This window comes from Phyllobates terribilis, unplaced genomic scaffold, assembly GCF_046119375.1.
Source record: "Phyllobates terribilis strain yellow unplaced genomic scaffold, ASM4611937v1 Scaffold_2__4_contigs__length_985480577, whole genome shotgun sequence".
NCBI lineage: Eukaryota > Metazoa > Chordata > Amphibia > Anura > Dendrobatidae > Phyllobates > Phyllobates terribilis.
The window spans coordinates 645,192,660-645,336,838 of record NW_027362762.1 but is presented as its reverse complement, the minus strand read 5'-3'; the positions used below and the strand labels follow the sequence as shown (position 1 = coordinate 645,336,838).

Below are 144,179 nucleotides of genomic sequence, written 5' to 3'. Positions count from 1 at the left end.
TTTGGTGCTTTGTGTTTTTCGGCAGTGAGGGAGTTAATTCTCTCTCTCTCTGTGCTAGACGAGGTCCTGCCTCGCCCAGCTGCAATCAATGCTGCTGTAGTGAGATTCCTTCAAATGCCTGCTGGTCTGTTAGGGAAGTGTCGGTGAAAGCATTTCATGCAGACTAACAGAGCGGATCGTGGTATTTGGAGTTTCAGAGATAAGTGTATTTGGAGTGTTTTTTCCCTTCCTCGCTTTATCATTTATTTCCTTTCCCGTTGGTGTTCCCTCTGTTGTAGTTGTGTAGTTTTTGTATGCAAGGTGGTTTTGGTTTTTCCCTTGTACTGTGTGTGGGCATATTATTACTTGTCCCCTTTTGTTGTGATCGGGGTCCTTCTCAGGACTAGATTACTTAGGTGCAGGGATCCTCAGGAGGTAGGGGTTACGCTGGCGGCCTGGACCTCTGTACCTTTAACAGTACCTCCAGGTTGAGGGATTAGTCAGGGCCCCAGCTTAGGGTCAGCTTAGGCCCCCTACCTCCAGTATACAGAGACAGCGTGACACCGTCTGCCTGCCTCTATATCAGCCGTGCCTGCCAGCACCTGCCTGCCTGCATATCAGCCGTGCCCGCCAGTACCTGCCTGCTTGTGTGTTTGTCGGTCCATTCACTTTACCAGTTGTGCCAGCCAGTACTTGGCAAGTCTACCATTCCTGGTCAATCCTGTCCCTAGGGGGTCACCTGCAACCCACCCGAGGTCAGTCCTGGTGTAGCACCGGGTCCCGCTTCCCTGGTCTCTCCTTGGATCGCAGTATCGTCAGCCGTGCATCCGAGGTCAGACTTGGTAATCATGGCCCAGTGGTTCCACCACCCAGCCCATTTCATAATGTCCCCCGTCTGGGCCCCATCTAGTAATAATGTCCTCCATCCAGTAATAATGTCTCTCATCCAGGCCCCCATCCAGTAATAATATCCTTGTCTTAGCTCGCATCCAGTAATAATGTCTCCCATCCTATTATAATGTCCCCCATCCTGGCCTCCAGTCTGCAATAATGTCCACCATCCTCTTCTCCAACACATTTAAAAAAGATAAATAAATGATTCCTCTCACCTGTCCTCGCTCCCATGGCCAGCAGTGTCCTCTTCATCTTCCATAGCTGGCGCACTGAAGTGGGCGGTGACGCCACGCGCCATCCGCTACAGACATGCCGATGTCAGCAGCCGGCCTTTGATTGTGATTGTATGGATCCGGTGGTTCTCTGTTCCACAATACATTTCAGCTTACTGTGCGTTGTCAAACCAGGAGAATGTATGTGATATAACACAATTAGATCCTAACTTATTTCAAAGTATACCATACACAGATGAAACTTGATATTCCGAAACGTAGATACCCACTAGTAAATGACGTGCCCCCTGGGCTGTGGGGATACCCGGAGCCGGGCCTGTAGATGCTGGGGGTTGTAGTCACCGTGGCGGCGACCCAGTCCGTGACCCAGGGCGGTCAAACCAGGGTAATCTATGTGTGTCTGTTATATATAGTCCGACTACGCCACCTGTGGAATGCGGTTATTGGTAACCGCCGCTGGGGAGCAGTCCGCTGAAGCTGGTGGTATGGGCAGCAAGGTGATGTGACTCCCCACAGGAGGAGTGTGGCTTCAGGGCAGCGTGTAAGGATGATGGTGGTGATGGTGCAAGGTGTCGCGGTGCAAGAATAATCACAGAGTCCAAACGATGCAGTCCCAGATCCTTTACTCACGGTTTAAGCAGTTCCAGTTACAGGGCCAGTGTAAGAGCCCACGGTGTCCTGTGCTCACGCAGTAAGGGGCTCGGTCGACCCTCAGTTATCTCTGGAGCATTTAGCAGGACCCCCTCCTGTGTGTCCTCTCTGGCCTCTCTCTCCCTGTACCTCACACCTAGCGGCACCTCTGTCCAGTGTCCTCGGGCCTTGGCGGGCGACGTGTGTTCCGTCCCCTGGCCCTATGTGGCTACTTTCCTAGTGGCTAGTGTGGGCGGCCTACTGTACTTGAAGTGCTGCAGCCTCCGGTTCCCAGTTGAGTCTTGTAGTCTCTGCTGGCTGGGGGACCCGGTTCCCCTTTTCTGGCCTGACCCCCCTACCTCCTGGCAGCGGCGGGCATACGGGTGGCTTGCTGCACGGCCCGCACCCCTAGGGTCCTTTCTCTCCTCGTCCTGGAGCCTCTCCTGCTCCCCTTTTCTCTCCTTCAGGCTCAGCCCTCTTGACTAGGCCCGCCTCTGGAGCAGAGCTCGAGCAGAGCCTCTGCTCCTGTCACTTCTCCAACTCTTCACTCCCTCTTCCCCTTGAACCAAGATGGTTCTTTCCTTTTCTACCTCCTACTCAGTGCTCCCAGGATCTACATCCTCCACCCATTCACTACTTAGTTCCCCCTCTCTAAGTGGTTCCTCCCCACTCCAGCCAGGGATCAGGGACTGTGCTCTCCCGTAGGAGCAATCTCGCCCTGTCCCCCGGAAATGTTGTGTAGTGGATGTAGTGTTAGGGTCCTGAGCCATACTCCTTCCTTACCTGAGAGTGAGATACCACACCTCTGGATGAGATCCATTAACTCTGTGGCGACCGAACCCTCAGGGGCGCCACATAAATTGTACCAAATCATGGCAAAGGTTCATAGTTTTCAAGAAGATACCTACTGGGATAGTGAGTTGTGGTCACGCACATTCCTGGTCAGGGCCTTGACGAAGGTACACCGAAACCCGCATAGGGGTGGACATGAGCCCACCCAGGAATGTGTGTGACCACAACTCACTATCCCAGTAGGTATCTGCTTGAAAACTATGAACCTTTGACATGATTTAGTAATATTTACTTGTGGGTATCTACGTTTGGGAATATCAAGTTTCATCTGTGTATGGTATACTTTGAAGTAAGTTAGGATCTAATTGTGTTATATCACATACATTCTCCTGGTCTGTTAATCCTACAATAACTCTGGAGCAATCAGCCGTAATAAAAGACAATAGTTTTTTCACTAAATAGACATACATATAAACATAAAAAAAAAAACAAATAAAAGGTGAATATACAAGCTGGTGCACTAGCACATCAGCAGCTAGAGGAAAGACATACGTATACATCAGCTCAATAGCCATCTCATGACCCCCATAAGTGTCAGATAAACCAATCAAAAGCATATAATATATTCACCCTGCATATACATATCTGATACCAAGTGGATGGCAAACCACTACAAAGAAAGATGTAGCAAACCCACACAGGACGTGTGAGAACAAATAGAAAATGCTCAGAAGCTATAAGTAATATAGGACTAATGGCACTAAAAAGATAAAGTTGTGTGTATGGTCAAATAATGGACAAAAAATGTAAACTATAAGTAGACAGATAACCTGAGCATGAAATATAGGTAGCACAACACATGCATTTCGCATTAGCTTCCTCCGAGGGGTGACTACAGGGTGGTGGTTAGGGCTTTTATAGCGTCACTTACCATGGGAGAGCGGGATGGTAATGGTGCTCCCTTTGTCCAGGCCGTGACCGGAAGCACCGTGGCTCGGCGTCCGTCGTCACTTCCCGCTGGTCACACCAGACGAGTCATGATGCGGGCGGGGGGAATCGAGGCCAGCAAGACGTGTTGCTACAAAGACCAGGATCAGGCCTGGACGGCGAGAGCGCTCATCGCTTGGAACTAGTGATGAGCGAGCATGCTCGCTACTGCTCGGTGCTCGCCCGAGCATCTCACTGCTCGAGATGCTCGGCGCTCGCCGAGTATTTCCGGGTTGCTCGGGCGGGAACCCGGATCCCCTCCCTGCATGTTTGGCGCTCTTTAGAGAGCCAATGAACATGCAGGGATTGCCTGCCATGCACTGTAATGCCGTAGCCATGTTGTGCCTGGGCATTACAGTGATTGGCTGGCCGCACAGCGTCATCAGGTCTATATCAGACCTGGCGCCGCCATGCTCGTCACAGTCACTCCGGATCAGACAGTGTAGGGAGAGCTGCTGCTGCGCAGGGATAGATTTGCTTGTGTATTAGGTAGTGTAGGGAGAAAAACCATACATTATACATATCCATCTTAACAAACAGTCCTTCTGAGGACTAATCCATCTGCAGAGATATCAGGCAGGCAGGCAGGGTGTATAGGCAGGCAGGCAGTGTATATAGCAGACTGCAGTGCATATAGCACACAAGGCTCCATTTCAGTTCTGTCTGCTGCTGCTGCTGTTACAGATAGAAATAGGCCTAGGTCTCAGAGGCCAGGAATACTTTTCTTTGGATCTTAATCCTCATTATTTTCTTAAAAAGCAATCCAGAGAACACTATTTTTCTGTGCCATTTGCTTGTTTTGGGAGAGGTGCTGCTGTGTCAGTGACAGATTTGCTTGTGTATTAGGTAGTGTAGGGAGAAAAACCGTACATTACACATATCCATCTTAACAAACAGTCCTTCTGAGGACTAATCTATCTGCAGAGATATCAGGCAGGCAGGGTGTATAGGCAGGCAGTGTATATAGCAGACTGCAGTACATATAGCAAAAGAGGCTCCATTCCAATTCTGCCTTCTGCTGCTGTTAGATATTTCTATACAAAGGCCCAGGTCTCAGGGGCCAGGAATACTTTTCTTTGGATCTTAATCCTCATTATTTGCTTAAAAAGCAATCCAGAGAACACCATTTTTTCTGCGCCATTTGCTTGTTGGCACTGCAGAATACAGCCAGGTCCTTTCCATATTAGAGCGCAGTTTGCTGTTCAAACTACTTACCTACAGGCCAGGTATGTAAAACTGTGTTTTCTCCATCAAACGGATCACATATACGTTGTCAGAAAATACTACCATTTCTGACCTCCATTAAAAATTTCCTTTAGTGTGTCATTGAAGCAATTCACCGCAGTTTGCTGTTCAAACTACTTACCTACAGGCCAGGTATTTAAAACTCTGTTTTCTCTATCACACGGATCACATATAAGTTCGCTCCAAACTCAGTCATTTGTAGTGAGCGTGGAAGATATTGTCCTCCATTTAAAATCGGCAAGGCACGTGGCATGGGACGGGGAACTACACGTGATGGTAATGGTGCATGCAGAGGCTGAGGACAAGGCCGTGGGCAAGCCGAAATCGTGCCACAACAAACACCCACATCTTCTCGCCTGGCCTTCCCAATTTCTAGGGGACCACAGCACTCCACTATTGAATCCAGAGCAGTGTCAAAAGGCTGTTGGTTGGATAGCAGATAATGCTTCCAGTCACTTAGCCACCACCACCACCACCACCCTGTCTTCCATACGGTCAAGTCTCAGTAGCCATGAGTCTGGACCGTATATTCTTCACCCTTATCCTCCTTCCTCCCACCATGCCGAATACCCAGAGACAACTGATCCCACACTTGGACACTCTGAAGAGCTGTTCACTTTTCCATTTATAGATTCGGGTCTCTTGCCCGGTCCACTTGAAGTGGGGCAAGAGGAGATCGCGTGTAGCGATGCCCAAATATTTGAGCAGCCACGGTCACACGAAGGCGATGGTGGGAAAGTGTCACAAGGGGTGGACGATGATGAGACACAATTGCCAGAAAGTCAGGAGGAGGACCAGGGTGCAGAAGTGGAAGACGAGGTGGTGGATGATATAGTAACTGACCCAACCTGGCAGGAGGACACGCAGAGCGAGGACAGCAGCACACAGGGGGAGGGAGGCAGAGCACCCCAACAGGCAGGAAGAAGCAGTGTGGTGGCCGCAGACAGAAGGCAGGCAACCGTTCCCCGTAACACCAACATGAAGGAAGTTGCCAGTACAACTGTTAGGTCTTCCCGAGTCTGGTTGTTTTTAAAGACTCTGCCGATAACCCCAAAAAGGCCATTTGCACCACCTGCCAGGCCAGCATCAGCAGGGGTGGCAAAACGACCAGCCTGACCACCACCAGCATGATCAGGCACATGGCAGCAAAGCACCCGACCTTGTGGGCCGAACCCCAGTGTCCAGATACAGTGTCTGCGGGTGGCACCATTGCTTCTTCCGCTGTTGTGCATGCAAGCCAATCCCCTGTCCATGGTGCATGCGAAGACGCCTCCTGCCCTGCACCTGTCGTTGAACACTCTCAAGTAGCAGCATCAGGAAGTACGTCCATGTCCTTGTCCTAGCGCAGCGTTAAGTTGTCCATACCCCAGTCCTTGGAACGCAAGCGCAAATATGCAGCCAATGCCCCACAGGCCACACTACTAAATTCTCACATTTCACAACTGCTTGCGCTCGAAATGTTGCCTTTTAGGCTTGTGGAGACGGAAGCATTCCGCAACCTGATGGCAGCTTCCATCCCTTGGTACTCTGTCCCCAGCCACCACTATTTCTCCCGGTGTGCCGTCCCCGCATTACACAAGCACGTGTCCCAAAACATTAGCCGTGCTCTCAACAATGCAGTTACCGGTAAAGTCCACCTAACCACGGACACGTGGACAAGTGCTTTTGGGCAGGGACGGTACATCTCGCTGACGGCATACTGGGTTAACATAGTGGAAGCCGGGACCCAGTAGGACCTTGGGACAGAACACGTCCTCCCAACGCCAAGGATTGCGGGCCCTAGGTCAATCACAGTTGCTCCCACGGTCTACAGCTCCTGCACCTCATCCTTCTCAGCCTCCTCCTCCTCTTCAGCCTCCATCTCCGAAATGACCACATCAGTCACAAGCTGGAAGCACTGCAGCACTGCCTCGGCCAAGTGGCAACAGGCTGTGCTGAAGCTAATATGCTTAGCTCAAAAACCGCACAATGCTGAAGAGTTGTGGACAGGTCTGAAAGAGCAGGCAGATCTGTGGCTCACACCTCTGAACCTACAGTCAGGCATGGTCGTGTGTGACAATGGCCGGAACCCGGTGGTGAGCTCACACATGTACCATGCCTGGCCCATGTGCTTAACATCGTGGTTTAGCGGTTTCTCAAATCCTACCCGGAGCTGCTGGATCTGCTTGTTACAGTACGCCGCCTGTGTGCCCATTTTAGAAAGTCAGCTACAACTTCTGCCGCCCTTGCAGTGTTTCAGCAGCGTTTGTGGCTTCCGGCTCTCAGACTGGTGTGTGATGTCCCCATGTGTTGGAACTCTACACTGCAGATGTTGGGAAGGATTTGTGAGCAGAAGAGGGCAGTTGTTGAGTACCAGCATCAACAAGGCCGTCGGTATTCAGTTCAGACAAGGCCGTCGGTATTCATATGTCAGACATATGTACCATCCTCCAAAACTTTGAGGACTCCACCAAGATGGTGAGCGGCGATGACGCCATAATTAGCGTCACCATCCCGCTTCTCTGTATTCTGAAACGCTCTCTGCTCACAATCAAAGAGGATGCATTGCAGGCAGAGCACGATGAGATGGAGCAAGGAACCATACAGGGTGATTACACACAGCCAAGCCTCATCTCATCCCAACGTGGATTGGGTGACAATGAGGAAGAGGAGGAGGAGGAAGGACAAGAGATAGTTTCATGCACTATAGATGGTACTACCTGCACAACTGTCATAATAATAATAATAATTTTTTATTGATATAGCGCAAACAAATTCCGCAGCACTTTACAATTAAGCGGGGACATGTACAGACAATAAATTCAATACAATTTAAGGACAGTTTAAACAGTTACATTAGGAGTGAGGTCCCTGCTCACCAGCTTACATTCTGCAAGGAAATGGTGGGATACATTAGGTGAAAAGTGCTTGTTATTTCAGGTCTGGCAATTATAATAAATAGGGATTTTCATATAAAGCTGTATAATCCGGTCATCGGCCTGTATGTTTAAGTGCAATACTCGAGTGCAGTTATCTTGTGCATGGAGGGTGTGGAGACAGATGAAGAGTAGGGAACAGATTCTGAATGATATTTAGAAGGAGGGAACAGGGGAAAGTTAATTTACTGAGTAGTTAAGGTGGTAGGATTGTTTAAAGAGATGGGTTTTTAAAGCGCGCTTGAAGATATGGGGGCTAGGCATCAGTCAGTGCATTCCAGAGAACTGGCGCAGCACGAGAGAAGTCTTGGAGACGGAGGTGCAAGGTTCGGATTATGGGGGATGTTAGTCTTAGGTCATTTGTAGAACGGAGGGCACGTGTAGGGCGATAGACAGAGATGAGAGAGGAGATATAAGGCGGTGCAGAACTGTGGAGAGCTTTATGGGTGAGAGTGATGAGTTTATATTGGACCCTGATGCGGACCGGCAACCAGTGTAAAGACTGGCACAAGATGGAGGCATCGGTGAAGCGGCTGGACAGAAATACGACCCTGAATTCAGGATGGATTGGAGAGGAGAAAGTTTGGTAAGAGGGAGACCGATCAGAAGAGAGTTGCAGTAGTCCAGACGAGAGTGAATAAGAGCAACAGTAAGAGTTTTAGCAGTTTCAAAGGTGAGAAAAGGTCGGATTCTGGAGATGTTTTTAAGATGCAGGTGACAGGAGCGAGTGAGTGATCGGATATGGGGGGTAAAGGAAAGGTTAGCGTCGAATATGACCCCCAGGCAGCGGGCGTGCTGCTTGGGAGTTATGGTTGAACCCTCCAAGGTAATTTCGATGTTAGGTAGAGTGGGGTTAGTGGAGGGGAGAAACACAAAAAGTTCACTTTTAGAGAGATTCAGTTTAAGATATAGGGAGGACATGATGTTAGAGACAGCAGACAGACAATCCTTGGTATTTTGTATTAGGGTAGGAGTGATGTCAGGTGAAGAGGTGTATAGTTGGGTGTCGTCAGCATAGAGATGATACTGGAACCCAAATCTGCTAATTGTTTGTCCAATAGGGGCAGTGTATAGAGAGAAGAGGAGGGGGCCTAGGACTGAGCCCTGCGGAACCCCGATAGTAAGGGGACGAGGAGAGGAAGAGGAGCCGGCAAAAGATACAGTGAAGTAGCGGTCAGAGAGGTAGGAGGAGAACCAGGAGAGAACGGTTTCCTTGAGGCCAATAGAGTGGAGCATAGTGAGGAGGAGCTGGTGATCCACAGTGTCAAATGCGGCGGAGAGTTCCAGGAGAATCAGCAGGGAGTAGTAACCTTTGGATTTAGCTGTTAGTAGATCATTAGAGACTTTAATGAGGGCAGTTTCAGTGGAGTGTAAGGAGCGGAAACCAGATTGTAGAGGGTCGAGTAGAGAGTTATCTGAGAGATAGCGGGTTAGACGGGAGTGGACCAGGCGTTCCAGGAGTTTAGAGATGAAAGGAAGGTTAGAGACAGGTCTGTAGTTAGCAGTGCAGTTCTGGTCCAGGGATGGATTTTTAAGTAAAGGGGTTATGATGGCATGTTTAAATGAGGAGGGAAAGATACCTGAAGAAAGAGAGAGGTTAAATATTTTAGTCAGGTGAGTGGTGACCACCGGTGAGAGAGACTGCAGGAGATGTGACGGAATGGGGCCACTGTTGCAGGTTGTAGGTCGAGAAGAAATGAGGAGCTGGGTAACTTCTTCTTCTGTAACAGGCTCAAAGATGGCTAGTGAGCTTGAAGTGTGGCAGGGACGGGGATCCAGGCACTGAGGAGATTGGGCTGAGATGTCCTGATGGATGTGGTTGATTTTTTCTAGGAAATAAGTGGCCAGATCCTCCTCGCTGAGGTTGGTGGTGGGGGTCTGTGCTATAGGGCTCAGGAGGGAGTTTAAGGTTTCAAAAAGTCATTTTGGATTGTTGGAGAGTGAAGTGATGAGAGTGGTGAAGTAGGATTGTTTGGCCAGATGAAGGGCAGAATTATAGGTTTTGAGCATGAATTTATAGTGGATAAAGTCCTCTGCTAAAAGAGATTTTCTCCACTGCCGCTCAGCACACCTAGAGCAACGCTGAAGAAAGCGTGTTTGCATTGTGTGCCAGTGCTGCCGTTGTCTGTGTCGGGTCTTTCTGTGTGTAGAAAGTGCTGCTTCATCTAGGGCACTCTTCAGTGTATTATTGTAGTGTGACAATGCTAAGTCTGGACAGGAGAGGGAGGAGATGGGGGCTAAAGATGTGTGGAGATTGCCCATAGCTGCTGGGTATTAATGGTACGTGTGTTCCTATAAGTGTGGTAAGTGGGGATGTCCCGGGTGAGGAGACGGTTCTTGACAGAGAAGGAAAGAAGGTTGTGGTCAGAGAGCGGGAGAGGGGAGTTAGTAAAGTCATGTAGCAAGCAGAGATGGGAGAAAACCAGGTCCAGAGTATTCCCGTCTTCATGCGTAGGAGAATTAGTAAATTCTGAGAGGCCGAATGAGGAGGTTAGAGAAAGTAGATGAGAGCCAAATTGTGAGAGGGGATCATCGATGGGGATATTAAAGTCTCCCATGATGATGGTGGGGATGTCACAGGATAGGAAGTGAGGAAGCCAGGTAGCAAAGTGATCCAGGAACTGGCGGGAGGAGCCTGGAGGGCGATACACAACCGCCACTCGCAGGGAGAGGGGTTTGAAGAGTCTGATGGTGTGCACTTCAAAGGAAGGAAACATGAGTGAGGGAACTGGGGGAATGACCTGGAAAGCACATTGTGGTGAAACCAACACCTCCACCCTGTCTATTCTCAGGTCTGGCAGTATGTGAAAATTTCAGCCCACCAAATGAGAGAGCAGCAGCTGCGGTGGTGTCTGAATGCTGGATCCAGGTTTCTGTAATAGCCAGAAGGTTAAGGGAATTAGAGAGGAAAAAATCGTGAATGTAAGTTAGTTTATTACACACAGACCGTGCGTTCCAGAGAGCGCAATGGAAAGCGATACCGTCTGTTCAGCGTGGATGGCCAGAGGACAGAGAGGAGGAGGAGTAGGAGAGCATCCTCTTGGTGAGGACACGGAAGTCTTGCCTGTTAGTAGTCTGGCACGCATGGCTGAGTTTATGTTACGCTGCCTTTCCCATGACCCTCGCGGTCTCAAAATTTTGGGTGACAGTCATTACTGATTGGTGACACTTCTAGACCCACGCTACAAGGAGAACTTTATATCTCTTATTCCTGAGGTGGACAGGTCTACAAAAATGGGGCAGTACCAGAAGGCCCTTGTTGCGGAACTATTAAAAAAATTCACATCTGAAAACGCTGGCGGCAGAGGACACACTTCGTTGGACAGCCAAGGAGTACAGGCGAGAGAGACACAACTTCAATCCAGCAGAGGCAGGGGAACACTGTCAAAGTTCTGGGAGGGTTTTCTCAGACCCTCCCATCGCACAGGCCCTGAGGCACGGGGTACTCTCACAAGGAGTGCAAAGTTTGGGAAGATGCTGAGGGAGTACATTGCCGACCGTACCAATGTCCTCCGTGATTCCTCTGTGCCTTATAATTATTGGGTATCCAAGCTGGATATGTGGAATGAACTGGCTCTCTATGCCTTGGAGGTCCTAGCCTGCCCTGCCGCCAGCGTTTTATAAGAGCGGGTTTTTAGTGCCGTTGGTGGAATTATAACTGATAAGCGCATCTGCCTGTCAACTAAAAATGCTGACAGGCTGACTCTTATAAAAATGAACAAGGGCTGGATGGGGCCAGACTTCTCAACACCATCGAATGATAGCAGCGTAACATAAACTCAAATCCAGTGTCTTTTCTTGGGAGGTGTATTCCCATGCACCTTTTCACACCCACACATGGGTATACGATTCCTGATTTTGTCTATTTGCTCTTGTCCTCCTCCTTCTCCTCATCCTCCACCACCATATCACCAGGGTGACGGTGTCCGTGATGCAACACCCACATAATTTTTTTAAAGGGTGTTTATGATGCCCGTGAAAATTTTTTTTTATACAGTATGTTCATGTATACCCCCCAGGGGTAAATGTTTGTCAGCCCATACACTTAGTGCATGGGCATTACAAGTATAGGAGGCCCGCTCCTTTCTAATGGGAACATTTTTTATGAGGCCCTCCTCCACGTCTCTTTCAAGGGGCATTGAAGTGCCTCCAAATTTTTGGCAGCCCTTGCATTCACTGCATAGGCCAACACTATGGGAGACTCTCTCCTTTCTAATGGGAATTTGTCATTACTGTGGCCCTGCTCTGTGTGTCTTTAAATTCTTAGTGGGGTTTTTCCTAAAATTGGTCAGCCGGTGGACTCACTGCATACCCTATAACTGTATAGCAGACCCTCTCCTTTCTAATGGGAACATGTCGTACCTTGTTACTGTTGCCCTGCTCCGTGTGTCTTTAAATTCTTAGTGGGGTTTTTCCTAAAATTGGCCAGCCGTTGGACTCACTGCATACCCTATAACTGTATAGCAGACCTTCTCCTTTCTAATAGGAACATGTCGTACCTTGTTACTGTGGCCCTGCTCTATGTGTCTTTAAATTCTTTGTGGGGTTTTTCCCAAATTTTGGCAGCCCTTGCAGTCACAGCATGGGCATTACCGCTATAGGAGACCCGCTCCTTTATAATGGGAACATTTTTTTTACTGAGACCCTCCTCTATGTCTCTTCAAAGGGGTATTGGGTTGCGTCCAAATTTTTGGCAGCCCTTGCAGTCACTGGATACGCAATAACAGTATAGGAGACCCACTTGTTAATAATGGGAACAACAAAGCATAGCCGGCTGATGGCTCTCTAACAATAGCTACAGCCGACTGCTGGCCTTTTAAGAATAGTAATGGCCGTTTAATGTCCCTGTAAAAATAGGCTTTATGACTTTCAGAGTCCCTCCATCATAAATAAAAAAGGATGTGTCTGATGATGTGCCACACACCACATTGCCAGATAAGGTTGTAAAATGTTAAAATTACATTTCCCTGTGAATGCGTTTGTCTTAAAAAATAACGTAAAAAAAAACAAAACAATAGGATCTTTCTTTAGTATAAAAAACAGCGTCACCAATTTAACCTCAATGTAATCACATTGTTCAGCTCATGCACCTCCTCCTCCATCTCCGAAATGATCACATCAGTCACAAGCTGACAGCACTGCAGCACTGCCTTGGCCAAGCGGCAACAGGCTGTGCTGAAGATAACATGCTTAATTGACAAACCGCCCAGCGCTGCAGAGTTGTTGAAAGCTGTAACACAGCAGCCTGATCTGTGGCTCTCACCGCTGAACATACAGCCAGGCATGGTCGTGTGTGACAATGGGCGGAAAATGGTGATGGAGAAATGACAGCTAGGGTACATACGGTTTCCCTCTATGCCAGCCCTTTCACCGAGCTAAAGAATATGGCTGTGGTGAAAAACAACTCCCACTGAGAATCTGTTTCAGATTGAAAAACATTGTGCCCACCAGAGGATTTGATTCTGAGGGCTAACCTTTCTCACCTGCTCAAGAGCCCCATAGCAGCTGCAAAGTTAGCGCTATCATGAACTCTCCTGAGGTAGAAGCCAAGGCACACCAGGGGATTCTCTGGTGGGACCGTCCAACCCTGCTGAGAAGCAGTCCTGGCTAAGAAAAGTGTGTGGGAAGGTTCCTGGACACTCTATGGCTGCTTTTTTACTGAGGAGGAAACACATGCAAACACGGGGAGAACATACAAAGTCCTTGCAGATGTTGTCCTGGCTGGGATTTGAACCCAGGATCCCAGCGCTGCAAGGCTTCAGTGCTAACCACTGATCCAATGTGCTGCCGTTCACCCTCTAATATCTAACAGGCTGGAGAAACTAGCACCTACTGCCACTCTATCTTCAGCTCCTTTGTGAGAACATGTATTTGGGCAGCCACTCAGTTAACCAAATAAAATTCCTGAGAAGGAAATTGGGGATGGCTTTGCTACTGGTACTGGGGGCAGTGCTAATACCATGGCATCGTACCATAGTTTGCTGGAAATATTCCAGGCTCGTAGGAGGCAAGCAAATTCCCACAGAAAAGTACCAGCAGTAATGTTCAGGCCACATTTCAAGTGCAAGCAGCTTTAGAGGACTTCTTGGGAGAAATGACACGCAGGGTAGATACGGTTTCCCTCTATGCCAGTCCTTTCACCGAGCTAAATACAACTCTTAGCAAAAAAAGTTGTGGACTGGCTCTGTACCGTCCCTGGCCACATTCACCTGTCCACGTGTTTGTGGTTAGGCGGTCCTTCCCAGTAAGTGCACTGGGGAGGGCACGGGTAATGTTGTGGGACCCGTGCTTGTGGAAGGCGGAGGCGATACCGGGAAATATAGTGGCGGCTGAGGACCGAGTATGGACACTCGGCCGCCGTCGACATGAGGTTGTGAAAAGCTTCTGCCTCCACGAGCCTAAAAGGCCACATTTCAAGTGCAAGCAACTGTCAAAAATGTAGCAGTATAGTATTGCAGCCTGTGGGTGGGTAGGTGGCTGCCTGCATACTTGTGCTTACATTCCAAGGAATGGGGTAGGGACAACTGAATGCTGCAGTGGGACAAGGGCGTGGACGGTGATTGTTGCAAGTCTGCAATGACAGGTGCATGGCAGGAGGCATCCTCGCATGCACCTAGGATCACTTATGATGGGCACACTTTTAGGCAGTGACCTGTGAGTCAGAGATGCTTCCAGAGGTCTTCCCCATGCTGTTCCCATGTCTTTTCAGCACTGTATGCATGTGTCTGATGATGTGTCACACACCACATGGCCAGATAAGGTTGTAAAATGTTAAAATGACATTTCCTGGTGAATGCATTTGTCTTCGTTGAAAGCAATTCAAAAGTGCAAAAACGCATAAAAAACGCTACGTGTGAACATAGCCCAAGTTATGGAGGAGTATTTTTGGTTATTTTTTTTGCCTTATATACAAGTCATTACCCTGGAAAGGATGTTCCTTAACATATTTCCCAGGAAAATCCATTTTGGTTTCGTTTTTGCAACTGCACTTGGGGACACTTTCAAAGTTTGCCCAATTTTTCGGACTGACTGACCTTCATTTCTCAAAGTAATGATGGACACTTGTTTTTCTTTATTAGCTGCTTAGAATGCCAAGAGTGTGCAAAGCAGTCATCAAAGCAAAAGGTGGCTACTTTGAAGAACCTAGAATATAAGACATATTTTCAGTTGTTTCACACTTTTTTGTTAAGTATATAATTCCACATGTGTTAATTCATAGTTTTGATGCCTTCAGTGTGAATGTACAATTTTCATAGTCATTAAAATACAGAAAAATCTTTAAATGAGAAGGTGTGTCCAAACTTTTGGTCTGTACTATATATATATAAAAATATAAGATAAAGTGCATGTAAACACAAACACATGTCCAAAGCTCACCGAATGCATAAATAAGAAGAATACGAGCAAAATAATAAAATATAAAGTGCGACTGTAGATGATATAAAAAAATCTAAAGTACATATAAAAGCCAACACATACCCATTGCGCACCAGGTGCATAAATAGAAAAATCCAAGACGAGAGAATAACGCCAAACCCCAAAGAAATAACAAACAATATCCTTACAGGATTATTCATCCGTCAAATATAATAACAGTAAAAGAAATGGTAATCAGATTAATATCATGGCATTGCTGTGACCAAAAGATGAATAGTTATCAGCATATATAAAAGAAATAAAAGTCATAATGTGAACATAGGAAATATCCTGCTGAGGGGAATGCAAAATACACACATATAAACGTACACGTGCATAAACACCTCCATATATCATGATACTGTCATCTAACAAAGTAAGTGGATGAAAAAATACCAAACATTTGTGAACATCTGTACACATGTGAGCATAATCACCTCCATACAAAATAATACTGCCATCCACTCCCATCAGATAAAAAAGATGGATAGAAAAGTGCCCAACCGAAAAACAAAGCCACTAACAACTAGCTAAGTATACTAACTAACTGAGTATCCTAAGAGCCTCATAGGAAGGGGGCAAAGCTTAACACCTCATTAAAGAAATTAGGAAACATGCTGTTTATTCTTGAAATCCACTTGGTTTCTAGTCGGGCTAAATTCCGTTTCAGATTTCCACCTCATTTATTCATCTTGATACAGTCAATGCCAAAGGCTTTGAAAGGTCGAGAATCACACTGGTGATGAGTTTTAAAGTGCTGAGGTATCGTCTTTAGTAGTGAACAATCTGTGACCTCTCTTGCCTTATTGACGTCCCTGATATGTTCCCTAATGCGAACACGTAAATGTCTTGAGGTTAAATCGATGTCTGTCAAATCACAAGGGCATACAATACAGTATATAACTCGAGTAGTATCACATGTAATATGTTGAGTAATCTTGAATTCTCGTGTGTCATCACTGGATCTAAAGGTTGACATGACAATCATGTTGGGGCAAGAAATGCAATCCTTACACAGAAAGAACCCCCATTTTGGTCCTTTGGCCCCAAAGATGTTAGGTTTGGGTTCTTCATAAAAGCTGTGCACTAGGATGTCTTTGAGGTTCTGTGCCCTTTTAAAGGTGATCGCTGGGTAATCAGAAGTATATTTGGAGATAACTGGATCTTTCTTAATGATTGGCCAAAGCTTCTCCAGGATAAGTTGCATTTTATGACATCCCACATTGAATGTAGCAATGAATCGCACCACATTCTCAGTAGGTTTTTTTCTCCCTAGAAAATAGAAGTTCATTCCGTTTAGAATGGAAAGATCTTTGGTACCCCTTCTTACCACTCCTCCTAGAGTAACCTCTCTCATAAAAGCAAGCTGTAAGGTCATTAGCTTGGGTTAGAAAAGATTGATCAGATGAACAGATTTGTCTTGTGAATAGAAATTGGCCTATAGGGATACCATTAATGAGATGTTGAGGGTGAGACGAGGATGCATGTAATAATGCATTTACTGCAGTGCTTTTTCTAAACAGTTCAGTGTGATGAAAACCCTCCTCACCTTTTGAAATTTTGATGTCCAAGAATTCAATAGTTGATTGACTATATCACGAGGTCAAACGAATGTTCCTATTGTTACACGACAGTGATTGTATAAACGTCTTCAACTCATCCTCAGGGCCCTACCAAATAAAAAAAATGTCGTCTATAAAACGTGACCAAGTCAAAATTTTGTCAACAAAAAGGTAGAAGGTGGGTGCAGAAATTCTCCCTTTCCCAAAGTCCCAAAAAGAGTTTTGCTTAGGACGGCGCAAAGGCCGCCCCCATTGCAGTATGGCGAAGTTGTAAATAAAAGTTCTCTTTGAATATAAAAAGTTGTGCGTTAATGCAAATTCAAGTAGGGACAATAGAAATTGAATAAGGTTTGAGTTGATATCTATCATGTTCAAAAATGTTCTTACTGCTTCCATACCTTTGTCATGATGGATCGAGGTGTAAAGAGATTCCACATTGAGTGTTAGAAGCCACATTTCTTCATCCATTTGGATGTGTTCAACCCTCTTAACCATATCGTTGGTATCTTTAAGATAGGATGGCAAAGTTTCAACAATGGGCTTAAAGTAATAGTCCAGAAACTTACAGACCCATTCACACAGTCCCCCATTCCAGAAAACGATGGGATGCCCTGGGGGACATGACATATCCTTGTGTACCTTAGGGAGGAGATAAAAGCATGGTACACGAGGAAATTCGGGGATCAAGCCATCCTTAGTATCCTTCGTTATTAATCCTTTTTGAAAAGCATCATCCACAATTTTGCGGAAAGACAATGTGGGGTTAAAAGTAAGTTTCTTGTAGCAATCTTTATCCCATAATTGCCTAAATGCCTCTTTCTCATATGCTTTTTCCGGCCATATGACAACATTGCCCTCCTTATCTGCAGGTTTGATGTTAATTTCCTTAAGTTATTTTAATTCACAGAGTGCCGGCCTCTGAATGGGGGACAAGTTGTCATTGCGGATTTTCGTAGGCATCTTCTGGAATTCATCCGACACAAGTTGGACAAACAGCTCAATCTGAGAAAAGAGATGAATGGAAGGAAATTTCTTTATTTAGGGAAGGAAAAATCCTTACCTAATGGTGTAATTTGACCTAACACCTCAGTAGTAGTACCAGATCCGATGCATAGTTCTTCATCAGTCTCAGATTCGTTCCTAAGTTCTTCAATATTTTTAATCGCTTCTAATTCCCTAGTGGTCCATATCTCCCCCATATCGGATTTATCACACAATTTTTTCAATATAAGTTTCCGTGCAAATAGATGTAAATCCTTTATGTCTGAAAAGCTATTAAATAGAGACACAGGTGAGAATGTGAGACCCAAACTCAGAACCTCAGTCTGAGCTGATGTTAAACAGATATCAGACAGGTTGATTACCTGTAGCCGTGATGTCTCAGACCTAGTCACGGGGATTCGTCCATTCCTATCGTATCCCCGGGCATAATTATTATTCCTCCGCTAGACCTTTTGAATAGCTGAAATGATCTAGTAGATGAAGAGTAGGATTCATCCTCAGTGGAAGTGAGGGAGGTATGTGATGATACACTGATGTCAGTCCTTTTGTCATTATTGGGTCACAGTATTTGATTGATAGTCTCGTAGGTCACGCTGAAATTTTTTTGTTTTCAAGTCCTAAACTTCCTTATCCCAAATAGGAAACTGTTTATCCACATCAGCCTTAAAGGCTTCAAAATCAGATAGAGAGAGAGTATCCTTCAGTTTAAGTTGGTCTGATTCAACTTCAGTTTCCAAGCTGTCAAGACTTTTCTTATTGAAGCCTATGAGAAGCTCAATAAGAGATCTCGAACAGTTGTTGCAAACCTCTTCCCACCGGGAACGGAAGGTGAAGTATTCCACCGGAAAAGAGGGCATAATTCTAATACATAGCCCTCTGGGTATGATGCTTTTAGATAAATAATTCTCTTAAGACGCCTTTATCCACCAAGTGCGTGTTCGTTTTTTTTTAATGATATTTCACATGATTTTTACTTTCTAAAGCTTGCACACTTCAAGAGGACTCATGCTGCTTGATATCACCATTAAAAACTACATCCATTCGGGACAGCCATGTCTTGTCCCTGGATTTAATATACATTTTCGGTCCCAAACCGATCTGTACAGAAATACAGAAAATATCATAAACCACGAAACAACAGTGAAAGTAAAGGGCACTCCACAATTACATATTAATCCTACAAGAACTCTGGAGCAATCAGCTGTAATAAAAGACAATACTTTATTTCATTAAATAGACATACATATAAACATTTAAAAAAAAGTGAAATGTGGTGATGTGGTGCTATGATGTGGTGCTATGCATATCATTCCCAGTGTGGTTAATGTGTATGATGGGTGTTTCCCTTTGTACACTAGTGTTCTTATTTTGTCACTGCATTGAACCTTGGTTTATTTGCTATTTTGTATGTTTCCTATCACATTGGGCTGCTTTCACTGTTGATTTTCGTACGTACCTCCAGTATGACGTCTTTTTATTCATTTATTTCCCCTCACTGCTTCTATGTTGTCACTTTTGTTTTGTTTATTAACACACAATTTATTCAATGGTGTTATGTGTGACGCCCTGCGGCTGCAGGCTGTCACAGAACTCCTGGGTGTCGCACAGATGGATTCTCCCCAGTGGCCTCAATACATGCAGACACTTCCACCCAAGTCCACTAGATGGAGCCCTGTCAGGTATATATATACTGGGGGGTGGAGTTCAGGAAGTCAGTCAGTGGGAAGCAGTAAGTGTGACACGATGCTGCAGCACCAGACAAGCTGAAGTCTGTGTGGCTGAAAGCCAGGCTAGGCCCAAGCTGCGGGCTATTCTGGCTAGTGGAGAGCCTAGAGTGGGCTAGAAGGCAAGAGGAGAAGAGAAGAGCCATGAGGGACAGAGGAACCACAGAGGGTTCGTCCCCTAATGCAAGCCGGGCACCGGGCCCAAGCCTATTGGGACCTCCATGCCCAGTAGGGAATCCGGCATACTGAGGAGGATTTCATATCCCTCAGTCCACCCGTGAATACCGCACATTCATGGGACTAGGTACCACGAAGGCCCCAGCGTCCAGGGATCGTGGTAACCAGTGGGAAAGCCCTCGCCGCCAAGCAAGACGGGTGAGAGAAACATCAAGGGAGCTAGACCCTGTTCCAGGCAGCTCCAGGGAGAAAGACAGGAGGATACAGAAAGGAGGCCTTACACCCGCTCATTGGGGAGCAAGTCCAGAAGTGCACACCCTTCTAGCAAGTACCCTGGACCATACCTGACTACCGTCTGCAGTAAAGGTACTAAAACTAGCCACGGTGTGTGTGTCTGTTCTTCCTCTGACCCGGCTGGGTCCCCTCTCTCCTGCATCTCTTCACACCATCCCTGGCCTGCTCCACCTGTGGGGAGCAGAAACACCTCAGCTGCCATCCCAACACACCCGGAGGTCTGAAGCAGCGCTGCTAATCATTACCAGGTACCACAGGTGGCGTCACAAACTATTTACTTTATTTTTATCTCTATCCAAGTTCCAATCCCCTTTTTCAAGAGTGACCCGAGGGTACGGACCCGGGAGCCGACCAACGCGACACCCCCAAACCAGGCAAAGGCCCGGGTACCAAGTCGTCCCCATCCCCTGGGCGCGTCATTATGCACTTTTTGATTTTTCTTGTGCACCACTGTATTCTATATGTGTTTTGTATCAATGATTTATTTCACACCTCATATCATCACACTTCTCCTTTTAGTTTGTCATATTTTTTTTATTTTTCACTCTTCTTTATTTTATGCATTCCTCATATGGTTTGTCTCTTATGCACTTGTTTTACTTTTATTTTTCTTTGGATTGTTTTTTATGACTAATATCCATGACATATATGTTTTCATTCATTTTTCTATCTTTCAGGATAGGAATATCTTATTTGATGTGGTTCCATCTTGAAATTGATTATTATAATCACCAACATTGTTTGTATTTGGTGTGCCCCTGTATACATGTATATAGCCTTTTCCCCGCATTACTTCATACTTACCTGTCTTGTTCCAAGCGGTGAGTGCTCTCGCCGTTAAGGCCTGTTTCTGGTCTTTGCAGCAACGCATCCTACTGGCCTCGCTTTCCCCCGCCCGCATCATGACGCGTCTGGTGTGCCTGGTGGGAACTGACGTCAGACGCCAAGCCGCGGTGCTTCCGGTCGCGGCCTGGACGAAGGGAGCGCCATTACCATCCCGCTCTCCCATGGTAAGTGACGCTATAAAAGCCCTAACCACCTTCCTGGAGTCACCCCTCGGAGGAAGCTGATGCGAAACGCGCGTGGGGAGTGGTCCTGGGTGCACCTCCACATTGGTATGCTCCCCCTTGTGTCCTGTATATAGACATTTCATGTATACTGCATTCTCTGACGATTTTATAAATCATTATTATATACTGAGGTCATCTTTTCCCACTATATTGATTGTGTTATGCTACCTATATTTCATGCTCAGGTTATCTGTCTACTTATAGTTTACATTTTTTGTCCATTATTTGACCATACACACAACTTTATCTTTTTAGTGGCATTAGTCCTATATTACTTATAGCTTCTGAGCATTTTCTATTTTTTTTCTCACACATCATGTGTGGGTTTGCTACATCTTTCTTGGTAGTGGTTTGCCATCCACTTGGTATTAGATATGTATTTGCAGGGTGAATATATTAAATACTTTTGGTTGGTTTATCTGACACTTACGGGGGTCATGAGGTGGCTATTGAGCTGATGTATACGTATGTCTTTCCTGTAGCTGCTGATGTGCTAGTGCACCTGCTTGTATATTCACCTTTTGTTTTGTTTTTAAATGTTTATATGTATGTCTATTTAATGAAATAAAGTATTGTCTTTTATTATGGCTGATTGCTCCAGAGTTCTTGTAGGATTAATATGTAATTGTGGAGTGCCCTTTACTTTCTCTATTGTTTGGTGGTTTATTCTCCTGGTCTGTTTAGTATGTCCTTTTCCTTTAGGGCTCTTTCACACGTCAGTATCTCCGGTATGTGTGGTAACAGTTTCCACACGTACCGAAGGCACTGACACACGCAGACCCATTCAAATGTGCAACGGACATGTCCGTTTTTGGATGACAGCACGGATCACACGGACCCATTCAAGTCAATGGGTCTGTGTAAACATGTGCCACACATGGATGCCATCCGTATGACACATACCGGTGCCTGGGAATCAGCAGTACAGTTAGCGCTGTTCCAAAGCGCCGGGTGATGAATGCTGCTCTCATCATGGTTCCCTGCCGGCGCTACGATCAGCACCAGCAGGGACAGTGATGAGGGTAGTAGTGTCTACTCCCGCAATATCCACCTGTGTAAAAAGAATAAAATAAAAAATCCTTATACTCACCTGTCCGAAGTGTCCCTTGCTGTAAACCATGCGACCGATCAGCAGAGTTAACCAATTTTAAGAGAAATTTGCACGCACCTACTTTTTGTCAGAGGTTCCCAACATTTTTTATTATAAAGCTAATAGAGGGGGTATTTTGCATTGGGTTCTCAAGATTTCCAAGTTACATCTCTTGTGAGATACATCTGAACTGCTGACTGAAAGCATAAGTACATTATGAGAAGTGTGTTTGTGTGTAGTTGATAGGGTGTTACAAGTACGTCAGGATATTCTTTACGTTATTGATTGAAGCTAATCTGTATGATGAATAACATGTTTTCCTTATTACATTGTTTTTCTCTTCTACTCTATTGATGCTTCAGAGACTCTCTGGCTCATTAACACCATTACTCAACCCCTGTGCCTTAGTGCCTGGTTCTTCAGATAGTACCAGATGATCTCTAGAGATCTACAATAGATCCTTCTAACCAGAATTTGGCACATTATATGTGGGACTGGATCATCTCCAAGTTTGTAAGCTTTTATCATGTGCCATAAATTGCTTTACATAATATTGCTGTAATTCGTAGCAAACGCTTATAGTTTTTCAGCCTGTAGAGTAGAAAAAAATATATCAAATTATCAATGATTATTGTGGACATATTAGTTTTGGTACAGATTATTTTTTATGTGAATGACTTTTCTTTCAAATACAAATAAATGTGTGCCATTAGGCAAAAATGTTTTTACATTTTTACTGGAAATTATTAAAGTTTTAATGAAAGTACTTTTTGGAGTGGTTCTATAAATATACGGTGTATTTAGAACCACTACACAGTGTGGACTGTTACTTGCATGTCGGATGTAATTTCACATTTCCTTAAATGCTCTTATACTCATGCAAATCCTCAGTAAGGTCATGTCATATCAATTCTGTTTGAATGTCTAGCTATCACATATCCCTAAAGTGATACACAGTACTGTGCAAATGCTTTAGTTAGGGATTTACACAGTTAGGTTTCTAAAAATGCAACAAAATAAGAATGATTTTCAAAATAGAAGTAATAATGTTTTTATTATTATTATTATTTTTATTATTATTATTATTATTATTATTATCATCAATTAACACAATGAAAAGTGAATGAACAAAAGAAAAAGTTTAATCAAATCAATATTTTGTGTGACAACTAGAGATGATTGGATCAACTTTGCAATTGGATCTGGGAATGATCGACACAGAGTTGAATTTCCTGAAATCTGTAGGTCCCCACAAATTTGAACAGCTTGGTACACTATTCACATAGATCGGTAGATCGGCCCCAAACAGATGTCTGAGACCATTTCACACACCGCTCAAGACTTACAAAGCGGGGTAATAATGACAGACGCGGCTAGTCAGGTTTCCCCATAATGCCTTGGATTGTGTTATACTACTGCACTAGTGTTGTGTAGTGTTGAAATATATTGATAAATGTAGAGTAATGCACCTAGGACGGAGAAATCCTATTGCTGCATATACATTAAATGGGAGTATACTTGGGACTACAGAACAGGAGAAGGATTTAGGTAAGCTAAGCAGCAGTACTCAATGTCAAGCAGCAGCCGCAAAAGCAAACAAGATTTTAGGAAGTATAAAAAGAGAGATAAAATCCCGCAATCCAATCATATTGTTACCCCTCTTTAAATCACTGGTGAGGCCACACCTAGAATATGGGATCTAGTTTTGGGCTCCACATTTTAATAAAGGATATTCAGGAGTTAGAGTCAGTTCAAAGGTGGGCAACAAGATTATTACAAGGGATGAAAGGCATCTCATATGATGAGAGGTTGAAAGAGTTGAGCTTGTTTAGCTTAGAAAAAAGACGCCTCAGAGGGGATTTCATTTACATGTACAGTACAGACCAAAAGTTTGGACACACCTTCTCATTTAAATATTTTTCTGTATTTTCATGACTATGAAAATTGTACATTCACACTGAAGGCATCAAAACTATGAATTAACACATGTGGAATTATATAATTAACAAAAAAGTGTGAAACAACTGAAAATATGTCTTATATTCTAGGTTTTTCAAAGTAGCCACCTTTTGCTTTGATGACTGCTTTGCACACTCTTGGCATTCTCTTGAATTTCTAGAGAAATACACTATTGTGTTTATGTTGACTTGTAAATGTATGTGTATTTCTGTTGCTGGTCAAGAAGGTCATACTATTTGTATAACCCTGATTGTTGTCTTGGTTCTGTGGACAATGATGTCTGTTATTATGCTAATTGAATATGATACTAAGCTAGCTAGTTTATTTACAAGTGCCCCCTGCTTTACCAACTATGTAAATTGATTAGCTCAAACAATGAGATCTGAGCCCTGTGAGTAATGCCCTCCCTAACCTCTTAACTGTAAATGTGTACTTGAAAGGACAACTGTAACTATTTTAAGGCACATGTACCTCTGTAGCAGAGAGATTTGAAATAGATTGGAAAGAGACTTTACAAGGAGAATCAATGATCAGAGACTGTTACACCATCAGCTTGAAAGCATGGCTTTACCTAAAGAGACACAGATTCGGATTCTACATGATTCCGGCCTAAGGGTACGAGGCCCTGACTGGAAAGATACGGATCTGCTCCATTGACCATCAGAGAGCCCATGGATACATTTGGGGAAACCAGGTTTGGATGATGAAGTCACCTGGTCCCATGGATATGTTGTTTGGAGTTGCCAGGTGGGATCATCCGGTCGCCTGGAACCCATAGAAACATTTGGAGAAGCCAGATTGGGACCAGTCGGTCATCTGGCCCCATGGAAACTCTTGTAGAGGCCAGGGAAGGGGTTGTCCAAGCTTGGGATTAAAGTCTGTAGTCACTTTATGTGCAGTGTGTTATTATTCTTCGGTGCCGGAAGCGGGCAGGTATGTGACTGCAAGTATGTAATTTGCATACATTTGGTCTCATGTAGATTAGAGTGCACGGTCTTGTTCAATAAAAGTGAACTGAGTGAGGTCAGACACATCTAGTCGGATTGTGACCAAAAATTGCATACTTTCATTCACATAACCACTAGGTCTCACTGGCATCGGAGAATCCTTACAGCGTGCACTGTTGCGGGAGTGGAGGAGAGGTGCACACGCAGTAGCCGCTGCTGCAGCTACCATGTGTGCTCGCTGCTAAAGGGAAATGAATATCCCCTCTTCTCCACTCCCATGGGCGTGGAGATGAATGAATATTCATTCTCTTTAGTTGCGGGCACGGAGGAGTGCTGAGCCGTGGCTCCTGCTGACAGTGCCCGCTAATAAAGACAATGCATATTCACTCTTCTCCACGCCCATAGTCCCGGCGTGGAGAGGAGTGAATATGCCGGCAGCAGCTCACATCAGCGTCTGAGAGCGCATAGCAGTGAGATGCTGACATGAGCTGCTGCAGCAGAACAGGACACAGTGCTGGAACAGAGGTGAGGAAGGAAGGTGAGTATAAGTGTTTATTTTTTTATGTGTGCAGTGATGGGGCCATACATACCAGGATTGGGGGATGAGGGGTCCATACATACCAGGTTTGGGGGATGATGAGGCCATACATACCAGGATTGGGGATGAGGAGGCCATGCATACCAGGATTGGGGGATGAGGGGTGCCATACATACCAGGATTGGGGGATGAGGGGGCCATGCATACCAGGATTGGGGGATGAGGGGGCCACACATACCAGGATTGGAGGATGAGGAGGCCATGCATACCAGGATTGGAGAATGAGGAGGCCCATGCACACCAGGATTGGGGAGGATAAGGAGGCTCATACATACCAAGATTGAGGGTATGAGGGGGCCATGCATACCAGGATTGAAGGGGGTAAGGGGGCCATGCATACCAGGATTGGGTGATGAGGGGTGTCATGCGTACCAGGATTGGGGGATGAGGAGTGTCATGCGTACCAGGATTGGAGGATGAGGGGTGCCATATGTACCAGGATTGGGGGATTAGGGGTGCCATAATTACCAGCATTGGGGGATGATGGGTGCCATACGTACCAGGATTGGGGGATGAGGGGTGCCATACATACCAGGATGGGGAAATTTACCAGAAGCTGCTGCATTTCCCACCCAAGGCTTATACTCGAGTCAATACGTTTTCCCAGTTTTTTGTGAGAAAATTAGGGGCCTCGAATTATACTTGGGTCGGCTTATTTAAAATATACAGTATTTTAAAATCAGTGAGTATGTGGTGCCCATAATACTGCAGGACTGTGGGGTGCATTATACTATATGGGGGCTGCATTTTACCCTATGGGGTGTGTAATATACTGTGTGGAGGACTATGAGGAATGCATTATATTCTAAGGTGGACCATGGGAAGTTCATTATACTATATGGAGGATTATGTGGGGCGCATTATTCTATATGGAGGATTATGAGTGGCGTATTATACTATATGGAAGGCTTTGTGGGGCCATTATAATATTTTGAGGGCTATGTGGGGGGGCCATTATATTGTATGAAAGCAATTATACGATGTGAAGGTTTGTGTGGGGTCCATCATACTGTTTGGAGGGCTAGTGCGGGCCATTATACTGTATGGAGGGCTTTGTGGGAGTCACAGTTGGGGGATCATACTGTGTTGGGGTCACCATACTTTGCCTTTGGAGTTAAAGTGGGGTACAATAGGGTCATTATACTGTGCATGTGGAGGCTAATGTGGAGGAATGCACCATGGGGGTATCATACTGTGTTTGGGGGGCACTTTTATTGGCATCATACTTTATACTGTTGGGGTTGCTGTTTCTGGCCCTACTCTGCCAGACATCTCCTTGCCTGCTTCATTCTAATTGTCTACCGTGTGGCTTCTGCAGCTTCCACTTCACAATGATACATCTCCTGGATGCCTGCCTACTGTGTCTTATAGTGCTTCATCATAATGCTGCTGCCTGGGCTCCCATGGCTATCTCAACAGTGCGAAACACCCCCTAGCTTGCTCCACCCTAATTCTTTACTATGCAGCTTCTGCTGCTGCCACTGCATAGCAATGCCAGTCACACATCTGGCTGCACACTGTGTTTTATACAGATAGACTTAATTACTGATGTGAAACATACTCTCGAGGGTACACAAACATGAAACAGCTGACAAAATTAGATCAGATGCCTTCCTGATGGTATTGAATTATGTACAAATGTGTGCCTGTAAAGGAACTTGGCAGGAAAGTTGTTCCAAACATCTTAGAGAACTAACCATAGGTCTTCTGTGGATGAGGCTTGCGCAAATCTTTCTGTCACTTCATGTATTCCCACATAGATGCGATGATTTTGAAATCAGGTGTCTGTGGTGGCAATATTATCACTTTTAGGACTCTTTGTTCTTCTTTATGCAGAAAATAGTTCTTCATGACATTGGCTTTATGTTTGGGGTCGTTGTCGTGCCCTGCTGCAGAATACATTTGGTGCCAATTAGATACCTTCCAGATGGCATTTAATGATAAATAAGTGTCTGCCTTTTCTCAGCATTGAGGACACCTAGAAATGAGAAATGTTGAGGACTCTATAGACAGTCGTTGACTAAGGAAACTTAGTGCAGCAGATGAAAGAGGTGTCTTACTTTCCTTCAAAATCAGAAAATGTCCAGCAGTTCCATCAGCTCACAACTGGCAGCAACCAGTGGGGCCCAGATACAACCATTTACTGTTCAGTGAAGTCTGGCCACAAGTGGTCTTTATGCAGTTCAAAAATTATATCTTTAACATGGAAACAATATTAAGCAAATGAACTATGAATGAAATCATTGGAACTAGTGTGCAAAATGTTAAATATTTGGCTGAAGCAAAGGGAACTTTGTTTTCCAAAAGGCTGGAGAGTGGTACAATAATAAGTGTCGTAGACAACAGTGAAGCATGTTGGAGATTCATAGCAAGTTTGGGGCTGCATTTCAGCAAATGGAGTTGGCAATTTGGTCAGCATAATGGTTCTTGCAATGATGAGAAATACAGGCAAATATTTATCTATCTTGCAATATCATCAGGAAGGGGTTTGATTACATTTCTAATTTATTCTGCAGTAGGACAAACACCTCAAACATACATCCAGTTAATCTGTATAAAGAAGAACAAGGAGTCTGGAAGTGATAATATGGACCTTACATAGCCCTATTCTCAACATAATCGAGTCTGTGTGGGATTACATGAAATGATAGAAGGATTTGGACAAGCCAATATACACAGATTTGTGGTTAGTGCACCAAGATGTTGGGAACAACAAAGGGTGGTCTCACCAAATATTGATCTAATTTAGATTTCTCATTTGTTCACTCACTTTGCATTTTGTTAATCAATCAAAAATAAATTATTAACTCTTACATTTTTTAAAGCATTCTGAATTTGCTTGAAAAAAAAGACATTGTGTGGACACACTCTGCTTTGCAGCATTTTTCAACATCTACCTAAAACTTTTCCCCAGTACTGTATGCAATAGTGTCCTGCACAGTAGTGCATTGACAGCTGCAGTCTGTCCAAACTAGCTTCTAATTATTTGTTCCTACGCCTGCCTATGGTATTACAGTTAAAAATCAGTCTATAACTTAACAGATATGTCTATGACTGGTATCATCAAGAGTAATGAGGCTCATTACCCCTGAATTGAATATGGCATGTTGGACACACTCCCAACATAACACTAATGCCCTCCAAAAAGAGAACCACTTGACTGTCAGGAAACAATAGGATGGGCTTCTTTTATTTCTTACACTGTGACCGCAGATTGACTGCAGCGGTCACGTGACATAAAAATGTGATGTCACCCATTGGGAACAGCAATGATATTGCTGTAATGAAGCTGCTGCAGAAGATGAGTATACATTGTTTTTATTGTATGTGGGGCACTGAATTGAAGTAGTTGTACAGAAAAGGACAACCTCTTGTAACAATGCTACTCACTTGGGAGTGATCTGAGGTATCACAGGAACCGTGTCTATTTAAAAGTCCGGCTGGTTTATTGCAGTCCTCATAAACCACATCACAGAAAACTCAAATACAGCTCTTGTCTGGCTCAAAGTATAAAATAAAGCAAAAAGTCCATACAATAGTGCTGGTTAGTCCATCTGGCTTCTTATTCCTTTAGCAAAGGCACTACATCCAGGAGATCGGCACATCTCCATAAACACAGCTATATGTGAGAAAAACTGGTCTCAATTTCCAAAGTGAACCACAGGCAGGGGTAGAGATATGGTGAGCAGCCTTTCAGCTGCTCATAATCAATCTGTCATGGCCAATTAACCCCTTTTAGTCCTATATGTGCTAAAGCATTTTTCCAGGTTTATCTCCCATCCACTAAGTGTCCTACAGCCCCCTTACGCCCTTTAAAACAATGATATTTTGGAGAATTCCACTATATAATTGCAACTGAGAAATAGACCCAAGGAGGTCTTGAAATTCTTCTAACCAAATTCAAATAGTCCCTCTTTAAATTGTATTGGCGCTTTACATGTAATTGATGCAATTTACCCAATAGAGGTAACCCCATAGAGGAATCTTAAAATGGGCAGTATACTGAGTAGGCTAATTTGACTCATAAGCTAGCAGCGGTTGATTTGCACAGGAATACAGTACAAGCCACAGTCTACAAAGAGAGAGAAACTCTATACAACCTATATCAAACACGTGGTTCAGCATTAGCTTATCATCAGAGCTGGAAGGCAGGAGGCTCCATTAGAGCTCAGTACTTGAGCGCAATAAACTACTCCAATGGCAGTCCAATAGGCAATTAATTGAGCAGGGGTCGAGCACGTGCGTCATAGAGAAGGTCTACTGTACACTGAAGACAGGAGGAGCACGTAACTGATCTCTCCTTCCATTTGAAGCTGATTGCTACATTTCTGGTTGTAGAAGCAGTGGGGCTATGAAAGGAGGCAATGTTGAAAAGGGGACCTGCAACAGTACTGTGTGTGTGCCACTCTGACTCTGGCATAGTCAGTGCGCATGCGTAGCACCATGGTTCAGGTAATTCTCACTCTGACCAACTGAATGCTATCAATCAGAGTAAGAGGACTGCTCAGTATGCAAATTAGGGAGGCGTAATGGTACACCAAGCTCTTGGCCATACCAAGGGTGCACCAAAGCCCCCTCATTTGCATATGTTATATAAAGAGTTGTCAAACTAATTAATACAATGAAATGTATACTGTTAACATGATTTTTATAGGGAATAAGTCACATACATAACTGTTTAATTAGTTCAGTTTGCATTTCGGGGGTGACAGAATCCCTTTAAATAAAAATGTTGTGACACAACGCTTTAACCACTACATTTTTTCAAGTTTTTTTTTATATTAGAATTTTATATGTACTGTGTCCTCCAAGTGGTTACAAACATACAGTTAGGTCCAGAAATTCCTGAACAGTGACACAAGTTTTGGTATTTTAGCTTTTTACCAAATTGTCTCTTCAGAGAGAAAGAGAACTAGAACTCTAGTGCCACCTATAGGAAGTAGCAATCCTAAAAGTCAATATCGACCCTTTAACAAACCTTGTCACATGACTTAGGGTAATAGCCAAAACCAAAACCTCAATTTGGAGACATTGTGTTTCGGGATACTGCCCCTCATCAGTGCAAAATTTGCGATATGGTTTGGCTGGGTGAGAGGCATCTAACCGGAATCCAAGGGGTAACGTTTCTCTTTCCGGAGAGTAACATGTTACGCATGTCAAGGTGAGGAGACTTTTAAGCTGCAATGCTCCTCTGAGAAATATGCAAATTGTCTCTTCAGAGAAGAAGAGAACTAGAACTCTAGAGCCACCTATAGGAAGTAGCAATCCTAAAAGTCAATATCGACCCTTTAACAAACCTTATCACATTACTTAGGATAATAACCAAAACCAAAATCTCAATTTGCAGACACTGTATTTCGGGGTGCTTAACATGTCACTCTGCAAGAAGAAACGTTACCCCTTGGATACCGGTCAGATGCCTCTCACACTTTGCACTGACGAGGGCAGTCTCACAAATCAAATTTCCATTCAGTGACACTAAGCAGAAGAAGACGTTTGAGCTGAATCTCATGTATACATAAGGTCTACATTAGCATTTTTGTCCTGCATATGGTAGGGGCATGTGTGTCTTTGTTCCTGTCTGCCGGGGACATCACTAAATACACAATTCTGCAGACAAACTGGAGACTGGGCTTCTGGAACACTCTTCATTATTTTAGCTAAAAGCAAATATTTAAGGGGGGGGGGGGGGTGAACACTTTTGCACATCCAGGGGGATGATTCCAGGAGAGAGAGAAAAATAAGCCACATGTTTAGTGAGGCAGTTGGGGCAGTGATGCCAAGGGGCGAGGATCTGTTGGTGAGGTCCATTATGGATGGCCTATGGAGATTGGAGATGGCTTGCTGGCTCGAGATTGATACATGTGCTACAGTCGTGATATCTATCGTATGGATGTGAGGAACTATCTTAAGGACTGTTGTTGCCAGCTGGAATTTGATACACGTTCTACGATTGTGATATCTATCGTCTGGATGTGAGGAATTATCTTAAAGATTATTGTTGCCAGCTGGAGAGGGAGACATGTGCTACGGTCGTGGTATGGAGCATAGACTGTGACTACAGACTATACTGGCGGGAGATAAAAAAAAGCTGCCAACCAAAAGTTGGGAGACAGTGGATATTACCTGCTACGGGGGCAGTGGAACTATCGGCCCCAGGATTGGATCTTGTGAACTGGGGACATTGCATTGTGACCATCTACCCGGAATTGCTGTAAGACAATGAATGTAAGGAATAAAAATAGTTGCATTGTTAACCTGCCCTGGTTTATTATTACAACCCACAACCTCAGATCTTCACAGTAGGGGATCCAGCACACGTGACCAGATAAAATCAATATTCATTCCAAAATTGTTAAAAACATCTTCATCACTGTATATTTCATGAAAATATTATGCAAAAGGTTTATAAGTCATGGGAGTTATATCCCATATCTTCTAGACCTTTTGCTTAAGCTTTTCATGGAACATACAGTGATGAAGATATCTTTAACAATTTTGGAATAAACATTGATTTTAGCTGCTCATGTGTGCTGGATTCCCTACCAACTTGGAACCTTTGCTGTGGGATTAACTCTCCCAAGTGCTCCTGTGCATCATGTTTCCTGTGATTACTGGCCGATAGGAGGGTGAGCTGAATAATTTTTCTCCTCTTTTGTATGATTATATATATATATACTAAGCTGTACTACCCGGCTTCGCCCGGGTTAAAAACTGCTGTTAGCAAAATAGAATGTGTTAACAAAAATTTATTCTACACACAAAAAAAATAGATAGAAATGTAATTATTAAAAGGCAAAAACTAAGCTAATAGAATCATTTCACGACATATATTTCAACACCAGAGATATTCCACACAGATTTAACTAAATTGGCCAAGTAATGTGAAGTAATCTTCTACTCCTTATTCGAGAGCCTTTTGATAAACGACAATCTTAGTTCTTCCTTCAGGTGCAAACACGAACAGATTTTTGGCTGTTCCAACTCTTGAACAGGCCACATAAAGTTGACCATGAGAAAAGCATGGAGATTGTAAATCGATTCCAACTACTTTCAAGGACTGTCCCTGAGCCTTGTTGATGGACATAGCAAATGCCAATCGCACAGGAAACTGAAGGCCTTTAAAATCAAAAGGCAAATCAGATGGAATGAGAGGAATTGTTGGAATGAAAACATCTTCTCCTGTGGCACATCCTGTTCTTAATCAAGAGTCTTGTTCCATTACACAGCTTTGGTAGATCCAAATTTCTCAATAGCAGAATAGGTGCTCCAGGTTTTAGAAAGAGGTTGTGAGGAGGAAGTCCTTGTGGCTCCAAGGAATTGAGGAACTCAGTTGGATAAAATAATGCTTGAGCAGGGTCTATTACTGTATCCACTGACTTGTAGGTTGTGCACACACCTGGAAGGAGATTTAGAATTTGAAGATTTATCTTGTTGACACTGTCATTTTTGGGAGCTAGAATAGCCCTTTTACACAGCCAGCCATAATTTTTGAAGTGGAGTTGACTGTTTGGAAAAACCTTTGCTTTCAACTCCTCAATGGAGTCACAATGCAACAAAAGTTGCTTGGGAAGGTGATCTGTCCAGTGGTTGAGTTTACTGGTTCCTTGCCATCTGCAATAGTCAACAGCTGGCTCAAAAACAGTCCAGCAGAAACATCACCTGTCAAGTAGACCCTCGTGTTTGTGTTCAGTGACATTTTCTTTACCTTTCTCCAAAGGTACGATGCTTTGAGACAGGCATTCAGTTCGTCTGCAGGGGTTGATCTTGGAATAACAGGTAGTGTTTGGCGGAAGTCACCTGCCAAAACAACAGCTACTCCTCCCATGATATATTTTTTGCTACGCAGGTCTTGCAGCAGTCTGTCCACTGCTTCCAGAGCCCTTTTGTGTGACATGGTGCATTCAACCCAAATGATGGCACTGCATTTTTGAAGCAATCTGGCCAGTCCTGATCCCTTGGCAATATTACACACAGGGCTGTCACTACGAGACAGGTTAAGTGGTAGTTTGAATGTCGAATGTGCTGTCCTGCCACCTTTTAAAAGTGTAGCTGCAATTCCGGAAGATGCCACTGCAAGTGCAATCTTTTTTTGTTGTCGAAATTTTGCCAGAAGCAAATTGATTACAAATGTCTTTCCTGTTCCACCTGGAGCATCAAGGAAGACAATCCCACCTTTGTTGGTTTCACTGAAACATAATATGTAGTTATAGGCAACCCTTGATCTGGTACCAATATTGGCTCGTTCTGAGACACAAATGCTGTCAGTTCATCAATATTGTAGTTTTATTCTAGGAAAATCTCCCTACACATTTGGATGCCTTCAGGATTTCTTATTGGAGCAGGCAAACCAAGCAACTGTAAGGCTTTTCCTGACATTGCTATGCACTGATCTTCAAGGAACATTAAAGTTTCATTGAACATTTCCTCAGTGAAGTTGATGAGTTGCTGAGGATTTTCCCTTCTAATCTGCATGAGGATGTCCTCACTGAGATCAGTTTTGTACTTTGTCCAAATTTCAAGAGGATTTGAAATGCTACAGGTTGTTAGAATATAACAAAGAGGTGTCTTAGTCGCTTTGGGGTTTGTGTGGCTACTGCTTCACTGAGGGTCATGTCCCAGTGTCCATCATTTTCCAAAAGTCCTTTTCTTTGGCAAGCTTCCCTGAATGTTTCACACACATGGCCTCCGACGGTCTTCAGGTCAGAAAATGATGTAGGGCCTTTGACAACATGAAGTAACATGCGCAGGTAGAAGCACTCTGCATTTGACGGATGAACAGTGTAGATGCGACCAAGAGTATCAGTTGCTTTCACCCCTGGAAAGCCTTCAATATCAAGCCCCCGTTTCCTCCGTTCCAGTGTTTTTCTGGAGGCATTCCAAGTGTAGTACTTTGGTAAATCACAGTAGAGAATTTTTTTTGCAAAAGGGTCTTGTTGACACAGCTCAAAAAATGCCAAGAGGGTGGCCTTAGGTGGTGTTAGGAGCTGCTGCTGCAAGTTTGCTGGGTTAAAGTAAATTCTCTGTCCATTTTCCAAGTGCACACTCAGATGCACAGCTGGTGGGTAGCGCTCATGAATGGAGAATCCTAGTATTCTCCAAACAGCTACATTGCTGCTTATGTACCTGCCCATCTGGAATGCCTCCACTTCATCAATAATAGGTCCATTTTTCTGGAGTTCAAAAACTGTTTGATCACTTCCTTTGTGGACATATTTGCACATATACTTGATTGATTTCACAGAGTTGCAAGATTCGACATTTATATGGGCCTGGAAGGTTTTTGAGAGCAAAGGGTTGTAAGGCACTACCCACCTGTTGTCAATTTCTATCTCTTGGAGTGATGATACAACACGCATTTTGAGCTTTGCTATGAAACCACCATCCCCTGGCTTTCTTCTTCGGTAGACTGGATATCCATCTTGTCCTGTTAGGGTTTCTTGGATCAGGGATCATGGGTAATGCTTTGAACACCTGCCATCAATCATACAGGGAGAATTTTTGTTCAGACTCCCACACGAACCATGGATCATGTTTTTTGTGATGGTGTCAAACAGCAATGGGTCAATCTGAGGGTCTGGCAATTCGGCACTGATGATATTGTCAATTTCGGTAGGCTGTATTTTTTGCTTCAGCAAAATCAAGATGTGGGCGTGAGGAAGGCCTCTTTTTTGCCATTCAACTGAATGCATCCAGCACTGCGTCTCACCATAAATATGTGATTTTGTGATGAGATTAGTCATTTTTGAAAGTTTCTGTTTGAAAACCCGAGCAATAAGGTCATGGCGATACACAGATTTTTGGCCCGGCAACAGGTGCCCTCCAATTTCCTCCCAGGCAGGATTGCAAGTAAAGGTGATGAAAAGATCTGGACGGCCATACTTTCTCACATAAGTCATTGCATCCTGTGTGTATTCATGCATGTGTCGTGGGCTTCCAGTGACAGTTGATGGAAGAATAACCATTTTCCACAACTCTTTTGGATCAGCATCATTTGCAACAGCATCTCTAAGGTGAATATATTCCTCTGCCCTGAGCTTCTTTTGATTTAGTCGGATATATAAAAGACGTTTACTCTCAATCTTTGCATACATGTCAACAATAAATTGGTGGAAGAGGTGTTTGCATTTTCCTCTGCAAATCTTGTCATGATCCTATAGGCATAGAAGTCCATGGCAGACACTTTTTTCCTGAAGGGTTGCCTGTTGTAGGATCTGTCTGAGGTATTCCAAAGTGATATCCAATCATCTTTTGGCAGGGACAGGATGGCTATTGCAGAGCATCATGTCACGGCTTTGAAAATCATTACCTAGAATCAAGATGGCTACCTCATCAAATGTGGGAGCATTGAAACGTCGCTGATGTTCACCTTGTGGTGTTCTGCCAGCTCGAATGACAACCTTGTAATCGTCATTAGGCATGCATTCAAGTGCAGTCTTGAAAAGTTGAACATATAGATTGTTGGAGTGAAGGAACGCTGCAAAATAGTGACAATATCAAGGCGAGTGTTAGGAATTAAAGAGCATCTCCGCTGAGCCTCTGCTTCTGCATTTCCCATAAAGAAGAGTTGAAGAAATTGAGGTTCTTCTCCTTGTAATGGAAGCAGTGAGCCAATTGAGTGGTAAACCTGTCCTTGAACTTAAAATGTCGGCATAAATCCTGTTGTAAACATTTCTTTTGTTGCACCAAATGATGTCATTTGGAAGCAGGAGTTGTACTTCATAATGTTGTCCAACAAATGCTTTGATATTGTACTGGTACCTGTCATCAGAGACTTTAGGGGATCTAGTGGTGACAGGAGAGGTGGAAGTTTTATCTTGCCATTTGCACAGCATAAACCTGGCGGTTCATCTTTCCATTTCAGGGCACTGCAGTACATGCAGATCACATCCATTTTTCCTATCTGAACTTTTGGATTATCCTGATAGTTTATGTCTGACTGGTAACAAAAGGCAGTATGTTTCAAATCTCCAACCATTTCCTGTGCCCTGGTGAAAGAAATAGCAATTCTCTTAGTGGCAAGTCGGCCTTCTCTCTGCTGAGATGACTCATTGGCCCTTGAGGAAGCAGCTCTTCTCTTATCTGCAAGCCTCGCTTCCCTCTCCTCAGAAAGTTCATTGGCTCTTGAGGAAGCAGTTCTTGTTCTCTTGTCTGCAAGCCTCGCTTCCCTCTCCTCAGAAAGTTCATTGGCCCTTGAGGAGGCAGCTCTTGTTTTCATGTCTGCAAGCCTCGCTTCCCTCTCCTCAGAAAGCTCATTGGCTCTTGAGGAAGCAGCTCTTGTTTTCATGTCTGCAAGCCTCGCTTCCCTCTCCTCAGAAAGTTCATCGGCCCAGGAGGGAGCAGCTCTTGTTTTCATATCTGCAAGCCTCGCTTCCCTGTCCTCAGAAAGTTCATTGGCTCTTGAGGAAGCAGCTCTTGTTTTCATGTCTGCAAGCCTCGCTTCCCTCTCCTCAGAAAGTTCATTGGTTCTTGAGGAAGCTGCTGCTGTTCTCATGTGTGTCAGCCTTGTTTCTCGGTCTTCACATTTTTCATTGGCCCGTAATGCAGCTTTGCTTTTCGCATCAGCTGACATTTGTGCCATGAAATTCCTTTTCTTATGAGGCATTATTGTGGTAAAAATAGTCTGTAACTGGCAGTTTCTATATCCTCTCACATAGAAGTAATCTGACTGACATCAGCCTTTCCACCAACACACCCTAACTGACATCTTATTACCTTACACAAGCTTTGTTATACTGAGAATGTCCATTATTGCCTATATTAACCAATCACAGCTCAGATTAATTAACTGTAGCAAAATAGAAGCTGAGCTGTGATTAGTTGCTATTGGCAGCCTGATAAATCTTTGTGAGATGAGTTTTGTGTGTGCTGAGGGTGGTATATGTGTTCAAGCATGTGGTAGTGTGTGGCGCATTGTGTGTGTGTTCATATCCCCGTGTTTGGTGAGTATGAGTATCCCATGTCGGGGCCCCACCTTAGCAACTGTACGGTATATACTCTTTGGCGCCATCGCTCTCATTCTTTAATTCTCCCTTGTTCACATGTGGCAGCTGTCAATTTGCCTCCAACACTTTTCCTTTCACTTTTTCCCCATTATGTAGATAGGGGCAAAATTGTTTGGTGAATTGGAATGCGCGGCGTTAAAATTTCGCCTCACAACATAGCCTATGACGCTCTTGGGGTCCAGATGTGTGACTGTGCAACATTTTGTGGCTGTAGCTGCGACGGTGCAGATGCCAATCCCGGACATACATACACACACACACATTCAGCTTTATATATATTATATATATATATATATATATATACAGTACAGACCAAAAGTTTGGACACACCTTCTCATTTAAAGATTTTTCTGTATTTTCATGACTATGAAACAACTGAAAATATGTCTTATATCCCAGGTTCTTCAAAGTAGCCACCTTTTGCTTTGATGACTGCTTTGCACACTCTTGGCATTCCCTTGATGAGCTTCAAGAGGTAGTCACCGGAAATGGTCTTCCAACAATCTTAAAGGAGTTCCCAGAGATGCTTTGCACTTGTTGGCCATTTTGCCTTCACTCTGCGGTCCAGCTCACCCCAAACCATCTCGATTGGGTTCAGGTCTGGTGACTGTGGAGGCCAGGTCATCTGGCGTAGCATCCCATCACTCTCCTTCTTGGTCAAATAGCCCTTACACAGCCTGGAGGTGTGTTTGGGGTCATTGTCCTGTTGAAAAATAAATGATGGTCCAACTAAATGCAAACCGGATGGAATAGCATGCCGCTGCAAGATGCTGTGGTAACCATGCTGGTTCAGTATGCCTTCAATTTTGAATAAATCCCCAACAGTGTCACCAGCAAAGCACCCCCACACCATCACACCTCCTCCTCCATGCTTCACGGTGGGAACCAGGCATGTAGAGTCCATCCGTTCACCTTTCTGCGTTGCACAAAGACACGGTGGTTGGAACCAAAGATCTCAAATTTGGGCTCTTCAGACCAAAGCACAGATTTCCACTGGTCTAATGTCCATTCATTGTGTTCTTTAGCCCAAACAAGTCTCTTCTGCTTGTTGCCTGTCCTTAGCAGTGGTTTCCTAGCAGCTATTTTACCATGAAGGCCTGCTGCACAAAGTCTCCTCTTAACAATTGTTGTAGAGATGTGTCTGCTGCTAGAACTCTGTGTGGCATTGACCTGGTCTGTAATCAGAGCTGCTGTTAACCTGCGATTTCTGAGGCTGGTGACTCGGATAAACGTATCCTCAGAAGCAGAGATGACCCTTGGTCTTCCTTTCCTGGGGCGGTCCTCATGTGAACCAGTTTCTTTGTAGCACTTGATGGTTTTTGCAACTGCACTTGGGGACACATTCAAAGTTTGCCCAATTTTTCGGACTGACTGACCTTCATTTCTTAAAGTAATGATGTCCACTCGTTTTTCTTTACTTAGCTCCTTTTTTCTTGCCATAATACAAATTCTAACAGTCTATTCAGTAGGCCTATCAGCTGTGTATCCACCTGACTTCTGCACAACACAACTGATGGTCCCAACCCCATTTATAAGGCAAGAAATCCCACTTATTAAACCTGACAGGGCACACCTGTGAAGGGAAAACCATTTCCGGTGACTACCTCTTGAAGCTCATCATTTATTTTTCAACAGGACAATGACCCCAAACACACCTCCAGGCTGTGTAAGGGCTATTTGACCAAGAAGGAGAGTGATGGGGTGCTACGCCAGATGACATGGCCTCCACAGTCACCAGACCTGAACCCAATCGAGATGGTTTGGGGTGAGCTGGACCGCAGAGTGAAGGCAAAATGGCCAACAAGTGCTAAGCATCTCTGGGAACTCCTTCAAGATTGTTGGAAGACCAGTTCCGGTGACTATCTCTTGAAACTCATCAAGAGAATGCCAAGAGTGTGCAAAGCAGTCATCAAAGCAAAATGTGGCTACTTTGAAGCACCTAGAATATAAGACATATTTTCTGTTGTTTCACACTTTTTTAAGTATATAATTCCACATGTGTTAATTCATAGTTTTGATGCCTTCAGTGTGAATGTACAATTTTCAAAGTCATGAAAATACAGAAAAATCTTTAAATGATAAGGTGTGTCCAAACTTTTGGTCTGTACTGTATATATATATATATATATATATATATATATATATATATATACATACAGTATGTAAGTGTGTGTGCATATTTTGCATGTTGCATGTGATTGCATAATACTGTAGATTATAAATGAAAAAAATTACCCGGTTTTGAATATTTAAATGTAAGCCAGTGAATTTGATTCCACCAACCCTGTTGGAGGATGAGCTCACATAGTAGTATACACATGATACTGAGCATCATTAAAATTGTACATACAGTAGTTTAAGGATATTTTTCAGGGAAGAAATGACATGAACGTTCTTCAGCCTGAACTCCTTTTATCCCTTTCAGTTGTTACATAAGACTGGTTCACAATTGATGATGTTCTATGTTTGGCACATGCACATTACAGGCAGCGTGTCCTCTGCAGAGCGTGTAACTGTCAAGGCAATGACTGCAGCGTGAGTGCATCCAGCAGCCTCTTGTATGACACTGACCAAGCAACATTGTACAAAATAACCATGCCATATTTCCAACAACAGTGCTGCTTTATTTACTACAACACAAAGGCCTCTGAATGGCTTAACAAAGCCCCATTCTATTAGTGTTTCTGTCAGGCTCCAGGCGCCGGTCGACTTAGTAGAAGTCTTAAAGAAAGATGTCCATCTTATGCTAAGATCATAGTTTACTATCGTTTCTTAAAGGAAATCCACAAATGACTTGAGCTTCGATCACTTCCCTAAGGTCTTCCACCTTTGGATCATATATTGCCAGATCTGACAAAAAGAAACATAAACATCAAATGTAAATGACAGAGAAGCATGACAGTGCAAGCAAGAACAATAGAGTGTACCACATAGCAAAGATGCCCCTAGAGGCTGTGTGAGGGTACTGGCAATAATAATAAAACACAAACTTAAAACAAACTATACAAAAAAATGACAATTATTTTTAGCATCCTATGTTATGGATAATTTACATTGCTTGTACTTTCAGGTTACATTAGTCATGCAATGTTAAAGAAGATATGTTACATAAATAGTCAGCTCTATATAAAGGCAGCAAATTAAACGGGCAGATCCATTCTCCTATCAGTCAAAACAGCACAGAAATGTTAGAAAATGTTTTGGCTAACAGGTGCAATCAAAATCTGTAAGTGCAGTCATAGTTATATGCCGCTGTGTTTATAAGGAGAACACTTACCCGGTGATCATTTCACTTGTTTTACTCAGTTTTTTCTTTTTTTATGTACAGTACAACGAAAAAGATTTTTGCAGGTGTCGGAAAAAAATGCTACAAAGTAAGAATGCTTTAAAAAAATAGAATAGAAGTGTTAATAGTTTATTTTCATCAATTAACAAAATACAAATGGAATGAAACACAAATGTAAATCAAATGAATATTTGGTGAGACCACTTGTCTTGACTTATGCTAGGTCCACTTGTACAAAGTCAGGGATTTTGAAGAATCATAGTCAGTTGTATGAGTAACCAATTATAACTAAACAGGTGATAATGATCATCACTTGTTGTGTAGGGATTCATGCTCTCAGGTAAACATTAGGTAGTGTTCACACAGGCAGTGAGGTTTGGTCCAAACAGGTTCAGTTTTATGGCTTTCATAAAACTCCAAGGGATTCAAAACAAATAACAGCCTCTTTTGGGCACAAAGGTACCAAAGTAAATAAACAGTTCACTACTTAGCAGGGCACATATGTTAGTGCGGGCTCACCAGAACAGATTACAGTCCTTTTGTGGATCAAACTTCATACACAGATGAGACACAATCCTACCAGTCTCAGTATCCCCTTCAGCCCGAGCTCCAGCAGTTTCCAGCGCCAAACAAAAGTATTCAACTCCGGGCACAGTTCACACTAAACACACTGCAGTTTCCACTCGGTTCTCTGTGACTCCACCACACAAACTGCTCAGCTTTCCTAGCTGACCCATGCCGTCTCCATTCAAAGAAAGACGCTGACATGTCTCTCTCCCAGCTACAGCTCAAATTTTGGCTCGTCACACACCAGCAGCACACTCGACTCGGCTTCATCCAGAAGACTGACACACCTAGTGAGCACAGGCCCTGGTTCTAGTAAAAAGCTAGGCAGGTGCATCTAATCAAATCCTGCAGAGCTAGGACTTAATCCTGTCCTACCTTGCTCTGATACAGTTGGTTGAAACGCAGTCATTAACTGAAACAAAAACAGCTGTGTAGGAGACTTAAAACTGACTGAGGAACATCCAAACTCTGCTACAATGGTGAGGTTGTGGAAGACTTCATGTCATAGGACATACGCCATGGCAGGACTGAGCACAATAACAGTCACAAGGTAGTTATACTGCATCAGTAAGGTTTCTTCCAGGCACACATTTAAAAGCAGACTAATGTTTCAAGATGTGCTGGTTAACCTCTGACTGAAGACACAGTGGTCAGCCAAGGAAACTCAGAGTAACAAATGACAGACACATCATGCTTACTTTCCTTCAAAATCGAAAGATATCCAGCAGTGATATCTACTCAGAATTTGAAGCAACCAGTGGGACCCAGGTACACCCATCTACTATTTGGAAAAGTCCAACCAGCCAGAAGTGGTCTTCATTGAAAAATTGTGCTCAGAAAGCCATTCACATAACATGGAAAAAAAAGCCCAAGTGACTATGCACAAAAACATAGCAATTGGGGTTCAAAAATATAGGAGTAGACACTTTAGACTGATGAGTCAAAAATGTGAAATATTTGTTTGTAACAGAAGGCAGTTTGTTTGCCAAAGGGCTGGAGAGCAGTACAATAATGAGTGTCTGCAGGCAACAGTGAAGCATGGTGGAGTCTCCTTGTAATATTTGTGCTGTATTTCAGCAAAAGGCATTGGGGATTTGGTCAGGGTTAATGGTGTCCGAAAGACTGAGAAACAGAGTAAAATATTCATCTGTTATGCTGTACCGTTAATGAGATGTCTGATTGGTTGCAAATTTATTATGCAGCAGGATAATGACCCCAAACATACAGTCAATGTCATTATGAACTATCTTCAGCGTAAAGAAAAATAAGGAGTCCTGGAAGTGATAATATGGCAAATACACCAGCCCGATCTCAACATCGAGTCTGTGTAGAATCACATGTAGAGACAGAAGTAATTGCGCAAACCTACATCCACAGAAGATCTGTGATTAGTTCTTCAAGATGTTTGGAACAACCTCCTTGCCGAGTTCCTTCAAACTCGGTGCAAGTGTACCTAGGCGAATTGTTGATTTGATACTGTTTAGAAGGAAAAGTGCGGTCACCCCAAATATTCATTTGATTTAGGTTTCTCTTTTGTTCATTCACTTTGCACTTTGTTAATTGCTAAAATAAACTATTAACACTTCTATATTTGAAAGCATTAAACTTTGCAGTGTTTTTCCACGCCTGTCTAAAACGTTTACTCATTACTGTATATATATTTACTGTATATAAATCAGGAAGACACGACAAACAACATAGAGAAGTGATGGTGATCACTAGGTGGCAAAAATTAGATCACGTTTATTCCTCCATCATGACCAGTTGCTACGTGTCGATCTGTTGTAAGCATACAAACAGTATCAAAGTGTCATTTTAATACTGCTTCTATGCTTGACAAAGACCTATTCAGGTCAAAACCTTGCTACTACTCGTGATGGAGAAATAAGAATGTGGTTGAATCTTTTGCAACCAGGAGAGCACTGTCACTTCTTCTCTACATAATTACCGTTTGTTCCGTAGACTGACTTTTTTCTTTTTACATCAAACATCATCACAGATGAAATACATACATAAAAAGGCACATTTCACGTTCTACACAGTCATTGGCTATACACTACTTCATTATTATGGAGTTAAAATCTGAACATTATTAATTGGAACCCAAATGCGTAAAAGTAGTAGAGTTCTACTGTTTAACATCATGTTATTCTTTGGCCAATGTTCTGTATTGATACATTTTATATTATTGGCCATTTCTATCTCAAGATTAGGATTTCCTAAACACAGGATTGAGTCTATCTAAGATTCCATTCCGAAAGAAGGTACGTGACCGAAACTCGCATAGGGGCGAAGGCACCATAGACTGACATACACATTTAAGTACTTAGGGCATATTTATTCTAAATTATTTTGGTCTTGGACAGTTTGTTCATTGTGAGCTGATATTATCACTGTGCACTTTAGCATCTATCTGTGGCTTAGTTATGTGTTTTTTTTGGTAACTCCTGAGTGGGTGCAGTTTACACTCCTTTCAACTGTCCAAACCTTCATCTATACGCTCCCTTTGATTATGTGGATGTCTATCTGTGGTGCCTCATATGGCCTACCACTGATCTATTTGTTGCCATTGGAGATTTTGTATGTTTACTGGTTTTATACTCATTAACATTAACAAAGTTTATTATACCTTTTACTCATTGTTCATTATACGTCGTGTTTCTAAATTATGATCTATCCTGTTTGACGTTGAACAGTTTATATGGTCCTGATCTACAGACATATATATGGATATGATTTTTGGATCTCTTCCAGTGGTCAATCTTTGCTTCATCAGATATCAGAGGCCTATACAGCCAATCAGCAGTATTAAAGAAGCACTCCCATCAAAGTTTTTATACCCTTAATATATAGTAATCATCATATTATATAGCACTGTGTACTTACAATTGCTCATTGTGCCTTTCTACCCAGATAATGCTTCTCTTTTCTCTGCTCTATATAGAAACAGGAAGTCTCTCGTCCCTGCATTTATCATCCACCTCTTCAACTCCTGACCTAGCTGCTCCGCTCCTATCTCTGCCAGGATCTTTTGCAGTGACTCATGACTCATAGAGGGAAAATTGACCTCCTGTTTCTACATAGAGCTTAGAAGGATTCAGCTAGTCAGTTTTTAATCACATGATGACAAAAAAAACTGTCTTTGTTCTAAAGGCCCAATATTGACACGTCCTTAAGGGGATATTCTACAACCTAACATCAAGTGTCTGCTACACCTATAAATCGCCTTTTCAGGCCAGCAATATAATGAACCTACTCTATTTTGATGTCAGTGGGGACTCATACATATCCGAAGCCAGGACAGCATTGCTCTATTGTTATGTCTAGTACAAGCTTTATCTACAGCCTTGAAAGGGTCACCAGGGGGCTAAAATACATATGGATTTATTACTGATATAAAGGAAATAAAGCTCTAAAAACCTGTCCTACTGCCAGCAGGTACTCTGTATTTTCCAGTGTAATTCTTCCACTGTTTGAAGGAAAACAGGGCATTTGGAGCTTTTTTTCACCACTTACCAGAAGGTTTACCTCCCTTTCTCACAAAGCTTATTTTGACTACATTTTTTCAAAGAAGCAGAACTTTGAGACAAATTATGAAGGCTTGTTTTTTTTGTGGGAAGAGCTGTGTTTTTCAATGCACCTATTTTTGGGTACATATAACTTATTGATTCAGTTTTATTAACCTTTTGGGGAAATAAAAAAAAACTGCAATTCAGACATTATTTTTTGTTTTACATTTACTCCTTTCATCATGCAGAATAAATGCTACTTTTGCTTTTATTACTTTTGAATAATAACAGCATATTTCACAGAAAAAATAGTTATGTTCCATTGCAAAAGCCATAGCTGACATGAGCACTGACTATTTGGTCACTTACAGTATTTCAAAGAAAAAAATGACCATATCCAACAAGAAATTCTCTCCTAATCCCCTAAAAGTATGGATACTCTACACTGCTGCACTTTATCAAGTTCACTTTCCATCTTTAACCCCTTCAGGACCCAGCCTATTTTGACCCTAAAGAACTTGGCATTTTTGTCAATTCTGACCAGTGTCCCTTTACGAAGTAAAAACTCTGGAACACTTCAACGGATCCTAGCGATTCTGAGATTGTTTTTTCGTGACATATTGGGCTTCATGTTAGTATTAAATTTAGGTCGATAATATTTGCGTTTATTTGTGAAAAAATCAAAAATATGGGAAAAAATTTGAAAATTTTGCAATTTTCAAATTTTGAATTTTTATTCTACTAAACCAGAGAGTGATGTGACACAAAATAGTTAATAAATAACATTTCCCACATGTCTACTTTACATCAGCACAATTTTGAAAAAAAAAAAAAAATTTGGTAGGAAGTTTGAAGGGTTCAAAGTTCATCAGCAATTTATCTTTTTTCCAGCAAAATTTACAAAACCATTTTTTTAGTGACCACATCACATTTGAAGTCCCTTTGAGGGGTCTTTATGACAGAAAACACCCAAAAGTGACACCATTCCAAAAACTGCACCCCTCAAGCTACTCAAAACTACATTCAAGAAGATTATTAACCCTTCAGGTGCATCACAGGAACTAAAGCCACATGGAAGAAAAAAATGAACATTTTTATTTTTCTAACAAAAATTTTCTTTTAGCCTAAATTTTTTAATTTTCACATGGGTAACAGGATAAAATGCATCCTAAAATTTGTTGGTCAATTTCTCCTTAGTACACTGATACCTCATATGTGTTATGTTCTGCTACCAGAGCTAAGGAAAGAGAGGAGATCTGTCCCTACGATAGAACTCAGCTTTATCCCTACGATGTAACAGGGGACCTGATCCTGCGATCAGACCTGCTAAAGTCCTAAGCTAGTCTGTACGGAGACCTATAGATGTGGGGGAGGAATCCCTACAAGTACTAAGGACTGGGAGGAAAATGGGACACCTCCTAACAGAAATAGTAGCAGACAGACAAACAAACAAAATATATAGAACACTGAGGTCTGTAGACCAAGCAAACTAACAGAGTTAGATACAGAGCACAGGCTAGCTAGAAAGTAGTTATACAATGAAGTCCAGCAAAGCCAGAAGGGCGGAGCAGGATTAAATAGGCCAACAAGGTCATGTGACCAGCAAAGGAAAAAACCTAAGAGCAAGGTTCTAACAGTACCCCCCCCTTCTAAGAGGATCCTCCGGATCCCCTAGGACCAGGCTTATCAGGAAATCTCCTGTGAAACGCTCTGATAAGTCTGGACGCGGAAACATCATCTGACCTCACCCAAGAGTTATCCTCGGGTCCGAAACCTTTCCAGGCCACAAGATACTGCAAACTACCTCTATACCGTCTAGAGTTAAGGATGCGAGAAATTTCATATTCCCCGTCCTCCACCACCGGAGGAACAGAGGCAGAGGCGTCACCATCCGACACAACAGCTTTTTTTAACAGAGAGACATGAAATACCGGATTAATTCTCCAGGAGGTAGGAACCTCCAACCTAACAGCAGATTGGTTGACAACCTGAAGCACCTTAAAGGGCCCTACAAACTTGGGACCCAATTTCTTAGAAGGAATCCTCAACCGCAGATTCCTAGAGGACAACCAAACCATGTCACCAACAGCGAACAAAACCTCCTGTCGTTTCCTATCAAAGTAGTCTTTAGATTTTCTGTTGGCCTCCTGAAGATTACCAGGCACATCCGTCCAAACTCTCTCCAAATCACCGGAAAAATTCTCCTCCTCAGGCACGGCAGATCCCAACTTGGAGAACGACCCAAACGACGGATATCTCCCAGAACAACAAAAAAAAGGCGAACAACCAGCAGAAGAAGATGTATGATTGTTCAGAGCAAATTCAGCAAGTGGCAGAAACTCAGACCACCCCTCTTGATTGTCTGCCACAAAACAACGCAAGAACTGCTCAACATCCTGGTTTTTCCTTTCTGTCTGGCCATTAGATTCAGGATGATATCCGGACGAGAACGATAAATGAACTCCCAACCTGTCACAAAAGGCACGCCAAAAACGAGCCACGAACTGAGGACCCCTATCAGAAACAATGTCAGTAGGAACGCCATGAAGTCTGACAATTTCCTTGACAAAGGCCTTAGCGAGAGTTTTAGCGCAGGGCAGTTTGACGAAGGGAACCAAGTGACACATCTTGCTAAAACGGTCCACGACCACCCAGATGACAGTAAAACCCTCAGAGGGGGGAAGGTCAGTTATAAAGTCCATAGCCAAATGTGTCCAAGGAGCACTGGGAACCTCCAAAGGACAAAGCAACCCCGCAGCAGGAGTATGTGAGGACTTAGATCTAGCACATATAGTACATTGACGCACCCACTTAATGACTTCCTTCTGCCATCCAGGCCACCAAAAACTGCGACCCACCAGTCTCTTGGTCTCAGACATTCCGGGATGACCTGCCAACCGAGATTCGTGACACTCAACAAACAAATCTCTCCTAAAGGTCCCAGGCACAAACAACCTCCCATGAGGAGTGTTAGATGGGGCATTCTCCTGTGCTTTAAGAATCTCATCTTCCAAAACGGAGTCCAAAGCAGCTATCACAACACCTTCTTGTAAAATGTTCTCCTCTTTCTCAGCACCGACTATGGGAGAAAAACTGCGAGACAAGGCATCCGCCTTAACATTCTTAGTACCAGGGATGTAAGTAACGGAGAAATTAAACCGCGAGAAAAACAGTGCCCACCTAGCCTGACGGGCATTCAGGCGCTTGGCAGCATCAAGATATATCAGATTTTTATGATCCGTAAGAACCTGAACGGGAAATTCCGCACCTTCCAAGAAGTGGCGCCAGTGTTCAAATGCGAGTTTAATAGCCAATAATTCCCGATTACCAATATCGTAATTCAGTTCAGTCTCCGAAATTTTTTTTGAAAAAAAGGCACAGGGATGTAATCCATCCCCGTTATCCTGAGACAATACTGCGCCAACCCCCACAGAGGAAGCATCAACCTCAACCAAAAACGGCTTAGTCACATCAGGCTGCATAAGGATGGGAGCAGAGGTGAACCTCTCCTTGAGATACACAAAAGCTTCAATAGCCTCAGAAGACCACTGAACCGCATCAGCACCTTTCCTGGTGAGATCGGTCAGAGGTTTGACAATACTAGAAAAATTTTTTATGAATTTTCTGTAATAATTGGCGAAACCTAAAAACCTCTGTATCGATTTCAAACCAATAGGCCTAGGCCATTCCTGTACAGCTTGAACTTTAACCGGGTCCATCTCAAAACCTTCGCTGGAGATAATGTAACCCAAAAAACTAATTCTCTGTACAGCGAACTCACATTTCTCCAGCTTAGCAAAAAGCGAATTGTCCATTAACAACTGTAATACCTCACGTACGCTCCGCCAATGAGACTCCAGATCCGACGAATAAATCAAAATGTCATCCAAATACACAACCACATTTTTGCCGATCAAAGGTCTAAGGACGTCATTAATAAGATTCTGAAAAAATGCAGGAGCATTAGTAAGACCAAAAGGCATAACCAGATTCTCAAAATGACCCACAGGAGTGTTAAAAGCAGTCTTCCATTCGTCACCCTCCTTCATGCGCAACAGATTGTATGCCCCCTTAAGGTCAATTTTAGAGAACCACTTGGCCCCCATTAACTGGTTAAATAAATCAGGAATCAATGGCAGTGGGTAAGGATTGCGTACAGTAATTTTGTTAATCTCACGAAAATCCAGACAAGGACGTAAACCGCCGTCCTTTTTTTTTACAAAAAAAAATCCAACCGCCACAGGAGACTTAGAGGGCCTAATGTGACCGGCGGCCAAACTTGTCTGTATGTATTCCTCCAAAGCCTTCCTCTCAGGAATAGTAAGGTTAAATAAACGACTTTTAGGAAGAGTCGCTCCAGGGACAAATTCAATAGAACAATCATAGTCTCTATGGGGAGGCAAAACCTGCGATTCCTTCTCAGAAAAAACTCTCCAAAAATCCTGAATAGGAACAGGCAATTCTCCCCTATCCAAAGCTGCAATACGCCCGTTACAACACTTGTCATAACATTTATGGCTCCAGGATTTAATTTCACTGGTAGACCAATCCAGTACAGGATTGTGAAATTTTAACCAGGGCAATCCCAATATTACTGGAGAAGGCAAGTTATTCAAAACTACCAAATCCAATTTCTCATGGTGAACACCATTAATAGTGAGAGGAAATTCACAGACCTTGAGAGTAATATTCTTCAAAGGGGAACCATCCACAGAAACCACAGCAATGGGGGATGATAAAGGTTCGGGTTTTAAATTGAGTCTTTCCAAGAATCCCCCATCAATTACATTCAGAGTAGACCCACAATCGACAAACACCCGAAATTCCATTAATTTTTCCTGAGCAATCGTGGAAGCAGCTAAAAATACACCCTTGGAATTTAAACAGGCAATACGGGCATGACTGACCATTTTTTTTTCTTTCTTCATACGAAGCTCACAGCCTTTAATCAAATGACCAGATTTTCCGCAATAGAAACACAAGCCTTCAAAAAATCTAGGGTCTTTTTCTTGAGAGCGAGGTGCCACCGATCCAATCTCCATCGGTTCACCACTGTTAGTACACATATTCTCATAACCAGAAACTGACATAGCAGAGGATTTGCTCTCATTAACCCTTGCACGCAGTCTCCTATCCACCCGTATAGCTAATTGCATAGCCTGTTGCAAATCTTCAGGTGTAGGATAAGCAATTAGCAGGTCTTTAACCCTTTCATTGAGCCCAGCAAGAAATAGACTTTTCAGAGCAGAATCGTTCCACCCTGTTTGAGTAGACCATCGACGGAAATGAGTACAATATTTTTCCACATTACCTGATCCCTGTCTCAAACGTCTTAACTCAGTCTCAGCTGATGCGACACGGTCAGGATCATCATATAATAGCCCCAAAGCAGAAAAAAAACTATCCACTGATCTGAAGCATGTATCACTAGGTTGCAAAGAAAAGGCCCACTCCTGAGGCTCTTTGCGCAAAAGTGACATTATGAACCCTATGCGCTGGGATTCATCCCCAGAGGACTTGGGTCTCAAACGAAAATACAATAAGCAAGCATTTTTAAATGAAAAAAATTCTCGGTGTTCACCAAAAAATAAATCCGGCAAACATAACTTAGGCTCCAAGAAATGTGCTCCAGGACAGTTACTCACGTGCTGACGGAGCTCGGCCACCTCCAGAGAGAGTCCCTGCAGGCGATGAGCCAAATCCTGAACCGACACCATGATGGAACAGAAAAATCTTTCCTTAGAGAATTTGCAGGCTGGACTTACTGTTATGTTCTGCTACCAGAGCTAAGGAAAGAGAGGAGATCTGTCCCTACGATAGAACTCAGCTTTATCCCTATGATGTAACAGGGGACCTGATCCTGCGATCAGACCTGCTAAAGTCCTAAGCTAGTCTGTACGGAGACCTATAGATGTGGGGAAGGAATCCCTACAAGTACTAAGGACTGGGAGGAAAATGGGACACCTCCTAACAGAAATAGTAGCAGACAGACAAACAAACAAAATATATAGAACACTGAGGTCTGTAGACCAAGCAAACTAACAGAGTTAGATACAGAGCACAGGCTAGCTAGAAAGTAGTTATACAATGAAGTCCAGCAAAGCCAGAAGGGCGGAGCAGGATTAAATAGGCCAACAAGGTCATGTGACCAGCAAAGGAAAAAACCTAAGAGCAAGGTTCTAACAATATGTGGTCATAAACCACTGTTTGGGCACACGGCAGGGCTCAGAAGGGAAGGAGCGCCATTTTACTTTTTGAATGGAAAATTAGCTCCAAAAGTCAAATTGCGCTCCTTCTCTTCTGAGCCCTGCCATGCGCCCAAACAGTGGTTTATGACCACATATGAGGTATCAGTGTACTCAGGAGAAATTGACCAATACATTTTAGGATGCATTTTATCCTGTTACCCATGTGAAAATTAAAAAATTTAGGCTAAAAGAAAATTTTTGTGAAAAAAAAAGTACTTTTTTGTTTTCACAGATCATTTTGTGAAGCACCTTGGGGTTCCAAGTGCTCACTATGCATCTAGATAGGTGCCTTGGGGGGTCTAGTTTCCAAAATGGGGTCACTTGTGGGGGAGCTCCACTGTTTAGGCACATTAGGGGCTCTCCAAACGCAACATGGTGTCCGCTAACAATTTGAGCCGATTTTCCATTCAATTTGTTAGCGGACACCATGTCGCGTTTGGAGAGCCGCTGTGTGGCCAAACATTGGAACTCCCCCACAAGTGACCCCATTTTGGAAACTAGACCCCCCAAGGCACCTATCTAGATGCATAGTGAGCACTTGGAACCCCCAGGTCCTTCACAAATTAATCCGTAAAAATAAAAAAGTGTTTTTTTTCCCACTTTTTCATTTTTATGAATCAATTTGTGAAGCACCTGGGGGTTCCAAGTGCTCACTATGCATCTAGATAGGTGCCTTGGGGGGTCTAGTTTCCAAAATGGGGTCACTTGTGGGGGAGCTCCAATGTTTGGCCACACAGCGGCTCTCCAAACGCAACATGGTGTCCGCTAACAAATTGTCGGCTCAAATTGTTAGAAGACACCATGTTGCGTTTGGAGAGCCGCTGTGTGGCCAAACATTGGAGCTCCCCCACAAGTGATCCCATTTTGGAAACTAGACCCCCCAAGGCACTTATCTAGATGCATAGTGAGCACTTGGAACCCCCAGGTCCTTCACAAATTAATCCGTAAAAATAAAAAAGTGTTTTTTTTTCCACTTTTTCATTTTTATGAATCAATTTGTGAAGCACCTGGGGGTTCCAAGTGCTCACTATGCATCTAGATAGGTGCCTTGGGGGGTCTAGTTTCCAAAATGGGGTCACTTGTGGGGGAGCTCCAATGTTTGGGCACACAGCGGCTCTCCAAAAGCAACATGGTGTCCGCTAACAAATTGTCGGCTCAAATTGTTAGAAGACACCATGTTGCGTTTGGAGAGCCGCTGTGTGCCCAAACATTGGAGCTCCCCCACAAGTGACCCCATTTTGGAAACTAGACCCCCCAAGGCACCTATCTAGATGCATAGTGAGCACTTGGAACCCCCAGGTCCTTCACAAATTAATCCGTAAAAATAAAAAAGTGTTTTTTTTTCCACTTTTTCATTTTTATGAATCAATTTGTGAAGCACCTGGGGGTTCCAAGTGCTCACTATGCATCTAGATAGGTGCCTTGGGGGGTCTAGTTTCCAAAATGGGGTCACTTGTTGGGGAGCTCCAATGTTTGGGCACACAGAGACTCTCCAAACGCAACATGGTTCCAATTTGTTAGTGGACACCATTGTGTAGTGTATGTCAGGTTGGTGTGCGGTGTGGTATATTGTAGTGTATACACCACACACACACTACAACACACACACCAACCTGACATAGCCTCCTAAGCTGAGTACGCCCTAGACTGGGATGAGTGGGACGGGCAGGACATTTTGTGTGCTGTGTGCGTGTGTAAAAAAAAAAAAAAAAAAAAAAAAAAAAAAAAAAAAAAAATCGAAACTTTATTATAGTGTGAGTGTACGTGTGTGTGTGTGTGTGCTTGGTGTAACCTTCTGCAGTCACGTGTGGGGGCTGTCAGGCGTAGGGGGCTGTCAGGCGTAGGGGGGGGCTGAAGAGATGGAGGAGCCAGCAGCTGCAGCAAGGGGGGTGATCACTGGGGAAGGAGCCGGCAGCAGCAAGGGGGGTGATCACTGGGGCAGGAGCCGGCAGCAGCAAGGGGGGTGATCACTGGGGCAGGAGCCGGCAGCAGCAAGGGGGTAGGAGGCCGGCAGCATCAGGGGGGTGATTACTGGGGAAGAAAGCGGAGCAGGAGCCAGCAGCAGGGGGGTGATCACTGGGATGGGGGGGTGCACACTGGGGATGGGGAGTGAACACTGGAGACAGGTGGGGGTGAACACTGGGGACAGGGGGGGTGAACACTGGGGACAGGGGGGGTGAACACTGGGGACAGGGGGGGGTGAACACTGGGGACAGGGGGGGTGAACACTGGGGGGAGGGGTGATTATTGGGAGGTGGGGGGTGATATCACTGGGACTGGGGGATGGTGGGCTTGATCACAGGAGCAGGGCATTTACACTGAGCCTGCTGCTGCTGTGATCACAGTCCACCGGCTGTCAGAAGGAGAGCAGCAGCCGGTGGATGAAGACGTGGGAGAGGGAGCAGAGGGAGCGGAGGTCGGGGTGCAGGTATGAAAGTGGAGGGGGGGTGGAGGGGGGGGGTCGGGGGTGGAGGGGGGGCAGGGTGGAGTGGAGGGGGGGTCGGGGGGGAGCGGGGGCAATACTACCTGATGCAGATCAGCGGCGGCAGCAGGCGATCAGCGGCGGCAGAAGCGATCCACGAGCTCAGCAGCAGAGGGTCCACGGGGGTGCAGCTGCAGAGGGTCCACGGGGGGGGCAGCAGCAGAGGGTCCACAGGGGGCAGCAGCAGAGGGTCCACAACGGCCGGCACACGATCCATGGACGGGCAGTTGCGGCCATCATTAAAAACTCCCTCCACATCTGATTGGGGCTAGTATCCATGTGACGCTAGCCCCCCAATCAGATCTGGGGGGAGGGGGGGGACAGAGGTGACACTCCCCCCAGCCAATGGCTGATGCTGTAAGCATCAGGCCATGCCCAGATTTAAATATTACACCAATTTTCATTGGTGAAATATTTAATTCATAGCGATTGGCAGTTTCATTAAAAGTGAAAATGAAACAGCCAATCGGAGGGGTCCCAGGCATGGGGGGGTTAATCCACCCCCCGGGGGGTCGACTTCAGGATGTCCAGTTGCAGTAGCAACTGTGAAACCTGAGCGACCCCGCTCGCAGGCGCTGCAGGGGCTCTTTCCCTCCATGTCACAGACGCTGTGACATGGGTCGGGAAGGAACTGTTTTCCATGTCACAAACGGTGTGACACGGGTCGGGAAGGGGTTAAATTGGTCAAGTAAGAAGTTACCAGGCTCCTCACTTCTTCTTGCACCACTACTTGCACCAGTGACCCTATTCCCTCACACCTCCTCTCCCTCTGCCAGGATCTGATCACATTGCTTAGAAAGAAAGAGGGTCTAACCACCTAGATACCATAGTCGCTATCAACTGTGACATCTGAAGGGCTAATGCTGAAGAGCTTTCCTGCTGTACCACTCAGCTCTTAAAAAATCTCTCCCATCAATATTTATTTTATTAAATTTGTGTACAGTACAGACCAAAAGTTTGGACACACCTTCTCATTTAAAGATTTTTCTGTATTTTCATGACTATGAAAATTGTACATTCACACTGAAGGCATCAAAACTATGAATTAACACATGTGGAATTACATACTTAACAAAAGAGTGTGAAACAACTGAAAATATGTCTTATATTCTAGGTTCTTCAAGGTAGCCACCTTTTGCTTTGATGACTGCTTTGCACACTCTTGGCATTCTCTTGATGAGCTTCAAGAGGTAGTCACCGGAAATGGTTTTCACTTCACAGGTGTGCTCTGTCTGGTTTAATAAGTGGGATTTCTTGCCTTATAAATGGGGTTGGGACCATCAGTTGTGTTGTGCAGAAGTCTGGTGGATACACAGCTGATAGTCCTACTGAATAGACTGTTAGAATTTGTATTATGGCAAGAAAAAAGCAGCAAAGTAAAGAAAAACGAGTGGCCATCATTACTTTTAGAAATGAAGGTCAGTCAGTGCGAAAAATTGGGAAAACTTTGAAAGTGTCCCCAAGTGCAGTTGCAAAAACCATCAAGCGCTACAAAAAAACTGGCTCACATGAGGACCGCCCCAGGAAAGGAAGACCAAGAGTCACCTCTGCTTCTGAGGATAAGTTTATCTGAGTCACCAGCCTCAGAAATTGCAGGTTAACAGCAGCTCAGATTAGAGACCAGGTCAATGCCACACAGAGTTCTAGCAGCAGACACATCTCTTCAACAACTGTTAAGAGGAGACTTTGTGCTGCAGGCCTTCATGGTAAAATAGCTGCTAGGAAACCACTGCTAAGGACAGGCAACAAGCAGAAGAGACTTGTTTGGGCTAAAGAACCCAAGGAATGGACATTAGACCAGTGGAAATCTGTGCTTTGGTCTCCTGAGTCCAAATTTGAGATCTTTGGTTCCAACCACCGTGTCTTTGTGCGACGCAGAAAAGGTGAACGGATGGACTCTACATGCCTGGTTCCCACCGTGAAGCATGGAGGAGGAGGTGCGATGGTGTGGGGGTGCTTTGCTGGTGACACTGTTGGGGATTTATTCAAAATTGAAGGCATACTGAACCAGCATGGCTACCACAGCATCTTGCAGCGGCATGCTATTCCATGCAGTTTGCGTTTAGTTGGACCATCATTTATTTTTCAACAGGACAATGACCCCAAACACACCTCCTAGCTGTGTAAGGGCTATTTGACCAAGAAGGAGAGTGATGGGGTGCTACGCCAGATGACCTGGCCTCCCCAGTCACCAGATCTGAACCCAATCGAGATGGTTTGGGGTGAGCTGGACCGCAGAGTGAAGGCAAAAGGGCCAACAAGTGCTAAGCATCTCTGGGAACTCCTCCAAGATTGTTGGAAGACCATTTCCGGTGACTACATCTTGAAGCTCATCAAGAGAATGCCAAGAGTGTGCAAAGCACTCATCAAAGCAAAAGGTGGCTACTTTGAAGAACCTAGAATATAAGACATATTTTCAGTTGTTTCACACTTTTTTGTTAAGTATATAATTCCACATGTGTTAATTCATAGTTTTGATGCCTTCAGTGTGAATGTACAATTTTCATAGTCAAGAAAATACAGAAAAATCTTTAAATGAGAAGGTGTGTCCAAACTTTTGGTCTGTACTGTATGTGAATGCAATGTAGTGTGAGTGTATACTCACCTACCACTGCTCTCCCCAGTTTCGAGCGTCTTTCTTCTCTGCTTCTCAGTGAAGTCAATGCAATTCCGACTAGCTGGAATGCTATGCATGAGCCGGAACTCTCTCTTACAATGAAAGCCTATGGAGCCTGGTTCTGAAACTCCATAGGCTTACATTGAGTACTCCTTTAAGCCCACCTTACACATTAGATGGCTGTTGTCTATATCGTTTGGCTGTTAATCGTTCGGCTGGCAGTCATCTCGGCCAAGTGTCATATTACACAGGAGCATTCATTCGACTGAGGCCTCCTGTGTTTTCTATGAGAGAGCTGACGCCAGACACCTATAGTGGTGGCTTATCTCTAAGAAAACAAAAAGATCAGCAGTTCCAAAGCAGCATGCCGGGACCTTTAAGAGGTTCAAGAGGTCAAATGATTAGAGGGTGAGTCTGTAGTACCTGGCCGTGGCACAATAGTTTTGATGGAGCTGCTATGTTCCGGCAGCATCCAAGAACTTCCGGCCACCGTCGACACCGGTATCAGGTGATTGGCAGGGGTGCCGGGTGTCACACCCCTAATGATCAGGTATTGATGGCCTATTCTAGAGATAGGCCATCAATAAAAAAGTAGTGGCCAAGCCCATTAACTCATCTGACAATCAATTATCTGGCGCTTAGACTTTAGATGGCTTTCAATAGCTGGATACCAGCTTCTGGGCCACATCCTGACTAATCGCAACCCATTCTTGACTAATCAGTGTTCATGAAAGTGCTCACCTTTTCTTCTCTGAACATTCTTTCAGATATCTCAAACTGTCTGTAGGCGGTTTCATCAGAGAAAATAACTTTACCCCAATCTTCTGCAGTCCAATCCATGTCAGTCCTGCATAATGTCAGTGTGTATGGATTGGACTGCAGAGGACTAGAAGAATGATTGTCCAGAGATGAAAAAGCGAGCACTACCTCTCATGCCTGCAGTCCTGTGTCATGCCAGCAGTATAACATCCTGAGACCATTCATGTATGGGGTTGCTCTTTATCCAAGGGAGTGGGTTCACTCACAACCTTACCTAAGAACACTGCCATGAATAAAGAATGGTATCTAAACATCCTCCAAGAGAAGGGTTGTCAACTGTACAGAAATTCCTGCACAAACCGTAAAAATAGGACACTTTCTTCCGCTGTCTGCAACAAAAATTTGATGTGTCTGTGAATTTTTTGAAAAGTGGAAAGACTTGTACAGATTTTCATTACTGTATTTATCATTCTTTTACAGTTTACAGTGAATGCAGCTAACATCTTCCTATAGGATTTATAGTCTGTAGACATATATCACTTATAATCTTAATGATTTATTATGGTCATCTAATGTGGCCGGAAAAAAGTTTGTCAGTCTATGATTTTTTGAGAAGCTGTCAAGAAAAAATAAAAAATAAAGTTGGCAACCCTGTTCAATGCCAGGGCAAATTGCAGACATGAAAAATAAGGGTCAACACTGTAGTATTAAGTCTTAATAGTCTACAATAGATTGCAGACACAATGTCTCATTTGCAGAGCCTCTGAGGTAACAAAACAGCAGAAACCCCTAAGTGACCCCATTTTGGAAGCTAAACCCATCAAGGAATTCATCTAGGTGTTAAGCATTTTGAACCCATAGGTGCTTCACAAAACTTTTTCAAATGTGGATGTGAAAACAAAAATTATGTTTTTTTCTCTAAAATGTTGTTTTAGCCCCAAATTTGTAATTTTCACAGTGTATAAAAGGTGAAAACAAACCCCATAATTTCTTACGCAATTTCTCCAGAACGTGATGATACCCCATATGTGGTCAAAAACTGCAGCTTGGGACATGGCAGGGCTCAGTAAGGCAAGAGTGCTATTTGATTTTTGGAGCCTAAATTTGTCTGGAATAGATTGTGAATGCCATGTCGCATTTGCAGTGCTCCTAAAATGCTAAAACAGCAGAAACCCCCCACAAGTGTTCTCATTTTGGAAACGAGACTCCTCAAGGAATTCATTAGGGGTGTACTGTTCATTTTTAACCTACAGATGATTCACAAAACTTTATAACATTTAGATGTGAAAACAATAAATTACTTTTTTTTTTTACTAAAATACTGTTTTAGCAATAAATGTATAATTTACACGAGGGGTAATAGGAGAAAGTGGACCCCATAATTTGTTATGCAATTTCTCCCAAACACAGTGATACCCCATTTGTGGTCAAAAACTGCTGTTTGGGCACGTGGAAATGCAAAGAGCGTTATTTAATTTTTGGAAGGCATATTTGGACACCGTGTGGCATTTGCAGAGCCCTTGAGGTAACAAAAAAAGGAGAAACACCCACAAGTGACCTTATTTGGCAAACTAAACCCCATAAGGAATTGATCTATGGGTGTCGTGAGCATTTTTAACGACAAATTACATCATAGGATTTTATAAGATTGGGTCGTGAATACAAAAAACGTAAGAGATTTTCGCTAAAGCCTCAAAGTTTTAAATCACACAAGGGATAATAGTAGAAAATGGAGAGGACAGTTTGTTATGCAATTTTTACTGAACATGGCAGTATCCCACATGTGGCAGTATCCCACTACTGTTTGAGTACACGGCAGGGATCGGATGGGAAGGAACGATACTTGGATTTTAGAACGCAGATTCCGCATGAATAGATTGTGGGCTCCATTAGCTGAGACTCTGAGGTATCAGAACAGCAGAAACCCCATATTGGAAACTTCACTGCTTAAAAAATTCATCTAAGGGTGTAGTGAGTATTTAGAACCCACAGGTACCTCACAGAATTTTATAACATTGGGACATGGAAATATGACATTTTAGTGGTAAAAAAATATTTTTTTTATTTTCTGCAAATTTGTCAGTTTCACAAGGGTTAATAGGTGAAATTGGACCCCACAATTTATTGCACAATTTCTCATGAATGCGGTGATGCCCTATATGTCATCGGAAACTACTGTTTGGCCACACGTTAGGGCTGAGAAGGAAGGAGCTCTATTTGGCTTTTGGTAGAATAGTTTATGGGTGACGTTTGCGGAGCCCAAAGGTGCCTGAAAAGTAGAAAAACCCCTTAATGTTTGTGTTAATGTTTGTGGGCCGAGTTGAAGATTTTTTTGGTACCATTTTTTGAGCACACAACATTTTTTGATTGCTTTTTATTGAGATGTTTGAAACAAAGAATGAACAAAAACCAACAATTCAGTTATTATTTTTATATTTTTTTTTGTGTGGTTCATTGGTATAGTAAAAGTGATTTGTTCTTTGGGTCAGTATGATTTTAGTGATAACAGATTTATATTTTTTTATGCTTTGCTATTTTTACAGACTAAAAAAAATATTTTATACAAATGAATTTGTTTTGGCATCACCATATTCTGAGAGCTGTAACTTTTTTTCCCCAAATGAGCCATATTAGTGCTTGTTTTTTGTGGGATGATTTGGTGTTTTTATTTATACAGGTTTTTTTTTAACATATAACTTTTTGATTGCTTTTTATTACATTTTTTGTGTGATGAAAAAGCTAAACTTTTGACGTGTTTTTTATTATTCTGTTGCCAAACACAAAAAAGAACATGCCAGTTTTATAGTTCAGGTCGTTCTGGACGTGGCGATACCAATTATGTGTATTATTTTTTGTTTATTTTAGTTTTAATACAAAGGCTATGTTTTTAGTGGCAAAATGGCTTTTAGTGATTTGTCTGTGCTTTTTTGTATGCTTTTTTTGACATATTTTATTTAACTTTTTTTTTTTTTTACTTTTTTATCTTCACTTGGGACATGAAGATTTTTTATTTTGATCACTGGTCTCATACACTGCAGTACTCACTGACAAAGACTGTTAGGGCCTGCTTATAGCAGGATGTAACAGGCCACTGTACCCTAGGGTCATCAGATGACCTCAGGGTACCATGGCAACCATTGGAACCCTCAATTACAATCAGGCCGATAGTGTCAAAGGGGGTCTTTTAACTCCCTTTTAACCATTTAGATGCTGCTATGGCAATTGTCAGCGGCATTTAAGGGGTTAATCGTCCCTGACTGGTTCCAAAACTGGTCGGGGCCGATGCCACAGGGTGTTATCAGCTGTCATATACAGCTATCATGCGCTGGATTTGTGCCTGCTGGGGGTCGCCATTCACTTAATCCTCAGCCCTGTGAAAAAGCGGCGCTGAAGATTAAGGCCCCTTTAGCAAATAGGTCTGCTTTATCTACTGCACTCTGTCAGGATTTTAAACTTGGCAACTGCCAGGACACGCAGTGGGACGAACTGCGAGAACCACAAGACAGACGCACTAAAACTGTCAGGTAGGCTGAGATGAATGTTCATTCTCAGTCAACTAAAAAGTGTTCATCTTCTCCTTTAGTCTGGTTGCTCTCAGCGTCCTGTCAGGATGACTGAAAAGAGGAATATGCGTTCCCGATGCCTGATCGGACACTACTCTGACCTATGTCTTGTGCTTCATGTAGCGTCCCACTACATTTCCTCTGAGATCTATGATGGCTTGTGATTGATGGTAGCGGCCATCTTGGAATCCTGACTGAGTGCACTAGATAAAACATACTTTCTTGCTATATAAAGGTATTTAGAAAAATGTTTAATATTTATATGTGTATTATTTATTCATTTTATTACATTTCTCACAGAACCTCTTTAAGTGCAAAGAAATCAGTGCACAAAAAGAATACATAAAATACATCAAAGTATATCTAATAAATACTTACCCAGATGCTTGTGCAGAAAATCTAGTGAATAAGCAATGTGGATCTTCAAGCAATGATGTGGATTTATTGTTCCTTGTGTGCCTGCAATCTTGTTTGCCAGGTAACCAGTCATGAAGGCAAAATCAGTTTGGCCTTGATGGACACAGCCCCTAATAAGACGGTAAACAGCTTAATCAGTTTTTTAGAAACAGACAATGATATTTGTCTGACCTTTAAATGACAGATATTTATTAAAGAGCAATTTCCATTGTAGGCTTTAGGTGATTCAGGGCTTGTCCACTTTCTCTTGTTACTGCAGCTTTCCTCACAAATGACCAGCACTTCTGTCCATACAATGGTGCTGGTGGAGGAGCATGTGACCAAACCTGTCCATTAGCCTCCTCCAATAGTAGAACACCTCACATGGGAAAGGTGCTTTTCTATTGGAGGAGGTTGATGGACAAATCTGGTGACATGTTCCTCCATCAGGAGCCATTTTATGGACAAAAGTACTATTAGGTACATAGTGATGTCAAGACAGATGAGCAGAAAGCACCAGGTTTGGAGGAAAATGTAGATAGAGAGAACAGGGAAGAGTTAGATTACCAAAGTTAGGTGATAGGCTTGTCTAAAGAGATGGGTTTTTAAAGCATGCTTAAAAATGTGAGGACTTGGTAATAATCGGATAATAAGGGGTAGCGCATTCCAGAAGACTGGTGCAGCACTAGAGAAGTCTTTGAGATGGAGTTGGGAGGTTCAGATTATGGAGGATGTTAGATGTCTTAGATCAATTGCAGAACAGAGAGCTAGGGTAGGGTGATAGACTTGATGAGGATGGAGATGTAGAGTGGTGCAAAACTGAGGAGAGCTTTGTGGGTAAGAAAGATATGTTTATATTATATTCTGAAGTGAATGGGTAACCAGTGCATTGACTGGCACAAGGTGAAGGCATCCATTGTAGCAGCTGGAAAGAAATACGACCCTGGCTGCCGCATTTAGGACAGATTGGAGAGGAGAGAGTTTAGTTAGAGGGAGATTGATCAGAAGAGAGTTGCAGTAGTCCAGACGAGAGTGAATAGTAACAGTTTTTGCAGTTTCAAAGCTGAGAAAACGTCAGACTTCGCTGATATTTTTATGGTGCAGATGACATGAGTGAGTGCGTGACTGAATATAGGGAATAAAGGAAAGTTCTGTGTCAAATATGATCCCAAGACAGCGAGTGTGCTGTTTGGGAGTTAAGGTTGAGCCACCCAAGGCAATTGCAATGTCGGGTATAGTTAGGTTAGTAGAGGGGGAAACATGAGAAGTTCAGTTTTGGAGAGATTCAGTTTCAGATAGAGGGAGGACATGATGTTGGAGACAGCAGACAGACAATCCCTAGTATTTTGTATTAGGGTAGGGGTGATGTCAGGGGAAGAGGTGTATAATTGGGTGATATCAGCATAGAGATGGTACTGAAAACCAAATCTGCTTATTACAGAATAATTATAAACAACAGACAAGCGAAAAGTTCAGTTAATAGCCACATGCATAACAGTTTAGTTAAAAAGGTTGTCCGGGCAAAATTAACACTTATCTGGCAGCTTGGTATATTTAAAAAAACAACAAAGGAATCGATATTCACCTATTGGCACTTACCTAGATCCAGCACAGGCTGTGAGTTAAGTGTCTTCAGCAGCGTGTCAACGCTAATGTCACTGATCATGCTGTGCTGAAGTCACCTGACTAGGTGGCCAATCCCAGGCTGCACCAGTCCTACTGCTGATGGAACAGTGATGTCTCCCTGCCAGTGTAAACGCAGATCATGGTGCGGCTTGCGCTGGATCCACGTAAGTGCTGATAGGTGAGAATTATTTTGTTGTATTTTATTATACAAAGTCACCTGTAAAATTTTAATTTTGCCCAAACATCTCCTTTAAAAAGGATGCTTACTAAAGGTCTTCAGCTGTAGAGAGCTGCACTGGCTCTTTGCTCTGTCTTATTGCGAGAGAGATGTTTTTTTCTTATGTATAAAATGGAACCACCTAAGGTAGCACTACATAGGTCAACATGGGCAGAAATTTTTATTTCACTTTGTGCTGTAATGTAATAAGTCTCTAATGTTACCCATTATAATAATACCATATATGTGCATTTTGTTTGACATCAGGTCAAAACCCATCCTATATTTAAAAACCTACTGGAACGTAGAGTGATAAACGCCATTTAATGGGAACCTGTCACTTGATCGATGCTCGAAACCATGGGCAGCATGGATCAAAGCCTGGCTGCATGATTGTAGCCAGGTATGTTCTTCTGTGAAACTCTTCAGCTTCCAGAGAAAACATAGTTTGAAGAATCAGCCAGGGACTATAAAGGAGAGACCTGACTAGTCTGACACCGTCCCTGGTCAGCTTCTCCCTGCTCCACTGCAGGTGATTTGACAGGCCTCTCCCTATGTTCATTGACAGAGAGATCTGTCAATCACCTACAGTCCCCTTGTGCTGTAATTCCAGCTCTGACCCAACAAAGCATGGACTTGACAAGGCTAAAGGTGACTTGTGGCATCTGACAACAAGTCTGATCATATCAGGCCAGCACCAGGAATAACTGATCGTCGTTGGGAGTGCCTGGTGTCACACACCCACTGATCTGATATTGATGACCTATGCTAAGGATGGGCCACCAATATACTGTAGAAGTACTGAAGTGGCTTGTTTTTCTAGCACATCCCCCAGACTCTTGATCGGATTGAGATCTTGGCATTTGGAGGTCAAATCAACTTGAATGGATTTATGGAGATGCTCTGACCAAGTTGACTAGTCAACTTTTGATCCTTGCCAAAGTTTCTCAGATCCTTATAATTGCCAATTTTTCCATGCTTCCAACACATCAATTTCAAGAGGACTGTCTTTTCCATTGCTACCTAATTTTTCCCACCCATTAACAAGATGCTAAAATTACTCAGCTCATTTGTCAGTGGTTTTATAGTTCATAAAGCTTTCATTAGTCTGGAATCCACCAAAAGTGGACCAACAAAGGACAACTGATGAACCAGTGCCTTGATTGTGGGCACGCAAGGCTCATTGATCTGTGTAGGAAGTTATGGCTAGCCTGTCTGATCTTATCACACAGAAAAGCAACTGAAGCCCAAATTGATGAAAAAGGTGTGAGGATCAACAGTGTATCACAGCTTGTTGCATATGATGCAGCAAAGTGCATAATATCAGGCAGGTGGTTCTAGTATTGTGGCTAATCGGTGTATATACACTCTGCTGTGTCTTACACATGCTACTTACAAACAGCATGCAATTGTTCAATTGCATAAAAAAGTAGGATCAAAGCTAAAACTAAGGAAGTTGTTAAGAGCCTCGGCACAAATGCTATTTTTACTAGGCTGTCAAAATATACTTCTAAATTATTTATAGAAATGTGCATTCTGTAGCTTCTGATAGAGAGAAAATAATCCACAGACTTGACGTGTTTGGGAATGTGCGGCGCAGATGTCTTCTTCTGAGGAATCACTGCTCTGTCTGGTACAACAACAACTCAGTGGGTTATGGAACCTGTCAAACATTGCTTATTATGTAAACCAGACAATAACAAGTTAGGTCCAGAAATATTTGGACAGTGACTGAACCTTCATGATTTTGGCTCTGCACGTCACTATTTTGGATTTAAAATGAAACAACTGAGATAAAATTGAAGTGCAGACTTTCAGGCTTAATTAAAGGGGATGAACAAAAATATCCTGTGAAACGTTTAGGAATTGCAACCATTTTTCTATAAAGCCTCCTCATTTCAAGGGCTCAAAAGTAATGGGACAAATTAACGTTACCATAAATACACTGTGTTCCAAATTATTATGCAAATAATATTTTCTCAGATTTTCCCAAATTACCTATATGAATTGCAGTCATTGTAATTTTCCAGTCAAATAACTATTAGAGTACAATTGAAAGGTTTTTGTACAAACTGCCTATGATAACAGTATATTTTTAAAAAAAATAAAATCTCAAACTGCACTCAAAATGCATGTTCCAAATTATTATGCACAGCAGAGTTTTCAACCTTTTTATTTTAATAAAGAACAAAAAAATGGTCATTTTTGAAATTATAAGCATTAGCAGGTTATTACAAACTGAAATCAAACAGTTTTCAACTCAAAACTTTATTCTAGGTGATGTTACATTTGCACATAGGACCGCTTGTTTGAAAGGAGCTTCTGAACTCTCTCGTCCATTGAATTTGTCAGGTTTTGGATGGTTTCTGCTTCAATTGTTTTGCATGAGGACAGAATACCCTCCCAGAGCTGTTGCTTAGATGTGAACTGCCTCCCGCCATCATAGACACTCCTTTTGATTATGCGCCATAGGTTCTCAATGGGGTTGAGGTCAGGGGAGCATGGGGGCCACACCATAAGTTTGTCCCCTTTTATGCCCATAGCAGCCAGAGATGCAGATGTGTTATGTGCAGCATGAGACGGTGCATTATCATGCATGAAAATGATCTTGCTGCGGAATGCACGGTTCTTCTTCTTGAACCATGGAAGGAAGTGCTGTTTGAGAAACTCAACATACATTATGGAGTGCCTCTTTACCCCTTCAGGGATCCTAAAGGGGCCGACAATCTCTCTCCCCATGATTCCAGCCCAAAACATTACTCCACCTCCTCCTTGTTGGCGCCGTAGCCATGTTTGCATAGGGTGTACATCACCAGCCATCCTCCACTCCATCCATCTGGACCATCGAGTGTTGCACGGCACTCATCGGTGAACAAAACAGTTTTGAAGTCAGTCTTCATGTATTGTTTGGCCCACTGGAGCCATTTCTGCTTGTGTGCAGTGGATAGAGGAGGACGACAGGATGGCTTACGCACAGCTGCAAACCTCTGAAGGACCCTGCATCTTGTTGTTCGGGGGACGTTGGAGGCACCAGCAGCTTCAAAAACTTGTCTGCTGCTATGACAAGGCTTTTTTGCTCTTTTAACTTGACGTAATTGCCTGTAGGAAAGAGTCCTCAATTTTCCCTTATCAGCACGCACACGTGTGTACTGTGAATCAGCTACATACTTCTTGATTGTGCGATGATCAGGATGAAGTGTCTTGGCAATGTTGATTGTAGTCATGCCTTGACCTAAACACTCCACAATTTGTTGCTTCTCAGCAGCCGACATATCCTTTTTCTTTCCCATTTTGGCAGAAAATGTAGGCTGCTTAATAATGTGGGACAGCCTTCTTAAGTAGTCTTGCCTTTCATTGGACACACCTGCCAAACTAATTAGCACAGGTGTCTGCAATTGCTTACAGTGATATAAAGAGCCCTGACACACATCACCATCAATGAGTTTAACTGACAAACAAACAAATTCTTCCCTTATCACTCCTAAACACTTTTTGCATAATAATTTGGAACACAGTGTAGTTTATTTTTAATACTTTGTAGAGAATCCTTTACAGGCAGTGACTACCTGAAGTCCGGAAGCCATGGATGTCACCAAACACTGGGTTTCCACCTTTGTGATGCTTTGCCAGGCCTTTACTGCAGCTGACTTCAGTTGTTGCTTGTTTGTGGGTATGCCTGCCTTAAAGGGGTTTTACCACGAACAAAAGTACATTTTAATCAATAGATCTTTAAATAATAATAAGTTCCACAATTGGATGTGTTTAAATAAAATGTTCCTGTGCTGAGATAATCTTATAAATGTGCCCCTGCTGTGTACTGTGTAATGGCTGTGTCTCACCGTGTATGGAATATGGTCTGATCATCTCTCAGCTCCTGGGCAGGGGAAGAAGCAAAAGAGTATACAGACAGAACAGCATGGGATTGCAGCTGATTCTTTCTATGAAGTAAAACATTGTTTTTGTGAGGTAAAACATTTCCCTGCTTCTTTTTAAACAATCAGCTGTGATCCCCTACTGTAATGTCTGTATACTCTTCTTTTGCTTCCTCCCCAGCCAAGGAGATGTGGTATGATCAGACCATGTTCTTGTACTGTCAGACACAGCCATTACACAGTACACAGCAGGACACATTTATAAGATTATCTCAGCACAGGAACATTTTACTTAAACACAACCAATTGTGGAACTTATTATTACTCTAAGATATGCTGATTAAAATCAACTTTTGTTTGTGGGAAAACCCCTTTAAGTTTTGTCTTAAACATTCGAAATGCATGCTTGATGGGGTTAAGATCTGGTGATTGACTTGGCCATTGCATAATATTCAAATTTTTTGCCATAAAAAACTCCTGGGTTGCTTTCGCAGTATGTTTTGGGTCATTGTCCACCTGTACTTTGAAGTGCTGACCAATTTATTTATTTTACTCACTTATATAGCGCCATTAATTCCACAGCACTTCACAGACATTATCATCACTGTTCCCATTAGGGATCACAATCACAAACTCCCTATCAGTATGTCTTTGGAGTGTGGGAGGAAACCAAAGAACCGGGAGGAAACCCACGCAAACACAGGGAGAACATACAGACTCCTTACAGATGTTAAAATAGAAAAATAGTCGGCACTCCGTAGCTGTTTGTATTCTTTTCAGCGGTGAACGTGGAACGGTAACATACCAGAGAAGGAAAAGGTCCCGGCACTCACATGTAGCGAATCAGTCATTTATTCACATCAGCAACAAAACGTTTCAGCTCTACCAGAGCTTTTGTCAATTGACAAAGTGACCCAGTGCCATTGGAAGCCATGCAGCATCAAATTCATTATCATCAAATGGAAAGAACATGCCAAGAAAAGGACTGCCCATAAAAACTTTAAGCACGAGCAAGGAGGATATTATTAAGAGAGGCAGAACAGAGACCAAAAGTAACCCTGAAGGAGGTGCAGAGTTCCTAAGCAGAGACCATACGACCATAATAAGCCGTACACTCCATAATGGTGGCCTTTATGGAAAAGTGGGCAGAAAAAAGCCTTTACTTACACACAAAAATTGTAAGGCTTATTTTGAGTTTGCTAAAAGACATGTGGAAGACTCCCCAAATGTATGGAGGAAGGTATTGTGGTCAGATGAAACTAAAATTGAACTTTTTGGCCACCAAGGTAGACACTATGTCTGGGGCTAAACCAACACAGCTCATCACCTAAAGAACACCATCCCCACAGTGAAACATGGTGGTGGCAGCATCATGCTGTGGGGATGTTTTTCAGAAGCAGGGAAAATTGTCCAAGTCGAGGGGAAGATGGATGGTGTCAAGTACAGGGATATTATAGAGGAAATCCTGTTTCAGTCTGTCAGTGATTTGAGACTGGAACGGGGGTTCACCTTCCAACAAGACAACAACCCTAAGCATACTGCTAAAGCAACACTCGAGTGGTTTAACTGGAAACATATAAATGTTTTGGAGTGGCCTAGTCAAAGCCCAGACCTTAATCCAATTGAGAATCTGTGGTCAGACTTAAAGACTGCTATTCACCAAAGGAAACCAACCATCTAACTTGAAGGAGCTGGAGCAGTTTTGCCAGTGGCAAGATGTGGAGAGCTCATAGAGACTTATCCAAAGTGACTGGAAGCTGTAATTGCTGCAAAAGGAGGTTCTACAAAGTACTGACTTTAGGGGGGTGGATACATATACACATGTCAATTTTTAGTCATTTGATCCCATAAATTTAACTTATGTGTATATTTTCTCACTTTCACACGCAAATCGGATTATAAAAATATTTAAACACATGTTTTAATGTAACAAAACAGGTAAAAAAACAAGGGGGTGAATACTTTCGCAAGCCACTGTAAATATAGTTTGATACAGCTCCCCAATGAGAGTTTTGCAGTTGTATAATTAACTCAAAACTATAAAGCATTACTGGAAAATTTGAATATTTGCAGCAGATTTTTCTGCACCAAAAACCAGAATGTTGGTTGGAATGTGGATTTTTGACACTTTTTTTTTTTTACTTGCGCTCTGATGCGTATTTACTTGTATCCCCCCCCCTTTTCTGAATAAGAGAAAAACACCGCAAAAACGCTGAAAAAATTAACATGCTGGAGATTTTAAAAAACACTTCGATAGTTCAAATCCCAGAGGAAAAATAAGCAGTATGTGCATAAGATTCACTAATCTCATTCACTTGGCTAGTTCTGTAAAATGCAGAGTTTTTTAACCTTGAAAAACGCATGGAAAAAATGCAGAGTGTGAACCAAGTCCCACAGTACTAAATCTTACTTACTTTACAGTCAGGTATTTCAGATCAGCTCCAAGTGAATTCATTCTCTTTATTTTCTCTATACTTTCTCTCGTCTGAAAAGTTTCTGTATTGATTAACAATATTGGTTTCTGTATGCCTGGATAGCAAGTATCCTCAAGAGGAAACATCCAGGGATCCAAAACTACTGCACACCTAAAAGACAGGAAAAATGTAGTTGTAATGTCATGTGAAGAATTAAAGGCACTACAGCAAGGTTCCCCAACCTGTGGTTTGGGAGCTACATGTGGCTTGTGGGCCCATGATGTGTGGCTCGCGGCTGTCTGACAGCTTTGTGCATTAGCACCAGGTCTAGCAAAGAGATATGAAGAGCATATCTCCAGTTGTGTCCTGTCACTCAGTGAGCTCAGCCCAGTTCAGGGGCCCGCTCGCTGCAGCGAGTCATTTTCCTCAGCTTCTCAACGTGTGCGGTGGCTTCAAGCCGCCGCTCACGCTCATGCAGAAATGTCGCACAGATGGATTACGGTGTGGGGCACTGGATTATTTAAGCTTCAGACAGGTGAGGGATATTGTGTCTTTTTTATTTTTGGTTTGTTTACAGGGGACAATGGCCTCAGGGAATTAGGTGTAAAGGTGAGTATAATGTGTTTTAGCTTTATACTTCATTTTACACTTGTTGGAGATAGTGGGGGCTTAATACAATTCTTAACATTGTCCCTTGCAGGGGACAATGATGAGAGATGCCTCCAGCACCTGGTGCTGGGAAACAGCGCGAATTGTACAGCTGATTCCCAGGCGCCAGTACCTGTGATACTGATGCGGCACACGGTTGCCGCACGTATGCCAAATATCTCCGGTACTGATTTTTCTAGTACCGGAAATATCAGGACATGTGGAAGAGGCCTTGTAAGATTTTAGATTACAGCCAGAAACTAAAAATATATACACAGTACAGGCCAAAAGTTTGGACACACCTTCTCATTTAAAGATTTGTCTGTATTTTCCTGACTTTGAAAATTGTACATTCACACTGAAGGCATCAAAACTATGAATTAATACATGTGGAATTATATACTTAACAAAAAAGTGTGAAACAACTGAAAATATGTCTTATTGAATTTTCCATAATGTTTACAAAAGTGGTCATATATTTTAGGATTGTAATATACTGAAAGTACTCACCGGAAAATATCGTTCTTCACCAAACTAAGCAGGGCAGTGGCTCCCCCAAATGAGTGACCCATAACAGCTACTCTATTGAAGTCCATTCTATCCTAAAAAAATATATATATATACATATGTATATACGGTATATAGATATATGTATAATAAAAATGGAGTTTATACAAAATATCTACTACAAGTAAAACAGTGATGGGAAAATGTTATTGTTATACAGAATTATCATCTCAGAGTATGCAGGGATGGGAACATTTTGTTGTGTACTAATAAATAGTCAGGTCTTGGGGTATTTTAAAGGGTTATCCTATTAACTCCTTAGTGACACTGGTTGGATTCATGTGTATGGAGTAGGCTCAGGAGCTGCACCATCCTTTCATAGGAGATTGTTATTTTAACTATATAGAGCTATACTGATCTAGTGCAGTATATAGTGCAAGTGATCACAGGTTCAAGTCCCATAAGGGGACTTAAAAAGAAGTCTAACGAAATTAACAAAACATTAATTAAAAGAAACTTAAATGTGAATCACTCCTTTATCCACATTTACAAAAAAAAAAGAATGTGAAAAAACAAACATATCTCACATTATCGCATTCATAAAAAAGAAAAAATAAGACTCAAAATGCTAAAATTGCTATTTTTCTGTCACTCCCCCCCCCAAAGAAGGCAATAATAAGTGATCAAAATGTCCTACTTACCCCAAAATAGTACAAAAAACCCCAACAGCTCACTACTTGAAAACAAGCCCTACCAACTAAAAGTAATAGTTAGTAATAGTTACCTGTTCAGAAAATGGCGACACAAACCATTTTCTTTCCAAAGTTTACATTTTTTTTTAATCAATAAAAAAACTATACAAATTTGGTATCGTTGTAATCATACTGACCTGTTAAATCTAGTTACCAGCATATTTTTAGCACATAGTGAACACTATAAAAATGAAAGCTAACAAACAATGGCAGAATTGTGATTTTTTTTTTTACCATTTCCCCCAGCTTGGATTTTTTCCCCTATTTTTCATCACATTATATGGTAAAGTGAATGGTATCAAGCAAAACTAAATGTGTTTTTAGTGCTTTTCCGCAGTGTAAACGCACTAAAAACATGCATTTTTCAAGTGTGGATTTTCTGTATCTAAGGCTATGTTCCCACAATGAGCTTTTGGTGAGTTTTTGAAGTTACAGATTTTCAGCAACCATTAAGTAAAATAGGTTATTTATGTGGCACCCCAGGGGTCTGGTTTCCACAGTAACGGCAATGTTATGTCTGAGAGCAGGTGGGAGGTCTCTTGGTCAGGGATCCTGTGCATGCCACACCTCCTGCCCAGTCCTGGGAGGGGAAGAACTTCCCCTATATAAACCTGGGGCTGAGGCAGGGTTAGGGAGTTCAGAGGGAGAGTTCAGCCAGGAGGGCTGACAGGGAGCTGTGGCTCCGGCTGGGCCCAGCTCCTGGGCCATGCCAGAAGTAGAGACAGAGAAGAGAAGCAGCTATGGGAAGAAACAACACGAGCTCTGTGGGAGCAGTGTTACAAGGAGTCAGGGGCTGGCAGCTGCAGAGCTCGCCCTGACTGAGAAGATTTCTTACCGGACCCGGAGTCCGAGGCTGTGGGGACTAACTCCTACCCAGCAGCAGAATCCGTCAGGCAGGGGATTCCAGGTCCTCTGGCCAAGAAACCCGAAGGCACGGTCACACGCATGGGACCAGCACCGCCGTCGTGGAGCGGAAGCTACCAGAAGGCCCCGAGTCACCGGCCATACGGGTGAGCACCACACGGTACACTCAGGGACGTGGGCTACTTATACCCGCCTCTAGCAAGGTAGCCAGAAGAGTACAGTTAGTTTGGGAGGCCTACAACTCCGCCTGGCCAGGGGAGATCCCATCTGCTCAAGGACTGACCAGGCCCCAATCGCTAGCCAGTACTCCGGGAGGGTCTATCTTTGTCACCAGTAAAGACCCTGAACTACACCGTACCGTCTCCGAGTGGTTCCTGCTACCCCCATCATCCACGTCGGCTGCCCTGAGGCCATACCCCTCCCGTTGGGGGTTATACCATCCCCGCTGCACCATCCTTCCACCGGCCTCAGCGGTCTGCCCTGCAGCGGCAGCTCCAAAGCTGCATTCAACGGGTGGCGTAGTCATCCAACATCTACTGCTAATACAGCGCCACTTAGTCTGACTCCCTGGGCACGGACCGGGTCACCGCCACGAGACTACAACCCTCAACAGATCCGGCTCCGGGTAAGCTCCCGCGTGCGCAACGCTGCGCGACACAGGCCCAGGGGTGCGTCATTTACATTTTTTAAAAATACACAGCGTAAAAAACTCACCAAAAGCTCATTGTGGAAACGTAGCCTCATTCATTTTTATGGGGAAAATCTGCACATTAAACTCAGTGTACCCACAAAAGAAATCAACAAGTTGCGGGTTTCAAGTCAGTTTAAGCTGCGTAAAAAAGCACACTGGGCAGGAGATTTCTATAAGTCCCATCCATTTTGTTGGAACTGTAAGACGTTGCATTTTTTGCAAAGCAAAAATACGCAGCATAAAAAACTCACCAAAATCTCATCATGGAGTTGTATTAGTACCTATAGATTGGAGCTTTATCAATGCTGAGCATTATGTAAAGGTTTTGGATCAATATATGCATCTAGACGTGTATTTCAGGGAAGGCCTTGCACCTTACAGTAACACAATCATAAACCACATACTACATCCATCACAACACACCCATCTTCACAGAAGAAGAGTTCGAGTGATGACCTGGCAACCAGCAATCCAGACCCTTCACCAATGGAAAACATTTGGCAAATTATGAAAGGATTTATCCAATAAAGAAGATCCAGAACTGTTGAGCAACTAGAATCCTTCATCAGACAAGAATGGGACAACATTCCTGTAACATACCTGGCGGCGTCCTTGCATAGTGGTCCATCTCCCACTGTGCAAGAGCGCGCACTTGATCTCCTGTCCAGAATGTCTCTCTGGCTTCCCTCCATGCTGTCTGTTTGTGTCTGTTTCTGCTGCTTAAGGGCGGCGCCCGATCACTTCCTGCTTTTTGTACCTGCTGTGGGTCACACCTCTTGTGCGTCCTCAGCCTATTGCTGTCTGTCACCTGGTATATAGCTCAGCTGCGCCCATCTATCCCTGCCTGAGCATAGTGTTTCTTTCAGTGTGTGCTTGCACTCTGAAGGTGCCAGGTCCCGTTCTGTGTTCTCTTGTCTGCCTTTCCTGGAGGCTGTATTTCCAGGCCTGTCTGAACACGCTCCTTGCCTGTTCCTCCTGCCTTCTAGGGGCCGATTACCTAGACCTGTTCCTGTATCTTGTCTGACCTGTCTGAACACGCTCCTAGCCTGTTCCTCTCGCCTTCTAGGGGCTGATTTCCTAGACCCGCTCCTGTATCTTGTCTGTCCTGTCTGAACACGCTCCTTGCCTGTTCGTCCTGCCTCTCTGGGGGCCGTATTCCCAGACCCGCTCCTGTATCCCTCTGCAGTGTCGGTCTCCTCCGTACACTCAGTTCCAGTCTGAACTCTCTCCTATCCTTTACCTGTTTTGCCTCTATGTCCGTTCCCTTCCTTTTTCTGCAGAGTCTGAACTCGTACCTAACTCCTGCTTGTTGTCTCTGTACTCCCGTTTGTGAGTTTGTGGTCCACTCGCTACTTCACTGCAAGTACCCTGTGGGTGTCTGGCTCTGCCTTTCCCTTCCTGTCTGTTCCGTGTGAACAGAGCCCTGTCCCCCCTACTCAGCCTAGCCTGCTCTGACTCCTTTGCTCACCGCTCCGGCGGTTCTAGCCTGCTCTGACTCCTTGCTCACTGCTCCGGCAGTCCTGTCCTGCCCTGCTTCTGCCCGCTGCTCCGGCAGTCCTGTCCTGCCCTGCTTCTGCCCGCTGCTCCGGCAGTCCTGTCCTGTCCTGCCCTGCTTCTGCCCGCTGCTCCTGCAGCCCTGTCCTACTCTGTTCTTGCCCACCGCTTCGGGCGTTCCCTCTCTGCTGTGGTTGTCTACCGCATCTGCGGTTCTGTGACCCAGTCTGTACTGGGTCTTAACCTTTCTGTGCTCCAGCCCGTCCTTTCGGCCAGTACCTCCCTGCCTGCATACTCGCCTGTATCCACCCATCTGCATACCTGCCGTGTTTGCTTATATCCACCAGTCTGTGCCAGCCTAACCTGCCTGTTCCTGAGTCCCAGTGTGTACTGGGTCCTATCCCGCCTGTGTTCCTACCTGCTAGTGCCTCCCTGTCTGCACTCTAGCTGTGCTTGCCTGTACCCCTCTACCTGTATTGTTCCTGAGTCCCAGTGTGTACTGGGTCCTATCCCGCCTGTGTTCCTACCTGCTAGTGCCTCCCTGTCTGCGCTTGCCTTTACCCGCCTGCCTGCATACCAGTCGTGCCTGCCTATACCCTCCAGTCTGTGCGCCAGCCTAACCAGCCTGATCCAGTAATCCCTGTGTGGGTCAACCCCCGTGTCCGGAGTTTGACCTGGAGTAGCACCTGGTCCCTCTGCCCGGTTTCTCCCTGGTGCACTGGCGTCGTATGCCGTCGTGCCATCTTGGTCGGATCGGCCAGATACTTAGTCACGCCCCTCCAGGCACTCTCCGGTTCATGGTCCAGTGGAATCACTACAATCACACGCACACGCCGCTCAGCCCGGGCGTGTGCATAACAGCATGCTCAGGCCATGGTTCCCGTTGAGCCCCACGGCCTTCGCTCTCTGAGAAGTTTTCCAGCGAATACATGCATTAAAATAAATAAATAAATATTTTTTTTTTTCCTTTAGCTGAGTTCCAGGCGAATTTCGCACCCGTCCAGATGGATCTATCTGCTCTCGTTCCCGCGGATCCGCTACGTTATTATGGGGATCCTAGACAAAGTCGTGCATTTGTGGAGCAATGCATGCTACACTTCAAGTTCTACCCTCTATGTTTTCCCACCGATCGGGTTAAGGTGGCATTCATTATGTCTTACCTGGCGGGTGATGCCTTGGAATGGATCAACCCCCTATATGAAACACAGGATCCGATCCTCCTGGACCTAATGGCCTTCCTGGTGGCCTTTCTAATGGTCTTCGATGATCCTAACCCGGAGGCTCCTGCTGAAGCTTCACTTCCCAATATCCCGGAGCAGCCCCAATGGGTAATGTGTGTGGGTAGCGCAATAGTCCTCCAGCCCAATGAGACTACTGCCCACCCAGAATCCTCACAGGGTGACTACGCTTTCCGGAATACTTCTCCCAACCTCAAAAGGCAGTCCAGACGTGCTAGACGTAGAGGCAAGCCGTCACGCCAGGGTCTGTCCTCCCTGAGACCTCCTGACCCCAACCTTGAAGTCCCTACTGAAGCTTCATCTCCCTGTATCCCGGAGAAGCCCCAACGGGTAATGTGCGTGGGTAGTGCACCAGTTCTCCTGCCCGAAGAGACTTCTGCCCATCCAGACTCCACACAGGAGAACTTCCTGCACCCGGCATCAGATGCTTCACCCACTTTAACCGGTGTGCATCTCCAAGGATGCTCCAAAGCTGTGGTTACCTCAGAGTCTGTGCACCTCTACTACCTGGCGGAGGACCCCCTGTTGCCTCCTGAATCCTCCGGGATACCACTCGATGACAAATGGAGAGAGAATTCTCTACACCCGGTACTCGATACTTTGTCCGCTTCGTCCTGTGAGCCTGACAATGGGTACCCCAAAGTGGTAGTTACCCCCGAGTCTCTACACCCCTCCGACCAGGCGGAGGACCTCCAGTTGTCTCCTGAACCCTTCGGGGTGCTACCTGGTAGCGAAAGGACAGAGACTCTCCTATACTCTGTACCTGATACCTCGCTCGCTTCGTCCAGTGAGTCCAACCTAGTGTACTCCGAAGCAGAGGTTACTCCCGAGTCTCTACACCCCTCCGACCAGGCGGAGGACCTCCAGTTGTCTCCTGAACCCTTCGGGGTGCTACCTGGTAGCGAAAGGACAGAGACTCTCCTATACTCTGTACCTGATACCTCGCTCGCTTCGTCCAGTGAGTCCAACCTAGTGTACTCTGAAGCAGTGGTTACTCCCGAGTCTCTACTCTCCTCTGACCAGGCGGAGGACCTCCAGTTGTCTCCAGAACCCTTCGGGGTGCCACCTGGTGGTAAATGGACAGAGACTTTCCTATATCCTGGATCTGATACCTCGCTTGCTTCGTCCAGTGAGTCCGACCTAGTGTACTCTGAAGCAGAGGTTACCCGTGAGTCTCTACACCCCTCTGACCAGGCGGAGGACCGCCAGTTGTCTCCAGAACCCTTTGGGGTGCCACCTGGTGGAGAATGGACAGAGACTTTCCTATACTCGGTACCCGATACCTCGCCTGCTTCGTCCAGTGAGTCCGACCTAGTGTACTCTGAAGCAGATGTTTTCTCTGAGCCTCTGCACTCTTCTGACCCGGCGGAGGACCTCCAGTTGTTTCCTGAATCCTCCGGGGTACCACCAGAAAACAAAGAGACAGTGACTTTTCCTCATTATGTACCTGATAACCCGTCTATTTCTTCCTGTGAGCTTGACAAGATGTACCTCGAAGCAGAGATTACCCCCAAGTCTCTGTCCCCCTCCAACCCGGTGGAGGACTTCCAGTTGTCTCCTATACCCTCTGGGGTGCCACCTGAAAATATGTGGAGAGAGACTTCCTTGTGTGCTGTTCCTGGTACTCCACCCGTTTCGTCTGTTGCTAAGGGTGGCTGGATGGGAGGTAGCATCCTAGCTACCCAGAGGAGACCAGTTTTTCCGGTGGACAGTGGAAGTGATCTCTTCGAAGTGAAGAATTGGCCCTCGAATTCCCTGCGGAAGATTCTGGCAGGCCTGAAGAAGAGGGGGCGTAAGGGGGGGGGTACTGTAACATACCTGGCGGCGTCCTTGCATAGTGGTCCATCTCCCACTGTGCAAGAGCGCGCACTTGATCTCCTGTCCAGAATGTCTCTCTGGCTTCCCTCCATGCTGTCTGTTTGTGTCTGTTTCTGCTGCTTAAGGGCGGCGCCCGATCACTTCCTGCTTTTTGTACCTGCTGTGGGTCACACCTCTTGTGCGTCCTCAGCCTATTGCTGTCTGTCACCTGGTATATAGCTCAGCTGCGCCCATCTATCCCTGCCTGAGCATAGTGTTTCTTTCAGTGTGTGCTTGCACTCTGAAGGTGCCAGGTCCCGTTCTGTGTTCTCTTGTCTGCCTTTCCTGGAGGCTGTATTTCCAGGCCTGTCTGAACATGCTCCTTGCCTGTTCCTCCTGCCTTCTAGGGGCCGATTACCTAGACCTGTTCCTGTATCTTGTCTGACCTGTCTGAACACGCTCCTAGCCTGTTCCTCTCGCCTTCTAGGGGCTGATTTCCTAGACCCGCTCCTGTATCTTGTCTGTCCTGTCTGAACACGCTCCTTGCCTGTTCGTCCTGCCTCTCTGGGGGCCGTATTCCCAGACCCGCTCCTGTATCTCTCTGCAGTGTCGGTCTCCTCCGTACACTCAGTTCCAGTCTGAACTCTCTCCTATCCTTTACCTGTTTTGCCTCTATGTCCATTCCCTTCCTTTTTCTGCAGAGTCTGAACTCGTACCTAACTCCTGCTTGTTGTCTCTGTACTCCCGTTTGTGAGTTTGTGGTCCACTCGCTACTTCACTGCAAGTACCCTGTGGGTGTCTGGCTCTGCCTTTCCCTTCCTGTCTGTTCCGTGTGAACAGAGCCCTGTCCCCCCTACTCAGCCTAGCCTGCTCTGACTCCTTTGCTTACCGCTCCGGCGGTTCTAGCCTGCTCTGACTCCTTGCTCACTGCTCCGGCAGTCCTGTCCTGCCCTGCTTCTGCCTGCTGCTCCGGCAGTCCTGTCCTGCCCTGCTTCTGCCCGCTGCTCCGGCAGTCCTGTCCTGCCCTGCTTCTGCCCGCTGCTCCGGCAGTCCTGTCCTGCCCTGCTTCTGCCCGCTGCTCCGGCAGTCCTGTCCTGCCCTGCTTCTGCCCGCTGCTCCGGCAGTCCTGTCCTGCCCTGCTTCTGCCCGCTGCTCCGGCAGTCCTGTCCTGTCCTGCCCTGCTTCTGCCCGCTGCTCCTGCAGCCCTGTCCTGCTCTGTTCTTGCCCACCGCTTCGGGCGTTCCCTCTCTGCTGTGGTTGTCTACCGCATCTGCGGTTCTGTGACCCAGTCTGTACTGGGTCTTAACCTTTCTGTGCTCCAGCCCGTCCTTTCGGCCAGTACCTCCCTGCCTGCATACTCGCCTGTATCCACCCATCTGCATACCTGCCGTGTTTGCTTATATCCACCAGTCTGTGCCAGCCTAACCTGCCTGTTCCTGAGTCCCAGTGTGTACTGGGTCCTATCCCGCCTGTGTTCCTACCTGCTAGTGCCTCCCTGTCTGCACTCTAGCTGTGCTTGCCTGTACCCCTCTACCTGTATTGTTCCTGAGTCCCAGTGTGTACTGGGTCCTATCCCGCCTGTGTTCCTACCTGCTAGTGCCTCCCTGTCTGCACTCTAGCTGCGCTTGCCTTTACCCGCCTGCCTGCATACCAGTCGTGCCTGCCTATACCCTCCAGTCTGTGCGCCAGCCTAACCAGCCTGATCCAGTAATCCCTGTGTGGGTCAACCCCCGTGTCCGGAGTTTGACCTGGAGTAGCACCTGGTCCCTCTGCCCGGTTTCTCCCTGGTGCACTGGCGTCATATGCCGTCGTGCCATCTTGGTCGGATCGGCCAGATACTTAGTCACGCCCCTCCAGGCACTCTCCGGTTCATGGTCCAGTGGAATCACTACAATCACACGCACACGCCGCTCAGCCCGGGCGTGTGCATAACAATTCCTCTCCCAAAACTCCAGTCTCCTCGCTTACCAGATGTTTACACTGATGCAAAAAGAAGAGGGAATGCTACACAATGGTAGACACAGCCCTGTCCCAACTTTTTTGAGTTGTGTTGCTGCCGTCAGTTTATAAATTACTTCATTTGTTCAAATTAAATAGAAAATTTCTTTCACCTTCTGATCTGTGTCCTATGTTCTGTTGTGAACAAAATATGGCTATAAGAGATTCAACAAACAGCCTTTAGTGCAGGCAAAACAAAGTAAAGAGTCCTTTAGGCAAAGTCTCTGGTTAGCCAGTCCTGTGGGCACACAGGCTAGATAGCATCCAGTTCACTGGCTCAGTCGGGAGACTACAACACACAGGAGACCTTCTGCCTCCAAACACAGACCATGTGCCAAACAACGGCCTCCATTTTAACTGGTTAACCACACCTAGAGATGAAGTATGTGGGCAACAAGACCCACCCATCTCTCAAGTTGCCCATAAAACCTGGACCCGGATGCACTAAACAATCCTTTTAGTGCTTAGGTTTACTAGCGCAGGGTTCCCCAACTCCAGCCCTCAAGGCCCACCACAGATCATGTTCTCAGTATTTCCTTAGTATTGCACAGGTGATATTTACATCACCTGAACAGGCAATAATTCCATCACCTGTGCAATACTAAGGAAATCCTGAAAACATGACCTGTTGGTGGGCCTGCACTAGAGCAACACTGCACTAGAGCAACACTCCAGGATTACATCACCTCTGTGATACATAGCTCATGGACACATAGTCGATGGGAGCTATCTCACAATATATATATATTTATATATATCTATATATATATCTATATATATATATATATATATATACTGTATATATAAAAATACTCACACTCACACAAATAAACAAAATATATTTCTATATCCATATGAGTGATAAATGTTTCTCTAAAAACAAATTCACAAAAGTATTCAATTATGTTAGTAATTCTGATAAGATAGTATTTCTGACTGCAAAGATATCATATAAGCTGGCGTATTGTATTTTCTCTGATTAAAATATGGTCTAAAATAGCCTGATGTATTTAAAATTTAATAGGAAAATTAAAATGGAATATTGTAAATGGCCTGACATTATTTTGTAGACCATAACATAAATGTAGAAGAATGAACCTTTCTATGCGCTTTTTAGTATGTAGCATTTATTAAGCTTTTTTCTGTGTTATTCATATGGAAAAAATGCAGCGTTTTACAGTAATAAAAAAATGAATCTAAAATCTCAATCACATGGTGTGTTTTTTTTATAATTTGCATTATTTGACCCGTGGTATATAAAAATGCAGCAAAACAATTGTTTCAATACTTTTACTGAACTTTTTCCTCACTGCGATCAGAATGGCTTAGCACCAAAAAGAAGCATAAAAAAATCTGTCAAAACTGCATCAAGAATACACGTAATTTCCACTGTGGTTTTCTGGGTATAGCCTGTATTTTTTATGCAGAAAAAGCATCAAAAAAGCTACAAGTGAACAAACCCTAAACTTTAGAGTTTGCCCTTTTCTTCCTCTAGGTATTTTGTTTATCAGCCATAAAATGTTAAAATAATGTATACATTGTTAAAAAAGTTTTTATTACTTTTGTGAGTAAATATGTTATTACACTAACCCTAACATTATCTCTAAAGATAGTTAGGGTTAGAAAAAGAGTGTTACAAATGTAAAATGTAATAAAATCTATGTGATTTCTCTGTTTAGTCTTTACACATTTTTGTATTTGGGACAACTTTCCCAGTAGGTCTCTCTTTTTACCTCTCACAAAATTACAAGTCAGAGGAAAGAAAAGGCGGAGAGCTACGGAAGAGTCTGGCTTCTTCTTGTGCTGTGCTGGCAGTGAAAGTCTTATCACAGCGATGGCAGCAGTGATAACCCTATCACAGTTTTCCTCCATGCCCCGGGTATAAGTTAGCAGCCAGGGCATGGAGATTTCAGTGCTGCTTACCATGCAATTTTATTCGAAAGCCTTTACTGATCACTGTAAAAAGTCATACCAGCGGTCATTAATAGGAGCCTTTCACCTGATTGATGCTGCCTAAACCGCATGCAGCATGAATCAGGGCCTGGCAGCACGATTCCAGCAGGTATTGGCATTTCAGAGAAAATCTATTTAGAAGATCTGACCGGGTACCATAGTTGAAGACGAGACAAGTCCAGCTCCACCCTTGGCCATCTTTGCTGGTAGAAGCCGGGTAGGTGCAGCGATGGACTAGTCTAGTCTCCGGCTATGATACCCGGCAAGATCTGTAAAATATATATTATCTCAGCAACACCAGAGCATTTCAGAAAAAAATATACCTGGCTGCAGTCGTGAAGCCAGACTCTACTTTATTGCCCATGATTTTCGCTTTGTCTGTATTTCTTATATTATATTTTTACTTCTTTCACAGACCCTACATATTTGAACCGGATATATCCTTTTTGTCACCGTAATTAATAATTTCCATATTGCACCGGATTACTTATTATATTGCAGATGTTATATGACATGTACTTTGTATAACATACATTTCCCCTGTCTTCCTTTCACATTGCGATATGTATACATTTCTATAATTCTATATATCCATTCCCCCTCCCCCTTTCTCTTTCCCCTTCTCCCTACAGGTACCGTCATTGTCTCCCCTGCCTTCCCCTCTTGTTATTTTTTATTTTTTATTTTTCATTATTACTTCTATTCATCTGTCTTGCCCCTTTTCTTTACTTAGTTTTGGTCTCCTCTTCCCTTATTTTTCTCCTCCCCCTTATCCATTTTTCCCCCATCCTTTTGGTGCCTCTGCTCCCCCTGTCTCTTATTTTCTCCTTTTGGTCCCCTAGCTCCTTTATTCATATCCCGCGCACGCGCCGCTGTGCCTTTATTCCTTTTTGTAATTCTCTCCCTTTTGGCCGCGCGCATGCGCGTTTATGCGTTCCACGCTACCGGATGTTGCGTTCCACCAAACCGGAAGTTGCGTCCTCGCGCGCATGCGCGTTTATGCGTTCCACGCTACCGGATGTTGCGTTCCACCAAACCGGAAGTTGCGTCCTCGCACTCCGGAAGCAGGAAGCCTCATAGCGCTTATAACACCGCCAACGCTCTAGACACTACACCACCAACGGCCGGACTTTTGTTCCTTTACCACACATAGGTAAGAGCCCTCTATGCTTGGCATCCCATATGTCCCCATATTCTCCATTTTTTACCCTTTCTTTACCCTCAGGTCTACCTACCCTACCCCGTGGGCAGGTCTCCTTGGCTATTCCCTCAGACTTCTGCATTTTGACCTTCTTTCACTTAAGGCAAGTCATCTCTTCTGTTTGGATACTGGTTTTAGTCTGGTTACTGGTGTCTCATTTTCCCTTTGCCGTCTGTTTACAGCTATTTTGCCGGCTGATCCCCTTTTTTCCCTTACCACTACCAAGACTGGTTCTTTTTATTTTTCCCCTGAGTTTCTCTACCACCACTGGGATTTTCTCCCAGATATCAATCAGCGCATAGCAACTAGGTATCCTTTTTCCTTTTATTTTTTCATCGATCCGTTCTTTTGCTCTGTATGTATTTTGTTCCCTCTTCCTTTTGCTCCCATTTTTTTCCCCTTTCCCCCCCCCTCTCCGCTTTTCTCTTCCCTCCCTTTTCCCCCCCCCCTACTCCCCTTCTCTCCCCTTTGCCTTGTTCCGTTCACATATGCCTATTTTGTTGTATATTACTCATTGTATTGTCTTTTATTTTATGTCACACTTATGTCTTTATTTTGTTTATTTTCTGGTTTTCAAGCTCCTTTGATGCCCCTGAGGAAAACCCCGTTGGGGTTGAAACGTTGGGCAGGCAACTGTACACTGATTATTATTTGAACCAGTTGATGTTGGAGAAATAAAGCATCTATTATTTCATCACTTATATGAGACTTTTTCCATATTATTTGGTGTGCCGGAATCTTTATTTACACGTCTACTTCATGCTGCACATTGTTTGGGCAACATTAATCAGGCGACAGGTTACCTTTAATCCTTTAAAGAGAACCTTTCACCAAATTTTTCATGTTGACCTGGACACAATTTAATAGTGGCTGTACTTTCACCTTTCCGTTCTGGAGATATTAGCAATCAAAATATTTCGCTAGTGAGTTTACTTTTGTTAAGTCAAAGTATATATATACAGTACAGACCAAAAGTTTGGACACACCTTCTCATTTAAAGATTTTTCTGTATTTTCATGACTTTGAAAATTGTACATATATATATATATATATATATATATATATTTTTTTTTACAAATAAAACCATTTTTTATTGGGAAAACTGGGATTTTGTGGAGGTTTTTTTAAACAATTTTTAAACACGTAAAAACATTACTTTTTGGTCCTCCAAGCGGATGTAGGGAACAATAATGAATTTATATTAAAAAATGCAATATTACGATGATAAACAGTGTATAAACAGTATTATGGAACATGAATTGTGTGTGTATAAAATTACAGACATGCAGACATACAGACATGTTAGAAGCTATGGCCTGTGATGTAGAAAATGTAACGCAATTGAGACTTTTTACTAGAGCTCTGAACTGCAAAGTTCAACAGATGTCATATAAAGATTAAAGCCACAATCTTGTCAGTGAGCGGGAAAAGGACAGAAAATGAGAAATTATGTATTTACACATGAGGTGGAGTGTTTCCTGCCAACAATTTAGCACCAACGGCCTGAAATACTATGCCACAGCTGGCAGAGCTCACTTCTTACTTCACACTGCAATAACACAGGAGAGCGATGCATACAAAGTGACATCTGTTCATGTCTAGTGTGGTCTTCAGTTACAGCCAAAGTGACATCATAGAGTATCAACCAGCTGTATAGAGGCTCTGTCCTTGGTCGACTGTCAGCTCTAAATATGGATTTCAGACAGACTTTGTACCAGCTACTCTATCAGGTCCTAGGACAGCCCTGGCCTTCACCATTTAAGTGAACCTGTCATGTCCCCAAAAGCTATTAACCTGCAGATATGGGGTTAATATGCAGGTTAATAGCGGTACAAACCTGCCCGGCCACCACACTAAAAGCTTGGGGTGAAACAAACTTTGCTCGTCCTGGCAGGCTCCGGCTTTCAGTCATAGAGCCGAGGCTGGCACGACTTAAGTCACTGCTAAGTACAGGGACAAGCAAAAGGGTAACAATGTTTTGAACTTTTGACTTTCAGGCTCCATATGTCACCATCCACTACTGCTTTGAACGCAAGACTACCATCATTGTATAGACAATCATCTTGGCTAAGTCATACATAAATTTAATTAGCAACTAGTTATGCAGATTCTTGTCATGTCACTGCATTATTACTGTTTTGCTCCTAAAAAAATACATTTTAATTGTTATTATATTGTTAGTATTTTGTAAATCCACTTTGGGCTTTCAATGCTGCCTGAATCCTTCTGGGCATGCTCAAGATCAGATTCAAGTATGTCTCGACTGACATCTGATCCCAGGTCTCTTCTACACGTTCCCAAAGTTGGTGCATACTGATTGACTCACTTACATATGTATATAGTTTTTTCTTCAACTCTACCCAAAAATGTTCGATTGGGTTGAGGTCTGGGGACTGTGGAGGCCAATCCAGCACCTCTACTTCATTGTTATTGAAGCATTTCTTTGCTATTCTCGACGTATACTTTGGGACATTATCCTGCTGGATCACTATGTCATCCTTTTCATACCCATAGTACTCGAGTGTACGAAGTAACTCGTCTTGTAGGATACTCACATATAGCTCAGCATTGAGACCACCATTGATCCTAGTCAAGTATCCAATGCCTTTGGCTGTGAGACAACCACATATAATCAGGCTTCCTTCACCAAACTTGACAGTTCCTTCAATTACTTGATCCGTTAGCACCTTTTTTCCTTCTTTCTTCCAGACCTATTTGCACCCATCAGAGCCTAGTCAATTGAGTTTTGTCTCATCGCTCCAAATCACCCGTTTCCAATCTTCTACTGTCCACTTTTTGTACTTTTTTGCAAACTCTTCTTATGATGATATTGAATTTGAGGCTTATTCACCTTTTTTCGAGATTTGTGTAATGTGCGCCACTAGGTGCTAGCATGGATATCTGTGATCTTTCTATTACAAAGCATACGAGACACCTCCACTGCCGTGTTTGTCGCGCCAGAACTGACAGAACTTGTGATGAGCCGTCTTGTTGACTTCGATATTTCGGCTGGTCGTCCACCTCTTGGCTTTTGAATGGATAGATGGACTTCATTTCGTATTCTTCCAACTGTCATGGCGCTCACATGATGCAGTTTGGCAATTTTCTTGGCCGAGATACAGCTATTGATGAGCTGGATGATGCGGTTTCTCTTTTCTTGGGAAATCTACTTCATGGCTGCTACTCGATTTGAACCTTTCACTTGGGAATCGACCTGATAACACACTGAGCTATTCGAGAATGTGAGTACAGGTTGTAATTTGAAGTATACAGGAAGAAAAAGATTTTTCCACCACCAGAAACAAAACAGTAACAATGCATTGACAAGAATCTGCATAACTAATCATATGCTAAATAGTTACAAGTCAAATTTATGTATGAGATAACCAAAATGATTGTCTATAACATGATTGTAGTCTCACGTTCAGAGCTGTAGTGGATGGAGAGATATGGAGCCTGAAAGTCAAAAGTTCAAAAGATTTTTACCCTTTTGCTCGTCAGTGTATATAGTGAGTGGTGGCTGTAATTGCTCCCCAGCACATTGACTGACGGCTGTCTATACTGATATGCTGGAGAGCTGGCTGTCACTTAATTTGTCAGGACGTGCTTACACCAGCCGCTCAGTGTATACCTAGTGATGACTGAAGCCACGCCAACATAAGCAACGCCAGAAAAAGGCTTTCGCAGTATACCAGTTCCACTTCCAGGATTATAATGTAGGGTGGCATAATGTATGCTAGCCAGATCCCTCCAGTCTTCATTCCTTCTTTCATATAAAATACCCTATGTCATTCTTCCAGAGCCCTAGGCATTCATTGCAAATCTGATTTCAGCAGCTAAATTCCATCAGATAAGCTCTGAGACATCCTACATGTATCAACAGTTCCTCCGTTTTAAACGCACATGAGGCCAAACACACAAATGGCATCTCCTACAGATCTTCATACCAGACTTGGCAATAACAAATGTATTTCACATCTCAATAAAGAAGACAATGTATAATGTGATACATGAGGTACTCCACAGTTTCCAGCAGGGCTGTGGAGTCTTTAAGCCAAACCTCCGACTCAGACTCCTCAATTTCCATGACTCCGACTCCCTCATACATGGCTCATGTTTAAGTGATAAATTTACTGCAGCACAGATTCATCTCCGCTAAAAGTCTAGACCCTTAGATCAGGAATAGGACAGACATTTATAGGACATTTCATAACTTTCCCAAATTCTTATGAAAAAATATACCCCACAAACTGCATTGAACTACTGTACCCAATTTATTATATATTTTAGGAGTTTTAGTCCATTTTATACTGAGTCCGACTCCACCAAAATGGACACCGACTCCAACTCTGACTCCACGACTCTGACTCCACAGCCCTGGTTTCCAGAACCTGAGTATTACATTATTGGATGATATAGTAGTATATATTTATACATTAATGATTTTACAGGGAATGTGAAATGCTGAAAATGATATGTGACCTGCAGGCAGGATATTATAGAGAAGGAGGAGCTGATCAGATTAATAGACATTTTTATGGGTAGAGATTCAGTATAACTTGTATTTTATTCACTGAAATCCCTGGTGTCTGCACATGAGTCCAGTGGGCGGTCCTATCCAGTGATTGACAGTCTTCCGTGTATGACTGTGCATGCAGATAGCTGCCAATCACCAGTAGGACCGCCCGCTGGACTTATATGCATACTATCACCAGAGATTTCAATGAATAATATTCCGGTTACACTGAATCTTTCCCCACAAACCTACATATCATTCTCCTCAGCTTCCTCCAGTCCGAGGATTACGATGTGATCCCCAGGCGACTGACACAGCAGTCTGACGGAATTAGTGATGCCGGCGCAGAGGAGTGGGCAGGATTATGGGCGGGGGAAGGGGTGAATATTAATTTCACATTTATATGCACACCGGCAAGTCAGGCGTATGTAAATGCAAAATTAATATTTACCCCTTCCCCGCCCACCCCTCCCAGCTGGCATCACTGATTGGGTGCAGTCAGTTTGCCATATTACTCGCCTGAGGATCGCATCTCAATCCTCGGACTGGCCGTCTGCTCTCCCGACCTGAGCGTGAGAGCATGTATTTCTATGCAGTTGTCAATCTCAGGTCAGGAGAGCTGACGACCAGTCCAGGGATTGCGATGTGATCCTCAGGTATATGACAGTCTGACTGAATCAGTGACACCGGTGCAGAGGGGTGGGCAGGATTATGGGCGGGGGAAGGGGTGAATATTCATTAAGCATATACAGTACAGACCAAAAGTTTGGACACACCTTCTCATTTAAAGATTTTTCTGTATTTTCATGACTTTGAAAATTGTACATTCACACTGAAGGCATCAAAACTATGAATTAACACATGTGGAATTATATACTTAACAAAAAAGTGTGAAACAACTGAAAATATGTCTTATATTCTAGGTTCTTCAAAGTAGTCCCCTTTTGCTTTGATGACTGCTTTGCACACTCTTGGCATTCTCTTGATGAGCTTCAAGAGGTAGTCACCGGAAATGGTTTTCACTTCACAGGTGTGCCCTGTCAGGCTTAACAAGTGGGATTTCTTGCCTTATAAATGGGGTTGGGACCATCAGTTGTGTTGTGCAGAAGTCTGGTGGATACACAGCTAATAGTCCTAGTGAATAGACTGTTAGAATTTGTATTATGGCAAGAAAAAAGCAGCTAAGTAAAGAAAAACGAGTGGCCATCATTACTTTAAGAAATGAAGGTCAGTCAGTCCGAAAAATTGGGCAAACTTTGAATGTGTCCCCAAGTGCAGTTGCAAAAACCATCAAGCGCTACAAAGAAACTGGCTCACATGAGGCCCGCCCCAGGAAAGGAAGACCAAGAGTCACCTCTGCTTCTGAGGATAAGTTTATCCGAGTCACCAGCCTCAGAAATCGTAAGTTAACAGCAGCTCAGATTAGAGACCAGGTCAATGCCACACAGAGTTCTAGCAGCAGACACATCTCTACAACAACTGTTAAGAGGAGACTTTGTGCAGCAAGCCTTCATGGAAAAATAGCTGCTAGGAAACCACTGCTAAGGACAGGCAACAAGCAGAAGAGACTTGTTTGGGCTAAAGAACACAAGGAATGGACATTAGACCAGTGGAAATCTGTGCTTTGGTCTGATGAGTCCAAATTTGAGATCTTTGGTTCCAACCACCGTGTCTTTGTGCGACGCAGAAAAGGTGAACGGATGGACTCTACATGCCTGGTTCCCACCGTGAAGCATGGAGGAGGAGGTGTGATGGTGTGGGGGTGCTTTGCTGGTGACACTGTTGGGGATTTATTCAAAATTGAAGGCATACTGAACCAGCATGGCTACCACAGCATCTTGCAGCGGCATGCTTTTCCATCCGGTTTGCGTTTAGTTGGACCATCATTTATTTTTCAACAGGACAATGACCCCAAACACACCTCCAGGCTGTGTAAGGGCTATTTGACCAAGAGGGAGAGTGATGGGGTGCTACGCCAGATGACCTGGCCTCCACAGTCACCAGACCTGAACCCAATCAAGATGGTTTGGGGTGAGCTGGAGCGCAGAGTGAAGGCAAAAGGGCCAACAAGTGCTAAGCATCTCTGGGAACTCCTTCAAGATTGTTGGAAGACCATTTCTGGTGACTACCTCTTGAAGCTCATCAAGAGAATGCCAAGAGTGTGCAAAGCAGTCATCAAAGCAAAAGGTGGCTACTTTGAAGAACCTAGAATATAAGACATATTTTCAGTTGTTTCACACTTTTTTGTTAAGTATATACAGTTATATGAAAAAGTTTGGGCACCCCTATTAATCTTAAGCTTAATGTTTTATAAAAATTGGTGTTTTTGCAACAGCTATTTCAGTTTGATATATGTAATAACTGTTGGACACAGTAATGTTTCTGCCTTGAAATGAGGTTTATTGTACTAACAGAAAATGTGCAATCTGCATTCAAACAAAATTTGAAAGGTGCATAAGTACGGGCACCTCACCAGAAAAGTGACATTAATATTTAGTAGATCCTCCTTTTGCAAAAATAACAGCCTCTAGTCGCTTCCTGTAGCTTTTAATGATTTCCTGGATCCTGGATGAAGGTATTTTTGACCATTCCTCTTTACAAAACAATTCCAGTTCAGTTAAGTTTGATGGTCGCCGAGCATGGCCTTCCCTCTTCAAATGATCCCACAGATGTTCAATGATATTCAGGTCTGGGGACTGGGATGGCCATTCCAGAACATTGCAATTGTTCCTCTGCATGAATGCCTGAGTAGATTTGGAGCGGTGTTTTGGATCATTGTCTTGCTGAAAGATCCATCCCCTGCGTAACTTCAACTTTGTCACTGATTCTTGAACATTATTGTCAAGAATCTGCTGATACTGAGTTGAATCCATGCATCCCTCAACTTTAACAAGATTCCCGGTGCCGGCATTGGCCACACAGCCCCAAAGCATGATGGAACCTCCACATAATTTTACTGTGGGTAGCAAGTGTTTTTCTTGGAATGCTGTGTTTTTTTGCCACCATGCATAACGCCTTTTTGTATGACCAAACAACTCAATCTTGGTTTCATCAGTCCACAGGACCTTCTTCCAAAAAGAAATTGGCTTCTCCAAATGTGCTTTTGCATACCTCAGCCGACTCTGTTTGTGGCGTGCTGGCAGAAAAAGGCTTCTTTCGCATCACTCTCCCATACAGCTTCTCCTTGTGCAAAGTGCGTTGTATAGTTGACCGATGCACAGTGACACCATCTGCAGCAAGTTGATGCTGCAGCTCTCTGGAGGTGGTCTGAGGATTGTCCTTGACTGATCTCACCATTCTTCTTCTTTGCCTTTCTGATGTTTTTCTTGGCCTGCCACTTCTGGCCTTAACAAGAACTGTCCCTGTGTTCTTCCATTTCCTTACTATGTTCCTCACAGTGGAAACTGACAGGTTAAATCTCTGAGACAGCTTTTTGTATCCTTCCCCTGAACAACTATGTTGAATAATCTTTGTTTTCAGATCATTTGACAGTTGTTTTGAGGAGCCCGTGATGCCACTCTTCAGAGGAGATTCAAACAGGAGAATAACTTGCAAGTGGCCACTTTAAGTAGCTTTTCTCATGATTGCATACACCTGGCTATGAAGTTCAAAGCTCAATGAGGTTACAAAACCAAAAAAAGTGCTTTAGTAAGTCAGTAAAAAGTAGGTAGGAGTATTTAAAGCAAGAAAATGATAAGGGTGCCCATACTTATGCACCTGTCAAATTTTGTTTGAATGCAGATTGCACATTTTCTGTTAGTACAATAAACCTCATTTCAAGGCAGAAACATTACTGTGTCCAACAGTTATTACATATATCAAACTGAAATAGCTGTTGCAAAAACACCAATTTTTATAAAACAATAAGCTTAAGATTAATAGGGGTGCCCAAACTTTTCATATAACTGTAATTCCACATGTGTTAATTCCTAGTTTTGATGGCTTCAGTGTGAATGTACAATTTTGAAAGTCATGAAAATACAGAAAAATCTTTAAATGAGAAGGTGTGTCCAAACTTTTGGTCTGTACTGTATGTACGCTTGGCTAATCAGTGACACCGGCAGTGGGGTGGACAGGATTATGGGCGGGGAAGGGGTGAATATTAATTTGCAATTTACATATACTTGACTTACCGGCACGAGACAGTAAATTCGTCCAGGGCGTTCACATTTCATGCCTCCTATAACTATATTCATATTCCAGCATGTTATTCTTACATCTTGTCAGACCTCTAGTGGTCATCATGCAGCACTGCATTCACATTTCATGCCTCTTATAACCATAGTCATATTCCAGCATGTTATTCTTACATCTTGTCTGGCCTCTGGTGGTCATCATGCAGCACTGCATTCAATGTCTCCCAATTATTACTATAAATGGCATACATTTACATGATTAAGTATGCATCTTTACTACATTAAAGTAAGCTAACAGCTTTATCTGACGTCCTGTGACACTAGTGAAGGACAATGGTTTGGGGATGACATGTACACACTGGAGCAATATGTACACTGGATTCCATAGACAGCTCTGGTGCAGTCATGTAATGGTGTGATATAATTTACTGCTACAATTCATTATAATAGAAAAAGAAAGAAAGAGATGAGGATAATTATGCTGAATTTCGGTGATTAAAAAAGATAAGATTATGCACATGGTGCACATTAACCCCGTAAGGCATCATTCAGACATCAGTGATTTTTCACATACAGTGGGTACGGAAAGTATTCAGACCCCTTTACATTTTTCACTCTTTGTTTCATTGCAGCCATTTGGTAAATTCTAAAACGTTCATTTTTTTTCTCATTAAAGTACACTCTGCACCCCATCTTGTCTGAAAAAAAAGAGAAATATAGAATTTTTTGCAAATTTATTAAAAAAGAAAAACTGAAATATCACATGGTCATAAGTATTCAGACCCTTTTCTCAGTATTGAGTAGAAGCACCCTTTTGTGCTAGTACAGCCCTGAGTCTTCTGGGAATGATGAAACAAGTTTTCCACACCTGGATTTGGCGATCCTCTGCCATTCTTCCTTGCCGATCCTCTCCAGTTCCGGCAGGTTGGATGGTGAACGTTGGTGGACAGCCATTTTCAGGTCTGTCCAGAGACGCTCAATTGGGCTTAGGTCAGGGCTCTGGCTGGACCAGTCAAGAATGGCCACAGAGTTGTTCTGAAGCCACTCCTATGTTATTTTAGCTGTGTGCTTAGGGTCATTGTCTTGTTGGAAGGTGAATCTTCGGCCAAGTCTGAGGTACAGAGCACTCTGGAAGAGGTTTTCATCCAGGATATCTCTGTACTTGGCCGCATTCATGTTTCCTTCAATTGCAACCAGTCATCCTGTCCCTGCAGCTGAAAAACACACCCATAGCGTGATGCTGCCACCACCATGTTTCACTGTTGGGATTGTATTGGGCAGGTGATGAGCAGTGCCTGTTTTTCCCAACACATACCGCTTAGAATTATCACCAAAAAGCTCTATCTTCGTCTCATCAGACCAGAGAATCTTATTTCTCATAGTCTGGGAGTCCTTCATGTGTTTTTGAGAAAACTCTATGCAGGCTTTCATGTCTTGCACTGAGGAGAGGCTTCCGTCGGGCCACTCTGCCATAAAGGCCCGGCTGGTGGAGGGCTGCAGTGATAGTTGACTTTGTGGAACTTTCTCCCATCTCCCTACTGCATCTCTGGAGCTCAGCAACAGTGATCTTGGGGTTCTCCTTTACCTCTCTCACCAAGGATCTTCTCCCACGATTGCTCAGTTTGGAAGACTTCTGGTGGTCCCAAACTTCTTTAAGGATTATTGAGGCCACTGTGCTCTTAGGAATCTTGAGTAATGCAGAAATTCTTTTGTAACCTTGGTCAGATCTGTGACTTGCCACAATTCTGTCTCTGAGCTCCTTGGGCAGTTCCTTTGAGTTCATGATTCTCATTTGGTCTGACTTGCGCTGTGAGATCTTATATAGACAGGTGTGTGCCTTTCCAAATCAAGTCCTATCAGTTAAATTAAACACAGCTGGACTCCAGTGAAGGAGTAGAACCATCTCAAGGAGGATCACAAGGAAATGGACAGCATGTGACTTAAATATGAGTGTCTGAGCAAAGAGTCTGAATACTTATGACCATGTGATATTTCAGTTTTTCTTTTTTAATAAATTTGCAAAAATTTCTACATTTCTGTTTTTTTCCAGTCAAGATGGGGTGCAGAGTGTACTTTAATGAGAAAAAAAATTACTTTTTACAATTTACCAAATGGCTGCAATGAAACAAAGAGTGAAAAATTTAAAGGGGTCTGAATACTTTCCGTACTCACTGTATGTAAAGGCATGGACTAATTTTCACCAGTGATTTGGATGACATTTTCATGTGTGTTTGGTCAATGTGTCAGTTTTTACCATCAATGCGATTTTCTGATCTGCCACAAACATACTGTATGTACAGGAGTAGCTGTCAGTGATCGCTCATGGATCCATAAACTTGAATAATTCGTAATAATTCAATAATACTTGGATCAAAAACAGATATCTCTGTGATTTCTTTGCAGACACACGATCTGCAAAAAAAATGGATGTGTGAACGGCCCTATAGATTATGTCTGGTAGGTGAAAAACATGGGTAGAAAAAGTATGTGAAAAACTGATGTCTGAATGAGGCCTTAGCATGGTACCTTTTTTTTTTTCGATCAATGTAAAGTTTGTGATTAATTTTTTTTTTTGCGGGGTGTGAAGGACTGGGGAAATGGGGTCCCTGCACTCACACGGCAGCCCACACTATCTCTAGGCCCAAACAATATTCAGTAAGAATATACACGGGATTTTAAGACTGTTGTCTGCATGTTCTTGGTGACATCTGTCTCTATAGTTAAAGCATACCTTCAATGCATCTAAACTGAAGCCAGAGTCCATGATGTTGGCTACCGCTCGTCCTCTATCGATATCCTCCAGGATTCGCACAGCTCGGATGCACTCACTGGCTCTCTGGTGAACCTAGCAATGTAATGGGAAGATTGTGAGATGGTTCTGTTCACATTTGTGTTATTCTCCTCTCCCTGCCATCATTAATAACGGAGATCCCGACAGACCTCATTATAAGTAGAACAGCAGTCATAATGATACTGAGGACAGAGCCTTAAAATCCTCTAGTGGAATGTCATTACCAAAAAGTGAGCGAATTCCACAGGATATCATGTAACGTTACTGTACATTTACTACCATAGATTCCCTGGGTATTACTCTGGCTCCTCACTGGTTTGTAAGAGAAAATACCTGATAGTTCCGGAGATAAAACTCTTTCATTCCTGGTTGCACTTTTTTAAATGGGACCCAGATCTCCTGCGTGGGTGTGACGACATCTCCTTCCGAAAAGTGGTACGTAGCACAGGCTGATCCATCCCTGCGACATCAAGATAATATTCACGGTACAGAAAAGTCTCTATTTAATTCATTTCATTGTCACCACTGGCAGAAGCTTATCTCTATTTCTCTTTTTAAAGAAGTACTCCTCCCATCAAAATTTTCATCCTCTTACTATATTGCAATCATCATATTATATAGCACTGTGTACTTACAATTACTCATTTTACCCCTCTACCAACTAATTCTTCTGTTTTCCATGAGGTCTATGACATCACGTAATTAAAAACTGACTCCTTCTAAGCTCTATGTAGAAAGAGGAGGTCAATTTTCCATGTATGAGTCATAAATCACTGCAAAACTCCCTGGCAGGGGGAAGGAGGGAGCAGGTGCGTCAGGAGTTGAAGAGGGGACTGATAAACGTGGGGAAAAGAGACTTTCTGTTTCTATATAGAGCAGAGGAAAGAGAACAATTATCTGGGTAGAAAGGCAAAAAGAGCAATTGTAAGTACACAGTGCTATATAATATGATTGCAATATATTAAGAGGATAAAAACTTTGATGGGAGGAGTGCTTCTTTAAATAAATGTGTCTGCTTATCTATTGAATATATATGAACACCCGTACTGTGAGAATAATAATTCTGGTAATCCTATAACAGAAAATGACTGATGGGGTACAGCCTATGAGGAAGAACCTGGAATACTTACATGAGCTGACACAATGGCGGTACTGCAAGTCATTGCTCTAGGTCAGAAAACACTTAGTCTGTGCTAGTTAATCTCTCGGACAACCTTTTATAACCCTGGATTGTCTTTGCTGATACCAGTAAAGATTGGTTTCCTTTTTATGCTTATATTAGAGCTCTGGATAAGTTCTCTTCCAGTGCACTAGTTTTGATAACGGTACTCCGGACCTTTTTACCTACTCACCTGTGTTCAAGGGCGGCTACCAGAAACCCATTGGATGCAAGTTCCATACACAGGGAAGAGTATAGTGTTCTAGGGGAGGGAAAAGAAAAGCATCCATATTGGTACATGCCAACCGTATGGACAACCCTTTTAAAGATAAAGTACGTTTCAAAGATAAACTCATTTTGTGACAATTTCTCACCTGAAAGCTGCCAGACCATGAGAAAAGATGATGAGTGGCTTCCTGTCCGCACCTGGCAAAAAGTTTCCATTCCATATTACAGGAATTTGTGGGTTCCCTGTTGGTAACAGAATGGATGTTACTGTGGTCAATAGTTCATAACAAATTGAAATAAAAATAGCACTGTAAAGTGAAAGCCCACAAATCAAAACTATTTTGGAGAAGTATAATTAACAATAAAGCATTACTATGTGAGTGTGAACGTGACCAAACAGAACTATGATGTTACACACATTATATAATAGCACTGTATAACATGAAATATTGTATAAAGTCTGTGAGGAGTTCAAATCAATAGTCCTGACAAGCCATGAGACCCAAGAGACCGTGCTCAGGGTCACAGGGAGTCCTAGCAATGGGACTAAGGGTTTGTATTAAGTAAAACAGAGTTAACAGCAACCTGTAATCTGAAAAAACGCCATTAACCTGCAAATATGGGGTTAATCTGCGGGTTAATAGCGCTCTGAACCTGCCTGGTGCCAGCACTTAGACCCCCACTGCCGAAAGGAAATTAACTTTATTTCCCCACAGAATTCAGATTTCAGTAACAGGGGTGGCGCTGGCACAGGTTCAGTCACCGCTCTGTGTATAGAGCACGGCAGATGTAACCGCGCCCCAGCTCTGACTGACAGCCAGCTCAGCATTAGGGCCGGCTGTCAGTCAGTGCACGAAACCCGAGCGCTGCAGGGGGGAATAAAGTTAATTTCCTCCTGGCAGCAGGAGTCAAAATGCCGGCACTGGGTAGGTTCAGAACCCTATTAACCTGCAGATTAACCCCATATCTGCAGGTTAATAGCGTTTTCTCATGTTACAAGTTCCCTTAAAACAGAACTTGTCACCAGATGAATTCTCCAGGTTTTGCTCTTTTATTCCCGCTGCTCTGCAGAGGGTTAATTTTTTTATTTTCTTTTAAATCCACCATACGGTAGATATGGGTTTTTGTTTTTGGAACTAATTTTTATGGTCTTTAGAAGGAGGCATGGTTGACAGGGTAATAATGATGAGCAGCCTAAAGACACCCCCAAAGAATCCTGGGAGCCATGTCCCTTGCTAAAGACCATAAAAATGAGTACTAACTAAAGGGGACCATATCTCTGGGACTGTATGGTGGGTTTAAAAGATAGAAAAAAAAAACAAAGCAGAATACTTGGGAGCAGCGGGACTAATAGAAGAGCACATTTCACCTGGTGACAGATCCTCTATAAAGGGAACCTCTCACCTATTTACCTGCAGCTATAGGGTTGATTAGTGCTCCAATGCTGGCTTACAGAGAGTGCGGCTACCGGGAGAAAAAGAACGTATTCCTCCGGGGAGCCGCCGACTTTCAGTCACAGGGAGGAGCACTGGATGGCTACAGTGACTATTCTGTAAGTGACAGCTGTAAGCCCGCCCCAGGACTTTGATTGACAGGTTGCTCTGCAGAGTGCACTGTTAGTCACAGTGTAGTGACTGTAGCCACCCTGTGCTCGCTCCTGTGACGGAAAGTCAACGGCTCCCGGGAGGAAATAAGTTCATTTTCTTCCGGTATCCGCACTTGCAGAGTTTAAAAAAAAGTGTTTTGCCTGTGAGAACCACACGATCAGCAGCTGCATCGCAACACAACGTGTGCAGCTTGTGCTCCGCCATGATTAGTTCAGTGCCTGAAGGGGTTTCTTGTGCAGTCTCCTTTACCACAGTGCCAGCCTGGCATGGTGGCATCCTGGGATGATGGTACCCCAGGATGATGACACTCTCGTATGGTGCACCGATATGGTGGCACCCCAGAACTATGGCATCCTTGTATGGTAGTACCCCGGGATGATGGCACCCTTTTATGATGGCACCCTTGCATGGTGACACCCTGGGATGATGGCACCCTGGTATGGTGGCACCCTTTTATGATGGCACCCTTACATGGTGACACCCTGGGATGATGGCACCCTGGTATGGTGACACCCTGGGATGATGGCACCCTGGTATGGTGACACCTTGGTACAACACCCATCCACAATCACAGCAGCCTGGTGACAACACTCTCACAGACAGGCACAGCGCCACCTGCTGGCAGTCTCATACTTCAGCTGGTAAAACTATACCCAGGATAAAGGTGGCTCCGTACTGGGCGGCTCTGCCCTCCCATCCGCGGATACCGAGTAATCCGGCCACGTACTCGGGGCGAGGGCACCATGGAGGATGCGGGTTACCAGCAGATGACGGGGTGCAGGGGTAGAAGAGGCGGAAGAAGCAGCCCTGTGAGGGGACACAAGGGACAGTGACTACCGGCTGTGTGCAGCACCCTGCAGAGCTCCCCTGCCCTCAGTCACCTCCGTGCCCGCTCCCACCAGGACGTCAGTGCAGCCCACACGGTGTGCCCCGGCCGCAGGGGGGATCCTCAGGGACAGCGCGCTGCCCATGGCTGCTAGCACCGGCAGAGAACCGTGTCATGGCCGCACAGAGCAAAGTCCACAGGCAAATATTGCAGGGGCCGGATCCACGGCTGCTGTGGAGAGGGCGGCACTTCCTGCAGGACGGACAGCCCGGGCAGTAGCCATGCCAGCCTCATGCCAGCTCCTGGGTAGACGAGGATGAAGGGGTTTCTTAGTCTTTTCTGTTTTTACAGGTTTAATAACAAATATAAATAATCACAATAATAAAATACAGTGCGGTGCCCTGATGTGAATACACTCTACAGGAGCTGCAAAAAGTATAAAACTGGCATCAAAGTGGGCACTGAAGGGCGGTATTGAAAGGGTTACATGACTCTGGGCCGCTGACCTCACACCACCATTACATGCACAGAGATGCCCGCATCAAATCAGGTCACTTCAACCTGGCCAAAAAGGCTTTTGGGCATCAAAGTGGGCAAATGGGCAATTGTTACAGATTTCAATAAGTAACTGATGTTTTAACCCCTTCCCGACATTGGACATACCGGTACAGCCTACTGTGAAGTGCGTTCTTGTAAAATGGACTTACCTGTAACCTGTCTCACCAGTGAACTCCTTCAGTGACCACCGTAAAAAAATCCTCCCCACACCTGTACATAAATTCCCAGAGGGGTGTAACTTCCAAATGGGGTCACGTCACAAGAAATTCTTCTCTTCTAGCACTTAGGGGCTCTGTATATGGAGTCTGCAAACTATTCTAGAAAAATTTGCGCTCCAGGAGGCAAATAGCCATCCATTCCTCCCGAGTCTTGCTGTGTGGCTAAGAAGTAATGTACAGCCACATATGGGGTATTTCTACATTCAGCAGAAATTGTGGGACAAATTTTGGTGCCATTTTTACCCATTTCCCTGTGTGAAAATGTAAAATCTGGGGCTAAAACAAAATTTTGGTGGTAAAAATTGAATTATTTTTTTCTTCACTGCCCAGTGCTGAAAAAATCTGTGAGGCACATGTGGTGTCAACATGATCACTGCACCCCTAGATGAATTCATTGAGAGGTATAGTTTGTAAAATAAGGTCACTTATGGGGGGTTTCTGCTGTTCTGGCACCTCAGGGGCTGTGCCAATGTGACATGGCACCTGCAAACCATTCCAGCAAAATCTGAACTCCAATATGGCGCTCTTTCTCTTCTGAGGTTTCCACTGTACCTGAATATTTCCCGATTACATGTAGGGTATTAGCTCTCAAGAGAAATTGCACAGCAAACTGTGAGATCCATTTTTTCCTGTTAGCCCTTGTAAAAATTAAAACCTTGGGGCTAAAACAACATTTAGTTGTATTAATGTAATTATTCTTTCTTCACCGCCCAATGATATCAAATTCAGTTTTTTCCTATTATTCCTTTTGAAAATTAAAAACTTGGGGCCGAAGTAACATTTTTATGCGAAAAATAATTTTTTTTATTTACTCAGCCAAATGTTACACAATTCTGTGAATCTCCTGAAGGTTAAAAATGCTCACTACTCCCTTAGATAAATTCCTCATGAGGTATAGTTTCCAGAATAAGGTCACTTGTGGGTAGGGCCGGTGTTAGGGGCAGGCAGACTAGGCATCTGCCTAGGGACCCCACTCTCCCAGGGGCCCCCAGTCTGCTGCTGTCCGGCCGTTATGGGGCCTGTGAGTCAGGGGGGGCCCCCCGACATCAGCACCGCCTCCCTGCATCGCATATTCAACTGTATCAGCATTATAGATACTGATACAGTTGATAGTAATGAGGGAGGAGAGAGCATCACATGACACTCTCTCTGCCATCATTCTGCCTCTGTCGCAGCGTCATGACGTCATTGCTCCATGCTGTGCAGGGCAGTGGAGCTACTGCGATGCGCTACTGATACCGGAGCTGTGGGGGAACGAGGAGGAGAGGTAAGTATTATATTTTTTAACTCACAGGCCATAATACTGGAGGACTGGGGCTACATTATACTATATATGGGGGGGCTGCTTTATACTCTAAATGGGGGCTTCATTATACCTGCATTATACGCTAAATGGCTGCATTATACCCTAAATGGCTGCATTATGCCATATATGGCTGCATTATACCCTGAACGGCTAAATTATACCCCAAATGGCTGCATTATGCCGTATATGGCTGCAATATGACCTATATGGCTGCATTATACCCTAAATGGCTGCATTATACTCTAAATGGCTGCATTATACCTGAATTATACCCTAAATGGCTGCATTATACCCTTAATGGCTGCATTATGCCCTATATGGCTGCATTATGCCCTAAATGGCTGCATTATACCCTAAATTGCTGCATTATACTCTAAATGGTTGAATTATACCTGCATTATACCTTAAATGGCTGCATTATACCTGCATTATACCCTAAATGGCTGTATTGTACGTTAAATGCCTGCATTATACCCTAAATGGCTGCATTATACCTTAAATGGCTACATTATACAGTATTGGGACTGCATTATACTCTATGGGGCTGCATTATACTGTACTGAAGACTATGGGGTGCATTATACTGTACAGAGGACTATGGGGATGCAATATACTATGGGGCTGCATTATACTGTATCTAGGACTATGGGATGCATTATACTGTACAGAGGACTATGTGGATGCAATATACTATGGGGAGTGCATTATACTATATCTAGGACTATGGGGATGCAATATACTATGAGAAGTGCATTATACTGTATCTAGTACTATAGGGACGCAATATACTATGGGTAGTGCATTATACTATATGGAGGACTATGGGGAGTGCATTATACTATATGGAGGACTATGGGGGGTGCATTATACAGCATGAAGGACTATGGGGAGTGCATAATACTATATGGAGGACTATGGGGAGTGCATTATACTATATGGAGGAATATGGGGAGTGCATTATACTATATGGAGGAATATGGTGAGTGTATTATACAGAGAGGCACCAGGGGGTGGGACAAGGCGGTCCACCCAGACGTGACGTGGCCCCAGATGCTGACGTGACCCCACACTCTCCCACACTCCTGACAGGCTGAGAGGCTCTTTCACTACTCCAGTGAAGCAGAGCCTTGTCGGCTTGGATAGAGCTGCCACCAGTTTCTATTTGATATAACAGACTTATATCAGGCTAGAAACAAGCCTGGTAGCGTGTTGTTAGACCGAACAACAGACGTGAGGTTTGTGGTTCGAGATAAAAGACCAGCCCAAGATTAAATTATATATTTAATCGCCATAAGGGCTCACTAAACAATCTACTATATACATCAGGGTTATATATACAGTGATCAGAGTTACAAATACAAAAGCATGGTACATCAAGCATAACAAATCTTAAAGTCAATTACCGGTTAGATAGAAAGCATGGCTTGGAAGTTGTGCGGCCACATGGGGAAGGTATGTGGGCCCTGCTTGGTTGCTGGACTTCTCCCACACGTCTTGATGTCACCAGCTTCCCCGGGAAACGAAAATAGGCTTTTGCTACACAGACCTTTCAACTCTCTGGGAACTCCCACTACCTGCCCCCTGTTCAGCCCAAGTCTCCACCCCCTGTTCCTTCCTGGCTAAAAGACTCCCAGAACTAACGAGGCCCCTACCTCCTTACTTGATGGTCCCAGGGAACCGTTTCTGGTGTCAACGGACCCGACCGGGCCCCTGCTACGTGTGGGTACCAAACACAGCAGTTGTTGGAGGTTCCAAAAGGCTGGGACGTGTATCTCCTTGTCCATACACGCTGAAGTGGGATATGAGGCAGTCTGACGTTTGCTATCTTCCCCTGAGCTAGAAAATTCATTTTGTGAAGAGCTGGGACATATAGTTGTTCCACAGCTCGGTATTGAAGTATAGTACCTTACACAATGTTACGCCCACGCCCGGATTGACTAGCGTGAGCGTGGTTAGGACCTGGCAACTCAGTTGCACAGAACACACTGTAAGAAAGTGTTGCTCAGGCACCTCCTACTGGGTGGAGGGGGTTTAAGTATCCAGTGACTCACAGCAATAGGCTGGGGAGGCATTAGGAGTGCGCACACAGTAACTATAAGAATCAGGCAGTAACTGTGCCGCCTCCCTAAGCAATCAGACAAGAGACACAGCAGGTACTGGAGCAAAGTGTGCAGCCTGGACTGATAGGTAAGATGGTGGTCTTGCATGGTGGGAGGTGGTAAGCCATGCCAGCTCGCCGCCAGGGATGTTACACACAACATAGCATGTGTTGAGAACAAATAGAGGATCTCACCATGGGGCTTGCCTGTCAGCTCAGCTCACGCTGCAGAGGGACACTCACACTGAAGCCCCCCTCCCTTCTCCCTTACAGCTGGGAGTCGGGTTACGCTGTGCTTGGAGACCTGACTACCAGGAAACATGTCATTATTCTAGAATATCCGTCACACCCTGTATGGAAATGTAACTTTTATTACTCTAATCACTGGTATAATGCATTGCAATGCACTAGCACTTTCATTACACTGTCATTATTACACTGGCAGAATGCCTCTTAGACCATGCTACTGTCATCACGAACTTTATAGTGTGCGTTGGTGCTAATTTTTTTTCGAATAGTGGTTTTGCATCTTATAGGCACCACCTAAAGGGAGTAGCGCATATCCTTTCACGTGCTATAAATCCCCAACAGTGTCACCAGCAAAGCACCCCCACACCATCACACCTCCTCCTCCCTGCTTCACGGTGGGAACCAGGCATGTAGAGTCCATCCGTTCACCTTTTCTGCATCGCACAAAGACACGGTGGTTGGAACCAAAGATCTCAAATTTGGACTCATCAGACCAAAGCACAGATTTCCACTGGTCTAATGTCCATTCCTTGTGTTCTTTAGCCCAAACAAGTCTCTTCTGCTTGTTGCCTGTCCTTAGCAGTGGTTTCCTAGCAGCTATTTTACCATGAAGGCCAGCTGCACAAAGTCTCCTCTTAACAGTTGTTGAAGAGATGTGTCTGCTGCTAGAACTCTGTGTGGCATTGACCTGGTCTCTAATCTGAGCTGCTGTTAACCTGCGATTTCTGAGGCTGGTGACTCGGATAAACTTATCCTCAGAAGCATAGGTGACTCTTGGTCTTCCTTTCCTGGGGCGGTCCTCATGTGAGCTAGTTTCTTTGTAGCGCTTGATGGTTTTTGCCACTGCACTTGGTGACACTTTCAAAGTTTTCCCAATTTTTCGGACTGACTGACCTTCATTTCTTAAAGTAATGATGGCCACTCGTTTTTCTTTACTTAGAATTTGTATTATGGCAAGAAAAAAGCAGCTAACAGTCTATTCAGTAGGACTATCAGCTGTGTATCCACCAGACTTCTGCACAACACAACTGATGGTCCCAACCCCATTTATAAGGCAAGAAATCCCACTTATTAAACCTGACAGGGCACACCTGTGAAGTGAAAACCATTTCCGGTGACTACCTCTTGAAGCTCATTAAGAGAATGCCAAGAGTGTGCAAAGCAGTCATCAAAGCAAAAGGTGGCTACTTTGAAGAACCTAGAATATAAGACATATTTTCAGTTGTTTCACACTTTTTTGTTAAGTATATAATTCCACATGTGTTAATTCATAGTTTTGATGCCTTCAGTGTGAATGTACAATTTTCATAGTCATAAAAATACAGAAAAATCTTTAAATGAGAAGGTGTGTCCAAACTTTTGGTCTGTACTGTATTTTATGCTGTAAAACATGTCTCTGTTAGGCCAGTCTTGCACATCTAACATTCAAGGTCCGAATACGGTCCCCGAATTCCAGCCCGGCTGAGGCTCTCCTGGCCTGAACACAACAGCCTCGGATAGATAGACATGTGACTCTGGCTTTAGGAAGAACCTTACTTTTAAGTTGCACAGTTCCCTCTCTACCCCCATCTGTTTCCATATTTTCCATCAGAGGGGGCATCTACAAGCTACTTTTGTGTTATTGACACTGTGGAGTTGTGCATGGAGTTAGAGCAAGTTTTGAAATGTACCAATTCCAGCTTTAATAAAAAAAAAACTAGCTATTATTATTTAGTGTATTAAATATCATTGACATTTCTTCAAGTTTTTTGAAAAATCTTTATTGCAAAATACAAGGAAAAATAATTGTATAAAGGTTGATACAAGACAATTAGGATAAATGGAGGAAATGCACCACCAATTAGACTGGTGAAACCAATTCAGACAGAATAACATTTTGTTTAGAGATCTTAGTAATATAAATGTATTTTATGTTCTCTCAATCTAAGGCCCTTTTTATCAAAAATTGATTGGTTACCATTTTACTCATTTTGATCATAAATATTGGCTAATTATGAAATAATCTTAGCTGGAGTCAGAGTGTTGAGTAGTCAGGACCTTGGTTTCTCAACTCCACAGCTCTGGCTTTAGGGGGGGAAGGCAAGTTATGCACATACAGTAATTAATTTGGTTAGTATTTCAGTTGTAATTGTAAGTCATACGTTGGAGTGGCTCCAATACACAGAGGAAGTATGAAGATCTTCAATATAGTTTTTCTCTCTAGTTTCCACTTCTGATTTTGGGTTGTGTCAAACACAATAGCATGGTACCCTACAATACTATGGCAAAAAAAGATGGACGTCGATGGCAAGGAGGTCTGAATGCGAAGTTTGATATGTTAGACTCCATTTGCTTCTAGTAGAAAAGCTAGTAGCTCTGTTGGGAGCACAACTGAAATAGTTTTAGGGATTTACATGGAAGCCCCCGAGTGTTGAACAGGTAAGATAATGAGGTGTGAATCTATCAGTACAAATACTGATATGTGAACAGGGCCTGATGATAACTCTATGGCTAGGAAATTCGGTCCGATTATGCTAATCACACTCTGATAAGACTTTAGTGAGTGTGATAAGAGTGGGATCTGATTTTCTAGGAAGTGGAGAAAAAAGAAAAAAAAAAAGGATTCCCCACCTTCTGCATTATGTCAATCTGTGGAAAAAAAATCATTGGCTATAAGCCATAATCATCAACATTAACAGAAATAAACACTTGAAATAGATCACTCTGTTTGTAATGACTCTATATAATATATGAGTTTCACTTTTTGTATTGAAGAACCAAAATAAATTAACTTTTTGATGATATTCTAATTTTGTGAGATGCACCTGTATACGAGTCAAACTCTAATCGGGAGACCCTCAGCCAGTCCGTGGATTGTGGTATGGGATTGGACCGAGAAACACGGACGTCTGCTTGAGCCCTTTCTCTGGCTGCAGCAATCTTTGGTTAAGGCCTTATTCACACTTCAGTGTCCATTTTGTTTCCGCAAAAAAACAAACAAACATTTTTCATCAGTGCGATGATCCTGTGTGCTGTATAAAAACAAACAAAAAAATAGACTGTTTGTATATAACAAACATTGGCATGTGAATAATGCCTTATTAACATAAATTGCTCAAATGAAAGGGAACTCTAAATGCATTTCCAATATGGTCATGGACTGGTCCGGTCATCACCATGGTCTGGCTGGTGAGGTCCAAGGAGAAGTAGGTGGAGAGACACAGCTGTATGTGGCCCTAGACCTAGTGATGCCAATGTTTCATGAGTGGTTCCTCATTGTAGTGCTACTAGTTAATGGTCCCCACACTAGCTACCGACACAAAGTCCCCCCAGATATCCAAACATTGCTGTCCCTCCTAATATTGTGCACACCGCATAGCAGTGACCATTAAATAACAACTTGAAAATGGCAATAGAGTTTTACTGCTACAGCAATTTAAAGGCAAGTTCCCATGATGAGTTTTTGCTGCGGTTTTTGACACTGTATTTTTAGTGGGCAAATATCATACCATATTACAGTTCCAGTAAAGTGAATAGGATTTATAGAGACATCATGGCCAGCAGAAACACACTAAAGACGCTTGTAATCCGAGATTACACGGATGTATGTATTGGCACACGACTTTACCAATACAGTTTTATCAACGCTAAGTAACAGGAAGGATGCAAAACACAGTAGTTTTATTTAATACTTGACATACCACAAAGGAAAAACATGTAAAAAACTCAAATGCAATGATAAAAAGTAAAAAGTAACCTATAATTTATTAAATTCACACTAGGAGGAGAAAGATAAACACAGGAAAGACTGCACTTCTAAAAATATATATTGAGATCAACTAACAACATACATCTAAAAACAATTAAAACAGCCAAATGGTAAAAAAAAACAACCACCATACAGTAAACAACGCAAACCTCTGATCTGGACAGGTATAGACCCGAAGTTTCCACCATATGGACAAAATATATAAGAAGGGAAAAAATGAGCACTGATACAGTATACTGATTGTAACAATAAGTAACAATGCAAATATAAACCAGTATATAAGTATTATATACAATGGGAAAACATGTCCAGAATGTAGTGAGGAAGGAAAATAAAGTGCATCCAGATATCCAAAACTAATGGGTGAGCTCACCCCACACGTATCACAATTCTAAGATGGTTTCATCAGGGATAATGGTGAATGACCAAGAGTCCTTTTATATAGCAGGTCATTTATCCCCCTGATATAAGGTAGAAACAAGTGGATACCAAAACAAGCATGCGTAATAAGTGTAGATAGATTACATTTGGTGAAATAAATCCATACCAGGCATTCACGGTGATCTATGGGTGGGAAGAGTTGGTGACAAAAGGTGAATGACGATATAAATAGATGCCACACAAAGTTTGAGAAAAAGTAACGTGTCAAAGGTGCATGCAAAAGAAAGACGATGGCACAACACACATGGCCGAGAGCTTAATATATATGAGAGACGGTATAAACACAGAATCGTGGTAAGCACTAAAGTCATAATTAACATTTGCCAAGAAGACAGGCCAAGTGAGTAATGGATAATGTTAATGGTGAATGCAAAAGATTAGCACAAGATAATACATATGATGAGCAAATGTGCCAAATAGAGAAAGTGACAGCAATCCCATAACAAACATGGCTGGAGGTCTAGTATGCGCATATGCGTACAGTATCTTATGAAAGAAGATTGACATATGTGAAAACGAAGAGGGAGATGGTTTCCAGCATCCGCTTAACGTGTAGACGTTAAAACATGACTTTTAATGAAAAAAGATTCAAAATATGAAATAAAAATCATATCAAAAGTAGAAGAGAGAGGAGGTGGACATGGGATGGGAGAGGGGGGAAAAGGAGGGTTTAAAAGGACACTGGTCTACGGGTTTCAAGCTTAGCCCTAGACAGGACTAAGAGCATATAGCTTGAATCGTGTATTTTTAATCTTTTTTTCATTAAAAGTCATGTTTTAACGTCTACACATTAAGCGGATGCTGGAAACCCTCTCGCTCTTTGTTTTTTCTGCTTGTTGTCCAGCTGCTGGTCTGGAGTCCGTGCACCGCATCTCTTCGATGGTGGCTTCATATCTGTCGCACTTGGTGAGCTGAATATTCCATTCCTCCTGTTTAAATTGACATATGTAAAGGCCAAATCTGTCCATGTGTTAAATAAGTAAGACTACCATGGTAGTCCACCTGTAAATCTTTATGGGCACTTGACGCATGTGTATGTCCCATAGATATTAAGCAAGGCAGAAAAAAACGGATAGCTACTTCATAAGCCAGTAGAAGATGAAATATCAACTGGATCTGAAGCAATACTATGGACAGAAAATAAAAAGTGTGGGTAAATTATTCCCCCGCCCAAAAAAAAAAGCATATAGTGAACAGTGACCAATAAAACAAAGTGAATGAACAGAAATATACATCTAGTGAATTAGGGCCAAAGACTATTGTGCAAAAAGCGCATTCCATGGGTAGATAAAGAAAAGAAAAGTAGAAGTAAAAGATTAAACGGTGACATTTAAGTCTGTGTGTAACAACAAAGGTCATATTGCCAATGATTCATACACCAAAGTAAAATATTAAGCAACAAAAAACTGAGAAATGAGAAAAAATACTATTGAGAGACGTTGCAAAAATAAAACTTGTAATAAAGTCAAATAAGTTTTAGAAAAAAATCATAGTGTACAAAAATATGTATGAAAGTAAAACATTAACGAAAACACATAACATGTATCGAAAAATAAAAATCCACATTTATCTGAAAATGTAGAATAAAGGTCCATAGAATGAGAAATCCCAGCAACGATCCATGTCAGGTCGAAAAAGGGAGACGAAAAAGAGAAATCCACAAGAGAAATCCATTATAATGAAAATCCAAAGAGACAAGGTCATCCAGCCGGTATGCACAGGAATTCCTGACTACATAAACTAGGACCATCACTGAGGAGTCCAAGATGTTTATTATTATGGTGGGAACATCAAAGATAATCTAAAGGAAAAAGTGAATAAGAGGTTAGTAGACTAAGGAAAAAAATATATGAAGGGGGCTAGTTTGAAGGAAAAAAAAGAAAGGAGGAGGAGTGAAGGGCAGGAAAGCTGTGAGAAAAAAAAGTGCATGAACAAAGCAAGTGTGAAGCCAGATGTGTATAAAATAAAACCCAGTAAAGAAGAGAGAGGAAGTGAAGAGCATTGGTAGGGGAAACAAAAGGTATGGGGAATAAAGTTCGTAGACAAAGAAGTGTCAAATAAACCAAAAACAATGATGGGATTCAGAACTAAGCAAGAGAGGGACTGGGTCACCCCTTTTATTACTGGGGGACATATTTTTTATGCCAAAGATTTACAATCCTGTATACTTACCAGTGTGGTAATCGAAAAAATGGGTCGCAACAGAGGATAGCAACACAATTGATAGTTGAGATATGTTGTTGGATTTGTCTAAGTTCCTTTGTTGTCTGACCTACATAAAGATTTCAACGAAAATAACAATAAGATGTAAATGACACATTTAGACTTGCAATTTAGAGTGTTTAATTGGGAAAGTCATTTAATTTAGAGGGTTTGAAAAGATACTATTAGCAGACACAGCAGGACAAGAAAAAGGGCTATCAACCAATATATCTATTAAATTTGGAGCCCAATATGCAATGATCTATGGGGCTTCTGAGATATAATGTTTAATACCGGGGTCAGAAAGTAAAATATCCAAATGTCTACAAAGTATTTGTAGGTCATCCCACTGATTATTGTATCTGGTAATAAGTTTCACCTGTCGATTCTGTGATTGATATTTGGGTTGAAGAAGGTCCTATTAGTTCAAATTTCTGGATACAACTTTTATTGGATAATCATGTTCCTTGAACCTGCAAGTTAGGTCTCGTGTCCCCAATACGAAGTCTGTTTCCTTATAACAATTGCATCTAAGATGTATGAATTATTCAAATTGGGATTCCAAATTTGTTATGATTTCTAAACTTGAGAAATGAAAAAGGCTATTGGTAGACCTTGGTTTGCGAAAACACTTAGCTTCAATCCTCGCATCATTACGGGAAAGCTTTAAATCCAAGAAAATAATATTGGTTTGGGAAAGATGATAGGACAAGCGGATATGATATAGGTTTTCTTTCAGCCCCTCAATTAATTGGGCACAAAGGCCCTGTTCAAAACAAAAGAATTTAATCAATAAATGTAAATTATTTCAAAGGTTTGTTCTAGAAAGACCATAATGGATACACATGCACCCGCCTCAACCTGTCACGATTCCACCCCTCAGTGTGTCTGGGATGAAGTTACTGATGGCTCAGCCATCAAATCTGGCACAGGGGCGTGCTGAAACGGTTGGCGTTTTGATTGACAGCTTGGTCGTCCAATCTGAGACTGGGAGGTGCTGGCTGTCTCCAGGTGTTCATTGTCCAAGGTGATTTCCCAGTTACTTAGCTGGGCTGTTAGTCCCTGACCTCTGCCACAATTAGCTTCTGCTAAGTGTGGTTGGTTTTATTTGTTCCTAGTATTTTGCTTACTGATCTTTCATTTCCTGACCTTGGATCTCAATCTGACCATCTGGTTAACCCCTTTGTTGGGATCTTCTATCTTCCTGATACTTTGACCTTAGGCTGTTACCTGACTACGACTTTGTCTCTTTCCTCTGTTTATGACGTACCCTTAGACTCATTGACCTCAGACTCCTTGACTGTCCCGACTCACGGCTTGTTGGCATCACACAACCAACCCATGAAGAGGTCAGTGTAAACAGGCACACATCTCACACCCATTGTGATCCTGGACACCTGAAGATAAAAGGTACAGTCTAAAATAAAATTATGTTGGAGGACAAACTGTAAGAGGTCAATGAGAAAGGAAATTTTCATATCCTCTGTGACAACTCAGCATCAATGAGGAAAATTTCACCACTTGTTCCCGGGTGAACTATTCTTAATTATGCCAGACATACTATTCCTTTGGTCAGTAAGTCAAGGAACGCAAGCCATTGGTTCATATGAGACTATCCTGTGAACCTTTTTGTATGCTAATTTATGGAATGTCTGCTCATCATGGATTGCATCAGCCCCATGGGGTGTACTAGTCTGCATCATTTGGAGGACAAGTATGTAGTCTAATTGAACCAGCGAACAATGAGGGAACAGCCATGACTATCTCCCCCCCAATCCTGTGGAACACAATGCCCTGAAATGGGAACTGAGGGATATAAAAAAGGGCCTACTCCGGTCACCAGTCTGATTCTGCTGGGCTTCAGCCTAGGGACTATGGTTCCAGCTGGTGGATTACAAAACTGCTCCATTGCCCAATACTGAGCCCACAAATTCATTTGGATAACCCAGATTGGGATAATCCGGTCATCTGGCCACATACCTCGCTGTGCTCAGTTAGCTTCCTAAGCTTGCTGCTACCTCCTCTCTGTGGGTCCCTGCCAAAAGCGGAGTGCTGGTTGGGGTAGCTGGTTGAGACGCTGTCATTTGCACCATCTTGTGTTGTTGCTGAGAATGTAATTAATGCTGTTAACTGTTGGTCACCCAATAAAGTCCTACCGGAGTGTGGTACCCTCATCCTATGTTGTCTGAGTAGTGTTCTCCCCATGGGGAAGGAGTATGGGCATTCAATGGGATGAGCCCTGGTCCATGCAGTCTTTCTAAAGACATGCCAGCGGACAAGAGCACCCACTGACCCACATGTTCCCACATCCTCCCTAGGGAATTTCTCTGCCAAATATTTCAAAACAGCTCCAATACCATCCGGATGTGAAATATTGGAGCTTAGAGACTCTACATCACAAGTAACAATGATTGTATCTTAGGGACGGTCACACCATCCAAGAGTTGTGTTAAAGGGAATCTGTCACCACATTTGACCTATCTAGTAATGTGCTCATACAGGTTATAAACTGCTGAAAATGTCCTCCCTGTATGCTTCATATCAGGTGCCTTGTTGTTGAGAAATCATCTTTTAACACTTTATGTAAATTACCTCTTCCAGGCTATGTGGAGGACGTTGCCTGAAAGATAACTCTGCCTCCAGAGCTTATTTTACATGAAGGAGAAGTTACCAGTGTGATGTGTAATGGCCGCTATCTGCTCTCCTGATCTCACTGCAGAGCTGTGTGTGATTATACCTGACACATCTGCAGGTTCCTCCCAGCTTCAGCTTCTATCTCACAGGCAGACATGGCTGCAATATTGTTGCAATACAGCAGAGCTCAAGAGCTGCAAAAAAAATGTGTCTGCAAGAAGACACATTTTATTTCTCTTGTTCTGTGTTAGTTTCATGTCTCACACTGGTAACTTCCCCTTTCATTTAAAATAAGCTCTGGAGGCGGAGTTATCTTCCAGGCAACATCCTCCCCATAGCCTGGAAGAGCTCATTAACATATAAGAAAAACGTGGATTTCTCAGGAATAAAACATCAGACTGCAGATATCAAGATATCATTTTACTCAGCTTCCTATGACCTGCGTACCCATATAGACTTCTTAGGAGGGTTGATCCTACTGACAGATTCCCTTTAAGAGTGTAGAGTCTCTAATGTATGATGGTAAGGTGGGCACCAAAGGTTGTGTCAATGAATATACAATCTTTTTCAGACAGGCTGCTTATTCCAGCCACAATGGGGCAGTCCAGTGGATTAGTGAAATCTTTCTGTATTTTGAAAAGCAAGTAATAAACGGCCACAACAGGATGAGCCACTTTTAGAAAGTCAAATTCCCTTGTTACTGATCTCATATGATTTGGCCAAATGAAGTAACCGGTCTAATTTACTCGTAAATATCTCTGTTGGATCAGATGGTAGTGGGACATAAAATCTTTTGTCATTCAATTGTCTTTTGGCCTCCTGTGTGTACATATTATTCGGCCACAAAACTATATTTCCACCTTTGTCCTCCTTCTTAATGATGAAATGTGGGTTATTTTTAAAAGCAGTAATAGCCTGCTGTTCAACATATGTAAGATTTAGTTGGCAAGTACAATCTATATTTATGCCCTGTATATCTTTATACATCAATTTATAAACAAAAATCTAACACAGAAAAAAGGTTTAGAGGCACAGTAGCAAATGACGGATTGCGTAAAACATTTGCTGACTTACCGGTGTCATTCTCCTGTAAATAGTCACCCAAGACCTGCTTCCATACATAAATCTTCAGAGGCTTTTGGTTCATCATACAGAAGTTTGAAAGAAAGCTTTCTGCAAAATGGATAAAGGTCTTTAACAACTGTCAATTTATCAAGTTTCAGCATGGGGGAGAAGGTTAGATCCCTCTTCAGTACTGACCTATCAATAGCTGAGAGGACATAGGTGGAAAAAATGATGAAGTTGTTTTGTGTGCTTGTTTGGGGTGAGTGGTTGACGTTTTGGATCCTCTTTTTCAAGGTTTGCACTGACCTCCCATTGTTTTGTGTCAAAATCACAGTTTTCCAAGGATAAAAAAATTGTCACTACATTTACAGCATTTGTGCTAAGTGCTGTTGTGCCATTATGAGGGCCGCCTCTGACCCTGCTGGCCGCCTCTGACCCTGTGGCTGCCTCTCATCCTGCCTCCCACCCTGCTGCCTGCCCCTGACCCTGCCAGCCGCTTCTGAGCCCCTGGCTGCATCATCCTGCTCCCGGCTGCATCATCCAATCCTTGGCTGCATCACCTGCACCATCCCATCCTCGGCTGCATCATCCCATCCTCGGCTGCATCATCCCATCCTCGGCTGCACCATCCCATCCTCGGCTGCACCATCCCATCCTCGGCTGCACCATCCCATCCTCGGCTGCCTCATCCCATCCTCGGCTGCCTCATCCCATCCTCGGCCGCCTCATCCCTCCCTCGGCTGCATCATCCCATCCTCGGCTGCATCATTCCATCTTTGGTTGCATCTTCCCATCCTCGGCCGCATCTTCCCATCCTCGGCTGCATCTTCCCATCATCGGCTGCTTCACTTCATCCTCGGCCGCCTCCTCTCATCTCGGCTGCATCACCTCACCCCGGCTACATCACCTCATCTCTGACTGCATCATCTCACCCCTACTGCATCACTTCATCTCCGGCTGCTTCATCTCATCCCTGCTGCATCACCTCATCTCCGGCTGCTTCATCTCATCCCTGCCGCATCACCCCACCCCTGCCGTATCATCCTATCCCCAGCCGCACCCTCTCATCCAGGCTCCATCACCTCGTCCACGGCTGCTGCATCTCCCCCCCGGCTACTTCACCTTCATCTCTACCCCGGCTGTTTGTACCTCTCCCCCGGACTGCAACTCATCCCTGAACTGCTCCCCATCCCTGATCGCATCCTATCCCCCAGCAGCACCTCACAAATGGCCACCTGTCCCCCACTAGGACTCACCCCACCTACATCGCTCCTGGGCTGCCTCCTACCCCTGTCACCTCTCGCCCACTACTCACCCCCGCAATGTTCCCGCTTCTTCTCACCCTCACTCCCATCCTTCTCCACTTCCTACTACCCCCACTCATCACTCCTCCCAGTAATGAAATGCTCATCTCTCCCTCCATCCTACCTACTCACCTCACCCTCTCCTCTGAACTGTTCCTCCACTTTCAACCCTCCATCTCCAAACAAACACGCCCACCACGCAAGCTCTCCTGCCCGCACCTTTTCACCCTCTCCCTGCTCCTCCTAATTGCGGGTGTCATCTCCCCTAATCCTGGCCCACCCCATCACACCACCCCCCCACTCCCACGACATATTATCAACCCGCATAACCTCAACAACCTCAGACCCATCCCACCCGCCCCTGCTTCCCCAGTCTCCCTTCCGGGCGCCCTCTGGAACGCTCGCTCGGTCTGCAATAAACTTCCATACATCCACAACCTCTTCATCTCCAAAAAACTCTCCTTCCTCGGCATCACGGAAACCTGGCTCACCCCCTCTGACACAACCTCCCTGGCCGCCCTCTCCTACGGTGGACTTACATTTTCCCACCCCCCCCCCGCCCCAACAACACCCGCGGTGGAGGAGTCGGCCTACTCCTAGCCAACACGTGCTCCTTCATCCCGATTACGCCGCCCCCCTCCTACCCCCTCCCCTCCTTCGAGGCACATTCTGTGCGCATTTTCTCCCCTTGCAACCTCCAACTGGCAGTTATCTACCGTCCCCCAGGATCCCCCTTCTCTTTCTTTGACCACTTCACAACCTGGCTCCTCCACCTCCTCTCCTCTGACATCCCCACAATCATCATGGGTGACTTCAATATCCCCGTTGACACCCCCTGCACCGCCGCCTCTAGACTCCTATCCCTAACCTCCTCCCTCGGTCTCTCCTAATGGATCCTCATCCGCCACACACACCGACGGTCACACATTGGACCTTGTCTTCACCCGCCTCTGTTCCCTCGCTGACCTCGAACACTCACCTCTCCCCCTATCTGACCACAACCTACTGACCTTCTCCCCCCTCTCCCCCCCTCTCTGATCGCCCCTCCCCCCACACTCCCCCACCCCCGTAGAAACCTCAAATTCATCGACTTCCACTCACTCTCCGAGTCCCTCCTCCCTCTCTCCGGCCTAGCTTCTTCTCAGGACGCCTCCGCCGCCGCCACCCTCTACAACACCACCCTCACCACAGCCCTCGACCAAGCTGCCCCGCTCTCACACGTCACAACCCGTGCACACAGACAACCCTGGCTAACGCCCCTCACGAAAAAACTTCGTCAGACGTCTAGAGTGGCTGAGTGGAAATGGAAGAAATCCCACTCCGCTGAACACCTCACCCTGTTCAAACAGTCCCTCACCGCCTTCAAGACTGCTCTCAGGAATGCAAAGCAAGATTACTTCTCTTCCCTAATAACCGCCCTATCCCGCAACCCCAAGCAACTTTTCAGTACCTTCAACTCTCTACTCCGTCCCCCTGCACACCCCCCTCGCCCCTCATCTCAGCCGACGACTTCGCCACCTTCTTCAAGGACAAGATTGACAAAGTCAGACAAAGCTTCGATCTACAAGCCGCTCGGCCCCCCCCCACCGCCCAACCCCCCTCACCCAAATGTAGTTTCTCCCCCATGACAGAAGACCTCCTCTCCTCTCTGCTAGCTCACTCACACCTCACCACCTGTGCCCTCGACCCCCTCCCCTCCCACCTCATCCCTAACCTTACCACTGTCCTCATCCCCGCCTTAACCCATCTTTTCAACCTATCACTTAAATCCGGCACTTTCCCATCATCCTTCAAGCATGCCACAATCACACCCATCCTCAAAAAACCCTCCCTTGACCCTGCAATAGTCTCCAACTACCGCCCGATATCTCTCCTCCCTTTTGCCTCAAAATTACTTGAACAGCACGTTCATGCCGAGCTGTCCTCCCCCCTCTCCTCCTCCTCCTCCCTCTTCAACCGCCTTCAATCCGGTTTCCGACCCCACCACTCCACCGAAACAGCCCTAACTAAAGTCACCAACGACCTACTGACCGCCAAGAGCAAGCGACACTACTCCGTCCTCCTTCTTCTCTACCTCTCCACCGCCTTCGACACAGTCGACCACCCCTTCCTACTCCACATCCTAGAATCCCTTGGCATCACTGACCTAGCCCTCTCATGGATCTCCTCCTACCTAACGGACCGGACTTTCAACGTCACCCACTCCCACACCTCATCCTCGCCCCACCCCCTTTCTGTTGGAGTTCCCCAAGGCTCAGTCCTGGGACTACTACTCTTCTCCGCATTCACCCTCGGCCTGGGGAAACTCATCGAATCCCACGGCCTCCAATACCACCTCTACGCTGATGACACCCAGCTCTACATGTCTGGCCCCGACATTTCCGCCATACTATTCAAAATTCCCCAATGCCTATCCGCCATCTCATCCTTCTTCTCCGCCCGATTCCTCAAACTCAACATGGACAAGACCGAGATAATCATCTCCCCCCCCCCAACCGCTCTCCCCAGCTCCACAACTTATCCATCACAATCAACAACTGCACCCTCTCTCCCGTCTCCCACGCCAAGTGCCTCGGGGTAATCCTTGACTCCTCCCTCTCCTTCAAGCCCCACATCGAAGCCCTCGCCACCGCCTGCCGACTCCAACTGAGGAACATTGCCCGAATCCGCTCGTTCCTTGACCAGGACTCGGCAAAAACGCTTATCCACGCCCTCATCATCTCCCGTCTCGACTACTGCAACCCCCTGCTCACTGGCTTCCCCGCTTTCTCCCTCGCACCTCTCCGCACCATCCTCAATTCCGCTGCCCGACTCATCCACCTATCTCCCTGTTTCACCCCCACCTCTCCCCTCTGCCAAGCCCTTCACTGGCTCCCCATTGCCCTGAGATCACGGTTCAAAACCCTAACCCTAACATACAAGGCTATACATAACCTGTCCCCTCCCTACATCTCCGACCTGGTTTCCAGATATGTCCCCCCGCGCGATCTTCGCTCCTCTCAAGAACTTCTCCTCTTCTCCCCTCTCATTTCCTCCTCCCACAACCGCCTACAAGACTTCTCTCGTGCATCCGCCATACTCTGGAACTCTCTCCCCCATCACATCCGACACTCCCCTACCCTGGGAACCTTCAAGAAAAACCTAAAGACCCACCTCTTCCTTCAGGCCTACAGCCCACACTGAGACCCATCTGCTACACCATCTCACCCTCTCCTCTCCCCTTCCTCCTGTCTCCCCACCCACCCCCTATAGACTGTGAGCCTTCGTGGACAAGACCCCCTACCCTACTGTACCAGTGCGCCTCGTTTGATGTTTCATGTTCGTGTCCCTGTCTGCCCGTACACTTGTAAAGCGCCATGGAACCTAATGGCGCTATATAAATATTTTATAATAATAATAATAATTATTATGGTGTCATCATCTATACATCCTTTGATTCTCAAAGTCTGACATGCATTATAAATTTAGTTTTTTTTATAATCACTTCCCTCTCATGTCCTTCTATCATTTCTTTTGCGTTTATTCTGAAAGGGTATAACTGTCTCTTTATCAAAGATAAAGATGGGCTTATTTTAAATGACTGGGGTTATTACCAGTGTGAGACGTATAATGACGGGCAACAATAATTATTCCTCATTACTGATCCCTTCATGTGAAATATATGCACCTATAGAGATGAATAAGGAGCACTACGGTCAAAATATATACAAATATATCAACATTTATTTGGGCCCTATATAGATGTACCAATAACTCAGAGATATATCACTATTTGCCATCCGTGGTTATATTGTGGTTTGAGACATATATACAATTTGTTCTGTGACTATTATAGTGATAATTTAATGCTATTCTATGTTTGCCTATTCATATGAGCTGGATAATTTACATTTAGGGATTGCCAATAGTGATATAGCTTTATGATTTATTGGTACATCTATATAGGGCCCCCATTATTATAGATTTCCTGCTATAACATATGAACTTGCAACTGGGCTATGGCTTTTCATTTTTTTGTTTCTGTATTGCTGTCTTCAATATGTCTTGATTTTATGACAATGTTTTTTCTGTTGTTGGTTTTATGTTGTACTTTATATACGTATATCCCAATAAATTTTGATATATTTCTATATATTTTGATCGCAGTGCTGCTTCTTCATCTCTATAGGTGTATATGTAATGACTGCCAGTGTGTTCTTCTGATCCATATGTCTCACACTGGTAACATTCCCTTTAATTTAAAATAAGCTCAGGAGGCGGACATTCGGGGAGATCTATGTCTGGCCCATAGAGCTTACCAGATCATTTACATACAGTATAAGAAAAACGTGGATTTCTCGTGAATATGACATCAGATTGTAGATATCAAGATATTTTATTCAACTTCTTACAACCTGCATGCCCATGTACATGGCATTTAAGCTAGTTATCTGTTGAAAATTGTTTCATAAATTGACGCCGTAGTTCATGATTCATCAAAACTGGCATTTTATACTCCAGTATGGATGAACAATGTGCTGGACTAAGATGTGCCAAATTCATCAAGAGGCGTGTGCCTTTTAATGAATTTGATGCCTCATTCAGCCTTCACAGCATAATTTTGCAGTACTACAGTCAGGGACTGGATTATATTATTGTCATAAATTATGATGATTTTGCTCGGCCATTCCCAGTTATTGCCAATCTCTGCCCACTTATGAAAAAGTCAAAGAATCTGGCTAGACCCAAGATAAAAACTCCAAAAGCTGCAAAATTTGTGCACTACTTCGACTTGCAAAAATTTTGTAACATTTTAAGCAGTTTTGTGCCAGAATTCTGATTCTTGATGAATCAGATCCTCAGTGTTTAGAATAACAGCTGGCATTTGTTGGTACCCAAGACGTGGGCAGAACTCACACTGCAACTGAGTAACTGTTCTACCATAGACGTCTGTTTCTTTGGGAGAAAGATAGGGAAAAAATGGTCTTGAGGGAATTTTTTTACTTGATATTAGGACAATACCTGGTAAATTGCGAGGAATTTGCACAAAAGGGTGATGAATTGCAAATTTTTACTGTTTTTCTAGTCGGAATCGAGAGTTGTTTCACAATGTTGTTCTGCTACAATAAGGGAAGATTCAAATAACTTTACTTTGGCTGAATTGTCTGTATCATGGCTGCAATTCCTGGCTCATACTAACAGCATCATAGGCATAAATGATGCTTTTATTCTGGGTCATGAGACCTGCGGTTTGGCCAGAATTTGTGGCAGTAATAATAAGAAAATAGAAAATGGAAACAGTATGGTCATGTGAATCTTTCCTAAGGGTAGAAATTAAACTACTGTAACTATTAGATGGGTAGCAAAATTGAATCAGTGTAATGTAACTAAAAGGAAAATGATGAATGTTCCATGTTCAAACACACAAAATAAATCAACATAAAATGTGCAAAGCTATAGAAAAACTATCAAGGCATTCTTAGCACCACATAAAGCATGTCTTCATACCTGAAGTATCGAAAAATACTACCGGCAGCCTGAGAGTCTAAAGAGGAGTAAGAAAAATAAAGGTAAGAAACTTAATCAGATTACATCTTTCATGTAATGGGGTCCATCTTCTGGACGACATAAAGGGCTGTTTTCTAACTATAGCAAAATAAAGTTTTGACAGTCGTGAAAAATGTATGTGTACATATTCAAAGTCACACTGTCTTGTAGGTGCCAGATATTACTATATTAATAATGGCTAATTGTTATTATATATAAAAAAAAGTAAGTAAAAAAAGTGTTCTACTTACCACTGATATGGTAACAGTTCTGCCATCTGCCCATACTCGCATCAGTACTGGCACGGTGTCGCACCTTAGAGGTCTTCGATATCTTCACCCTTCTTTAAATTTGGTCGAGAGCCAATGCAAATAAATCGTATCCGAGTAGCATGGAGCAGGTGGTTGACGGTTTATGACTGTTTTTTTTATTAATATCTAGCATGTTATTTACACTGATGTTATCCCAAAAATCATAGTACCATACAGTCAAATATGTGTCATCACGGCATACGTACCTTGTGCTAAAATTTCCAGGCGGTAAAGCACAAGTAGCATGTTTTTTACTATATATTGAAAAATACACACTTTTCTGTACATTATACTTACCAGAATAAATGACAAGAAGGACACATATACTCACATTATATAAAGCCCAGATCAGTTAAGTCACGTGTATATATGAACAGACGCTTTACAGCCTTTTAACAACGGGCATAAGTGGTACAAATTCTTTTGGTATTATTTTTATCCAAGGACGACGCACATTTATGCATTTTCTATTTTAGGTCATTCGAGAGGTTAACGGTTAAGTTTTTTGGTGATTGAAATGTATTTTCCATCTTTTGTTTTAAGAATTTTTTTTTTACATGCATATTCAGTTTCTTTAAAAATATTTTTATGGTTTATTTTTAATACTCAGATTATTTATTGATTGATGACGGCGGTTTTGATTGAAATTTAACAATTTGATCCATTTTTCATTTTACATGTCAGAATGAAACATTTTGATGGATGTTTAGCAAGCAGCATCAATTCTAAATTGAACAGCAGGATTGTTTGCCAAGTATCACCAAGAAAGCAGCCAATGATAAACCAATGTCAAAGTATTCTACTACGTACCTGCTGCAGGACTTACCTAGTCCTCAGAAAGATAATAATACAATATCTCATTTTTGATTCTTAGAGAAGTTTTAAAAAGAACTGCAATAAAACAAAAAACTGCATTGTTCAAGTGATAAAGAATAATCCCATAGAAGTATCTTTCATCTAAAGTGATCCTGCTAAGTTCGCAAGGCCTTCCATACTGCAGCCATAATGATTTCCAGCCATAATCCAGTAATAAAATCATTCCCTTGATGTAGCATACAATTATCCATATCTGATCTGCCTTGGATTAGTCCAACAGGGCGTTGTTTTCATAGATCTGCCTGGCTTCATAGTCACTAAACATACTACTAGGCCTGATTGACATTCTCCACATGGTCCACGCATGTCTTGGCCAACTGCAATCTTGCTCATTCACGAGACTTCATTTCTCCCTGATCAGGTGCAATGCACTTATGAAGACAGGGAGACTTCACCCAGGATCATTGCACAACATCCAGAGAGAAATGAAGTGTCATGAATGCGCAAGATTGCAGTTGGCTGAGTTAATTCTCAACTGTATATGAGGGCAATAAAAGTAATTTTTGTGCAGATATGAATAACAGTACGGTTACATCAAGAGCATGATTTTATAGCAGAATTATTGATTGAAGATAGTGGGGGCAGTTTTGGAGGCCTGGAGGACCTGACGAGTTCCCTTTTTGTTATTCATTGCTAATATTTTAGCATCTTTCAAAGCCAAAAGGTCAGTGGTTAAAAAAAAAAAAAAAGAGTTGTCAGATTATTTAGTAGTATACAGCTTTTTATTTTGATCTGTATCCCCCCTACCTATTTTTTAGTATATGCAATGTAACTGATAATACAAGAGGTTAAAATTCATCGGTGACCAATATGCAGGTGCAAATAGACATTTTTATTTTGGATCTGTATTTAGGCATTAGGGATGTCTTTAGTCTGCGTTATAAGACCTACAGTTTGGCCAGAAACTGTGGCGGTAAAACAGATGAGAAAAAACGGGCATAGTACGGTCATGTGAATCTATTCTAAAGGTATAAATAAAACCACTAAGTGGTTGAATGGTAGCAAAATTGCATCAGTGTAATACAGGTAGAAGGATAATGATTTTACCCATCTTTGCGTTTAAAGAGGTTGTTCAGGTGTGGCATGACAGTCTACAGTTACTATATGTCACTGCAGACTTGTGAATCCTCACATCACGCATACTGCAAGCTATCAGGATTCTCCGGTGCTGGTGCCCAGGAGCGGGCGATCACTTCACCGTAAGGAAATTGAGCAAGTCTACATACGTCTAGTCGGAGTATGGCCAGAAGTCTGCATATTGCAAACTTGCAGTCTCGTAACTGCCCGTTCTCTGTATCGGCACCGGAGAATTCTAAAAGCGCAGAATGGGCATGCTGTAAGGATTCACAAGTCTGCAGTCACATAAAAAATATAGACTTTTGTGCCACACCTGGACAATACCTTTAATAGTGCAAATGAGTTTTTAAAAAACTGCAAAAAGGACACTGTCCAGGTCACATCAGAGTATTTTAGACCATAAATGTTTTTTTGGATGAAATCAAGTTTTTCTTTACTAGTTCAAATATTCATCTGAACCGTGGAATACATTCTTCAGTAGAATTAGTAGAACTATTATATTTTTTGGCCACGATTTATTAAGACTGGCATTTCATATGCTAGTCTTCATGAGGGGCACGCAGGACCAAAATGCACCAAATTCATTTAAAGGTGCACGGCATTTAATGAATTTGCTGCATCTTATCAGTGTGTTCACCTCGCCAGAGATGTTACTCTAGTCAGAGACATTTCTGAGAAAAGCTGACAATTTCCATGAATTTGACAGACGGACGTAGCCACGCCTCATACTACCCTGCCTCCTCCTCCAGCTCAGCCCATTTTGATGTAACTGCTTGACACATGTGTAAATGCCAAGAGTGTCAAAATATTTGCGCAACTCTGGACCGCGCAAAAACTTTGCGACTTTTACAAGTGTTTTCTGACATTTTTCTGACATTCACACTCTGTTGTATCGGTCCCTATATGGTTACTTCTCCACAATATGATGCATTAAAAAGAAATGGTCAGGTCCCCTGACTGTCCACTACTATTACTATGGCTCTATGGGTGCAGATTTATTTTACCTGAATAAGTGTGGTATTTGCTTATTAAAGGGGTTGTCCAGACTCCGGCTACAAGTCTGCAGTCACTGAGTTGTGAATCCTCACATCGCATGGACTATGCACTGTGAGGATTCTCCAGTGGCAGTGTCAAGTGACCACAATTATGCGATTTGTATACATGTAGTCATGTGCCAATTAGATGGGCGCAACCTCAGTCACTGCAAGTATATTCAGCTAGGCTGGACACAATCTAATTATATGGCTGGACGTATGGAAGTCGCATACTTGCAGTCATAAGTAGTGTTGAGCGAATTTGTTTGGCATTTCAAATTCGGGTTCGTGTTCGGGATTCCGGCTAGTTCGCGCCAAAAAATCGGCTCCGCTCATGAACATCCCTGATTTGCAACATCTGCGTGACAGCGTGGTAAATCAGGGATGTTCATGGGCAGAGCCGATTTTTAGGTGCAAACAAGCCGGAACCCCAAACACGAACCCGAATTTGAAATGCCAAACAAATTTGCTCAACACTAGTCATAAGACCACCGTCGTATGACAGAGGACAGTGTGGGGCCCATTATACTGTATGGAAGGCAATATGGAGCTAATTATACTGTATGGAAGGCAATGTGGGGTCATTATACTGTATGGAGGACTATGTGGGGTCATTATACTGTATGGAGGACTATGTGGGGTCATTATACTGTAGAGAGCACTATGTGGTGCCCATTATACTGTATGGAAGGCAATATGGGAACCATTATACTGTATGGAGGACTATGTGGGGTCATTAGTCATTATACTGTATGGAACGCAATGTGGGACTCATTATACTGTATGGAGGACTATGTGGGGTCATAATACTGTGTGGAATGCAATGTGGGACTCATTATACTGTATGGAAGGCAATGTGGGGCCCATTATACTGTATGGAAGGCAATGTGGTGTGGCGTCATACTGTATGGAACGCAATGTGGGGTCATTATACTGTATATAATGCAACGTGGGGCCCATTGTACTGTATAGAAGGCAATGTGGGAACCATTATACTGTATGGAGGACTATGTGGGCCCCATTATACTGTATGGAATGCAATGTGCATTATACTGTATGGAAGGCAATGTGAGACCCCTTTTACTGTATGGAAGGTAATGTGGGGTCCATTATAGTGTATGGAAGGCAATTTGGGGCCCATTATACTGTATGGAAGGCAATGTGGGCCCCATTATACTTTATGGAACACAATGTGCATTATACTGTATGGAAGGCAATGTGGGGTCTGTTTAAACTGCATGGATGGTAATGTGGGGCCCATTATACTGTATGAATGACTATGTGGGGCCCATTATACTGTATGGAAGGCAATGTGGGGCCCATTATATTTATATATGGAAGGACAAGAGGGGTCCATTATACTATATGGAGGGCTGTATGGGGGCCATTATACTCTTTCCAGGGCTATGTGGGGCCATTATACTGTTTGGAGGGTTATGTGGAGGCTATAATACTGTTTGCAGGGCTATGTGGAGGCCATTATACTGCATGTAGATCTATGTGGTGGGTCATTATACTGTTTGGAGGGCTATTATACTGTTTGCAGGGCTATGTGGGGGCCATTATAATGTTTGTCAGAAAATATACAGTGCGAAGGTCTGTGTGTTGGAGCCATCATACTGCAGGGAGGCCCATTATACTGTATTGCGGGCTGTGTGAGGGTCACAATTGGGGTATCACACTGTGTTGGGGTCACCATACTTTGCTGGGGGAGAAGGGGGTATGTGGAGGGTATAATAGGGTCATCATATTGTCTTTGTGGAGGGTACTGTTGATGAATTCAATGTGGGGGTATCATACTGTGTCTGGGGGGAGCACTTTTGTTGGCATCATACTAAATGGGGGCAATGAAAGGGGAATTTAGGGACTTCAATAGGGAGAGAATTACTTTGTAAGCACTGCAAAATTGTGAGATATGCTCTTCTGTGACCCCCACCAAACATTATTTTTTTAATTATAACTTTTACAATGGGGCCCCATGATTTCTATGTATGCCCCTGGTTATGCAGGCTGTCAATCATGCCCAGGTAGGCAAATTAGAAGATCCAAAGCAGGATTAGTATGGAGGATGAGATTTGTTAACTATACGGCATTCCTCGTCTTTTAAATGGGTGCTCAGGTCAATTTTCACGCTGTATGCATCAGAAGAATAACTCAGTAGTAGATGCAAACTTAATTCTTATACAATCCAAAATAATCCAGATGTTTCAGTCTACAATTCCAGACCTTCATCAGATGGATAGCAGATATATAGAGGGAACAGGAGAAATAGTGTTGTAAGTGCTGATGTAGCTGCGGCGTCTGCTGGTGGGGAATAGCCGCCCTATTGTGGACCAAAGCGTCGGTATTATTTTGGATTGCATAGGAATTAAAAGTTTACACCTACTAAATTGGAGTCCTGAGTTATTCTTCTGGTAAATATATTCTGGAGGAAGAGACGCCCTGCCAAACTAGTCCTGCCTCATTAGATTAGGAGACGCTGCAGAATTTATCTACATTCCATTCCCTCTTCAGGATTAGTAATCACATAAAACATCTGTTCAGATTAAAGAAATCTGCACCCATACCGCAATACTGGGGGGACAGTTAGGCGACCTGACAGCCTTCCTTTATTTTGGTTACTGACCTTACAGCACTGCTCGTTGTAAGAATCACAGAGACGAGCTGTGAAGAACAGACTTGCACTGGACCTATTTGTGAAGAATGTTGTCTGAACTGAGAATATCGCTTCATTTTCCGTCCAGTTATTTAACAGTTGCAACCCAGGATCATACGTCGATCTAAAAACAGAAAAATATTCGGTGGTGAACAATTGAGAAGAAATCATCATATGTATTTACCCTTTGATCAGATTTACATTTCAAGGTGAGGTGTTGCAGAAACTGTCCCTCACATTACTGGCTTGACTTCAGCGGGCGTTTTAAATTGTTCTCCGCTAGTTTATGAAATAATGACCATCTGGGACATCTAAGCTGCTATAAATGTGATTGCCATGAAGCCAAACGTGAAATAAGGACACATAAAAGACTCCCATGAAAAATGCATCTTTTACGGAAATTTTTATTCCACCATTTTTCAGAGGAAGGTGGCCACCATTCTGTGGTGATGAAGTACAGACTATAGAGCAAATATATGTTTCTTCACCTGTGCGACCGAGGTGGGAGAGGTGATGGCATTTCTGGTAATTTTTTAACTACTTTTTTAGCGGCTCCTGGACATAGTATTTTTCAAGCATTTTTTTGTGCCATTTTTAAAATTGTTTTGGATGTATTTTTTATTTTGTAAATTTTAAACTTATTTAAGCACAATTTAATTATTTGTTTGATTTTTTTCTCATGTTTCTTCTCAAATCCTAGAGAGAATTGTCTAGGAAAAAACACCTAAAGCATGTTGCTTTTAAAAAAATGTCTTTCACTGTACTGAGTACTGCTCACTCCTTCCATCTCCATAGAGCATTATAGGAGGTGTAATCTGACTGCTCACTGTGATGTGGCCTCCATTTTGCTAAACTATAGGGGGCGATTGAAAAAAAATAAAATAATACCACTCACCTGTTCTGCCAACCCAACAGCCCACCATTAAGCCTTCCATACATCTTCTTTTCACCTTCTCCTGTTGTGCTCTTCCTTTACGGCCTGCTTTTCTCTATGCCATGTCTTCCGAGACCGAGGAGCCCTGATGTATATGTACTTTGACTACGCCTCTGGCAACGCACAATCTGCGCTGCAACGGCACAGCATGCAGAGACATCAGAGAACTGGTCAGCATCTGAAGACCGGGCATAGAGTAAAGAAGAGGCGTGGAGGACCAGATGGCAGGCTGTGGGGGCGATGGGACAGGTAAGCAGTGAAACAGGTGAGCAGCAAGCTGAGTATTTTTTTTACATCCTATGTTTATTGGGGTCTCAAGAGGTTTTGATGCAAATTGAATTTTCCAGTAAAATCTGCGTTATTTGGCAAACTAGTGGTCACTCTCTCAATTGGAGAAATAGAACAGTCAATGATGCTAGAGTGCTCAATCCAGCCACCTTTAGGGACAGGAGACTAGGCCCCTGTGTTCCTTGGATTTGTGTTAATCCTGTGGTGATAACCCCTGCAATCACGTGAACAAAAAGGCAATTGCCGTTTTTGCTATTCTCTTTCATAGGGATCAATTCATTGCGAGATTTGCTTCCATTTATTTCCTCATCTGCTGTGCAATGTCACTGTCTATTGCAATTAATAAAGTGCCTGCACGTTTGGCCTTGACCTGCCCAATTTAAAGGGGTTATCGCAGAATCTAATATTTAGATAGATAACTGTGTAACATTCCCGTGCTTGCAAATACCACTGTATAGAAGGACAATATGTGCAATATCACATATACAAACAGAAACTGTGAAGACCCGGGTTCTTCCGTGGGCGTAGCACTACTCAGACAACACAGGTTGCGGGTAAAATAGTGTGGAAATGCTTTATTGAACCACAAAGCGGACAATAAACAGGTAAAACAGTCCCAAGTACCCAAGATTGTGTAAATTACAGAGTCCTCACCATTCCGCTGTCCCGCCTGGGTTATAACAGCTGAGACTTTGGGACTTCCAGGGCCAACTACCTCAACCAGTGGCCCCCCGCTTCTGGCGGGCCCCCACAGAGAGAAGGTAGCGTCAAGCTTAGGAAGATAGCAGTCCATCGAGATACAAGGCCAGGAGACCTGAGGGTCCCACCCCAGCCTCTCCGAGGGTCCCACTCCAGCCTCTCCGAGAGCTTCCATGGGGCCAGGTGACTGGCTGGTCCCAATCTGGCTTCTCTGAATGTCTCCATGAGTTTCAGGTGACCGGTGGGTCCCTCCTGTCAACCTCAAACAACATATTCATGAGGCCAGGTGACTTCATCGTCCCAACCTGGTCTCCCCAAATGTATCCATGGCCTCTCTGATGGTTAATGGAGCAGATCCATATCTTTCCAGTCAGGGCTATATACCCTTAGGCTAGAATCCTGTAGGATCCAAATCTGTGTCTCTTTGGGTAAAGCCACACTACCAAGCTGATGGTGTGAAGAGAGTCTGAGTGTCCTCTTGCTTCTTGATTCTCTGTCCCAAGTCTGGCTTCTACAGAAGCACATGTCCCTTAAAATAGTTACAGTCGTTCTTGAAGTACAAATTCACAGATAAAGGGTTAGGGAGGACAGCCTCATGTCTCATTATTTGAGCTAATCAATTTGCATAGCTGGTATAGCAGGGGCTCTTTAAATCAACATTCAGCTGACTTAGTATAATAGGCCATTAGCATAGTAGCAAACATCATTGTTTCCAAACCCAAGAGGTGACAACAATCAGGGTTATACAAATACTGGTCTGTTCTTCCCCAGCCACAGAAATACACATGCATTCACAAGTCAACATAAAGATAATAGTGTATTTCTCTTGGATTAACAAATCTAAACGTCTGGCTTATTAAGAGTATAGGCTGTATTGTCACAGAAACCAATTATTGACTCTAATAAAAAAATACTTAGAAAGCAGTCTAGTAATTGCTAGGTAAACACTGTGCACAAAATAAAGTAAGGTGCAATTTATTTAATAGTAAATGGATAGATATATCATTGGTATAACCTGTACAGTAGCACAAGTGCCCAGGAGATAAGGGGGTCATGCCCACCTCCAAAGCAGGTGGAATTTTGCATTATGATGAGATATTGGATTGTTAAAGGGCCCATATATTGTTCTTGCAAAGGGGCCCTTCTGTATGTGTCCACTACTGGCACAGCTGGTAATAGGAGATATGTTGCTATGCATTGTTTCTAATATTATAACAATAAATGTAATTCTTGTTTGTCCCTACCAGGTTTGTATCCTCCACCCTCCATTTCTACATGTGTTTTAGATAAGTTCTCACTATCTGCTTTCTCCTAACTCCAAAACCTGTCTTTGTTGCCTTCAGCAACCAATCACAGTACAGCTTTCATTTTACCACCGCTATTTAAAAAATTAAAGCTGAGTTCCGATTGGTTGCTGTGGACAAAAGACTGTTTCTGTTTTGGACAGTATAGATAAAGATCCATTTGCAGTTATATTGTATTTTAGGTAGGAGATGTCCATTAGAACAAATAACTTAAATATTTTAATGAAGAAAAACCATTGACGGTTTAGTGGTTGGTACCTCTGCTCTTGCTCTGCTTCATGTATCACACAACCAGGGCACAGTCGGCGAGGAGGATAGCGGATCTTCCTATGACAGGAGTGGGTGCACAGTGCCCTTATCTACCCTGTGCAATCATGGAAGCACCATCTCACTACTATGTAACATAGGATACATAGGATCATCACTATACAAGAATAGGGGTATCTACTGAGCATGCGCGACTCATCATGAACAAACTACAGGCAAAAGCCTCTGAAATGCAGATTTGATTTTTATTTTTGGGGGGGGGGGGTGATATCTAGAGTTGTGAGCACTTTTGGATATTGATTGAACTTAACAATTTTCTTTCATTTTAGGATTTTAAGCCACTCAGGTTGATTGTGAGAATTACCCTTTAAATGTCTGTGATGATTTATTAAAGGGAATCCGGTGCCAAAAACAGTATTCACCTACAGCCATAATAATAATCTGCTGGTAAATACTGTTTTATCATATTTGGCTGTCTAATTGGAAGTTAGACTGCAGGGAGATGTGAAGTTATATTCTCCCTGCAGCTGCTTGCTTCCAGTCAAGTAGGAGGTGCCAAGTGGGTTGGGCAGTCATAGCTCAGCTCTTTCCACTCTTTCCAAAGTAGGCATTGTCAAATGAAAAGGTTGCAAAGAACGCTTCAGAAAAAAAGCTCTTTTAAAGCTTTTCAAAACTGCTTCAGGAAAAGAAAAACTCCAAAAATGGAGCATTTCCAGAAGCCGTATCTGCTTGAGAAAAGTCTGTGGTTTTTGAATGTTTGTGGTATTAACAGCAGCTTACCCATTCTGCATCAGTGTTTCTGAAGGCAACGAGGAATCATTTAGGGAAGAGACAGAGAGTTGATCCACCACTATGTGGAACCTGTTAGAGTCTTGAAGGCTTGCAGTTATCATAATAAATAGGGTACTGTTCACATCAAAACTTTGTCCAATAAACAAGAGTTGTGTGAACTGATCATCCATGTATATGCTCGCACAAAGGAGATCATTGCAGGTATAAATCTCATTCACTGTGAGTGTCCTGCAAAAGATTATGTAGGTTTTCAATGACTAGTATATTACAAAATGCAATAATATATACTCCAACATTACAGATTTTATATTTAGATGTCAGAATTAGAATTTATTACGTCGGGTAATTTAAAATGAGAACCACTCAGACTTTACATCAGCTCGCTGCTTTAGTATATAGTAGTGTGTTCCAGATGGGACCCCCTTATATCACATCTGTATACTTCTGCAGCTGTCCCATTCCCCTTAATGGAGCCTGCAGACATTCATGTGCTTAATACCAAAAACAACAAATCTGCCCACTTGTTAATACTCCCTTATAAAACCTATGCATGTGCTCCAAAAGTCAAGTGCCATTCCAAAAAGATGCTCCTTCACGGGGGTCTAAATGCAGATAGAGTTTGTGACCACTGTTAGTCTTTTACGCTTATGACTCGGTATAAATCTGACAGTAGATGGATGCCAAGGCAAAGAAAAAAGTATACAGTTCAGCATACGTTTTTTTTTTGGTGATTCTCTACAGTTAAATAAACAGTTTTCAGACGCATGCCGTCCAGATGGAATACAAGTAAAAGATTCCGGCCTCCATTTGATGGGCCTATTGTAGCATTAGAGTATATGCTAGAAGCTATTCCCAGTATATACTTTTGGCTAAGTGCCCAAACACAGTGTGCACATAGGCATCATTCAGATGTCAGTTTTTTCATGTACGAGAAATGCGAACCCAGTTTCAATCAGTGATTTCCATCAGTTTCATCAGAGTGACATCCAAGTTTCATCAGCGTTTGGTCAGATTTTCATCAGTTTTTCACTGATGACAATAAAAGAAAAAAGTTTCTCCACCTTCTCCTAACTATCAGAAGTGAAAACAGGCAGCACATGGATGGCATCCGAGTGTTATCCGTTTTTTTTCATGGAACAAGACTTTCATTGCAGAGTTTGATCCAGCACTCGAATCAATATCGGTCATGTCTTTGTGATTTTGCTCGGACCACTCGGTCTGCATAAAAATGAAGGACATGTGAAAAGTCCCAGGACTGCAATGCACACATCTCCTGACCTGAACTGGACAGCCTCAAATATGCCCGTACACAGACTGTAAAATAAGGATGTGTGATCCCGGCTTTCAAATGAATTCAGAGATCTGTGTTTCACGGTCCATATACGGACCAAAATGGACCAGATCAACGATGGTGTCCTGAACCAAACTAACTGACTCATATTTCTACAAGGCTATTAGCCCAGATCAGGAGACACAAGGTTAATCCGAGCAAAGTCGTCCGTATGCGGACCTTGAAACACACTTTTGAATTCAGACTAATGCTGGTTTCACCTTTCCTTGTCAATTGTTACAGCTGTGAAAAATGAACTGTTTTCATGCCTGTGGCATTCATATTGAATCCATTTTTTTCTCTTCCGTTTCTAAAAACTGCAGCAGAAAGACTGTCTGAACTTTATTTGGGAATTGGATGTTTCGCCCCCAGCAGTTCGCCCCCAGGAATTCGCCCCCGGGTACATTTCGCCTCCGCACATTTCGTCCCCAGCATTTGGCCCCCAGGATGTTTTGCCCCCGCACATCTCACCCCCGCACATATCGCCCCCAGTTCGAAACGTCCGGGGGCGAAACGTGCGGGGGCGAAAAGTGCGGGGACGAATCTTCCTGGGGGCGAAATGATAGGGGCGAAATGTACCTGGGGGCGAACTGCTGGGGGAAAATTGCTGGGGGCGAACTGCTGGGGGCGAAACTTCCTATAAACCTTTATTTAGTCACTGACTCTTAATGCATCAGTGTAAAAAGGTTAATGTCATGGTTTTATCATTCACTGTGGCCTAGGAACTGTGGCCTAGGAAAATCTCATCCGCCCTATGGGATCTGGAGTGTGCTGGACTGTCAGTATTGTGAGTGACAGTCCAGTAATCCAATCTGATGCTGGGGCGTGCTAGGCTGTCAGCATTTTGATTGACAGCCTTTCTGCTCAATCTGGCCTAGCCTGCGGACGTTGTTCCAGGTGCCTCCCGTTCTTAATTATTTGCTAGCTATTTAGCTGGCTAGCTATGAACAGATCATTGTCAGCTGTAGCTTTGCTCAGTGATGTGTGTGCTTTGCTCTGTGTCTGATTCTTTGATCTTGTTGCCCGACCTAGGATTTGTCGTGACTATTCGTGTGTGTTATCCCTTTTGCTCTTGATGCTCTCTGACCTCAGGTTCCTGACCCCAGACTTGGCCTCTGACTATTTGTTTGTCTTATCCCTTTATCTTGATGTACCCTGGCATTTGACCCTGGACTGTTACTTGACCACGCCTCTGTCTTGCCTGTACTACAAGTCCTACTAGTATCTGACCTCGGACCTCCTGACTACCCTGTCTAATGGCTTGTCCTTGAGTAGTGACTCAGTGTCACAGTTAAAACATGGGGAACACTAAAGTACAAAGTATGTCTTGCATGTTACGTCTACTTTAATGGTTGAATCTGATCAGCAAAATGGAGACATGGATCCATTTTTTAAACTGGTGTGTGTTGGGATCAATGAAATTCCATTGGACCCTGTGCTGCTGAGAAAAAAATGACACCATAAGGACGTTGTAATACACATGTCTGAATGTTGTCTGAGCTTTCCGGGGGGTTATGCATACATTTTACAGTGAATTGCGATGTTTTTGTGATGTGCTTTTTTTTTGCCAGAAACATGCATTTTCCATGTACTTGGCAAGTACCGGTACACATACAAAAAATAAATAAGACGAGGAATGTCTAGTCTTCTTTTCCAGGCTGCTACTTATATTGGTGACAGTTCATTCGAAAATGCTGTATTTGTTCATTCATGTATATTAAAGCTTTACCAGTTTTCTTGGCTCACAGACAAAAGACGTTGGAATTCCCACGACAGATTGTATGCACAAGAGATGTTCATTGCCCATTCTGTACTGGATGGAGATAAAGGTTCAATATGCAAAGTATTTGAGTATGTGACATGAGATGCATTCACCTGTAACAGGAAGAGAAAGTAGAAATGTTTCTCTGAAATGCAATATCTGCAAAAAATAGTATTTTATTATAACATGCTTAAATACATAAAATCTATTAGTTTTTTCAAACTTACTGTAGCCTAAAGACCTCTCGAAAGCAATCTTTATGTCTCAGATACTCACATTCTAATTTATCACTCTTCTTCCTGTCTTCAGCTCGTCTATAAGGCCACATTCACAAGTTCAGTATTTGGTCAGTATTTTACATCAGTATTTGTAAGCCAAAACCAGCAGTGGGTGAAAAATACAGAATGGTGACGTGTTTCCATTATACTTTTCCTCTGATTGTTCCACTCCTGGTTTTGGCTTATACATACTGATGTAAAATACTGACCAAATACTGAACGTGTGAACGTGGCCTAACAGTGTCTCTCTGAACTGGGTGGTCGGTCCTCCAGTGCCCCCCATGAGATCACTCTAAACTACATTTCCCACAGGCACCCTTCTATTTCTCCATGTTTCCTGCACTCTCCCATGCCTTGGACATTTTTTAAGAAACAGCTTCCTGTGCCAACTCAAACACTGGGTCTCCATAACAATGCTCCTGACAACAATCATTAAATTGCAGTAGAGCAATATGGTCTGTAACTTCAAATGACCACATCTTAGCATGGAAAATTAAGAACACATATTAACTCCTCGCTGTGTGAAATAACTGTACACCACAATCAGGGTGCATGTGTATGGAGCAGGCTCAGCTCCTGAGCTTTACAGCCAGCATCTGCTTGTAACAGCAGCGTCCGGAGCAAGCTCCAATCACTGCTGTGTAATCATTTAGATGACGTTGTCAATCACTTCACAGGGACAATTAAATGGACTGGTTGCTGGTGTGCACATTCATGCCCTCCCCACGATGCAATCATGGGTTGCCAATTGATTGTCATTGAAGCCAGGAGCCTACTGAAGGCCCTGATTGCTGCCATTTTGGTCCTCCAAGGAAGCTCAGCCTTCTATGAAGCCCAGTCAGTTTCACTATACACTGCAATGTATTGTAATATATAGTGCAATTGATCCCCAATTGGGACTAAAAAATAAAGATTATAAAAACATTTTAAAGCATATTAAGAAAGATATAAGAACAAATCATATTAGGTATTGCTGTGTGCGTAAAAGACCAATCTGTTGGAATATAACATGAATTAATCCATACATTAAACACCGTAAAGAGAAAAAATTTAAACGCCACAACTGATCATTTTTAGTGACTGTATTTCCATGAAAAAATATTTAAAAAATCCTCCAAAATGTATGTGACCTTTAATGAAACCAATAAGAACATCAGCTTGCCTGAAAAATTAATTATTAATGTCTCAAAAAATGGGAACACAAATCAAATTTTATTTATTTTTACAAATTTCTAGAATTTTTTTTCACCATCTAAATATAAAAAATATACAAGTTTCGTATAGCCACAATCATACTGACCTGGAGAATCATGTTTCCAAGTCCTGCTTACTACAAAATGAACATCATAAAAAGAAAACTCAAGAAGCAATGGCATCATTTTGTGGGGTTTTTTTTACATTTCACTGTACTTGGAATATATTTTCCTGTTTTACAGGACACTGTATGGTAAAAGGAATGTTGTCATTCAAAACTATAGCTTAACCCAGAAAAAAAAGCCCTTGTAAGATATAGATATAGATATTCTAAAATTCCATTTAATGGGACATTCCTATGAAGGAATTGTATGGCATATCTACATCATAGCACCAGAAGCTGAGTGTACTGAAGTGGCTGCCACATAGAGAAGGAAATGATTGGGGAGGCAGCATGTCCAAAGGGAAGGGGATCTTTCATATCTGCTTTAAAAAAGGAAATACTTGCAGTTTCGTTGAGGTTATTACTATGAAATATAGTATATATTTTACCCACTGTCCCATTGGATACTATATAAACTGTGATCCACAAATAATCTAATTAATGCAAAGCTTTTCAAGCAGATGAGAGTTCAGATGCCTCACAAAAAAGGAGTTTTGACTCACTTAAAGGGAATCTGTCAGTAGGATCATGACGAGACATGTAATGACAGACAGTCTGCTATACTTGTCTCACACTGATAATGCCCCCTTTCATTTAAAATAAGCTCTGTGGGCAGATTCTCAGAGAGATCTGTGTCCTTCCATAGATCTTAACAGCTCATTTACATATAAGAAGAACATGAATTTCTCTGGAATAAGACATCAGATCGCAGATATCAAGATATCATTTTATTCAGCTTCCTATGACCTCCATGCCCATATAGACGTCTAAGAAGGGTTGGTCCTATTCACAGATTCCATTTAAAACCCTGTTCATCAATCAGATATTGATTGTACTTGAGTGGAATATAATGAGACATCTGGTTACTGTACCAGAAGCAATCCATACAAATCTGGAACAATTCTTACCATGATTTTGTTCCCACAGCAGCCTGTGGATGGCTCGGCTTCTATGGTATAAGTGCGGGTGTCATTTAATAGATGGGAATAGACAAGACTGCACCAGCTGTCATTTTTAGTCAGCTGCACACTTAAAGGATTGTAGCCCAACTGTACTAATAAGCATTCCCTTAGTGCCACCTTCATAGCCTTCGGCTCACAAGTTACACCTACAATGGCATTTTCTACAGCTGCAAGAGAAACACAAAATTAACAGTTTAGTAAAATTAAGCTTATTATTTATATTTTCTAAAAATACAAATCTTCTCATAGAATAGTAAAAAAGGAGCATTATAAATAGTGTTATTTAAAAAAATATACAGATTTTTTATACAGCTCAAATGCAGACGCATGTGTCTACCTGAGTGCTCACTGCTAGTCTGCCCTGCATGAACAGAAGAAACTACAAAGCTTTTGAAAAAATTTTCTTTTCTATATACACTGTTACTGTATTTTGCCATAAATTAGTGGTGCAGAATCTACACCGCAAATATATATATTTTTATTTCCAAAAATATACTCAAATATAGAAAACTTTACATATTTAGTAGCACCACAATCATAAGGACCCATATAATTGAAAATAACATGCGTTAATAACCTTTTCAAAACCGGTTTTAAAAAATATATTAATAGATAAAATCTAAAAAATAGCTAAACGAAACACCCATAATAGGTATCACCATAATAATGTTATTTATCAAGCTAAAAAAATTACAGTTTAAAAATGCCGTAATTACATATATAATATAAATTTGGTATTTCCATAATAGTACAATAGTACTAACCTATAAAATAAAGTTAACGTGTAGCTTTTATCGTATAGCGAAAGGTTGTTAAAACTAAAACAATGGCATTTTTTTCTATTTTACCCCACAAAACATTTTTTCCATTTTTAGTGTATTATACATTAAATTAAAAGGTGTCATTAAAAACTACAACTCATCTTACCAAACACAAGCCCTCATACAGTTAGCATGGATGCAATCCACAATGCTTATTTCCAGGACATTTTAACGATAATGTGACATGCAGAAGTAGTGTTGTTGCTTTAAAAGCATTCAGCAACTATTAGAAGTAACACAAGCTCAGGAGACAGGAAGTGTTGTGCTTCAGAAGCATCCAGCAACTAGAGGGGTTAACACAGTCCCTGGAGAAGGGGAGTGTTTTAGCAGAGCCCCAGGGGGATTCTGGGGAAGTTGTATACTGTCTGGCTGGAGCCGAAGAGAAAGGTGGCTTATGATCTGTATCTCACAGAAGGCAAGGGAACAGAATTCAGGTTAGGAGGGAAGCTAAACAAAGGTCAGTTAGACTCCCTGAGCTAACAGTGTGGAGTATTATCGGCCAGGAAGATTATGACAGGCTTCCTTCCAGTCCTTGAGATCATCGCCCTCATCACACCCTTCCCCCCGCTCCATCTCCATGCAGTATAAAGAATGCTGTGTACTATTGAGTCCTTGTGAAGGAAAAGCCTGTGGTTGTGTATGCATTAAAACTGTGCTGTACTGTGTTACTGGATAATAGACTGTGTACTGCTGTGCTGCAAAGGAGACTGTACTGTTATTACTGGAGCCTGTTGCTCAAAGAGACATTTGCATTGCACTGGCCTTGCCTCATTAAATGTTACTGTTCTACCTTTTATGAAGACTCTTGTCAGATGTATCTGGTCAGCAACTGAATCTATCGTGTGCCTGAGAGAAGCTGTAGCCTATGGTCGCCCTGAGTAATGATTCCCCCAGGATTCCAACAAATTCATGTAACCGGTTTCGCCCCTATCTGAACTTAGGCGGCATGCGTGTAACAATAATACCAACTATTTTCAAATGTTGAAGAGCTCTTCATAAATCACACCACATCTCTGTGATAAAATGCTGTTTTTGGGCTTTCGGATTGCACAATCTAAGGCACACTATCAGTATTTGGTCAGTATTTTACATCAGTATTTGTAAGTCAAAACCAGGTGAGGAACAGTCAGAGGAAAAGTATAATAGAAACCCGTCACCACTTCTGTATTTTTGATCCACTCCTGGTTTTGGCTTACAAATACTGATGTGAAATACAGACCAAATACTGATAGTGTGAACGTAGCTTAAAGCTCCTTTTAGACAGGCCAATATTTGGCAACGTTCATGATTAGTGGCCCTAATAAGCATACTAGAAATGGACTGATGGTTTATGCCGGCAAATAATTCATTATTGCCAGCACATCAGCCTATGCTGCTTGGGGACAAAAAAATCATATTGATATTTATTCCGTTCCTACCAGTTATCTTCACCCTGTGTAAATAGTCAGAAAACAGATGCTGATTGAATTGTATAAAGTCATTTGTTAAATGGGCCCTCAATTGGCCTGTCTAAATGAACCTTAAAAAGCTCATCTCTTCTTTCTGTTGTTAGACTCTTCTCTATTAGTGAATTCCTCCTGTCCTCGACAGTCAACAGGGAAAGATGAAAGGCCTTTATTCATCAAAGCAATTTTTCTAGAATTCTGGCGTTACTTGCATTGAAAAATCGCAACAAATTTGGTATTTTTGGTGTTTTGTCTTAGCCCGCCAAAATAGGCAGAGCTGGAACAGGGACACGGCGGGAGCCTAACGTGACAGCTTGTCCAATTCATGATGAGCTATGGCGTTCCTTACTGCAGAAATCTTACTCCAGTCCCTAGATATTTTCTTAAGGTCTCTCTAAGATTTATGTGTGCGCCGCTCAATGAATCAAAAGCGTCTGGCTCCAACACATTTTGATGTTTTACTGCATCATCATCTTCCATCGTTGACTGAACAATTCAGACTGACTGCTATCTCTCCATTTCAATCTACACTCTAAATCTTAATTATTTTAGATATTCTACATATGTTGTAAAGATCCTTGATTTTCAGCAATGGGACAGAAAATACAAACATGTTAGATTTTTGTTACAGTTTGCGAATTTAACACAACTCTGCCATCACAGTTTGCAGCTGCAAGGGGTTTGCTTTTCATCCTTTCTTCCTTATGGCTATTTTTTCTTCACCCAGGCAGCAAGTTGTACGACTGCTTTTGGTTGTGCGACCATGTACTTCTAGCCTAACATGCTGGAGTTTTTGGTTGCAAGCTGCACAAGCAGACAAGAATGACTTTGCAGTAAGTCGTGTGCAACTGAAACTCGCATGGGTCATGTCTGTCAGTTTGCAGTTCCTTTACAGCAAAATCCCCACCTCTAAAATAGTCGTGAAAGGACAAGTCACAGGCAAGTCACAAATTTTGATTGTGCGACTTGTATGAGACTCCTATCTCACAACCAAAGCCATACATTGGTACTGATACATTGATAGTGAAGAAGATTCTATTTAAGTAAGCATTGTATGAAAGTAAAGTTCTGCAACATTCTAATTTATAAAGTTATTCGTTTCCTCACCGCTTGTAAGGCAGCGGAAACGCATCAAAAACGCTTGGTAATCCGCACCCCATGGTCCCCAATGGCCCTCCGCAATGTCAATGCACATGCTGCGGATTTTTCCGCAGCGTTTCTGCAGCGCTCATAAATCCGCAGCATGTTCATTAATTTTGCGGAAGCACAGCGGAAGCGCCGCCATTGACTTGCATTGAGACGGATAGAATCCGTGTCTGTACATTTGTACATGCGGATAATATGCGATTCAATGTGCGGATGGTGCCCAGGTCTGAAGGAGAGAAGACTCTCCTCCAGACCTGGGTACCATTGTACCTGTAAAAAAAAGAATAAAATAACAAATAAAGTTTATATTCGCCTGTCCGGCGGCTTCTCTCTGCATGCCGGCAGCGCTGAAGGACCTTCGGTGACGTCACAGTCATGTGACCGCAGGCCCTTCACCGCTGTGTCTCGCGATATGCCGGCAGCCGGGAACCAGACAGGAAGGAGCGCTGCAGCCACGCCAGGACATCGGGGGTGAGTATAGCTTTATTTTAAGCATTGTTTTACGGTCACACTATATAAATCCATGCCGTTTGCATGGATTTATACAGTGTGACCTAGTTGTCAAGCACTTTCCAAGTGATGCAATTGCCTGGAAAGCGCTTGTCAATTTGCATGCGGAAACGCATGTGAATCCGCATGTGAATCCGCATGTATTCCGCATGTATTCTGCAGGAAAAACGCATGCACAATCTGCATGCGTTTTTTCTGCCAGGGAGATGCAGAAATGCTGCAGAAATTTTCTTCTTCATTTCTGCATCGTAGGCACATAGCCTAAGACTTTTGCCAGTGAACGAGAATATTTTTGTGTACAGTCACATAGTCGGTCCTGCTCCCAGCTGAGAAAGTGGATACAATTGTATCCAATTTTGCAATTATATTTCTCTGTTCCATTCTAGGTGCATAACGGATGGAAGTGGCAAGGGAATAACCTCAGACTGCAATTGGGCTTGATGCGTTTCCATGATGATAGTGTCTGTGTTTTTACCAGAAAAAATATCACAGCATGCTGTTCTATTTGTTTCATTAAAATGGCATATGCCATGACTGAAGCCAGATGGACAGCACTACAATGGGTACGGAAAGTATTCAGACCTCTTTAAATTTTTCACTCTTTGTTTCATTGCAGCCATTTGGTAAATTCTAAAAAGTTCATTTTTTTTCTCATTAAAGTACACTCTGCACCCCATCTTGACTGAAAAAAAAACAGAAATGTAGTAATTTTTGCAAATTTATTAAACAAGAAAAACTGAAATATCACATTGTCATAAGTATTCAGACCCTTTGCTCAGTATTGAGTAGAAGCACCCTTTTGAGCTAGGACAGCCATGAGTCTTCTTGGGAATGATGCAACAAGTTTTTCACACCTGAATTTGAGGATCCTCTGCCATTCTTCCTTGCAGATCCTCTCCAGTTCCGGCAGGTTGGATGGTGAACGTTGATGGATAGTCATTTTCAGGTCTCTCCAGAGATGCTCAATTGGGTTTAGGTCAGGGCTCTGGCTGGGCCAGTCAAGAATGGTCACAGAGTTGTTCTGAAGCCACTCCTTTGTTATTTTAGCTGTGTGCTTAGGGTCATTGTCTTGTTGGAAGGTGAACCTTCGGCCAAGTCTGAGGTCAAGAGCACTTTGGAAGATGTTTTCAACCAGGATATCTCTGTACTTGGCCGCATTCATGTTTCCTTCAATTGCAACCAGTCGTCCTGTCCCTGCAGCTGAAAACCACCCCCATAGCGTGATGCTGCCACCATTATGGTTCACTGTTGGGATTGCATTGGGCAGGTGATGAGCAGAGCCTGGTTTTCTCCACACATACCGCTTAGAATTATCACCAAAAAGTTCTATCTTCGTCTCATCAGACCAGAGAATCTTATTTCTCATAGTCTCGGAGTCCTTCATGTGTTTTTGAGCAAACTCTATGCGGGCTTTCATATGTCTTGCACTGAGGAGAGGCTTCCGTCGGGCCACTCTGCCATAAAGGCCTGACTGGTGGAGGGCTGCAGTGATAGTTGACTTTGTGGAACTTTCTCCCATCTACCTACTGCATCTCTGGAGCTCAGCCACAGTGATCTTGTGGTAAATCAGGGATGTTCATGGGCGGAGCTGATTTTTTTGGCGCGAACAAGTCGGAACCGCGAACACGAACACGAATTTGAAATGCCAAACAAATTCGCTCAACACTACTTATGACCGTGTGATATTTCAGTTTTTCTTTTTTAATAAATTTGCAAAAATTTTTACATTTCTGTTTTTTTCAGTCAAGATGGGATGCTGAGTGTACATTAATGAGAAAAAAAAAATAACTTTTTAGAATTTACCAAATGCTGAAATGAAACAACGAGTGAAAAATTTAAAGGGGTCTGAATACTTTCCGAACCCACTGTATATTCAATAGAGACCTTCTGATGAGATTTACATTCTTTATATATTGGATCTGTCCTCACATGAATTCCATATATCTGCATCTAGTATGGAACAGAGAAACAGAATTGCAAAACAATGTGGACACCAGAATAAGGCCGGCGTCACACCAGCATATGGCATCGGATGTGGTAGCATCGGATGCGATATGCTAATGACACTCGGCTCCTGCTCTGCTGCGAGCGGGAGCCGAATGTCAGTGCTCTGTGCTCCGATCCTCTCGCACAGAGAGGATCACAGCACAGCTGTGGAGGGTATGGAGAGATCACAGCATGCAATCCGTATGCAGCATGCATTACAGCATGCTGCGATTTTTTTCCAGTCAGATCGCAATCCGATCGGCAGTGGAAAAAAAAATGCAACTGAGCACATAGGATTAAATTGGTCCGAATGCAATCTGATTTTTTATCGGATTGCATTCATCCAATTTAGTCGCAAGTGAGAGCGAGCCATAATAGTAAGGTTGATCAATGAGTGGAACAGGCGGTCACGAGAGGAGGTAAGTTCTCTTTCAATGGAAGTCTTCAAACAGAGGCTGGACAGAAATCTGTCTGAGATGATTTAGTGAATCCTGCATTGAGCAGGGGGTTAGACACAATGACCCAGGAGGTCCCCTCCAGCTCTAAGATTCTATGATTAATATAGTATAGGTAACTAGAAGTCATTTGTGAGTATTTAGCGCACAGTATATTGCCCAGGCTAAGAGCATACTAGGTGTGTACCATCCATCAAGTTGCATATGTAAATGACAGTGTTCTCATTATATGTTGCAAATGGTGAGAATTTGAAACGCAAAATATATTAAAAAGTTGTAGAACTTTTTGTTTATACAATGATTACGTTTTAATAATAATACATTGGGAAGTGCCTTCAACTTCTTGTTGAATGTGAGATGATTGCTATATATTTTAGGAAAAGCTTTGCTCTTATAGAGTGGGAAAAATGCATGAATTGCCCACTTTTGAATGGAATTTATGTATGGTATGATACATTTAAAATTACATCAGGACTTAAAGGAATCCTGTCATCAGGATTCTGCTAAGTAAACTACAGGCCGTGTCAGGCTGGCGCTGTTACATGGATTAAAATGACCATAAGGCCAGGGCACCAAAAAAAGACCCGCCCACAGGCCTACCCCGGAGCACTAGCATCTCATTATCTCCAAACTGCAAATACAGATTAAACCAGAACCAGAAGACGGATTTCTTCACTGCAGGTATCATTTTAATCAGTGTAACAGCACCAGCCTGATACTGCCTGTAGTTTACTTAGCAAAATCCTGATGACAGGTTTCCTTTAAGTGAAAGCTTATTAATACTGATCACTTAATATGATGTAATTTTAAAATGGTTTTAATCTGCAAAATTGAATCAATATAAGTCAAAAGAGTAACTCCAGGACATCAACAGCTTTTACTTATAGGACATACTTACAAGTATCTGTAGGAGCTGTAGTGTTGCATGCACAAAATGCTGTACCACTCGTAATCACACACAGTTCATCTCTTGGGCAAGTTGTCACTGACGTTACTAAGCCTTCAAAATATAAGTAGTAAAACATAAACTAAACATATATATATGTACTTGCTGTATCAAAACAATACAGGATATTTAAGTGTGATGAACTTTATGTCGTTTGATAATACCAGGCTTACCAGTGACAGATGCCAGCTGTAAATCATTTGAACTTGGTCCATCATTATTACACGTCTGGGAAAATAGAGTATGTAATTAGATATTCTGAATTCCTAAACAATGTTATTCATGTACTGATACAGTGGCATGTAAAAGTTTGGGCACTACTGGTTAAAATTACTGTTATTGTGAACAGTTAAGCAAGTTAAAAATGAAATGATCTCTTAAAGGCCTAAAGTTAAAGATGACAAATTTCTCGTGTATTTTAGGGGAAAAAATATATTGTTATATTCTACATTTTAAAAATTACAAAAAGGAAAATGGTCCAGGGGTGTAAGACATCAGATTGCAGATATCAAGGTATCACTTTATTCAGCTTCCTATGACCTATGAGTAGTGTTGAGCCACCCCCGTAGTGTTCGAGTTCGGTTCGGTTCGTCGAACACCCATGTGTTTGCCGAACTGTTCGTCGAACTGTTCGTCGAACACCTTCGAACACCGTTAAAACCAATGTCAGGCAAACAAAAACACATAGAAACACATAGAAAACACCTTCAAAGGTGTCCAAAAGCTGACAAACTGCTCTGAAGACACAACTAACACATGGAAAAGTGACAAGTACATATAGTCATGCGAAAAGAAAAGAGGTGGAGGAGTAAAAGGAGGGGGAGACACAGATATAGGCATGTCATGCCCTTCTAAAATCCAAAAAGTGAGAAGCCGACACGTTCAGTCCGCTCATGCCCGTGCCACCTCCGTGTCGCCGGGTTTGTGCCAGAGCCGCGGTGAACCCTGACGGCCAGCCTCCCTCTCCCAATACTGGTGCCTGTCCGCTGGTGGGTCGAGCGAGCCCCCCTGTGGTGGAGGCAGCTCTAAGCTTTTTAATTTAAATTGTCTCTCTAATTTGAATGAATACACTTTAAATCCATTTACAAGGATCTATTGGAGGGCAAGTCTCATGCCAGCAGCCGCGTAATTCCAGCTCCAGTAGCGTCCACTAAAGCTGCTGCAATTAAAAAGCTTTTATAAGGATCGAGCTTGGCTGTCCACCGCAAGGCATCCTACTGCCAGTCCCAGCCCCTATGCCTTGGGGTGCCTCCTGATGCTCTTCACTGAGTATCCCGTGGTCCCGAAGCATTTCCTTTGAAAAAATTAAGTGTCAAAACTACAGGTGGTGTAGCTTGCTTAACAGCCGGGATAATCCGCTGACTAGCAGACACTGCTACTAGGCACAAAGTATTTCCTGGGCTAGATGCAGTTAAAAATTTGTAATTAGATACTCTCGTTGGATGCTGAGAAAGCATTCCATAGAGTCTCCTGGCACGCCATATATGATTCTCTTAAAAAGCTTGGGGTAGGGGTCTAGGGGACCCTTTTATAGCCAAAATCACGGCCCTGTATCGCAATACGTCACCTAGGCTGAAGATAAATGGAACTGTATTACCCTGAGGGCTCGGTTGCTACAGAGGTATTGCACCTCACCCAGAGGTGTGATATCTCACTCTCAGGTAAGGATGGAGTGTGGATCAGGACCCGACACCTGCATGCATTACACCACATTGCCGTGGGGCAGGGCGACCAATATGCCCCTGAGATGGGCACGACAGTCCCTGTCCCTGGCTGGAGTGGGGGGAGGGAACACTGAGGAAGGGGAACCCTGTAGTGCAGGAGCAGGGAGGAAGCAGTTCCTGGGTGCATTGAGAAGGGAGTATAAAAGGTGGGCACCATCTTAGTTCAGTGCAGAGAAGTCTGAGCAGAAGTGGCAGGGAGCAGGGGCTCTGCATGAGCTCTGCTCCGGAGGCGGGCCTAGTAACAGAGGCCCAGGCCTGGAAGAGGGAGAAGGAAGGAAGAGGAACGGAGAAGGCTCCAGGAACGAGGAACGAAGGGATCCCAGGGGTGCGGACGGGCGAGTCGCCACCGCACGCCCGAATCCACCTGCGTGGAGGGGTCAGGCCAAAGG

The 144,179-nt window shown here is 43.3% G+C and overlaps 1 protein-coding gene and 1 long non-coding RNA gene across 2 annotated transcripts; both read right to left on the bottom strand.

The window, feature by feature from the left end:
* Positions 1–40,122: 40,122 nt before the first annotated feature.
* PAFAH2 (platelet activating factor acetylhydrolase 2) lies at positions 40,123–97,722 on the bottom strand. Its single transcript, XM_073666666.1, has 10 exons — positions 97,537–97,722; positions 97,309–97,462; positions 95,195–95,291; positions 95,014–95,082; positions 93,995–94,121; positions 93,602–93,715; positions 70,234–70,325; positions 69,076–69,246; positions 60,929–61,077; positions 40,123–40,369 (listed from the first exon to the last, which is right to left on the bottom strand). Exons 1-10 carry the CDS (start codon positions 97,624–97,626, stop codon positions 40,272–40,274), a joined length of 1,161 nt encoding a protein of 386 aa, XP_073522767.1. The 5' UTR covers positions 97,627–97,722; the 3' UTR covers positions 40,123–40,271.
* Positions 97,723–106,919: 9,197 nt separating this feature from the next.
* On the bottom strand, positions 106,920–120,017 carry LOC141252912 (uncharacterized). Its single transcript, XR_012314149.1, has 5 exons — positions 118,792–120,017; positions 112,010–112,108; positions 109,572–109,698; positions 108,272–108,371; positions 106,920–107,900 (listed from the first exon to the last, which is right to left on the bottom strand). It is a non-coding gene; the product is annotated as an uncharacterized lncRNA (long non-coding RNA).
* Between the last annotated feature and the right edge of the window lie 24,162 nt (positions 120,018–144,179).

Bases quoted from the DNA above. Each gene is read 5' to 3' on its own strand.
- PAFAH2 (XM_073666666.1), bottom strand. From the start codon at position 97,626: ATGGGCAGCGCGCTGTCCCTGAGGATCCCCCCTGCGGCCGGGGCACAC. The intron at 93,716-93,994 runs GTATTTTCTCTT...TTACATTGCTAG, and splicing joins TTTATCTCCGGAACTATCAG to GTTCACCAGAGAGCCAGTGA. The intron at 70,326-93,601 runs GTATGCTTTAAC...ATATTTTTTTAG, and splicing joins TCAGTTTAGATGCATTGAAG to GATAGAATGGACTTCAATAG.